Source organism: Dermacentor silvarum, chromosome 9, assembly GCF_013339745.2.
Source record: "Dermacentor silvarum isolate Dsil-2018 chromosome 9, BIME_Dsil_1.4, whole genome shotgun sequence".
NCBI classification, from domain to species: Eukaryota; Metazoa; Arthropoda; class Arachnida; order Ixodida; family Ixodidae; genus Dermacentor; species Dermacentor silvarum.
The window spans coordinates 162,361,490-162,505,668 of NC_051162.1; the positions used below are offsets into that span (position 1 = coordinate 162,361,490).

Below are 144,179 nucleotides of genomic sequence, written 5' to 3' on the forward strand. Positions count from 1 at the left end.
GACTCCTTGCCACCATCTAGCCTCTCTACCTGCGGTGAGACCACACGCCTCGTTCTGCCGAATGGTATCCGCACATCGGGAGGCTATACCATCTTGCTTCACGCCTGCCGCGAGACCTTCCACTCCTCCTTGGTGCCTCATTCAGCCAACGATCAACCTGACAGTACCTGGCGTCCGGAAAAAAGCAGATATGTCATCGCCGGCTCTTAAACAGCTTACCTTACTCCTATGATATCAAAAGTACCGGAATTACACCCACATATACACCGACGGTTCCGTATTGCAGAACAGCTCTACCGCCACTGTCGTTATTCCAGAAAAAGCCACCACTATCAAGATGAAACCATCTCACTTGACAACGTCGACGGCAGCAGAACTGGCAGCGCTTCGAGTCGCATTACATTTTATTAATGATGAACCAGCACACAAATGGTCCGTTTTCTGCGACTCGAAGACGGCACTGCAGAGTTTACTGTCAGCCTTACGGCGCGGTCCACAGGAACAACTGGTTTTCGAAATCACAGAGGCCATACACCACCTGACTGAGAAAGGACTTGAAATAATCTTTCAGTGGCTGCCAAGTCACTGTGGAATTATTGGCAATGAACGTGCCGATCAAGCTGCTCCTTCAGCTCATGAACAAGACAACCGCCGGTCGATCCCGCTGTCTAGGACAGATGCTGCAAGGATGCTCCACCTACTTGCACGCCAATGCACTTCATCAGACTGGAATAAACCACATTTTATGCACGCCCGATTATACACCTTGGATCCAACCTTAAGCCTTCGACTTCCAACAAGACTTCCCCGAAGAGATGCGACCCTTCTGTGTAGGCTATGGTTTGGCGTCATTTTCACGAATGCCTACGCGTTGCGCATAGGGATGACCGACAGTACAGCATGTGGCAATTGTGGGGACGCGGAAACGATTCGTCATGTTCTTTGTCAGTGCCCACAATACAGTGTGCAGAGACAATCGCTCTCCGTCGTGCTGAACCACTTGAATGACCAGCCGTTATCGGAAGAAAGAATTCTGCAACATCGACGCGACTCAACATCGCATCAGAAGGCCGTGCAAGCGCTCCTTCGGTTCCTGAAGTCCACTGGCCTGTGTGAACGTCTGTGATTGGAACGCCTCCTTTGTTACCTATGCCTGTGTTTTTTTTTCAGTTTTTTTTCGCGCGCTCTCTCTCTCTTTGCACTCTCTCCAACCCCTTTATCCCCCACCCCAGTGCAGGGTAGCAAACCGGAAACTGACTTCTGGTTAACCTCCCTGCCTTTCCTCTCTCGCTTGCTCTCTCTGAACAGAACAATTTGATCAGCGAACCACAGGTTGCAGAGATATTTGCTGTTGTTCGTCGCGCATAATTTTTTTTCCGATCAAAGCACGCTTTGAATAACGAATAGTCTGTGACAAATCGTGCACCTACGTGACAACCCTTTTTAGCCAGTTGTTTTCCAGCTTTCTTGTGATGAGTGACGGTTGATGTCGTGTTGTGGTAGATGAGAGATTTTACCGCAGTGTACAAATAAATAAGTAAAGAATGATTATTTATTTAAAAATCTAAACATAATGGCGGATAAACGGGATGTGAAAGAGCAAAGTGCAACCCAATGTGACTGACTGCTGGGCGGGCTTGCTGATTACCATCTGCCAGCTTTGGCATCCGACAATATGTGCAATCCACTGTCGTTACTATTTCAGCTACCGATACCAACGTGCCGACAAGGGGCGCACGGTGGAAGTTTTTCGAACGTACTTGATTTACTGGAAAAGTTTACAGTAGATCTTTTGAATGCAATTCTGGTGAAAAGTTGTTCAAAATAAAATCGGCCTTCAAAATAAAAAAATATTATTGTACGACGTAAACGTGCTGTCTAAACTTAGTAATTATTCAAAGTTGAATGGGGATTTAGTAATAGTTTTTTGAGCAGTTGTAATATGTTGTACTAGCTCTACGCGCCTATGTATTTAAGCCTACTGCGAATTCGGAGCCTCACTCTCCAGCACAGACGTTTAAAATATTTTTTATGAGTTTTTCACGAAACTTCATAACCGTTATTGTCGAAAAGCCTATTTCAAAGCTAGTCTGCTGTTAAGGTATTATAGTTTTTCGCGTTGAATTAATTAAAAATCTTTCTCATTGCACCCAGCTTCGGCGCATCATATGAGCTTGATCTGATTTACCAGGTTTTGAAAGGTTAAAACGAATCAAAACAAATTTTGGAAATAGGTGGTTTAGAACTTGTCAGCTTTTACATTCTCTCTCTCACTGCGTCAGGTTTCTGTGCATACCATAAATATTTTGTTTCTGTACTAAATTAAAAAGAAAACAATGAAACCCAGCGCCTCAGATGCTATTTTTGTTCGGCTCCTGTGTTTTTCAAAGTTATTTGAACGGTCTCAGTCCTCCAAAAAGCCGCAACAAGCCAAGGATTCCTTACTAGCGAAGGCTGCACACTTCACGTTGTTTGCAAAGCTGTAAAAGGCGAACGACCGCGGTAGCCGAGTTGACGTCTTGAAGAATTGTCACTTCCAAAGGTGGCTCATTACGATTTACATTCAGCTACGACGACGTGCTGTTCATTAAGCATAGCGACCTGATACCACGGAGCATTGTGCACTGAAATAGCCCGCACCCGAATAGCCGGCGCTACACGAGCCCCGAATTCACGGCTTCTTAATGAAGCCGTGGTTCTGACTCAGCTCTGCTTGGCGTGTTTACAGAAGTGCTTGTAGACTAGCATTGCGTGCCAGCAAACAAAAGGAGAAAAGCACACCTAGCCAAGAAGTGAGATGCCAGATGAAGCGACGACTTGGCCAGCTTACTGCGCATTTGAACAATGCCAGTATAGCTGAGCGCCAGTAAAGAACAGCAGCTTGCACTTCGCTTTCATGGTAAACTCTGCTTGTATTACGCAAGCCACCCGATTTGCTTTTCCCGCGTTAGAATTTATGAGACACTTACTTTGGCGTGGTGCACCAATGCGCCGTAGGCTTGGAAGATCGTTTACATTATCTCTCTAGCTGTAGAAACGTCGTTTATCGGATACTAGAGGTGTTAAGCGATTGATGGAGGAACACTGCGGCAACTTCCATGCTCTAGAAGTGGCTGCTTCTACTTTTGGTACTTCTCCAGGTCCACTACGAACATCTAGACAACAGTATAAGTGTCACCGCTAAAAGGCGTGAAGAGTAATTGATCAGGACGTTTGAAATATAAATCCACGTTACTCAGTTTAGAAGTGTCCGGAAAAAATATGAGCACGGTAAATTGCACTTTGAATTAGCTTTAGAACATGTACCACCGATATTTATAACATGCGCGCTATGACGGTCGTATGTGGACTTGACAGTTTATTGTACTGTTATTCGTTGTTGTTTGCAGCTCAGAAAGAACGAGTGGCCGATGGATTTTGCCTTACTTCTTCCACAGCAAATGAAAGAACTACAGAAGGCAGTTGTCAAAGAGGTCCATATAATTGAGGCTTTAGTAGGGAAGCATTTTAAAAAGACTTTTTAAAGTCATGTAAACTACATTGAACCTATGCACAAATGGTACGTTCGCGACGAGAACCAAACTAAACACGCTCATTCGCAAGAGTATAAAGCGGGTCCTTAGCCTCCCGATACTTACTAGCACCGAGAGCCTCGCGAGCCTAGGTATTCACAACACCCTAGAGGAAGTCATCGAAGCGCATCAGACGGCGCAGCTTGCTAGACTTTAGTCCGCCATCGCGGCGCGAAAAGTCCTTGAAGGCGTTAACATAAATCCGATTTTTGCGATGGAACGCAACACGCAGCTGCAAAATCACACGAGATCTAACATTATGGTTTCCCCAATGCCGAGGAACGTACACCCACAACACAATACAGGCAGAAGGTTGGCTAGGGCTTCTGCTCTCCTGACACACGCACACGCACACGCGTCGGACGCATGTTTTGTCGATGCCGCTCAATACGAGCGTTCCGCTAGCAACACCTCCCGCTTTGCGGTCGTCTCTGTTCACACCAAGGGCCGGGTACTTTAGGCAGCATCAATCATTACCTCGTCGCCGGCAAGGCAGAACCGCTAGCCATAGCATTAGCGCCTATTAGATCGAAGCAAAACGGAAGTCTACACAGACTCGAGATCGGCTGCCAGAGCATTCGCATCTGGGGCCGTCTGTAAGGAAGTCGCCAAGATACTCGAAGGAAAAGTACTTGCTCATCACACCATCACCTGGTTCCCGGCCCACGTAGCATTGAAAGTAGGGGAACTTGTCAACGCCAACGAATTGGCCTACGCTCGGGTGAGAGGTCTCTCTTGCCGCGCCGGGCTCTCCGGGGCCGGTGCCCCGGGCGGGGCCCGCGACGGGTCTGGTCCGATGGTGGCGGAGACGGACACCCCCCCCCCGGTTTAGGGACACACTCTCCACCTTTAACGAAGTCACAAAGCATTATCAACTTGCTCGCAGGGCATTTCCCTTGCCCCACCGAAACCTATCACGGCTTCAATCGGTTACGCTTAGGTTATTACAAACGCACTCGTGTCCCAGCCTCTCGATCTAGAGCCGTTTCGCGGAGGTCTACCCTTCGTGTCCCGACTGCGGCGGGTACAGCGATTCTAACCACATGCTCTGGGAGTCCCCCCCTTTACAGCACCACACAGATCAAGGGATCTCGCAAGACACGTTTTATTCACTGATCAAGAGTCAGCGACTGGTTCCATCAACTCAAGGCCGTCCAGAAGGCCCACGATGCGGCGGTGAGGCTTGGCCTTCCCGTCCCGACGTGGGAGCGGCCCGCGGTACTCCCTCCATAATAACGGGAGGGGGGGGGTGACTTCTTCAGGAACTCAATGAAGCTAACTACCTACCTACCTACAGAGACGAAAAATTCTCATCTACCCATATGCATCACATACCTACAACAGAAACCCACAGTGCTTACTCCGAAACATGTTATCATTGTCCGGGATCTAATCTGGCAACGCCGCTTTTCATGGGCAGCGCCTACATCAGTGAACTAACCAGGTTGGTTTGTAGATGGTACGGCGAGAGGTATATAATCCGCAACACACCGCAACACATATGCGGCCTACTTCCGATTGATTGACTATTTTCTATTTCATGAAGCACCTTGCGGAAAACTGAAAACTTGTTTGCTTCTTTTAAGTAGTCAGGCGTATTACCACTTTCGCTTTGCAGATGTCAATTTATTACGACCGTATGCCTCCACAGTTATTAAATTGCTGCCTTGGTCATGCGTTCCGATAACTGATGTGTGAACCTGCTGTGAAGCTTACAGCCGCCATGAGAATGTGTGCTTAGGCATAAAATGTGCTCGAACAAAGTCCGCTGCAAAGTCACGGATTGTCAAAGTTCAAGCCGTATCAGAAGATTATGCAGTTGCGTGCTGCAAGTCAATAAACAGGAGAAAGAGGTGTCAGTTATCCGGCCTTGTCCTATGTTCGCCATTCCGAGTGAAACGCCACACGGCGGCCAAAACGAGAACTCTGCGTTGCTGCGCGACTAACCACTTCGTTTTTTTTTTTTCTGTTGGCACTATTCGCCACTCATGCGTAACTCCACGCAGACTTTTACGCAACGGCTACAACGACTACAAAACTGCAGCCGCCAAGTGATCGCGGGTCCATTCTGGGCTTCTTTCAGGCCGCTTCGCCGTCGGCTAGGTATCGTGCTGTCAGCGGCAGGAGCACAAACAAAGGGAGGCTTGGGCCTGTGCCACTGGTTCTGTATCCAAGAATAAGACCGGGGAGGCTCAGCGCTGAGGCGCCCAGGCAGCGGCCTGCTTGCCGGCGAGCTAAATTGGCCGGCCGCTTCGTCACGACGACGCAGGGAGCCCCGTTGTCTCCGCGAGGGACGAGCGGAGTCTCGAGATGCCAGCCAGAATAGCAGTCATTGTTCGCCCGGGTGATTGCGCCTCTGGGGAATGCTTAGGACGCGTTAGTCGCGCGGCTTGTTTGAATTTTGCTTGCTTTTGATGCTGTGAGCAGGCGCGGTTTTTCCGCGGAGACGGCCGGTAGCGGTGTTTTGCTGTAACGCCAGCTTTTTCCGGGTAGAAGCGCTGTTTCGCGCAGTGGCCCAGTTTTGTTCCAGTTGTCCGAGTTTGCTTTGCACTTGGCACCCCGGCTTAAAGCGTGCCAGCGGGGTAGAAACAGTGACAAAAATACGACTTTTGTGAAGACTGTGATCCTCGGGGTTTGTGAATTTGTGAGAATGGGCGTTTAATTTAGCTGTCGCAAGATTTTCAGACCTGACCCATTCGTTTTTTTAGCTGCTTTTTTAAGGTAGCTTCTGAAGAACGATGTGCTTTTTCCTAACCCCAAGCTAGACACAAGATCACCTGACACACCTAGAGAGAGAGAAAAAAAAGGACAATTATGCGCTTGGTGTTGTAATGACATTCAGAGTGCTTCCTTACAACTTATGTTTGAGTAAAAAATTCGGCTCCACATACTCACAATCAGTCGCACTGACAATTGTATCTGGGACATTATATATCAATATTATAAAACATCTGAAATGCAATCATATGAAACGAATAACGAAGATGGAAGAACTGATTCTGTCAACATTTTTACTTGGAGTTTCAAACTATATAACAAAGCACATCTTTCGCGTCTCACCTAGAGTTTCAAACATCTAGTCTAGTATCTAACAGTGGCGTCAGAACAATACATATATTAAAACTGCAGGACAATGAAGAGAATTTTGCAAAATAGGATAACTTTTTAACATTCCACTGAGCTCATTTCTGCGGCGCTAAGGGTAGATATACAAAGAAAACTATTTTATTTTGCAATATGTATGTTACCTCAAACCTGAAACCAAGGAAATTTGGATTGATGTTCAGTCTACTATTGTCTGCAGCTGTCAACGAGATCGCATATCAGAGAATGTCGGTCCTCTGAAACAATCGTCCAACAGGATTGATATTCGGGCTATTTCATAGTCGTTCACCTTAAAAAAATGTCACAGTTTCGCCCTAAGGGCGAAGCAATGAATGCGATAGCAACACAGCAATGTCATACGAAGTAAGGTGAGCGGCTTTGGTAGCAATATGAATTGTAGTAAACATGAGCTGATTAAGTAAGCAGGTGTGCTGCGGCGTAAGTAGACCGACATGAAGAGAGACTCGATGACCACGAGAAGGCGCGTGTGAAACGGTGGTGTTGATGAGAAGCGCTTCCCGTGGGCAGCGCGTGCGAAGGGACACACCTGTAGTGCTGCACTGCCGATCCGGGCAGCACTGCATGTGTAGCGTGTGTTGGAAAATGTGGCCCGACTATTACTAACTGAATGAACAAGCGTGGTGTGAGCGCGCACAAACAAACATGAATAGATCACACTGAATGTCTGCAGACAACGACCGTCAAAACTCTGGCAGCAAGCGGATACGCCGCAGCGGCGAAGGTACGTGCGGTCTATCGCTTCAACGGAAACTGAGCGGCGAATGCACAGCGCATAAAGGTCAGAGCCGTGTGGAGATAAGAGACGGTGCGAGCGAGCGACGAGCGCGGTTGTTGGCAGAGTGGAAGTGCACCCCCCCTCCCCCCCCGCTCCCTCCGGCGCTGGCTTCCCGCTTCCTTGCTTGCGCGTGGGAGAGATAAGAGACGGCGCGGTCGAGCGACGAGCGCGTTTGTGGGCAGAGTAGAAATGTCCCCCCCCCCCTCCCCCCCGCTCTCTCCGGCGCTGGCTTCTCGCTTCGTTGCTTGCGCGAGGGAGATTGAGTGCGTTCGCTCTCCGTGATAGCGCGCGTCCCCGCACGCTTCCCGGAAGCTCGGGCATACGGCGCGCGGTGAAGATTTTATCTATACGGAACCTCACGGCGACGGCTACGGCGACGGCGACGCCGACGGCAGAAATCCAGTTGAAGTGTCCATATAATTGCTATCGCAATAAAATGTGGGGCCGATTCCGCACTAAGAAAGTATGACTTGAAAATGACCTATGTGAGGATCATTGAAGGTATTTGGGCTTGAACGGAATTAGTATTTCAGATTTTTGGTTTGCTCGGCTGTTTTCTGTTAGCTCATACCACTTGAGCTTTTTCCTTGCAATGGCAGATTTGTATGAATATAAAGGTTGCGAGTGGTGTTCGAGAACATATTGACGTCTTCAGGAATAGCAGCGATACTTAAGATAAGAATATATATATTCATTTCATATTTGCTAATTTGACTCCTTGACCACTGTTACGTCAAATTATTCAAGAAACCCATGTTCGTCCTCAATATTTGGGTGACCTTAGCATCGACAACGGAGGCACGCTCGCATCAGATGGCGCTTGGTGCTTCTACAATCGCAGCCTATGGTGATTTTTCCCACCTTGGGCTGTTATTTATCAGTCTCTATCTGCCTGAGTAATGTAACGCATACAGAACAGCGTAGCAGGAGTAAAAATTGACAGTTATAGCACCACATTGAAGGGGATGTAGCAATCGTTCGGAACCAGCATGTGTTTGGTTAGACAGGGACTTGCAGGAAGAAGCAAATCCATTACACAGAAGCGGCACCCAATGTTCTCGTCCACAGAAGGCTTGACTATTGACTTGAACCTCAAAGGTTTCTTGGAAATGGCCATAGATGGCTTTTCGGGGTTCTCAATCATGGTGACTTCAACCTTCTGCAAAAATTCAACCGCCTCAACGACGTCTAACGATTGGCGGCGGTTATTTCTTTTCGTAAGATATGAGAATTAGCCATGGGGTCACCTCTAACACTGAAAAAAAAAGGATTTTGTCACATTCAAAAGTTGAAAATGTCAATGTGCCTGGAGTACGTGTAAAGCGACTAGGACTGCATGAGGTTTCACAGTTTGTTGACAGACCGGAAGCTGTTTTCCTGGAATAAATAAGCCGTAAATGTAGCAGAATGGTTTGTTAAGCCGCAGTCCAGCGCCTAGACAGGTAGAATGAGAATGGTAACATCGAACGCGATCTAAAGCTATGCTGTGTTTTCTAATAGCTCGCACACACTTTACGTTTCACTGCGGTTGCGGAGGCTTTGCTACAGCGTGTGTTAGCTTTACAAATATACAGTGCTATACTTTTCTTTCAAAAGAAAAAAAAGAAAAAGCAATTGTGTGGCCACAGCCTGCTCTCCTGTGCTAGAGGGTGAAGTACAACCGGCGACGTAACTATAATTTGCTTTGGGGGAAGAATATCTGAAGACTTCAACAGCGATTGTTCACGGAGATAAAAAGAAAAAAAGACAACATGCTGAGATCAGCTTTAAATATAACATACCCTGTCTTACCACAACATTATTGCAGAGCATTATTACACTTCGAACTGGCTCACATTGGTTACATGACAGCACTAATTCCATTCCACAACAGGTCCTTCTTGGATTACGGGTTCGCTCGAGCAAGGCGCCGACTTGAAGCACTTCTGTAGAAGCACCGCGATGCTGTCGCATCCTCGAAGTCGGACCCTCTTCTTTACAAAAACATAGTAGTAGACGGCCCCCTGTTGCGAAAATGATCACCGCCAATGCGTACTGATACGCGTACCGCCGAGCTTGGACGAGAGTCACGGCGGCCAGAGCAAAAGACACGACTAGTCTCAACACAGCGATGGCAGTGGGCACTCGGTAAGGTCGCGGAGTGTCGGGCATCGAACGACGCAGCAGGAACAAGCTCACGACACTCGCCGCCTCTATGACGGTTCCCAGCAGGATGCTCACTTCTATCAGGAAGTGGACCGAGCCGACGAGGGTAAAGGTCACGGATAACAAGCAACGAACCACCATGGCTGCCAGCGGCACGGAACTGTCGACGTGGACGTAGGACATCACACGAGCTAGGTGACCCTGGCGACTCGCTGCGAAGAACACTCTCGAAGACGCGAGCACGCCGGCGCAGGTCGTCCCGAAAACGGTCAGCGCAATGATCAGGGGCATGACATTGGCCATGCCCTGGCCCCAGGTGGCGCGCACGAACGTGACGGCGACAGCGTCGGTGCTAGCGATGGTGTCAGCGTCGAGAACGACGAAGAAGGCAATGTTGGTGAGGAGATATATGATCATAGTGATGGCGACGCTGACTGCGATGGCGACGGGGATGTTTCGGCCAGGGTTCTTGATTTCTTCAGGCGATGCAGTTGATGGTGTACCTGCGCAAGCGAAGCAATAGCCTGTCGCACAGAAAGAACTGATCATCATTGTGCAGACCCACTGAGACTTGTGAATAGTCGTGAGCCTTTCTGATTAACTTTCAAACAACTCCATATAAGAGAGAACTTAAGCAAAAAAGTCTGGCATGAAAACATTTGATTATGCTTGGTTGTGTTACACGCGGGGTCGTGCACACACTTGCTTACTATCCGAGTTAAACCTATAGGTGGTTGAACTAATGTGTTGGTGTTGGCGTGTTCGTGTGCATTCATGTTGTGACTCTGTGCCTTGGAGGTTTCGACATCGCTCTCGTTTATTATCATGGGTTTGATGATGATGTGCTCGTGTAACCGTATCTCGGCGACCACGTCACCTACGCCGAATAGCGCTGCGACTGCTTACATAAACTGAATTTTTTTAGTGGCTATTTAAATATGTGCGATATATAATGGTAACTAGAGTTTGATTACGTGCAGAAAAGAATTACCGCTTTTTAAATTTCATGTCGCAAAATTATTTACAAGGCGGCCGCCATGTTTTCATGTTTTCACACCTTTTCTCAAATTTGTGAAATTCGCGCCTCAGTTTAGTGGCTGGAAATCGGAAACCTCATCTGGGGAAACCACATAGCAGCACAAAAAAGCGTCCCTAATAGTTTATGCTGGTTAACTGAGGCTACCCACAATGGCAAGAGAATTGTCCTTTCTTTTCAGGCTCGAGGGTGTTTTATTTGTCGTTTATGTGAATATTTGCGAGGGGGCAACTTTATTATCTTGATGATAATATCGAAACTGTGTTCGTATCCTTGAAATAATATTACTAAGAATTCTTCTTTGCTCTGAACGAGTAGAACCGGAAACGATATGGTCACAGTGACGAATATTGAAGAAGGCAATGTGAAACTGAAAAATTATTTCATCGATTGAAACCAAGCTGCTCATAGTCGCACCACCTTATTTGTAGCTCATTCTACGAGCGTGTATTATCTGATTTTCCACGCGTCACATATCTCCAAAGTGTCGAGAAAAGCACCTCACCATCCGCCATAGCAGTAGAGCGCAGAATACAGAGCCGACGTTAGATCTCCAGTCGAGGGGAGATTGTCTGATGGCTGTGAATCCCAGATATGATTACCTGATTGGGCAGAAAAACAAAGACAAGTAAACTTAACGCTTATATATAAATAATGGAATCTACACATTTTAAAGGATAACTTGCCATAAAATGAGTATATAGCACCAGTGACAATCACAGCGTGGAGGAACAAGCACTTGATTCCAGAGAAGACGTCTTGCACTTTTGTGGACATCTTAAGCGAGAAGCAGTTCACTGCTGTCGCAAAAGCTGAAAAATAAAAGCAGACCGACAATCCATGTAATATTTCATGTAGGAGGTTCCATTATAACTTCTAGTAACACTCTACTTTAGTCATTGTCGTTTTTCAAAAAATAAAAAATAAACAACAACAAAACACGATTTCTCTGGATACTTGCTGCAAAAGTGCTTCTCGCGCGTCTCTCTGTGCCATTTGCCTGCTCAAGTCCTGATCTTCATCGTGTCCCATGAAAGCATGGCATCATTTACAGCGACAATATGTTAGACACAAACGAAAAATGTCAAATTCAACTCCAGTTGACATCTACGTAAAGCGAAGCATTCTTGGTGTGATTGGCTCATGATCCACGTGCGTGGGCATATGAAGCGCGGCTTTTGAGTTATAATTATTACTATTAAAGATCGCCGTATTATACGAAGAAATGGTTTTATTTGCACAGAAATATAGACAGGCTGGACCTTACATACACATATTTACATGCAGTACATATTATATATTGAAACGTGCGAGCGGTGTTTGCATGAAGAGGAGAACGAAGCTGTGCTGGATCGCGTGTGGCGCCGTGAACTGTTTGAAAAGGATTGTGGTATCTGCATTGGAGCCCTAAGTGACTGCACTAAGTCTGACACTGCTGATGTCTCTGTTACAGAATCGCAGTACCTAAAAATGATTAGCAAGTCTCTTCCGTCGCGGAAGCGCAGAGCCTTAGTTACATTGTTAGCCAACACGCTAAAGTATTTATATTGCACAGAAGGCGCACGGAACTCAGGTACCGAGCTCACGCACTCGTCACAAGATTGACACCGGATCTGCGCATCCTCTCCGACAGAAGCCTTACGTACCGAGTTTCTGCGTCGGAGCGCAGTCATTTCAGAGCAAGTCAGCGAGATGCTAACCACCGGCGTGATTCACTAATCATCGAGTCCCTGGGTTGTGCCTGTTATCTTGGTTAGGAAAAGGGACGGGTCATGGAGGTTCTGTGTTGACTATCGACGTCTCAAATCTATAACCAAGAAGGACCCACTTCCTCGCATCGATTACGTTATCGATTGCCTACATTGGGTGTCTTATTTTTTCTCGGTAGACTTCCGATCCGGGTATTGGCATATTCCGATGGACCCGACTGACAAAAAAAGACAGTGTTTGTAACGCCGGACAATTTGTTTGAATTTGATGTTATGCCGTTCGGTTTGTGTAATGCCCCAGCAACGTTTGAAAGATATATGGACACAGTTTTGCGGGGCCTCAATGGGAAATCTGTTCGTTACCTGGACCATGTGGACGATCTTTGGCCGAACGTTTGAGGAACATAAGCATCGCACTGACCTTGTTCTAATCTGTCTGGAGAAAGGTGCCCTGACACTTAACTCCAAGAAATGTCGTTTTGGAGCACGCGAAACACTGGTTCTGGGACACCCTGCGGACAAAAATTGCGTTAGGCTGGATCTGCAGAATGTCGCCGCTGTCAGCAACTTCAAGAAGCCTCAATCTCCTCGGGACCTGCGAAGTTTTCTGAGCCTATGCTCATACTTCCAGCGCTTTATTCCGAATTTTGCTGATAGGTTGCAACAACAGACTGACTTGCTGCAAAAAAGATGTGCCTTTCCACTGGACACCGGATTGCGACTCTGAATTTACGCACCTAAAGTTCATGCTGACATCCGGGCCGGTGCTGCGCCACTCTACTTCTGCTCCAAGAGAAAATCGTACCGATGCCAGCGGAATCGGCCTCGGCGCAGTGCTCATCCAACACCATGACAAGGCTGAACGCGTGGTTGCGTATGCAAGCAACCATCGAGCAATGCAGAGCGCAACTACACAGTGACAGAACAGGACTGCCCGGCAGTCGTTTTCGCCGTTAACAAGTTTCGCCCATACGTCTACGGCCGTCGTTTCTTAGTCATCACCGACCATCATTCCCTATGTTGGTTGGTGGGCCTACGTGACCCCTCTGGCTGACTTCGCGATGGGCCATGCGCTTTGAGTAGTTTAACTTTGCAATACGCTACAAAAGCGGTAACCGCCACGCAGACGCTGACGGCCTATCGCGCCTACCTCTACCTACGACTGAGTGCGGCGTTGACAACTTCGATCAGCGTATCGACGCTATCGACGCGCCGTTCCCTGATCTCGCGACATTCTGGAAAGCACAACATGACGACTATGGCTTACATCCTCTGTTCGCCTCTGCGAATGAGCACGCCAACCCACGTTGTATTGTGGTCCACGACGACATCCTCTACAAGAAGAATTATTCAGGCCAAGAAGCCCACCTGCTTCTCGTCGTTCCGCGTACTCTACGTTGCCACGTTCTTCACTTCAGGCACGGCGACGCAACCTGCGGCTACGTGGGCACTGCCAGAACCTCTCACCGCATCCAGTAAATGTTATACTAGCCCAAGATATGACACAACACGGAAAAATACGTCGCGGGTTGTGAACAATGCCAACGTCACAAGCATCCAATGACTACGCCGCCCGGACTTCTTCATCCTGTACCGCCTCCTAACTCTCCCGTTCGAGACTGTTGGTGTCGACCATCCGACGCGCTACGCAGAAACTGTGGCAGTAGCCTACAGCAACGGCCTTCCAAGTGTCGCAGTTTATGCTTCGCTTTATAATTCCACGCCACGGTCCTCCACGATTCGATCATCATCAGTGACTGGGGGTGTCAGTTCGTTGCCGACGTCGTTGAGGAGATCCTGCGACTGTCTGCCTGCCAGTTCCGCCATGCCACTGCCTATCACGCGGAGACCAATAACCTCGTAGAGCGCACGAACAAGACTCTTGCGAACGTGCTATCCATTTATGTCGATTCCAAGCACAAAAACTGGGACAAAGTACTACCTTATATCACTTACGCTTACAACACCGCGAAGCATGAGACTACAGGTTACCCTCTATTTCATCTGCTCTACACACACTCTCCTCGCAGCTATCTCGACACTAGTTTCCACAGTGGACGTGGAAACTTCGGTTGTCGAGACGTTGTGCCGAGCAGAAGAAGCCCGTCGCATCGCACGCCTCCGAACTCTGACATCTAAACAGCGTTCAAAGATGCGTTACGACGCCCACCATCATTCCACGTCTTATACTAAAGGTGACCTTGTGTGGTTGTGGACACCGGTCCGCAAACGCGGTCTGTGTCAGAAGTTCTGGGCCCGCTCCTCCGGTCCATTCGTCATTGTCGACCGCCTCAGTTACGTTACGTATGTAATCTCCAGCGTCACAAGCAATGGTCGCCGCTCTAGAAGGACACAGCTGACGCATGTCGCGAACCTTAAGCCATTCTGCAGTCGACCTTCTGAATGACTCGTCCACCGGGCACCGTCTACGAATGGGGAAGTCAAGCGTGCGGGCGGAGCGGATGGATGAAGAGGAGAACGAAGCTGTGCTGGATCGCGTGTGGCTCCGTGAACTGTTTTCGCTGAGCGATACCTTTGCATTCTTCATCTTGTAAATAAACGCGATCCATCGTCGCAATGTTATTTGTTTAGATTTTCAGTGGTGATCCATTGTGTCGTGTTGCACCCGTGGTGTTTCTGATGCGTCAGTTTCGTCTGGTGCAGCTGGCGGATCGAAATGCGCCAATGGATGGCGCGAGAAAGGGTGTTCTAGGCTGAATGGCGATGCAAGCGCACGTGGTGTAATGCTTTCAACATCAGGTTTCTTGCTATAGGGTCTTCTGTTCGAATACTGCCGTCGAACGATTTTATTTTGTTTATTTAATTACTTTGTTGAAAATGATGAGCTTGCAAAGTCACAAAGCCAGTTTGAAACCAAAAGAACTAAGTTTAGGCAAATGCATGCAATAACCATTCCGTGCTGGTTGAATCTCCCTACTTCCAGCTCCCGTAGACACTGGCGCCATAGGTCCCTCGAGTAATTATTTTATGAAACTGTAATACTTGAAATGGTAAACTCGTAAACTACTTCGCTGCACCGTTCCTAGATGGCGCCACAATCACGTTAAACACCTTCGGCGTTAGAGGCCAGATACGCGCGGGAAAGTGCCTCGAACTCGGCAAAAAATATTCGCTTTAATATGGTGCGGAAATGAATTATGTGCAAATCAGGAAGGAAAACGTGTTATTCTAAATTTCAAAAGAACATAGGATTGTTTAAAAACTTCCACGATAGTTACGAGTCTGTAAATGGAATGCTTAGGCGTTAGCTGTGGTGCGGGCTAGGCGTTCTCGCTCTACATCTAGAGCTCGCCGAATCGCTCGGGGGTCTGAAGGTCTTGCCTTCTCCTGGACGTTTGAGTGTAAATGATATTTTATAGCGTTTTGTTTAAAGTACCATGCTCCTCTTCGATGCTTCGAATGCTCGCCGACTTTAAATGGACCCAAACTGGCGCAGCCGATCGCGTAACAGCACGCCGAGTGAGCCACCGGCGCCGGCGCTAGCGTAAACACAATCTGGTTCACGCGACGTGGCGGCAAATGACCGTGCTGCCATAGACTCCCTGCTCTGCGGACGGCTACGACGACGATGACGTGACACAGAGGAAACAAGAAAAGTTCAGAATTTAACATATATCTTACGGCGAATTGCTTTCACGAGATAAAAACGGAACTGTTCTTGCTCATTTGTGCGTTTATTCGTCATACTATAGATCAGGAACATCACGGCGCAACAAAATATCCGAGCAGTTGTACGTGGGATCAATTAACAATCTAGTGGTTGCAAGCCCAACATGCTAACCATTACAGTAACCCAACGCCAACCATACTATGAATCCGGTCCGATGAGAGGCCAGACTTGTTTCAAGCCCCGCGCGGCTGCAAAAACTACGTGAATGGTATCAGCTGCCGCTTGAACTGTTGGAGGTATTTTCTACAGAAAACAATTTAATTTCATGGATATATGGCTCCACGTTTATCTCGAGATTACTTTTGCCGTGAGCGAGTGATGATGTGTGCTGCCTTCTAAAATGCTACGAGCGGTCATATTACCTCTAGCGATCATTCAGTCAAACGTGCAGCCAATATTAGACCATGACACACCAATATGTCTAATGTTGAAAACAGCTCTCCGAACAATCTTTCAGTGTATGATGCTGCTTATTGCTGTGTTTTTTGTGACATTTTATGCAAAAAGCCCCTCTTTGCCAGTGATGCTTTCTTTTGTGGGAGTTCCTTATTTCGCGTTTATTTATTATGTTATTTATGGTATTTATTAGTTATGATTCAGTCAACGCAACTTTTTGAGTTTATACCTTGCGTGAATTTATGTCTTGCTTTTCGCTTCTTTTCCTCTTCTTGAGTTGAATACCTGTGCAATCACCTCGCGTGTCGTGTCTAGCTGTTTTCGTGCTAGGTCTTTAAGTACATGGTTCCCGTTATACCCTTTAGTGCTAAAGGTACGACTAGTAAACAATGAAATATATACTAGAAGAACACTTGAAAACGGTAACTACGCCGTAGACACTTTCAGTTATTAACTGCGCACTTACAGAGTAAGGCTAAGCACTCAAGCGTGGCAGGACAAGCCTTTTCAGGGAAGGCCTGAAGGTAGTAAAACCCAGATGAACTGAGGCCACCGCATTACAGAACGCTTACTGATGAAGAGGCAGGCGACCAAAACTTTCACTTCGTAAGGTGGCTCGCAGTTTGGGTACGGCAGACTGAGCAGGTAAGTCGAGAAGGTCAGCCCCTGTATAGTCATGCCGGCAGGATCCACGAAGAACAACACCCAGGCAAGCAGGAAAGCCGGCACGTCACCGTACTTTCCGTACGGCTTTCCGGCGGCAAGGAAGAAAGCGTAGTCGCCACCAGATGCCGGTAGTAGTGCACCCAATTCGGCCGCGCAAAGCCCCCCTGAGGAGAGTAAATGGAGTTGCTGATTTAATAAAAGGCTGATTCAGTGATTTTAGTTACCCATTGCTTGCGACACCAACTTCTGCTGAGTGTTTGTACAAGTTCGTAACGCCCTTTGTCTGAAGCTTCTACTCCGTCATATGAACCTCCGAGATGGTTATTCACGTAAAGTTGTGCCCCTCTCTCAGTGGTGCGGTGCTACGGCAAGGCTTCGCACAGGCCAGTGTTGCCTGCTTGCATACTATATAAAAACTGCCATGAGTACTTTTATGAGCATTCTGCTGCTCCCATGTCAGTGTTTTCCATGTGGCAACGAAAACACATAAATATAAGAAGAGCAGCAGTGAATATACAACACAAAGCACGCTTTGAGCTAACCGTCTCAGACCTACATCTACGACACATAGACAAATACCGGGAGAAGGCGGACGGCAGGATAGCCGCAGCTGTAACTCAACGATAGAGCAGTCAAGAAATAATGCGGAAGATAATGGTTGGGCTCCCGCTCGCGGCTAGTTGTCTGTGCGAAAATATTCATTTAACTTTTCCTTAAGGTTTCCACGTTTAAATAAAAAACAACAGTTCATTGACACTATGCGTCATTTATACTGGCGTTATTGCTTGTTTGCTTCGTGTATAGTTGTAACAAAACAATGAGCCCCTCAATGATCTTTATTTTTTTGCGCACTGTTCGAAAAGAACGTTGCCATAAATATCAGGTGCAGATGCCGCTTGTCGAAACGTTCAGCCCCCGTAACGGCCTATGACCTGACTTTACGTGCTCTTGAACCTATTTTTATCACTCGGTTTCCGGTGTCAGACATGCTTTTGAACATATTTTTACCAGTTGGTTTCCGGTGGCAGCTATGACAGGCGCGGTGGATCTGACATGCGGCATCCGCGGCGGATGGTAACCAAAGAGTTGTTTTCAACTAAAACGTCAAGGAATTTTATAGGGACCCCTCAGGGGATGAGAACTCTCACCGGAAGTCAGATATCAGACTGGGAGCACATCAGTTCCCATGATAAAAATAGGTCGAATGTTGCTGGGGAACCGACAGCTCTGGCGAATTGCGCAGCGGAAGAGACTAAGGTGAAAAAGCAATGTTGAGCACAACGACGTGCTCCAGTCACAGGGAGCCATGAAGATGAGGCAAACGTGCTAAGGAGATAGCAATTAAGAAGCTGTGACTAGTAAGAAGCACATCAAATCGCAGAAGCAACGCATACATGGGTTCCGCCGGAATTGGTCGGCTCAGTGATGTTTTCGGTGCCACGTCATCTGGTTAACTTTTCGCCTTATTAGTCGCGATTGTTCCCAGTTGCGGAAAATTTGTTTTTGTCGCGCTTCGCGATTACAATATAAAAGTTTTGATGTTGTGTAGTAGCTAGTAGAAAATACTTAATAGCGCTCGTCAGTAGCTGGTGTTGTGACTCATGACAATACGCTGAGCTGCTAAAATTTGTAAGAAACCAATGCAAACTACCTATTGGTTGGCATATCTCACTAATGAGTGCATTCATTAACACATTTCTAGCTCACGAGAAATCGAGTGGGTATGAGCGTGAGCCTCAGTGAGCCTGTGCCTGAGAATCGACGTCAGTGGATACCCGAAAAAAAAAAGACATTTACGAGTGAGACCAAGTACCCACCAAGTTTGCCGAACTGTGCGACCACCATATTTTTCTTGGAACATTGCCTTTCATAAAAACAATCGCAGACATCTGTCGCTACATGAAAACTGAGGCTTGAGGCGGTTCAATATTTTCTCATGGGTTTTGGCGCCAAGAACACGGAATAAATGACCTAACAGAACATATACACTACACTCCAGCAGAGTTAGAATACCGTCATTGGGCATGTTCGCAAGTGGTTAAACTTTTTTTACTCGCTTCTCAAGCGTCACTAAAATATCCACGGGAAAATATTCATTTTCTGGAAATGGCATTCATTTATTCATCACAGCACAGGATACATCAAAGTACATTATAACAGTTGACACTTGTGAGTGCTAAAGTCGTTAGTGCGGGTTTGTTGTCTGTAAGTGCAACAATGCATTCATATCCCTCCGCCGCGAAGGCCAATGAGTTCAGGCATTCTAAAATGAGTTGTTGGGTCAATAGTCTGTTGTCAGTACGGGCTAGTGTAGTCACATGCATGTGTTTCTGTACACTGTATTGAGGACAGTCACACAAAAAGTGCTCGAATGTCTCCCCGAGACTACAGTCATCACAATCACAGGCAGCGTTGTCTGCCGTTACACTACGGAAGGCCAGGGATCTTGTAAAGGCTACTGCTAGCGTATAGCCGACAAAGCAGGGCAGCATCGCCTCCGTGGATTCCTGGCGGATGCGAGGAAAGATCGAAGGGTCCAGACGGTGCAGTCGGTCGTTCTGCAAACTTCACGCGCGCCACACAGGGAGCATGGTGTATCGTGCGCGCTTAGCCCGAGCAGTGCTCTAACAGGGAGCATGGTGTATCGTGCGCGCACGCGCAGTATTCTAGCTGCACCCGAGTGCGACAAATGCAGCATAAAGTAAGAAACCTGAGCAGCGGTAACAGACACTTGGGTTGCCATCTCGCCATAGTGAATCAGGCAGTCAGCGCAGACGAATAAACAATGCGATAATCCTATGAAAAACGTGGAAACATCTGGTGAGGTCGATGCCGACTGTTGCGAAAAGGAAACTGGGAGTTTTTACTGGCATGTTCACTTAAAAACATGTTCACTAGTTGAAGTTTCGGCCGTGACACAGGTGATTCGTACGCAAGTAAATATGTATTTTATGTTTGTGCGCTCCTTCTTTCGAAGATATATATATATATATATATATATATATATATATATATATCATATATATGCGTGTGTAGATCATATGCTCGTGTGGATCATATATATGCGTGTGTGCTTCTGCTTCTACAGTGAGCCATACTTAGCACCCTTGCCATTGCCCACTTTCCTGAATAGGCCTACGGTCATCATTTAAATTATATTACACATAGCAAATCGGCCCACCCGAGCAAATCATTACACTGACTCCAAGGTCTACCCACCGGGAGTTGTGCATTATCCTCACGAACGAAGGCCGATATGACTGTGCGACAAGGCTAAACATTGAGATTTGTTGGGAAAGCCGAGAAGGGGTTCAGCCACTGGGTTACCAGTGGTAGCACTGATATCCTGCTTTTGTTATCCCATGTTATTTCTGTACCTACGGTTCTTGCAACAACACAGTTTAGAACATTCTAGCAGTACCGACACGTGGTTTTGCGAGATTGAGGAGAGCTCACGTGTCACTTTTTTTAGACAAGCGTAAAAGAGTGGTTAGTGATTTTTTCTTACCTATGAATGCGTTAAGTCCACCAAGAGTCCACATAACAAGATCGACACTTATAGATTTTGAGTTCCTTAGTACGTTTCCCGGAGTTATGAAGATTCCCGTGCCTGAAACAACGAGATTATCGAATGTTTGCGTACAAAATATTTGTTAAAATTGAGGTAGACTGATATTATAGTTAAATAGTATTACATCACACGAAGGAAATAATTACTCAGCAGTAGCGTATTTATAAATATATTAAATGGCCTAAATTAAGCACGGTAGTAATGAGCGGCAAGCTATGCTTTCACTTATGTCTTTATTGCAGGTTACGAGTTGTGGCTTTTATCAGCAAATTTGTGCTTGCAAAATGTTCTGAGGTGCTTGTAAAATGCTCCAGTCATCCTGTCGCTGTGTTATCGGTCGTTGGCAGTTGAGGTAGTTGAATATGCCAAACGTCAATTCGGCGCATATTTACGCAGCAACGAGTTTTTTGGCACTCCCAAATTACAACGTGCCTGCGTTCAATAGCACCATTCTACTTTTCTGCTCACTGTGCGCAAAAGAAGGTACTCACCATTTCACTTCGATCGCATTACTTAGCACACCTACTTTAAAAAAGCTGTACACAACAAGAATAATTCTTGCTTAGATAAGGAAAACACTTTCCCACGCAGTTAGTACAAACATAGGTCACCTAACCGGCCTTAAAAGGCGATCTTCACGGTATACTCTCAAGAAGTAAACAAAGCGCGCTCTGTTTCACACCACACACGCATACACACACACATAACACACACATACACGTATATATATATATATATATATATATATATATATATATATACCGGGGGTTTGAAATTGAGCTTTCCGGAAATGTTCAAAAGCGTCTGTGGCAGGTAGCATACTTCTTACTGTTGAGCTGGGTTATTCGAAGAGGCGGACATTATTAGCACCAGAAATCGAAACACATATTCAACTAGTTCACAAAAATTGACTAATGAACATCTTATTTAATTATTTTACGACAAATATTGTACTTTACGAATTGTAGCCGGTGAGTTCGCAAGACGCATCCACTTGAAATGAATTTCAAGGATGACACAAGTTTCGAGATAATATTTCCCAAAGACTGGGACGAAATACACGGGCGTTCCAGTTACTTCTGTGCTTCAATGTATAAAACAGCATTTTGGCAAAAAAGTAAGTGGAACGACCATGCATTTTTACGGTGAGTTTGATGGCGCACATCTCCAAACTGGTGTCATTCTGGAAATTCATTCCAAGTGGATACGCCTGACAAGCTTACTGGCTACAATTCGTAAATTGCAATGTGTCATAAAGTAAATAATAAAGAAGTTAATTAGTTATTTTTGTTAATTAGTTGAATTTATGTTTCGATTTCACGTGCTACTAATGTCCGCCTCATCGAATAACCCAGCTCAATGATAAGAATTATGCTACCTGCCACAGGCGATTTCTAATAATTCCGTAAAACTTAAAAATGAACAGCCTGTATATATACGTATACGAGGGGACGTCAAAAAGTCAAGGGACTTTTGAGAAAAGGTACAGTTATTCTAAGGATAGAAAACTGAAACCTACATGATTTTTCTACATAACCTGCCTGCAATTCAACGCACTTTGCCCAACGTTTCACAAGTTTTTTTTTGATTCCGTCGGAAAAGAAAAGTTTTTTTTTCGTTGCACCTTTAACCAATTTTGCACCCCATCAATGACTTCTGCATTGTTTGCAAATCCTCTTCCCCTAACCACTTCCTTCAATGGTTCAAACATAAGACAATCGCTTGGAGGCAGGTCTGGACTGTATGGCGGGTGTTCCAGCAATTCGAATCCCAACTCCTACATTGTTTCGGCCGTCGGTATGGCAGAATGTGTGCGAGTGTTATCTTGCTGCAGGATGACACTTTTTCGCAGTTTTCCACGACGTTTGGATCTGTTTGCACGTTTCAGTTTAGTTCGCAACACATCACAATAGTTCTCACTGTTCACAGTTTCGCCTCTTGGGGTGAAATGGGAAGTCAAAGTAAAGTCAAAAGTGAAATCTGCAATCACATCCGAACGTCGTGAAAAACTGCGAAAAGGTGTCATCCTGCAGCAAGATAACACTCGAACGCATTCTGCCAAACCGACGGCCAAAACAATAAAGGAGTTGGGTTTCGAATTGCTGGAACACCCGTGATAAAGTCCAGACCTGCCTCCAAGCGATTTTCATGTGTTTGGACCATTGAAGGAAGCGCTCAGGGAAGAAGATTTGCAACCGATGCAGAAGTCATTGGGGCGGTGAAAAACTGGTTACAGGTGCAACCCAAAAACTTTTTATCCGACGGAATCAAAAAACTTGCGAAACGTTGGGCAAATTGCGTTGAAGTGCAGGCAGGTTATGTAGAAAAATAATGTAAGTTTCAGTTTTCTATTATTAGAATAAATGTAGCTTTTCTCAAAAGTCCCTTTACGTTTTTACTTCCCTTCGTATATGCTACAAAAGAGACTACTATCGCGAGCCAATGGAGTGGACAGTATTGGAAAAACGGGGAAAGGATAGCGTGTAAGTAACATTGAGAGATAATTACATGAAGAGACAGCACATTTCTGTGCATTGTTCATCAGGAGAACACCATGACCACTGAGACACTGAAATTATAGCAATTACAGCTAGTCCTAGATATTGCATTTTTAATGAAAACATTGGTGTTACAGCTGTAGCGCCATACGTTGTATTTATTATACCCAAGAAGGTGGAAGCCATTATTAAACCAAGTGCAAGGTGCAACGAGTGTAGTGCAACAGGTGCAAGGTGCGACTAAGTGCTACAAGTGCAAGGTGCAACATTCTACACAGAGGTGACGGGGCCAAGAACACAGCAGCTTATGAATCATTGTTCGTTGATTTCTTGCGTACACAGAACAGAATAATTCAATATGTTGTTGCATAAAGCAGATATGCAATGCAGAAGATAGTTTTGTGAAAAATTTTGGCTATATCGGAGGTGTATTTTTTTGTTCGTTTCAATGCAAAAAACTCTAAAATTTGGCAAGTTTTGCGATTTTCGAAGTTCAACAACCAAAATGCAAAGTAAGTTGCAGAACAGAGATTAAATACAGTGTTTTTTTTTCTTACATGGAACACTTTCTCAAGAACGAGTCCACATGAGTTACTAAAATTGCGTCAGCTCAAATGATTTCTCTGCCCAGGTGGGCATCATTTCCAAGAAAAAAAAAAGACCCGAAGCAATCCATTTACTGAATAAACCAATTACAATGGTTACTTTTCTCTATTTAGCGGGTTTACGGCACGTGTTTGTAGTGGAAAGTTGAAGGAAATCTTCATAAAAGTCGCACTCTGTAGTTCTACATTTCAAAATGGCGATGTCGACCAAAATAAATGTTGTGGAGTATTTGGTTCACTTGACCAGATTACATACGCTGCCCCACCAAACGCGGCTCTCTGTCCAACCCCTATGTGACGTAAAAGCATGGCGTAAAATGAAGCGCCCGTTGCAATTTTTCTCTTCCCACAATCTGATTTTGATTGAGGCTGTATGCAACTCCCAGTAGGGTGCATAGCCACCTGAGCAGCATGGGCGAGGCTGATGAACTTTATCGCACCCTATATCTAAGCTTACCGTATATCCGGTCTACTACGTCATTCTGGTGTCTCACCACGAGCCATGTTTTTCAGTGGTGCGTGCGTGATCCGGTAGATCGATCGAATAATCGGACAGCAATTATTTCGATTTACATGGTCGTTTTAAAATGTAGAAACGCGTAACGAGATCTTTCTGACGATTCCCTTTAACTTTCGGAAAATAAAGACGTTCCGTAAAGTTTGTAAGAAGTTCATAACATTAAGTACTTTATTTGCTCAATGGAGTGTTTTTTTTTTCTTGCAAATGATTTCCTCCTGGGTAGAGCTTAAACTGTAGTGGTGTTAGTCTAGTATATATGGCGCGCTTTAAAAAAGTATTCGAAGCAAAAGAAAGCCCTCTATATTTTGCTGCACGTTCAGCGTGTAGCAACATACCCGCGAAAAAAAAAAAACAGAAAAAACAACAATACAGCGGGACTCGTTTTTACAGGGCAAAATAAAGAATGCTTGGAATATTGCGGGCTTGTGCAAAGATGTTAATTTACGTTATTTCCACTAACCAATGTGTTTACAGTAGGTATAACAAGCATGAAAGCAGATTTTTTTTTTACCCCAAGACAAATTTGGAACCTTGTGCAGTTGGAGGAGTTGCGTTTTCCGTCTTGTCCCAGTGAATAATTTTTTATGCCAGAAGGATATGAGGCGCTTTAAAAATGATCGGCTTCGCAATGTATTGAGATATTTTTTCTATATTTATAAAAAATTCTTAGGAACTAGAAACAGTCGGGACTGACTGTCCTCATCTAAACACACCCGGAAGAGAGATATAGGGAGAATACAGTTCACCTATCATTGAACCAAGCAGGAGGGTGATACTGCTGAACAAGCCCACATCTCTCTTGAGCGTTAGACCTCGCTGTCGGTCTGGAATGTCCCCAGGAAGCAGACTGCAGCTAGTATCCTCTGCTCTTGCTGTGACATCTTCGCGGCTGCTGAGCGCACGGTACTCAGTCCGCTTTGCGTTCCGTGGATCATCAGAAGAGGACGCTTTCTTTCTACATATGAGAGCTGCAAGACATATAAAAAACAATACAGTGAAATAAGCGCAAGAAAACGAGATAGAACTCGCGCTGCCTGAGCTTTCTTTTTCAGAGTCAGAGATTGGTTGACAGGAAAGAGCAAAGTGTGCTGACCACGCCGTGTCGGCCTACGGCGTGGCTGAGACCTTAACGCCTGTAAGAAATATGCGGTAGGCAAGAAAAGGGGCGGAGAGATGACACAGGCACGAATAAGAAGCAAACGACTGCATAGATCTGGCAACTCTACTCGGATAAGCTCATCTCCAAACGCTGAACGCGCTGAATCGGAACTCAACCAATCCGGCTGCGAGTGCATTGTCTGGCGCATCATGCTGCCAAGCTGCCTTGCGTTTACACTTGACATGACATATCAGTGAGAGAGAGAGAGAATAAACTTTTATATGGAAAAAAAGTAGGAAATTCTTCCTCAATAAGTGGGGGCTCTCAGGCCAGGGCTCCATTGCCATGCGCGACTACGCGAGCCCGCTGGATCAGCCGTTGCTGTTCCTGCCAGCTTGAGCTGAGCAGTGCAGACTCCCAAGAGGAAAGGGTAGGGTTGGGTATAGGAGGAACACCCGAAGGGTTACGGGAATTCCCATGTCCCGGCCACTGGCGGCCGCATTTCGATGGGGCGAAATGCGAAAACAACCGTGTACTTAGATTAGGTGCACGTTAAAGAACCCTAGGTGGTACAAATTTCCCGAGTCCCCCACTACGGCGTGCCTCATAATCAGATCGTGGTTTTGGCTACGTAAAACTCCATAATTTAGTGCATTCCCATGTAGAGTGGTACACCTGTGGGTTTGGCCCCACAGTAGGGACAGTAGGAAGGGTGTAGGGTGGGATGAAAGAGATGTTCCATGTGTAGACAAGGAAATTAATTCGTCTGCAGTTTCCGCCATGCATCGGCATCTGCCCTATTAAGCGAATGATGAGGAGAGGGATAGTTATGGCGGCACTGTCGGTAGTACTGCAGCGTCGCAGTACAGTGTAGGCGCTCTGCCGGTGCGTCGTCTGGGTTCGACAGCTCTTCCGATGGAGCCTAGAGTTACTGTATATGCTCCCTACGGGAGCAGAGTTGCGTATAACTTTTCCGGCGCCGATCGAACCGCTATTCTCCGAGCGCCATCACGTGGCCGAAAATGACGTCAATTGTTCAACTGCGCCGCTGCGAAGTTGAACAACTGCGGATCGTCGAGCGTGCGGCGTGCGTTTCATACGGTGGCTCTTGGTTGCAGTTACGTACGGTATTCGACAATATTAACTCAAGGACCTTGGTGAAGTGATACGAAACACATCATATTGACAATTGTATTCCAGTATGACGGGGTGCAGCGCACCCAACTGTGCACAAACAGCACGGAAGGCGGCAAAGCTTTTTACGCGGTGCCGTGCGGATGGACAGACGTGTGCCGGCGGCTCATATGGTTGCTACGTATGGGCCGAGACCGAACGGTTCCCAATAGGACCAGGATATGCAAGGTGAGTTCGCCTTGTTTACGCGTAAAGCAACATTTATCTCGAGGAACACCCCTGTTAATGCTGAGATGCGTGCGCCTGGCATGAGAGGTTGTTCACTTGTAAGATTTCTGGCGTATATGTGCTGCGCGATACAGGCGCGAGACAAAGCATGAACAACACATCGGAGTCGCGCTGCGCATATACGCCAAGAATGTTAACCATGTTAGCCTACCAACATGCCCAATTCGCTGTGTTGCTTGTATGATTGCTCTGACTATGTGGGTCTAAACAGTCTATTCTAAACATTAAAGACTAACAGTTGCAATTTGCCCACTGCAGCCTGGTTTCTCTCTCCTCTGTTTCTTTAATTTTTTTGTCGGCGTTCTAATTGTCCATGTAACGTTGGTTGATGTACGTGCTAATGTTCATTGTTTTGTAGTAAGCGAAAACCTCGCTCGCTCCCGCTTATGAGAGAACTGTGATAGCTTCAGCGTTTACCACCCGCAATATCTTGCTTGTTCGATCGGCCTTAGTTGAAATGAGGAATGTAAAATTCTGCCTGTATGTTTAATAAGCGCTATGTTATAGTAAAGTTACGTTAATGACCTGCATTCTCATGTTGGGATGGAGGGTCATGCACAGGCATACAGATGGTGGTCATCTGCACTCCTAGTTTGTTCTAGGTATATTTACAAGACTCGCGGGCTTCTGCTAGGTATCAGACAAAGCACGGCTGTTGAATATTGCACATTGACTTGATACAGTGTCTTGAACCACTTCTTCTTCTGATCTGAGTAGTATGAAGAGATCAAGAAAAATGTGTTGTTATATTGCAGTCTGCAATGTCTGAATAATTGCTTTGCAAGTTTGCCATCTTGTTGTGATTAGTGCAGTAAAAATAAGCTGTTGTTACTCTTAATAGCTTGTTGCCTTTCCAGTTGCTTTGAATTATCCCCCCCCCCCCCCCGCCCCCAAGGCTCCACGAACCCGCACTCTTGCCCTGCTGCCAGCAGCCATTGGTCATCCATTCCCTTGTACGAAATAAATTTGATCTAGAAGCTTCTGCATCTTGAATCTTTTTCTACTTGCAGATTTTCTACTTCGAAGCAGCTATTTAGTCTGCGGCAAGAATGAATCGTAAAAAATAAGCTTTGCATATAATGTGCGCATGTGAACATTTGAAATGTGTTTAAATCTACGTGTCTGCACCGCACATCTCGAAAACGTGCTGCTGCTGTGAACGACGGTTAGTAATAAATGACACTCTGTTAACGGCCACTGACATAACATAACGCATGATAATTGTCATGGGCGTAGATCATTAATCGGCTGGTTTCGGCAGCCAGTATGCCCTCACATAATTGGACACCTTACGTGTGTGAAGTTTTCTTGAAACACCCTTCAAAACATTTCTTGCCTTCCGGCCTCAGCGAGAAAACGTCATATGCATGCCTGAAAAACATTGCAGCGCGTTTTGTTGCAAGGTATTGCGCGTTTGCACTCGAACTTTTGAGCCGTACGTTCGTGCGTGGAGTTGTATATGTGCGTGTATACGTGTATGTACAGGGTGTTCAAGATTAACCTTTACGTAATTGTTAGAAATCGCCTGCGGCAGGTAGCATAATTGTTATCATTGAGATGGTTATTTGATGAGGCGCACATTCGTAGCACGAGAAATCCAAACACGTATTCAGCTAATCAGCAAAAATTCACTAATGAACTTATTTAATTACACTTTAGCCACGGACATTGCAATTTACGAATTGTAGCCGGTGAGTTACCAAGATGAAGGCATCCACTTGAAATGAATTTCCAGGATGACACCAGTTTCGAGATATTTCCCAGTATGGGACGAATTACAGTTACTTTTGTGCTTTAATGTATAAAACAGAATTTTGGTAAAAAGTAAGTGGAACAACAGTGCATTTTTCCGGCGAATTTTGATGGCGCATATCTCCAAACTAGTGTCATTCTGGAAATTCATTTCAAGTGGATATGTCTTGCTAACTCAATGGCTACAATTCGTAAATTGCAATAGGTTGTAAAGTAACTAAGACGTTAATTAGTGAATTTCTGTTAATTAGTTGAATATGTGTTTCGATTTCCGGTGCTACTAATGTCGCCTCATCGAATAATCCAGCTCAATGATAACAATTACGCTACCTGCCGCAGGCGATTTCTTAAAATTCCGTAAAGCTTAATTTTGAACACCCTGTATGTACATACAAATTAAGAGTTTCCGGCTACGCCAAAGGTTCGAGCATAGCTTGCATTGAAAAGTGTCATCTTGCTCAGCGCTTGCGAAGAATTTCCGCATGTAGCCCGCGACCAGCAGAGAAAAAATCACATTATTTTACCCTACGGGCAACCATGGCGGGATGTGATAGCATCGCGGGGGTGCGCATCGAGTTTGCCGTTTCGTTTCACTTGGCAACACAACCCAATGAAAGTTAGAGTGAGAGAATGTAATGAGAATGTATTGTATTGTTGCTGAACTGGCGTCGAAGCACGCGGACGGCCGCGTTACGATGACGTTCTTTCTGGACGCTCCCGACCTTGCTCAGGTTGTTGTCGAACCAAAGCCGGTCGCACACGTTGGAGCTGTGCCCGAAGCTCTGATCGAGGAAGTCGCGCTTGAACCGCGCGTCAGCACCGTGGAAGCCCGGGCGTTGTAATGGCCTCGAACGTGTTGCTGCTCTGGCCGCACACTTGCGTTGCCTCGTCGTTTCAGAATCGGGAGCTGCCGCTCGACGCTGCCGTTGCGCTTCGACTTTCCGACCCCGGAGTTCGGGGTCGGCTTGATATCGCTGACGTTCCACTTCGGCGTGCCGAGCCCGTGTTGCTTCCGTAGAAGTTTCCAGCCGACGTTGACGTTTACGTTCGGCTTCCCTGGCCCGAAGTTCGGGGTCCACTTGCCGACGCTGACGTTTACGTTCGGCTTCCCGAGCCTTCCTCTGCTCCGCGGCGGTGGCGCTGCCGCTGCAACTAGCGCCGAAGTTGGCGTTGGTCATGGCGTTTCGCACATCGTTGCACAGAGAGAAAATGACGGAAGCACAGCGAACGCGCGCTTTATACGGCGCCGCGACACTTGCGCCGCCTACCGGCGTACCCTTAGAGAGAGAGGGAGAGAGTGAGAGACAGAGTTATATGCAATGATTTGCTGCGCCACACCTGTAGTGGAGAGTGGGAGAGAGGAGGGGGAGAGCGCACACCTGCGTAGGAGAGGAGAACGAGGGAGAGTTGCGCATGCGCAGCATGGGTGCGGACGCCGCAGTACGGACATTGCTCCGAGCATAAGATGCTCTCCGCATCTAAAAAAGCAAATGAAACACCACGAGGCATTTGCCTCCTGCGCGCGCGAGGAGTGGCTTCACTGCATAGCTGGAACATAATGGCGGACCTATGCGCAACTCTACTCCCGTAGGGAGCATATACAGTGACTCTAATGGTGCCCGGCCAATGAGACCTCTGGCGACCGCAACACCGACAGCGTGTTCCAATGCCGACACCGCGTTCAGGCAGACCTGCTCCGTCAATGCCGTCGCCTAGCAATCACTTACCCAGCTTCGCCCAGCCATGTCATTGCTTCGCGCCGCAATTCGTGCTTTGCTTAGTCATGACATTACTTTGTAAAGCTTGGCAATGACGTCACACTGATTATAGCGATCATGACGCCGCGACGGCGGCACATACACCGCTCGTAGACTTTGCACTGAGTAAATGTAACATGGGATGCCAGAAGAAGTACAAGACTCCCAAAGAAGAAGCCCTTCAGCTGGAAGCTTGTCGTGTCGCCAGCCGAGAACAAATGCGGCGATTGCGTGCTCATCCGGAGTATCATCCGGAGCCTAGCAAAACTTTGCCGTACGTAGCAAAGCTTAGCCGAGCCTAGCGAAACTGGAAGAAGCTAGGTGTTGACCAGCTCCGCTGTTTCTCCAGCCTTGCACAACGTAGTGCAAGCTGCGCTAATTTTTTTTCTCTGGTAACTCGGAAGGCAAGTAAAACCCGGCGCAACATTACTGATTTGCGCTGAGTAGCAAAGCTAGATACAGCAGAGTGCAACACCTGTCCAAGGTCCATGCGGCTGCGGTAAGATCTCCGACGCAAGAAACGCCCAACCAGCGCACGGGGCCATTCATTCTGGTTTCGGTAACCGTGGCACCGCCAACATTTCAATAAGAAACACCTCAGCCTGCAGGCACGCAGTACCCACTCCCTTTTCGAGTACACACTGCCTCCACTGAAAAGAAACGGGGAAGGAAAAATCGCGTAGACAGGCGTGTACACCGTGACTAACGAAGACTAACAGGCATTTGTGAACCAAGCGGAGCCGCTGTTGTGACCTGTAAGCACTCGTGAACCCCCTGTAGTGACCATGGCCTCTACAGATTAACGCGTGTGTGGACTGCAGCATTTATCACCTATGGCGGCTCAGTATTACGCTTGCGCTGTTGAGAAACGAGTCTTACACAACCCCCAGCACCTGACCAGGTCTTGAATGTTTCCGTGTCATCCGAGAATCTGCATAAATCGTGATTCTTTCTTCAAGCTTTGCGACCAGTTTCTCTTCTCGAAGGAGCTGGCTCTTTCAGCCCTTTACTGCAACTTCTGCCTCCATCCGGAACTCCCTGACCCGAGACCATGCGAGCTCTGCCGTTCTGAATAACCACTGATCGCCACTAACGCCAGCGCCACTTGTGTAATGGTCAGAGAATGCCAGGCATCGTCTCAATAGGCCTAATGGAGAACCCACAACTAAGTGTGCCGACAATCTTTAAACGTCCACGCCTCAATTCGATGGGGCACAAAATGCTGAACGGCTTGTTAGAGTGTTCTAACAGCGGAGCTGTTAAAGCTTTTCGTTTCCGCTGTGTAGCGTTCGCAAAAACTCGCCTAGCGAAGACATCACTACGCGTTGCCTAGCAACCACCTGCCACAGCTGCGCCTTGCTTCTCCTAGCTCCGGAAATGCTCCTCCGCCGCCGTGCTAGCGATGACGTCACTGCGCGTTGCATAGCGCAGCTTTCAACGCCGACACCGCGTTGCAATGCCAACACCGCGTTCCAGCAGACCCGCTCCGTCACTTACCCAGTTTCGCCCAGCCATGTCATTGCTTCGCGCCGCAATTCTTGCTTTGTTTAGTCATGACAACACTTTGTGAAGCTTGGCCATTCCGTGACACTGATTATAAAGATCATGCCGCCGTGACGGCGACACACACAACTCTCGTAGACTTCGCACTGACTAAATGTAACATGGGAGGGCCAAATGAATACAAGACTCCCGCGCGAAGAAGAATCCGTTCAACTGGAAGCTCGTCGTGCCGTCAGCCGAGATCGAATGTGGGGATTGCGTGCTAATCTGGAGTATCGCACCGAAGCCGCTGCTGCTAAACAGCGACGAAGGGCCGAGGATCCTGAGTTCCGAGCACGGGAAAGCGAGCGTAGGCGACTGAATGACCAGCAACGTCGGGCAAGTGATCCAGGCTACCGATTCATGGAGAATTTCCAGCGTCGAGTCCGTCAGTCAACGAGTGGCGCCGATAGCCGATTCCAGCGGGAATTCCTCGGCGTCGAGTTTGGCCACAGCTGCCGCGTCTGTGACCGGACGTCATGTGTCCAGTAAAACTTGGCCAAGCCTAGCAAAACTTAGCTGAAGCTAGCAAAACTTAGCCGAGCCTAGTAAAACTTAGACGAGCCTAGCGAAACTTAGCCAAGCCTAGCGAAACTTAGCCAAGCCTAGCGAAACTTAGCCAAGCCTAGCGAAACTTAGTCGAGCCTAGCGAAACTGGAAGAAGCTAGGTGATCACCAGCTCTGCTGTTTCTGCAGCCTTGCACAACTTAGTGCAAGCTGCGCTATTTTTTTTTCTTGGCAGAAAAATAAAACAAGAGCACTTGGGACTACATAGAGCCATATTTTTTTTCGAAATGACCTAATCCCTAATTTGCGGCTTCGTATTAAGTCTGGTTTTTGATGACGTGACGGAACCCTTCAAGCCCGTCTATGGCTTTGAGTAACTTTTTGAATGCGCACTCCTTTGTCATTGAAATGGCCAACAGCCGACTTTGTGACTTTGCGGAAGCAAAAAAAAAAAAAAAAACGATCGCGCAGCTTTTTTTGCGAGTGCCCTTGATTGAACCAGCAAAGCGCAGTGCTCTCATCCACACTAGAGAAGTTGGATGAGCGGCCACTCAAAGAAAACGTAATTCTTGGACACTGATATATGCTTTCACATGGATATCAACGCGAACCACTGTAAAGGCGCCGTTGCGTTACCTATTAGGTAACGGTTTGTGCGACAGATTGTGATTGTGCACTGTGTGCGTTATCTTTCACTGAGACCTTGACATCGTATGGCTATGTGGCGCCTTGCCAAACTGTGCGAGGCATCCTCTGGGTAAGCTCACGTCTTTCCTTTGCTTTCATATGTCTCTCTCTCGTTATACTGCACCACTCTTACAAAAAGGCAATCTGGACGGCATATTCCGTATTTCGGTTGTTTGAGAATGTCAAACTTGCTAAATTTATAAGAGACACGTCAATCACAATTCGGTTAAAAAATCAAAGCTCCTTTTTTGGAAGAAAGCTAGGTGGTTGAACGCGAAGCTTTCTCCCATGCAAACTGAATCAAAATCAAAGTCCAAAGCCAACGACCACGCAACGAATCCAAGAAATGCTGAGCGATCTGACGCGGTGCGTATGTGATTTGATTGCTTATTTAGGATTGTATTTTTTGAAGGTTTTAGTTGAACGAAGACACATTTCGTTAAGCTGCATAGCCTTTATTTTAGATCATGTAGTCATTGATTACACGCACACACTCACACTTTCACGGACGACTCCACACTTGCGTCGAGCTTGGCCAAATTAGCCTAAATGGGCCTCTGCATTGTGCACCACCACAATGCTCCAGCCTACTCTGCATTAATAGTGTGCGATTTTTCGACCCGCATTTACATCGCAGTGTTCGAATGCCTTCCCTACTAGCCAGATTTAGGACGCTCAGACGTTCTTCTCGTTTTATTTTTCCTTTGGCTAGGTCCGTTGCGGAGGCGGTATTTTGGGATGTCACGATAATAAAAAGAAGTGGCATCACCCCTGTAATGCTTAAGCGAAGGCAATTTCCGAGGATGCTTCTGCAATGGAAGAGGTGGAACAACTGTATTCTTCAACCACTGTTTTGTAGGTGAGGACTTTGATGTAACCGAAGGTTTGACAAAGTGGGTTTCTTTAATGTATTACACAAACTGTTGGGACAAATGGTAAACGAGTGATAACAAGTGTAACGTCTACATGATCATCTTGGCTTTAATTATTCTTGGTATTGAAGTCATGACTACCACTAAGATTTGAAACTGATTGCGCCTGAAAGTACGCAGTCGCAAATATTTCTTAGAGCACCGAGCCTCATGCTCATGCTCATGCATGGATTTGTGCATAGTCTTGAATACACAAGCCGCCCTGCTCCTGTGTTTGTAACTGCTTCCGTTTGAAGTTTTTCAATCACCGGAGCATTGTCTTCTTCGTTCAGCATTGAGCAGTTTCGGTAGCACTTTGACCTGTTGTTGCTCTATTGTTGGATTATGACATAACATATGCGCACTTTTGTCAAAGAAATTTATCAACGTGTCGACATCTCGCGTTGTGAAATCGAAGCTTTACGCAAACACTAAAAGTACTTCTACGGTGCGATAGTTGGTATGACACATCTTAATTCCATAAGTCGTGCTATCTGATAGGTTGCAATAATTATACATGTGTTTAACGTTTGCTGCTAGAGTGCGCAGGATTGTAGTAGAACTTCATGCAAAAGCTTTATCACCTTATAAATTGGGTCAATCTAAGGTTGTGTAAAGAGGAATGTGGCTGATGGATAGGTCAGGTAATGGGAAATTCACGCAGGTGGAGTGCAACAGGCAGCGTAGTAATGAAGGTAAAGTAAATGATGCTGTGCCGCTGTTGCAGGACTTCAATTTTCTACATGTCAGAAGGAACTGTCGGCAATTTGTGCGAGACACAAAACAAGGACAGACAGTAACACGTGCAAAAATATGGGCGTTATTACTTATCTGCACGGCGTTATCACACAGGCGAAAACAAAAAATAGAAAACGAATCGCAGAAAGAAATACAGCTAGAGAAATTTTATCTCGCTGACGAAATTCAAACGTGCAGTTGGCGTTGACACGATGTGTACCACCAGCGTTCTTGTCAACCCCTTATTGTGGTTATGCGCCATAGTGTAAAAAATCATGATCATAATCAACACGCAAACACGCTTCTTGGCCGATCCCCCATTGGGGGTATGTGTCGTATTATGCAAATAGTGATCATCAACACGCGGCTACCCCCTAAAAGAGGTAGTTTGTGTCGGCACGAGAGATAGACACGTGCGATTGTGGTCTAATATACGTATTCCGATGAAGCGTACAAATGTCATTCGGAACGTTTTGCGGTCAAGTTGTACCGGCTCTAAAGAAACCAGACAAAAGCGATTGTGGCCTATTGGCTAGAGCATCGGGTTACTGCCCTATGGGCGCCCAAGGTTCGACTCCCCCTGCCAGACGTGCCTCGTTTTTTTTAAGAGTAAGGAGGAATCTAAGGAGGCGAGGCGAGAGCCCGACCAGTGACCGACCGAGTTAGGCGAAACCATTAAAAATCAAGCAGAATGCATCATTTGGTGATGATTATCTACGTTATTGTGATTAGCACTGAAGTGGCATTGCTTACGTGATTTGGTGATAAGAAATTGATTATTGGTAAATATTTTGCTAATTCGGTTTAGGTTTCTCAATTAAGGATCGTCTGTTCGGGCACATACCCATTGACCCAAGTTGTATACTAGATCAGAGAAGCAGCCAGCAACAAGTTGTCTGTCAAAGCTCAAATACCCTGTAGTTCATGTAGGCACGACAAGGCTGCAGCCAGCACACGCCTAATGGCCCAAGCTAGTAGGCAACTTGGGTCACTGGGAAGAACAGCATAAGGAGGATAGATAGATAGATAGATAGATAGATAGATAGATAGATAGATAGATAGATAGATACTCCTCTTCATTTTTTTGTAGCCCAGGCAGGGAAAATAGACGAAAATAAAAAAGTTAAAATTGCTTGGGGATCAGGACGCGGGGCAATAACTTCGTCAGGCTCCTTCAGGCGGAGGGCACGTAGGCTCGGCGGGTCTGTAAGCTCGTAAACCGGAAACCCGGAAACCTAGCTGTGCAGCAGATGGCTGCACCTGTGTTCACGTTTTCTTCGGACTTTCTGTGAACTGCACGCATACATCGCGAGCGTCATGTAAGTGAATAAGCAGCTGCTATTGCGCAAGGTTAGTGCACGTTTCCTGTTTGCGTGTCAGCGCTCAGGACTCTATTTGTCGTCCAAGCAGTGCGGCTTATACGCTCACGACAATGCACAAAGAGTTTCCCCAGAAACTAAACGCTCGAGGAACTCTTTGTGGCTGCATCCTTTGGGGTGCATAAAGGATATATGAACCTGCTCATTTGCCTGTTCACTTGCAGGTTTTCATAATTATGCAAGGCAGTTCGGTTTCAAAGAGTTAATGAAGGAAAAGAAAGGCGACAGCACAAATGAGTATTTACCCGCTGCGACAGCTTAGTATCTATGGCGCTATGCTCTATGCGAGACGTCGTGGGTTCAATCCCGGCTCCGGAGGCTGTATTTCGATGGGCGGCGGAATGCGAAAACGTTCGTATGCTGCGCATTAGGTGCACGTTAAAACAACCTCAGGAGGCCAAAATTAATCTGGAGCCCCCACTACGGTGTGCCTGATAAACATATTGTGACTTAGACGCATGAAACCCTAGAGTTTAGCATTTATTTTAGCTGCAAAGAAAACGCTTTTCTTTTGTGCAAGAAAATAGCAATTAAAAACAGTTACCTGACAGTGGCCAGCCCTTTCTGTGGCCTAAATTTCGATACTTAACGGTTGATAAAGAAGAAGATGAGGGAGACACACATGAAGGGTTCATATGCTAATTAGTAATCACGCAAACATAGCAGCAATGAAGCAGCCACATTTAAAGAGGAACAAGTAAGCTCACCCATTCTTGCTTGCATAAGCCGATCCTATACGGGCACAATATCACCAACACTGCCTGGGCCCCAATTCAAACCCACGCAGCTTTTTATCCCACATTCCTCGCTGCTCTCGGAAACGGCACTGTCACGACACCTAATTGCCCACCGACAAAAGCGCAAATGAAGCAAGCGGAGAAATTCTTCAACTGTTGACACAGTGCATGGAAGTACTACAAGCGGCCCCGGAGACGCCGTGTTTTTCGCGATCGCAGGTGGGTTGTGCGCGCGGTTGTCGTCGTGGCTGGACCGTCGGCGGCGAATGAACTTTACGTCCTTGCATGCAGCCGAGCGATCTGCGTCGCAGCTGCGCGCGACTGGGCGAGCGAGTCGCGCTGTGTGGTCGGGTTTACGCGTTTTCGCACGTCTCACACGTGCGCTTCCCGTCTGCGACCTGCCGCACCTGGGAATTATGCGCGACACTACAATATACACGCGGTACCGATGGCTCTGTTCTCTATACTGCACCGGCGTAGGCACCCGTACGGTGCGCCAGTGTAGCATAATCAGCACCACAAACGCAAGAACACGTGCCGCTTCGACTAGCCTCGCTGGTGGGTGTTCCCGCTTGTATCGTAGTATGTCGATCACGGCCGTATATCTGAATGCATCGCCGACGCTTTCCGCAATGGCGTGGCTTTGCAGAAATGTGCAGCTTTCCTCGTTTGTTCTTTCCATCGGGCTATTTCCCTGGGATTGTTTGCTGCGAGCAAGGACGCGAGCGCGAATGAACATGATTATGCACACGAAGAAATTAAGAAAGAAACTATGCAGATCGAACGAACATGTTGGAATCTATGTGAAGCGAAGCTTTAGTATAACGGTTGATGAAGTGCTTTAAAAAAAACCGCGATGCGTGCAAGTTTGATTCCTTTCATCCCATTCAACATGTAATCTCGTGGAAACTTTACCTACCGCAAAGGCCGCAACTTTACTGTCACGGTGCAGGTCGAGGCATCTCTCATTTATGCCTCTCTCACTTTCTGTCACGAGGCATCGTACAGGTCGAGGCATCTCTCCTTCATGCCTCTCTCACTTTCTGTCACGCAACTTTAGGGGCGAAGCTCCTTAGGGTGTGGGTCTGTCCCTCCTCTGTAGTATGTAGTAGTAGTAGTAGTCGTCGTCGTCGTAGTAGGTAGCCACGTCTACTTTTATGAAAAAAAAAGAAAAACACCGGATATTCACGGGGTGAATGATGATGAGTGGGCGAAGCTCCGGAGGGAATCATCGGTAAACCGTGAATCTTCCGTGTAATTCGCCCAGTCTCGCCGCACTAAATCGAACGATTGACTTCCACCAATGACACGCGCCATATGTGACGTCATTCCTATTTTATAACAGCGCCCTTCATTATAATTGCATCATCTCCCGCTTAAGGGGTTGCTAGCTCAGACGCGTTAGAAACGTGCAGTACTCTCTAGTAAGGGGGAGAGGCCACAGCGCCTTACGCAGCCGTTTACACATGCCGGAACGTGCACCGCGTTTGCCGACGCCATCACATGACTGCTGAGAGAGTATAACCCCCGTATTCATAAACGCTCCTCGACTTGAACTTGACTTGCCAACACCTTCAACGCGTTTTGAACGCGCTGTCCAAGGCGGTGGCAAGTCAAGTTCAAGTCGAGGAGCGTTTATGAATGCGGGGGTAAGGCGGAGAGGCCACAGCGTCTTACACGAGCTTCTTACACGGGCCGTAACGCGCTAGCACAAACGCGTTAGAAACGCGCAGTCTTTCGTTAATGTTGGGTATTTATTGTCATCGTGGTGCGTGTGTCCATGTGCGCTTCTTGGCGTAGTGGTTAGCGCCGCGCATTCGGAAGCGAGGGGTCCCTGGTTCGATTCCGCGCTACGGACACAACTTTCGGAATTTTTTTTTCATAAAAGTAGACGTGGCTACCTACTACGACTACATACTACAGAGGAGAGACAGACCCACATCCTAAGGAGCTTCGCCCCTAAAAAAAATTCCGAAAGTTGGGTCCCTAGCGCGGAATCGAACCAGGGACCCCTCGCTTCCGAACGCGCGGAGTTAACCACTACGCCACGAGGCGCACATGGACACACGCACCACGATGACAATAAATACCCAACATTAAGCGGGAGATGGTGCAATTATAATGAAGGGCGCTGTTATAAAATAGGAATGACGTCACATATGGCGCGTGTCATTAGTGGAAGTCAATCGTTCGATTTAGTGCGGCGAGACTGGGCGAATTACACGGAAGATTCACGGTTTACCGATGATTCCCTCCGGAGCTTCGCCCACTCATCATCATTCACCCCGTGGATATGCGGTGTTTTTTTATGCTTACGCACAGCATCGTTCACAAGCTCTTCCGAAATGCAAAACTCCAAATCAGGATGCGCAGTGTGAGACGTTTGCGCAGTGACGTCACAAGGGTGAAGGCGATGTACGGTGCGTGTTCAGAAATTAAGGGTGATGACAGGTGTGAGCGAAGAAAAGTACGACGCGTATAAAGCAACATTTAGGGATTCTGTACCATTGGTGTCACAATGAGACATCACAGGGTAACGGTACGTCACACGCTCGCCGGTGGACAAAACCATGCAAACTGCTGCATTGAACGGGGATCGGCGGAGAAGGCAACGTACGAGTCGTCAAGGTATTCCAGGAACCCGAAGGTCCTAAACCTGGTTGACTTTCTGGATCTACAACTCGCGATGATGCGGCAGACAAGATGGTGCAGCCTCCGAGTTGCCGAGAAAAAGAGAGAGAGAGAAAGGCAAAGGAAAGACGGGGAGGTTAACCAGAGATTATCCCCGGTTGGCTACCCTGTACTGGGAGAGGGGTGAAGAGATGCTATAGGTGAGAGGAGAGAAAAAAAGAATCAAAAAAAGTAAAAGAAAGTTGCCGAGGTCTTGCAGGAACACGAAGGTGCTAAACCATTCCCGGAGGCACACCTGGGGTGCTATGCAGGCTTTACCCCGAGTTTCTCGCTCTCCTGAGTTTGCTCGCCGGAAGTGGACTAAGATAGCACGGAAGGCGTGAAAGCAGCAGACAACCACGTGCGTCATCACGAGCTCATACAACCTGCGTGCTGCCACTTCATTTAAAACAGAAAAAGACTGGGCAGTCAGTACACGCGCAGGCGCCGCTTACCTTTATCAACTCAAAATCGCAATACCATGATTGTCCCGCTAATACACGCTTGGCGCAAACCGCTTGCCGCGACTTTCTGGGGCACGTCGTGAGTGTGTCTGCACTTTTGGAAGTTACCTGTCTATCCACCGTTCTCCCGCGGTACAACGGTAAGTGTAATGAATTGCAAATTTATTTAAACTAGCAAACGACGTACAACGCGAAAAGACAAGGACTGATAAAGACGACAAACACAGCGCAGTGTTTGTCGTCTCTATCAGTCCTTGTCCTTTCGCGTTGTAAGTCGTTTTTACCATGAATTGCCAACTAGCCCAAGCAACCACCCTCGTTCAATTATTTAAAGTACATTCAGTGGAGATCTTCCAAATTTTGAAATGCTTATAACATCCTGAAGTGCTTAATAACCACGAAAATTTTTTCTGTAGCTTACTTGCACAGGTAATCCACTGGGTAGAACAATAAACAAACGAAAGAAGGCACCGACTCTTTGATCACGTGCCTGGTTTTTTTGTCCGCCCATGAGGTAACGCCCAAGTGATGATAACCAAAGGCGATTTTAGATAAGCTAATCAAACTGGCGGTATGCCGAGGGTTCAAGTTTGTGTATTAATACCATTAGCTCATGCATTTAATGGTGTCGCAAGAGCTCGCGGATATCCCGAACTTTGCCAACCTCGGGCTTTCGTCCATTGCACCACTTGTGTGGTCCTTCTCCCCGATTTCGTTTTGACGATTGCACACATGTGCAGGGAGCCGAAAGGTGCAGCCGCCCGCTCACTGCCATGCCGCCGCACGGAGATCGGCGCCAGCCCCCTCGGGCGCGCAGGCAACGGGAGAAGAATATCTTTGCTCGAACGACGCCGCCGCCGCTGCCGTTGGCAACTTAGTTTTTTGAGCTCCCGAACGCAATCTGACCGGAACACCGGACACTGCCAACGCCTCCTAGACGGCAGGTCTGTGCATTCTGCTTTATGACGTCATGCTACTCGGACCCAAATTTCAATTTCCAAGGCCGGCGTGACGAAAGTGGTGACATCAAAATCGCCGCGGCATACTCGCGAGCACCCCATTAGATTATATGGCAGATAGCAAACGTAGTATGACGTCACGGATCGAAGTGCACTGGCCTTGTGCTACCTAGGAGGCGCTGGAACTGCTCACCAGGTGCTCCCAAGCTAACTGTGTGGAAGCCCGCACACAACATCGCCGACGGACTCAGCCGCTCCTGGAGGTGGTGTCGGCGCCATCGGGTTGAGGATGTTATTCGTGCCGGCAGTGACCTTCTCCGAATGGCGGCGCCAGGAGTCGCAGCAGCGCACAGGAGAGCACGCCCGCGTATCAGGTGCTGGGCCCAATGACGATGGAGGAGGAGCAGGCGGAAGAAGTGAGGTCCTCGTCAACAGGCAGAGCTGCAAGCCGCACAAAGGAAGACCGTCCGGCACTAGACCGGAGCAGACCGGAGCAGCAGTCGCTACTGGCCGTGGAACGGGTGCCGCCCGTGTTCCCCAATGGTCTGTCCCGGAACGCAGCCAGGATCCCGCGTCGCGGATTCCAATGTAGGAACGGCATGGTCCCGTAGTACACGCCAGCAGGCTCCATTCCTGACCAGCCACGCCCAAAAGCGTCGTCGTTGTTGTTTTGTAGCGTTAGCTACACTGGCCTAGCCAAGCCCGTTTCGCACGGCACATCAAGAGCCGTGCTGCGCATGCGCAAGGATCAGTGATGTCACACGGCTTGCGCACCGGAGCCACCGGAGCCGGCACCTCTCGCGCACTCCGCCGCCGCCGCGCGCGACTCACCGCCGCCGGTCTGCGCATTCCAGAGGAGTGACGTCGTAGCCGTGGTAGACGCACTGGCGCCGGCGCGCGCTCGCTGTGCAGTCGCCGTCTGACACTGCGCTGGAGCCGCTGCGCTTCTGACTGGCGTTTTCCAGTGTGGTATAGCCATGGAGAAGGAGAGCGCAAATGCTGCTCAACAGCGCAAAAGAACGGAGAAGCTTGACTCATCGGATCCCGAAGTAGTTGCCTGGCAATTAGCGGTTGAGCGTAGGAGACAACCAGGAAAGCTAAGAATAATCAGCTGAACCTTTGCTAACGCTACGTATATCCTGGCATAGCCGAGCTAAGCCACTGCAACTTTTTTCCTTATCAATCATGTGGCTCCTACCCACTATTAGCCAGGAAATGGATGGATTATGAGAATAGCTCCATAGCTGACTAAACCACTGAAATTGAAGTGATTGGTCGTGTGAATGTCGTATAAACTTGAATGAAGGGTGACCGCGATGAGCTTTCTACTCAGCGGTTTTCGAAAGGAGAAGGACCTCGCAATTTTTTCTCGTAGAAACGATAGACGCTTACTAGCTCAGGCTCATTCCCGTACAGAAGTTCGTTCCTGCGACAAAACTGAAGATTAATGAAACACGTCGTACGAAGGACAGAAAGGTTGATAAAGCGAAAAGCATTACTTGATGAGAACAATAAGCAGGTTTGTGTTGCCCAGATATTGCAACCGCCGTGCTCTAGCTGTTTGTTGGACTCCGTGGGAACAGCTATACAAAACCGACTTTATAATTATTCAGAGAGATGATGACTTCTGCAAGCTCATGCTATCCCTCATGATCGTTATTTATTCATTTATTATCTCTCTTGATACCCTGATATGCTACTTAAACGCTTGGGGGTGTGGCAGTTTTCGAGCTACCAAAAAACAAGACTTGAAAATTTTACGATAGGCGTCAGGATACAGCTACGTAGTTAGGAGCAGTATAGATGAAAAACGATAAAGATTGATTTCTGCATTCCTGGGCTTCAACGTCCCAATGCGACACTGAGGCTATACAAAAAGGACGCCGATTATGAAGGCTTACAGGTTTTCTTTTCTACATCTGGGGTTTCTGAGGGTGCACCTAAATCAAAGCAAAACAACAATTTAGCATTTCACCCTTCCTCTTGGCCAAGACCAGGATTCGAACCCACGACTTCGTACTCGGCGGCAGAACGCCAAAGTCACTGAGCCACAGCAGCACGAAAAAAAGTGACAAATGTTAAAAATAAACCTAACCACCCTACAAGACAGTATTAACAAAGAGTTCATACGGGAGAGCTCAATGCTGGGAGGAGTGAAACAGCTGTGTTCACGGAATTGGCGATGGTAAGCGCAGCTGGGCAAATGCGTTTGTGCTTCAAGGCTCTGCCCGCCGTTCGGTTCCTCGTGCTACAAAGGCGACAGTCGCGACGCGCGACTGAGCACAGACTGCCGTATTTTCCTTGTTAAGACAACCCGGGATGTCTTAGCCTCACCGCACTTGTAATATATATCAGGATAGAGCGCATGCTCGCTGCTGAGCGTAGGCAATATGCGGGACGTCTGATGCATGCACATGGCTCGAACGTTCTTCAAAGCAAGGCGAACTGTGAGCCGTAGGGGCGGGTCACTTTAAAAAGGAGGAGAAGGAAAAGAGTGAGAGAGAGAGAGAGCGAGTTTCTCCGATGTAAGAACGGCTGGCCCCCCTGTGCTGAGGTAAGGAGATACAAAATCTCGACACTATCGAAGGAGACCCGAAATCAAAGAGAGAGAGAGAGAGAGAGAAACAAAAACAGAAACAAAGTACGAATTTACCGTGATGGAACCCGGTAATACTCGGGAAATACAATGTAACACCGTTGTGGTTGAATACTCTTTCTCTTCCCGTCATTTTCACGCACACATAAAAGTTTGACCAAAGATGTTGTCATTCCGAAGGTGCGCTCTTTCCGCAATTACTTCATGGGCTGGCTCATTTTCGTGTTTCTTATGCCTCCATACGTAGCTTGTTTTCTCGCCTTTCTGGCCAATACTAACTAATATTTACCACGTGCCCTCTAGTACACTTAACACTCCCCCCCCCCCCCCCCACTTTTGCGTGCGTAATGCTTCGATTTCCCCGCAGGTATTTCCGAAATAAATGGCAATAAAATCACACTGTTATGTCGTGCGTATTGATGGGCAAACGTGTGACTCTCCCAGTTCACTTCTATTAGGGGCCAAGCTCCTTAGGGTGTGGGTCGTTCCCTCCTCTGTAGTAGTAGTAGTAGTAGTAGTAGTAGTAGTAGTAGTATGTAGCCCCCTGTAGTTTTATGAAGTGTTCACTAGATGGCGTTCCGGTTCCGCTTCCACTTCCGGTTCTACTTCCAGTTCTGGTTCCACTTTGCGCGCGTTCGGTGCGAACGCGGGCAAAACGCCGACGGCGTCGACAACAGTTATGCGCGTTGCTGGTGCTGCTGCATGTCCAAATTTATACAGCTGATAAAACTACCTTGAGTCTCTCGTTCCCGACGCGCGCTCTCTTTATCTCTCGTCCGTAGCTGTGGTTTACCCGAATGATCCCCCGGTGCTTCGCCCACTCATCATCATTCACTTCGTGGATATGCTGTGTTTTTTTTCTTAGGACTGCCCTGGGCCCATAATTTTCTAAGTTTAGTTATTTGATGTGTTAATTTAACTTCGATACTTGCCATACTTTTATGCCCGTGATCTCAGAATTCCCTTCTTTCTCGCTGAATGTCTCTTCTTTATGTTATAACTGGCTCCGTGCTACGACAAGATGTTTTAATAGCCACTCTTACATAAAGGCCGTTCTCTTAGTGATAAACAGCCTTTTTTCTATTTGGATTTGAAGTCGATTGGGCAAAACATATTCGGAGACTTGCCAGCACAAGCAGTTTCCACAGATAAAGGACTCCTGCTAGCTTGATGTAATAGTTAAGACAAAGCTATTATACGTGTTAGCTGGCAGCAATGAAGAACGCCACTAAAACTTTCCGAAGCTTACAATGACAACTCAAAGCGTTCGTTCTTAAGCTGGATCAAGTTAGAAACCGCTAGTTTTTTTTTCTACAACTTCTATTTCCACTATATCAGCTCCAGCAAATATTTTTTTTTGTGCAGACGTCGCCTACTGATCGGCAGATTGAAGCGGTAATTTTCCTTAGGACATAATAAGGGCATCAGATCAAGGTTGCCTCGTCTTTAGGCTTCACATAGGGCTGTTTTTGTAGTAACGTGAAGCAGTGTTTCATTTGCATGCTCTAGTTCAAAAATATTTTATACATTTATTTCTAATGCAGGGCGAGTGTGCTGAGTTAATTTGGCCCTTTCCTAACGACATCAAACGCTATTACCAGTGTAATAGAACTCCGTACGAGCATTTTGGTGATGCGCTGTTTCTTCTTTTTTTTTCGCTGCTGCTACCAGTATGGATACGAAGAACAAAATCAACTTTCACTTGTTATTTATTTGGGATCAGGGCTTTGAATCAAAAGATTTGAATTGTCCCATACCGTAGGCCTCATAAAACCTTCTCAAATTTGCGGTATCACCAGATTAAAAGTGAGAAATCGAATGTATGCGAAAGGAGTTGTATGTGCGCGCATATACTAAACGCGATGAGCATAAAACACACTGCGATGCCGACAAACTAAAGCAAAAGAGCATCTACATGAGTATTAGTCCATTTTCCTGTCAAAAATCATCACTCCAGAAGTCGAGGGAATGGGGTTTAAGTCCCAAAGGTTTTGCTTTTCATTCGTAACAGCTCCGTGCGATTTCTCGGTCGTCTTCACTGATAATAAATCCAGCATCACGATTGAGTCCATCTGTTTTTCACGAACACATCTGGCGTGAGTACGTTTTCTAATAGAGGCGAATTGACTAGAAAATGTAACAACTTTATTGTAATCCTATTTCTTCTCGCAATTTGTCGGTGTATAATAAAAAAAAAACATCACAGCCCCGATCTTGAAGCACAGCTATGGGCTGTCCATCGGGCCCGCGACGCAGCAGAGAGGCTCGGCCTTTCTGTATCGACGTGGGAGCGGCTAGCTACGTGCTGACGCGCGTTTCGAGGGGCCGTAATAAAGTTTTATCATACCATACCGCCCCTTACACTCCGTGAAGATGGTCGAATAGCGAAACTGTGTAAGTTACACCGAGTGACATTACACCATGCAAGTCAAACTTCGCAAGCCCGGGTTCTTCATTGCGACGCCGCCGATGTGTTTCCGCGTCTCGGGGGCGCAGCTCGGGGTCGGACTCCCAGCGCTGCCGTTTAAACTCGGCATCTCTGGCGCGCATCTAGGGGTCGGCCCTACAATGACGAGCCCGTTCACGAGCCAACTCTCGCTCACACTCGTGGTAGGCAGCTTCTTCCTCAGGAGTACACACTTCTCGTGGTCTTCCCATAGTTGTAGCTGGGATGTAATGTGCGGAACCGCTAATCCAAAGCTGCGTATGTACAACCAACGCTAACGGGAGCTCCTCTCACACCCCACTCTTCCGTTCACCTACTTTTTTCCTACACCGCCATTGGTTGGCGCGCCTCCCGCCCCCACCCTCCAACGCGAGTATTCGACAGCGCGACTTACGTCAACCTTTTCATCTGCACCCTCTCACAGCATTCTCACAGGGTGAAAGGGGCCACTCCAACCCCTTTCCCCCTGTTGAGCTCTTCTTTTCCTCTCCTCTCCCACTAGAGGGCGTGGCCCCTTTTTAGCGAAGTCCGCCAACGACGGCACAGGGTCCGCATAAACGCATAAGCAGCTTCGCTGTACAAGCGGCGGATAACGAGCGGTGATAAGAGAGGACTAGAATGAAGCAAAATGAATATTTACATCAGGCCAGCCCATGTTTCCTTGTCGACAACGTCTAGCGAAACTAAAACACTGTGTGATCTACATGCTGTTACGTGAGCTAGCGATCGCTAGCATAACTTCGCAGCTTTGAGCTCTGAGCCCTCTCATAATCTTGGAAGACGCTGAGGCACGTATACCCCTCCGGTCGCGAATAATACAAGCTATACAATACAATACCAGCTATACAGTACAATACAATACAATACAAGCTATACAAGTTATAGAAGCACTGGTCACGACCAATGCGTACGGAAAACATCTGGAACATCTTGAGAGCGTTGTAGTAGTAGTGGATGAATTTATTTACATAAAGGCAGAGAAGTCGCACTGAACATGAGCAATACCTATAATTAACAAAGCTCATATGACACATATGCCACATATACAATAATCTCGTATGGTTGTACGAGAACACAAAAGTTTCATATGTGTTAGGGCTAGCTCTAACATGCTCCTCTGCACTAAGAAAGGGAAACGGGGAACGATAGAGGGATGGACAAGGAACCCTGAAGGAGGTTATATTAGAAGACTAGAGACTGGTTATCACGGTTCATCTACCTTTCCATTATATAAAAATGCACTAGCTTTTTGCCTTTTGCTCTCAATGGAAAAGCTGCTTCCGAGGCCCTTATTCGATATGACGACCTCGTGCTCAATAGAAAAATGCCAACCAAATTGCACAGCGGCATTACTTTTGAACACCTCTCACTTCTCTCGAGTTCTCGGAGGTAGGTAAAGGGTAACGCAGAACAATGGTTGCCAATATATTCCGTAGTGTTTTCTAAAAACATGCGCCTCTCACAAAGCAAGCAACGCATTCTGAACGCCATTAGTTCTGCGTTTGTTATGTGCATCCTGACGGCGACATGCTTCAGACATCGATGCATTCTATCGGTGGCTAAGGTGCGAAGCGGAATTGGTAGTTGTCAGGCCTTGATCATGTAAGCGGACAGCTGCTTACCATCGTTAACAGGATTTCTTCTGACACGTGGCCGTAGACATATCCGGTATTACCCACGCAGAGTAACGCTTTCTGCTAACCACAGCAACGCTCACGTTTCTCACAGCTTCTCTTTCAACATGATCTCCAGGTCATTCGTGCAAGGAACCGAAAGCAGTAACTTCTGAATGAACCGTGTGATGGGTTTAGTTCCTGGAACACTGCACGAAAACACTACGAACACAGCATAGTACGCACCACCGGCGACCAACACGGCCAGAATGACCACGTACTGCACGTAGTTGACGGGACGCAGCAGTGGTATCACGACCAGCGCGACAGACACCAAGAACTTGATGACGGCCAAAGGAAGCGGAACGGCGTAAGGTCTGTGGGCGTCCTTCATTGTGTACCGGAGGACGAAGAGGCACAGCAGCACCACAATCTCCCAGACATTTTCCAGAAACACTGCTCCCTCGATCAAGTATGAAATGGAACCGATGAATGTAAAGGCCAGGGCCAGAGTGCCACGAAGCATAATCGCAGCCACGGGTGTCGATGACTGGATGGTGATGCAGGAGAAGACAGGTGCAAGGTGTCCCTGTCTGGACGCGGCTAGGATGACGCGTGCAGAGCTGAAGAAACCAGCACAAAGCGTGCCGAACGTGCTTATGGAAACGGCGACTGGTATGACGACGGTGGCCTTGGCACCCCACGTGGCGGCGGTGAAGGACACGGCGATGGCTTCGGAGGTGGCGAAGGTGTTGGGGTCCAGAACGACGAAGTAGGCGACGTTCGTCAGCACGTAGATGGCAGTCACCGATAGGATACCAATCAAGGCGGCTCTCAGAATGTTCTTGTTTGGCTCGGCAACCTCTTCAGCGATTAGACATATTTGTTTCCTGGAAGGTGAAGAAAAACATAGGCTTTGTTTGCAATTCATGGGCAACAGAGTGGCACTGAGTGGCAATCGATCGAGGCTTTAAAGGCTGCACATATACACCTTGCACGGGAATAAATATAAAGTGCGTTGACATTAAGCACGTAACGAAGAAAGTCTAGTAGCCTGGTACATGATACATTCGAGAAAAGACTTAACAATTGCGGAAATGGTCATCATCGCTGGTGGAGTGACAAATACATTGTAACGTTCGTCTAAAACAATGTAGAGAACACGCGCTGTGTATAAAATCCGGCATCTTGTCGTTGGGAACATGACTTGCAAATTTTCAAGTTAGTGGAGACCAGCACTTGATGACCCAAGCAGACATTCGGTCGACTCTTGCTACGAAATGAAACTCGAGCTCATTGAGTATGTTTTCATTATTTTAAACGCGATGAATGCAGCAGTAAACTTTTCATGATGTCGAATAGATCATCATACATGTGGAATATTTGCAAGTCAATAGAGGTGTATTTGCGATGGGAGACTTCTCGTAGACGCGACAATAATGCCTATCACTTCATTTGCGACAACGAGCTAAAGTTTGCGAGGCAGCCTGCAACCGCCTATCAGCCACCATGTTCGCTCGAGATAGGGACGTATGTGGAGGTGGGAATGTGAGCCGGACCTGGATATAAAAGTCGAGTCTCTCCATGTGGGAGCGCTTTTCACTTCTCATCGGCAGCACTTCGAGCGCCAAGCAAAAGTTTTGTTACCCTAGAGTTTAAAGCGTGTTCACTAGCAGACAAGCATGCATATTGCTCGCCATATTTTCAGTCCAGGAACACAACATTGACTCTCAGCTCTGCCAAGGTTACTGAATGCTCCAAGTGTGGGAGTTAATCCGAATAATAAATGAACCGAATGATTGCCCAGAATACTGCTTAGTATACAGGCTACTTCGAGCTTATACATCCAGACAAGCATTTGAACATAATGAAAGATGTTTGTATTAATTAAAATGTGTCTGGGATTGCCCTCCCTTTGCCACGTTACTGTATTCAAGGTCAGAGTGCCAACTAGAGTGGCCGATTCTGGAGAACGTGGAATAGTAAACTGCAGTTTGCTCGGCGAAAGATCGACCAATCAGGAGCGCCTAACCCCAAACCTTAAGAAAGCAGGCATCGAAAGGCTTGCTTTATTAAAAAAATTCGGCTCTTCGTGACGTATATTTGTTGCAATGAGGATATTGAGGTATGATTTGTTTTATCACTCCATAATTTGATAGAAAAAAAGGCCATCCGCCAAGGCTTCTGTTAAGATAGTAAAAATGGTTGTGCTGTCGTGCGTGATGAGAAATTTTCCGCAAGAGAGCAGCACCCAGCAGCCACTGCCAGAAAAGTCCGGGAGGGGTCGCAAAGCACGCGTCGCTATAAAAATGTGCCCAGCGGATGCACTCACCATCCTCCGTACGAGTAGAGTGCACCGTAAAACGCGAGGACGAGTCGGCTCGCAGACTCTGGCTTGCTGAATAATGGTTCTTCTTGGAAATGGTTGTCTGAAATAAGCACCATTCGGTATACGTTCTGCTTCCAACAGTAATTTCTACGCACTGCTGGACGTCATTGCAAAAAAAAAAACAAAAAAAAAAACAACTTCACAAATCTGCACAAGGGCAACTTGTGCAGATTTGTGAAGTTTTTTTTTTTTTTTGGCCATCTATACCATCTATACAGCGCAGTTTGCGCTGTATAGATGGTCGACGCAAGCAGTGTTCCAAACGATGTTTGAATGGCAAATTACAATTAGTTTATATTCGATGGACTAATTTTCTTGTGCAAATATTGTTTCATGGGAGCTGGCTTCAACAAATATTATATAGTCCATGGGAGACACAAAACGGCACGTGAAACGCGAATCGCAAAGTACGTAGAACTTGGATGGCGATTGTCTCAAGTCTTTAGTGGTGATGGCTAGTACGTGACGGACGTTTCGCAAAATATCATTTTTAATGAGGATCCTGAGAGGTGTTTCGTGTTCAGGAACAATCCTCGTGACTGATTTCATAATTGCATTGGGCGATCCTTGTACGCATTTTCTTTCTTAGATACTCAAATCTAAAAAAAAATTATGGGGTTTTACGTGCGAAAACCACAATCTGATTATGAGGCACGCCGTAGTGGGCGACTCCGGAAATTTGGACCACCTGGCGTTCTTTAACGTGCATCTAAATCTAAGTACACGGGTGTTTTCGCATTTCTCCCCCATCGAAATGCGAGATACTCAAATCTGTTCAATTCAATACCCTAAAATACTGTAGCTGTAAGCCGCGAGCTATCAAAACAAAACTCATTGATGCAAAATGTACCAACCAAACTTCTTTTTATTCCTTTTAACCACGGCGTTCCAATACGGAGACGCAACTTACTTTTTAATGTTCTGGGTACCAGCGTCAATAAGAAATATTTTAAGCATGCCGTTGATGTTTACGTAACCCTCTGCTAAACGAAAACAAAAACCAGAGCACAAGTTCCTTTAGTTAAAAGAGTCTGCGTGCCTTATATAGAACTCTGCTGCGCAATAATGAGATAACCCTATTGCGAAATGCAAGGAATGCTTTTTTTATGAGGTGCACCACCAAGCTTCACTTGAAGCCTGGTGGTGCTTCATGGCTGTGTTTCAAAGTGAAGGCTGGTTGTGGCTTCACCTTGGATCACTGCTCCTAATTATTACCCTTTCTGGCACAAGAATAACTAATAACCCTCGCATCTGCTTGTAGCAATTATTTCAGTTTTTTTCCTGATACAACATACCATTTTTATAATTGTAGAAATCAATATTCGTACTGAAATAATATTTGTAATTACGAAAACTGAGTGGATGTGACTGAAACATTCATGAAACATTCAGGCTACTGCTCCAAATTTCTTTTGCGTGTGGAAGGTGTGTGCCTTGTTCCCCCCCAAAAAAATTAAGTTTACGCCCTCAACAACACTCAGTTGCTGGATCGACAGGTGTACACAAACCTAAAATGTGAGGAATTGGCTAAGGGCTTCCAGAATCAGTTATAAGAAAAAAGATAAAAGAAGATGAGAGGGTTACCACATGGTTAATTTCACAGATTTCTTCTCTGCATTTTATACATCTCCGTCACAAAGGCGAATCGCCTCTTTGCAAAAGCATCATGAAAGTATGGGACAAACGTTGGCAAAAATGTGAAGAAAGGGTTTAAAAACTAAACGCAATAACACGCCGCTGCAACACACACAAGGCAAGCCTGTTTCGGCCAAGGCCCATTCACGTACAGGGAGAACGCCATAAATCACCCTCCAAAGCACCTTTTGTTGCCTCGGCTCTTTTCTGTCGTCGAGGAACGGCGAAATGGTTTGATGTAGAAAGCGTGTCATCACCGACGGATACCTTTATTCGTGATGTTTCTCAAGCAGCACCTCTTTATTGGCATTTGACCATATGGTCGCTTAGCGCAAATAACGAAGGAGGGACGGGCTCTTTCGTCTTCCTCTCTCTCTCTCTGTCTTTGCCCTCTCTCGTGACTTCGTACGCGCTCGAATACGAGACAACAAGCTCCACAGAGAGCGTGCCATCTGCATTCTGGCCAAAAAAAAAATAGGCAACTCCCGTTTGCCATAATCGTGCACTGCGGCGGATGCTACGGGCCGCGTTGACTTTACACATACCTGCCAAGTTTTGTGATTTGGTCGTAAGATGACCGATTTTCAGAGCTTGTTTAGTATTGTCGCATTGGTACCAATTAATTTGCCAGTTTTCAGTTTTGAGTAGATTAAAGATAAGCTAGAGAGAGAAAAAAAATAGTTCGAGATGTTTTATTAAATTACGCTTATATAATACGAAAAATGTCACTTGTCACGCGCGAGGACTCATAATAAGCCAGAAAGAACGCAGGAACGAAAAACCGGCAGCGACGCCGCCAGGAGGTTTCCGCACCAGCTCTTTTTGACGTCATGAATTTTGACCGCATCTGCTAGGGGCCTAGCTCATTTTTTACCGGCAAATATGGACTACACTGTACTCTTAAAGATATAAAGAGCACATTTATCAGGTTTCAGGAACATTCACAGAGGCACTATGGCCCAAAAACGAAAAGATACTTTGACAGCCGTAACGTCACGATGACGTGGCTGCACTGCGGTTTCGGTGGGAAATTCGAAAAAAAGATGAGACGGAATCTTCCCGTCTAACAATTAACCTCTCACCGACCAATATAACAAAGATGGAGGTTTGAAAGCAATGGAGAAATAATTATTTCTCCACTGCTGAACAATAATCCTGTAGTTTGTGAAACCGGCCGGATTGAGGGATAACGGACGAATTAGCACTGGGCAAGCCCTCCACACTTCTGTACATGTCGTTGTACTGCCAAGTATACGGACTAGGGCTTCACAAAAATGAATTACACCGAGCGCTTGACGTTCAGCTGAAGACTTAGTGTAGCCAAGTGGCAAATACCTACAAAGCAGAACGCGCTAGAACGAAAACGGAAAGGAAACAATTGAACTTTTACAAAAGTGCATTATGCACAATGGTGGTGGCGTCTATAATGAGCAGAGGTGGTGGCGTGGAGCAGAGGTAGAACACCCGGCTTCTAATCTGAAGGTCGTAAGTTCGAATCCTCCTCCAGTCCACTACATTTTCAGGCATGGAGTGGCGCCTGACATCGGCAAAATATATCGCCGAGAGCTAGTGGGGCTATAATAGTCCAGGTGTAACCAAATTAGGAAGGCCCACTGAGCTACAACAAAGTAACTCCCTCCCCAGAACAGGAATTGGCCTCCCTTGTGCAGTATTCGGCCACTACATCCCTCATGGCTCCCTACAATTAACCCGTGGCCCTGAGTCCCCAGCCGCTGCGGAGCACCTGACCAAGACGGCGGTCAGACCTGCGACGCGGCAGAGGGTGCTAAGAATCTGTGAGTCTGGACATGCCGCGACTCGAAACTGAACCTGGCAACGTTCAACACGCGCACCCTATCGAGTGAGGCCAGCTTAGCAGGGCTATGCGAAGAATGATCAGGTATTGCCTGGGATATTCTTGGCCTTAGTGAGGTTAGAAGAACTGGTGAGGCTTATACAGTGCTGACTAAAAACCACGTCCTCTGCTACAGAGGTCTTCCAAATAAGAGAAAATTCGGAGTAGGATTTCTAGCCCGTAAGGACATAGCGGTCAACATTTAAGAATTCTACAGCATTAATGAGTGGATAGCAGTTGTAATAAAGCTCAATAGGAGGTATAAATGAAGGTGGTACGAGCCTACGCCCCAACCTGCAGTCACGATGATGAAGAAATAGAACAATTTTATGAAGATGTTGAATTAGCAATGAGAAAGGTGCAAACTCAGTACACTAGCTGTAGTCATGGGCGACTTCAATGCAAAACTGGAGAAAAGGCAGGCTGGTGAGCAAGCAATTGACAACTACAGCATCGATTCTAGGAACACTAGAGAAGAGATGGTAGAATTTACTGAAAAATAAAATTGGGTTCGAGTGCATTCGGCAGGCATTGCCAAATTCTGACTGGGAGCTTACTTACCATTGTCGTTAAAAAGAAAAGTGTACAATCATTGCATTCTACCGGTGCTAACAATGTGGGGTCGAAACTTGGAGGTTAAGAAGGAAGCTCGAGGAAAAGCTAAGGGCTGCACAAAATACGATGGAACGAAAAATGTTAGGCCTTACGTTAAGAGACAGGAAGAGAGTGGGATGGATCAGAGAGCAAACGGGGATAACCGATATTCTAGTTGACATTAAGAGGAAGAAATGGTGCTGGGCAGGCCATGGAATGCGTAGGATGGATAACCAGTGAACCATTATAGTTACAGAATGGATACCAAGAGAAGGGAAGCGCATTCGAGGACAGCAAAAAAGTAGGTTGGGTGATTAGGTTACAAAACTTGCAGGCGCAAGTTGGAATCAGCTAGCGGAAGACAGGGTTAATTGGAGATCACAGGGAGAGGCCTTCGTCCTTCAGTGTACACATATAGACTGCTGATGATGGTGAATTGCAGAACTACATACATTCGTCGCGCTGAGTTGTTCCAATGTCAAACAGCTTACTAGGCTGGTCTCTGCACTCTACTTTTCTACTTGCATGCGCACGTCATTGCAGCGAATCTGCGCAACCGTTATTTAAAAACAAAGATAAATCTGTGAAATGGCAACTCCTCTTAGAAGTACGTTCACGTGCCTTATGGAGACCTTGCTACGAGGGCCAATAAATGAAAAAAAAAAGGAGAACGACGGCTGGCGATGCTGCTGTATGTTACAAATAGAAGGAATGACCCTTAAGAACTGCTACACCAAGTTTATTTCAACATGATGTTGATTTAGTTTAGTCCGAATAACGAACCCATAGCCAGAAACCGGCTCAAAATACAGTAATAGGAAACGTAGACAACAGCGGAATGTCTTAGTACACTTTTTTCAGTATTATATGCTTGGGGACACTGTTGGCCTGGGAAGATTTTCTTTTGCGTTCGTAGACCGAAAATGTAGCATTTAAGAGCAGGAGGAAATAGAACTGGCAGCGATACACCAGACATATCAATACATTTAAAATGTCCCCATTCTGTAGCTTGATTCGACATTTTGCCTTATGTAATTATACATGGCACACAAGGTATACATGCTCACTTCAATCACCACTGACAATACTATGTAAATACGAAGAAAAACTTACGAGTACTAGTGAAAGCGAATAATGATCCAGTAATAATTACTGATATCAAACTGAGGCACTTGATGCTGGAGAAGATGTCTTGAACTCTCGCAGAAATCTTCACGGAGAAGCAGTTTACAGCAGTTGCCAGAGCTGTGGATATAAAGGTAAGCGCAGTTTAGTTAAAATATTTGAAAGCTTGCCTCCCAATAGAGAGTTGCAAGTAATGTATTGTTTCAATTAAGCTGTTGCTCACAATCTCTAAGGGAAGCTGCTTTAGAATAATATAACTCGGTTATTTGAATCCTATATTAAACAACATGAAACTTTCGCTCAATATCTTGCACTCTGAAGACATTTTTTTTTGTTAATGCTTACGGTACGGGTTCATACTACTCCCTGTTATTTTGTTACGAAAATATTGTGTAATTGAGTGGCATGGTGTTGTCTTGCTATATGTTGAGTGATTTAGGACTGCTTGCACATGAGTATTGCTCGAAGTCGGCGTCAAAGATTTTCTTCGAACCCAGTCCTGAATTTAGTTATCCATGTCCGCGGGAAAGAGGGTCGTTGAAGGGCGGCACATACATAGCCATTGCCACATAGTGACAAAAGTTGTTCTGATGGTAGGTTTCAAACCCTGCTTCCTCAGCGCAGGAGCCCGATCCGCTATCCATTCGACCACGAACTACCGAGCGACCCGGGTGGGCGGGAAAATGGCTATATACAAACATGCCTAGATGGAAACGTACGTAGAGGAAACATACTTGGCCTCCGGAAAGCCCATGAACTATACCATAAAAATGCCAACTCATTAATAATATTTTGATCGTTACAATGATCGCAATGACTATAGTAATGATTTTGATGGACGTCAAGGAGTAAAAAAAAAACGCTTAACTTTGCAATCGGCCGCGCAATGCTTGAAACAGCAAAGCTGGGCGATCGTAGCCCAGCATTTTCCGGAAGTGCGCGCGAACGTTTCATCTTATTACTCATGATGACGCTAATTTCTGTTCACGCGTATCACACTTACGGCCGTCACTGCGCGTTGCATAGCCCAGCTTGCAACACCGACGACGCGTTGGAATGCCGACACCGCGTTCCACCGCGTTGCAATGCCGACAACGCGTTCCAGCAGACCCGCTCCGTGAATGCGTCTCTCTCTCTCTCTCATTTTCTTTATCTCTCTGCCGCGCATAGCGCCCAAAACCTCCTTTTCACCTCGGAGAACACGAGCGTAAGAAAGCGCCAGCTGTGGACGAAGACGACGACGCTCGAACGCAATCATACGGTTCGCATAAATGCATGTTCTGCAAGCGTGGCTGTAAAGCCTAGTGGTTACGACGCTCGCCTTGGGACTGTGGGTACGTGAGCTTGAATCCCGCCTCGGCAAGAAAGTTTATATTCTGGAGCTGGCTTTTAACAGCTTCGCTGTTAAAAGCCAGCTCCATAGAAGGCGGCTCGCATACATACGAAATTCCTTACAGTACAAGACCGCATGTCACACCAGGCCAACTCACTGGTGAAGCTCAGCGCGACGAGCACGGTCAACTCGTAGGCTGTTTGGCAGGTTGGATAAACGACGCTCAGCGCGTAGCTAGAGAAGGTCAGTCCCTGCAGGGCGGCGCTCATTGGATCCAAAACCAGAGAGTAGCACCACATCTGGAGGAAGGGCAGCACGTCACCGAAGCGACCCAGAACTTTGCTGGCAGCCGTCAGGTAGGCGTAGTCTCCGCCAGACGTCGGCAGCAGCGTCGCCAGCTCAGCGTAGCACAGACCGCCTGTATAGTAAGTGCAGACACTATGTCACGTGACCCGTATTTAGTCTGTAAAATGTCAAGTTCAGGATTTGTCTGTGGAGCGTACCGTTTAAGGAGGACGAGTTCTTGTCGCCGAAAGACGTCGTAAACCGTTTGAATCTGCCTGATGACGCTAAGTAACAAGGTTTTGTTAAAAAATAAGAATATAGTAGTCCAACCATTGAGCCATTATTTCGGGGTTAGTTCGACTACAAAATCAGAGAGAAATATTTGAGCTGGTTGCCCAAGAAATCAAAAAGGAATACATGTAGGCTTTAAAAGCAATGTTTACCTGGGGGCTCATTCCAAATACATCTTCAAATATGTGTGAAACGTAATAATTCTCTTATTAGGTAACAGTTGAAACGATGGAAATAATTTTTTATTTAGGATAGAAGACTGATTTCCGTGAACCTTTGCAACCGGAATCCTTGTACAGAGAGTCTACTGTTGTATACAAATTGCTAAAAAATCAGCAAGTAAGAATAAACTGCAGCACAAGTTTGCAACGCCATAAAACAGCCCCGAAAGTAGATACGATGTTGTAAACTGAATCTGTTACATTACTTAAATGGGGTAAATATGATATATAATGTAGAGAATGCGTGAAGTTGTGACGTTATGGCATGGATTTTCAAAGAGACTCTTCTAAATTTATTAGCTCTCTATTTAGAGCTATGTTTTGCAACAATTTAGACCACCTTAGACAACCTAGTGGATGTAGTTTAGAAAATTCTGATATTCACTTTTCTTTCTGATTACTTATTCCAGAGTTATTGCTTTAGTTTCTGAAATGTGATTATTTTTAAAAATAAACATTAATCTCCTGCACAAATCTCCCAAGGAATCGGCCCTGTTCTTGGTGATTTTATTTGCAACAAACTAAAAAATTGCTACTGAGGATGCCAAAGCAAGCAATTTAATATTTCTTCATATGCAGATGGGAACATTTTAAGTGAAGCTTGTAAGTAACGCAAAATGTTTGAAAACCCCGCCACCATTACAGTATGCACCAGAAAACGTAAATCTTGCCTGATTCATTGGTAAATTCAAGTCAGGGTTATTTAAACTGTCTACACAAAATTTCTTTCACGTTACGCATTGAACAACATAAAAACGCTGTGAAGTCTACGATTTTCAACTTTTTCAGATATATGTGTTCAAAGTTGAAGTCTTCTGAAAGGAAATTCGTTTTTACCGATGAACAAACTCACCTATGATGCTCAAGATTCCACAAACAAGCCATACTAGCAGGTCTACTCCAATGGAGCCAGAATTTCTGAATACGGAGCTAGGTGTAACGAAAATTCCCGAACCTGCAAAAAAGAAAGTGCGAATAAAAAGAAGGCAATAATGCCTGTTGCATAACGCAATAAATTGAACACTCAATAAGAATACAACAACTGACACTCATAACAGTTTTTCTTGATCAAGTTTGATTTCTTTCAAGTGAATGTGCCATGTGTTACGTAAAATTGAGGAATCCACATTCATGGTAAAAATTTCCGGCTTCGCGCAAGTGTCCAGGGAACTCCAGGATGATTGCTATGATAGCCGATTGCAAACTCTTAGGTCAAAACGCCATCTACCGACCCCAAAGTCATCAGAAAACTCAATATTGTTGCTTTATCCTTTGTCGTGACATTTATGATCTCAAGGCTCTTTCGTGGCGTACTTATAGGTGCTCAATCTCTTCCTGGACAATCAATACCTGTTTGCGTCGTATACTGGCAAGTTTCTTTTTTGCGTAGTGAAAGTTGTGTATGTGTTAGAGGTCGCGCAAAGTTCATTTTTCTTAAAGCAAGGAAGACATTTGTGCGTAGTGGCAAGCATTGCTCCATGCTACCAATCGGGGAAAAAAAAATCGCGTAATAATGCGAGCGTGGCCTACATAAAAGAAAATCGAGGATATGAATAAACGTCGAATAAACCAATTCAATTTTTAAGTATTGAATTGTTTAATTCAATACTTAAAAAATTTCAAAGCTCGGCTTGGCGGTCCCTACTTGGGACTAGCCGGGTGACACGGGGTCTCCCTTTCGTCTTCTCTGGACCTAAATAAAGTTATTTCACGTACCCAATAACGTGATATGTGGCATGGCCCTAGTGCCATGTTTTCTTTACAAGCGACAAGTAGACGTTTGCTACGCGTGTGGCCACGTGGGCCATCGAGCCGATGTCTGCACCAGCAGCGTAGAAGAAAGAAGCAAATGTCGCGGTTGCGGAAGGACTAAATCCGAAAACGAAGAAGAGGAACACCAATGCACCCCGAAGTGCGAGGCGTGCGGAGGACCCCACGTCACAGGGGATCGAACGTGCAAGAACCGCTACCAGATCCCGTACATCGTACGACGTCGACGCCGAAGGCGCCGAAGGCGCCGGAAAGCACAGGTGGACGTCACCGATGTCACCGACACCAGCGACAGCTCGGCGGCAGCTACACGAAGCGGATCCATTCTCAGAACCCGCTCTGAATCCAGAGGGCGTTCTCGTTCGAGAAGAAGATCCAAGTCAAGAAAAGGCGAGAGCGCCGACGCCTCCAGATCGAGATCCCGGTCCCGCTCCCAGTCCGCCAAGCATACCATGTGGGCCGACAAGGTCAAGGGCGTGACGCAGCCGTCTCAGAAAGGAAAGAAGAACACATCAAACAAAGGAACAAAAGGTGAGGCACAGCCAGAACATAGGGTCGATCCCCGTATACAATCGCTCGAGGCAGAAAACAGGCAGCTTAGACGCAAGCTCGCAGAACTTGAAGAAGCTTTAAATAGCATTAGAGGACAAGTCACAAACCGCGAAGAGGCTAGCACCAACAACCCTGGGCCGTTAGCCGGGCAGCCGAAACGTAAGGCACCAAACCCAGATCCGTTAAGTGATACAGAGGAGGAGGAGGAGATGACGGAGGATTGTGAGACCCCATCCACCACCTTGGCTCCCCCCGCCCAAAATGAGGGTAAATGGGAGAAGACCCTGAGTAGGATGATGGAAATGCTTTCCGCCATAGAGTCGAGGGTAACGTTACTAGAAAGACCTAGGGCTCAGCCTAAAAGTAGACAAGTAGTGCAAACAGAAGCGTCCTTAGCTACTCCAAACCCCGACGGAGGCGCTAAAGGATTCTAAAAAATCTACAGTAAGCAAGATGGCGAATATAATTAGCAACAAGGTCAAAATTTGGCAGTGGAACTGCGCCAGTTTCCAGAGGCGCAAGGCTCCATTAGGTCAACTCGTCAGATCGGTGGCAGATAAGCCACAAGCTATTTTATTACAAGAAACACTCGGAGAAAAGGATATCTCTATGTCGGGATACCGCACTATCGCCTACAGAGGCGAAAAGGGAAGAGGCATAGCCATGCTAGTTAAGAAGAACGTCTCCTTCGTGGAGCACGACGTCCCGAAATATAAGGTCGGACTCGAAGCCCAGCTGGTCGAGATCGTGCCCAGTAAAACAAGCAACGCAAATGCCTTCATTCTTAACGTCTACAGTTCTCCTGCGGACAGGAAAAGAGATTTTAACACCTTATTCAGCACCGCAATCAGGATAGCCAGAAACGCGCCCCTTCTGATTGCGGGTGACTTCAACGCCCCAAACACAGAATGGGGATACGGCTTTAGCAGTAAGAAAGGCACAAACTTAGCCGGTTGTGCAGCCGATTCCAGCCTCACACTCATCACGGATCCTAGGTTTCCCACAAGAAGGGGTAACTCGGTCAGTCGCGACACCACACCCGACCTCGCGTTCCTCCGTGGTATCGAGGGTACGTGGGATAATCTCCAGGAGGACTTGGGTAGCGACCACTACATTCTCGAAATCACGGTGCAGGTCAAACCAAAACCACCAGTTAGATACGATTACGTTGACTGGGATCTTTTCAGAAAAATTCGAGGCGAAATGGCCCCTTCAAGTGAATCTTTCACAGAACTAATCGCAAACCTTAAACAGGCTGTCAAGAGCGCAACCAAGGAAATCACAACACAGCTCGAAGTTCCCAAAATGGACTCGCGGTTAGCGCACCTCCTGGAGGCTAAACACGCCCTCGCGGAGAGGTGGAAAACGCAGAAGCTAAATCGCCGACTTCGAGTTAAGCTGACGTCAGTCAACAAGGAAATAGAGTCGTACTCCAGGCAGCTGGCCCTACAGCAGTGGGACGAGACGTGTAACGAAATGGACGGTCGCATGAGAAGAGGCAGTAAATGGAACTTGCTCAAAAGCCTTCTCAACGACAAACAGTCCAAGAGCACTCTCAATCTTGCCGTGGATAGACTCATTCATAAGCAGATCGCCACGGGCCTCACGGAAGCAGAAACTATCAACATCCTGGCTCGCACCTATCTCCTCATTAAGGAAGGAGATTCGCAAGGCGGAACGGTGAGAGCAGGATACACGGGGCTAGACAGGCCAGAGCTAGACGAACCGTTCACTGTATCAGAAATTAGACACGTTCTCTTCAACCTAAACGGAAGGTCCGCCCCTGGACCAGACGGAGTTACCAACAAACTCCTCCGAAACCTGGACGACAAGGCCATAGAAATCATAACGGCAGAGATAAACGAAGTATGGAGTTCGGGGCAGGTCCCGCTGGAATGGCGCACAGCCAAGGTGGTGCTTATCCCCAAACCGGGGAAACCCCCGCATATGGATAACCTGCGTCCCATCTCTCTAACATCTTGTATTTGCAAAGTGGCCGAACATGCTATACATAACAGAATCACAGATCACATAGAGAACAACGAACTCTTTAGACACAATTTAATCGGATTTAGAAGAGGACTTTCAACACAAGACACAATGCTCCTTCTAAAAAGATCCATATTCGACAACGCGTCACGTGACGTTAAAGGCATACTTGCACTCGACCTCGCCAAAGCTTTCGACAAGGTGGCGCATGAGCACATCCTGAAAGAGATTTCCTCCCTTAATCTAGGGCGGAGATTCTTTAACTTCACTTTTTCTTTCCTGTCGAAAAGAAAGGCGCTCCTTCGACTGGGTACGATCTCGGGCGGTCCTTACAAACTGGGCAACTGCGGAACACCTCAGGGCTCGGTCCTATCCCCGTTACTCTTTAACATCGCCATGCATAAACTTTCTAACAGGCTAGCCGAACTCCCAAAAGTGGGCCACGCAATTTATGCCGACGACATTACAATCTGGTCTCCGGGGGATCTCTGGCCGAACTAGAGCAATCCTTACAGGGGGCCATAGAGGTGACGGAGGAGTTCCTCACAGACACAGGACTAAAGCTCTCGCCCAGAAAATCCGAACTATTACTCTACAGGCAGGCTAGGCAAGGCGTTAGGAACCTTGAGCCTCTGGAAACACTGCCAGTCAAAATTACGACTAGAGAAGGACACCCCATTTCGAGGGTGAACTCCATCAAAATTTTAGGACTTTTAATAAACGCCAAAGGATGTAATGCAGACGCTCTAAAGAAGCTCGGCGCACAGGCGCACAATATACTCAGGCTACTTGCCAGAGTTACAAGTAGAAAGGGGGGACTCAAGGAGGACAGCCTACTCAGAGTCTTTCAGGCCTTCTTTATCAGTCACGTTAACTACACGGCGCCTTTCCTCAATTGGAGTAAAGCCGAAAAGAGGAAGCTCGACACGCTCATTAGGTCTGGTATCAAAAGACTACTCGGCATCCCACAATGTGCTAGCACGGAGAAACTATTGGAGCTTGGTGTTCACAATACTATCGACGAATTAATCGAGGCACATCGAACTGCACAGATCACCAGGCTTTCGTTAACTAAGCCGGGTAACAAAATCCTAAACGAAGCAGGCATATCATCCATACAACCGCCGCTCGACAGATACCCCCTGTCCAAAGAAGCCAAGGAAGCTATAACGGTCGATCCCGTACCGAGAAACATTCATCCGATATATAACGAGGGCCGAAGAATCGCACGGGCTAAAGCCATCCTTCAAAGAGTTAATCCGTACGGGGCAGATGCACTCTTCGTTGACGCGGCCAAATACGGCAGCGAAAATAAGTTTGCAATCTCGGTCGTAGACGCGCGCGGAACGCTGATTAGCGCTGCATCCGTTTGCACTAAGCACGCAAACGAGGCGGAGGAAACCGCGATAGCCTTGGCGCTTAACGCTGCCAAAGGCCCAACGACTGTTTTCTCCGACTCACGCACTGCCGTCAGGGCCTTCTCGTCAGCCCTAGTGTCTAAGCACACGGCTAGCCTAGTCAACAAATCTCTTGAAAACACTGCGGATAACGAGACAGGAGGTCACCACATCGTCTGGTTCCCGGCCCACGTTAAAGGCGTAGTTAATCAAGCGGGATGCAACCCCAACGAGCAGGCCCACTGCCTAGCGCGTGAATTCACGAACCGCGCCCGGGCTAGCGGTCCAGCTCTCTCACAGGATTGCTCCCCTAAAGACCCTCTTATCACCTTTAACGAGATCACATCCCACTACAGACTGAGCAGAAGGAAATTCCCTCCCCCTCACCCAAAATTAAACAGGGCTCAGTGTGTCACGTTCAGGCTCTTACAGACGAGATCGTACCTCACCCCCAGAGCGCTCAATCGGATAGATTCTAACTTCCCGCAATCGTGCTCCAAATGTGGGCACGACTTCTGCTCTTTCGATCATATGCTCTGGCTGTGCCCGTCCAACGCGGGCTCTGATCTTCACGACAAGTCCAAGTGGGACGCCCTACTGCAAAGCGCGGACTTTACGCATCAACGACAGGCCGTCCAGAGGGCCCGCGACGTCGCCGAGAGTCACCAGCTCCCGGTTCCGTCATGGGCGGAGCCACCAACTTGATTGGGGTGCCTTCGGCTCCCCCAATCTTTTTCCTCAGGACCTTTTAATAAAGTTCTTGTCAACTGTCAACTGTCAACTTACTCCCTCACTCACTTGCTTGAAAGACTGGTATATATCTAATAATAATACGCAATACGGCGACACAATAATAATTTTCATTGCCCTGCTCTCTTGAACAAAGTTCACGTGCCGTTTAATGGAGATCGTAGGTCTTCAAGCAATTGTCCTTTCTTCAATGGCGACGTTCATGATAGAGACAGCTACATGGGATGCTTCTAGCGTCAACGTGAAGGTAACTCACCAATGATACTTCCAATAATAAGGGCGATGGCGCTTCCCAGTCCAACTTGTCGCTTGAGGGCCGCCTTCTCGGCGGGCTCTGCCGATGGCGTTCCTCGGGGGGCGGCAGAGGTTTGGTTTTTGACATTATCTTCGGTCGGCGAGGCACAGGGTGGCTTCGGCGCCTTGTCTTGTTCGACACTGCTCACTGTAGACCCTGCGCTCGCGCGGGACCCGCCAGTGTGTGCGAACATTACTCACATGTTGTGCAGCGAAAGTGCGTGGCGGAGTGGGTTTGGGGAAGACAACACACGGAACCCTGGCGTATTTCGATGAGATTCTCTGGATGGTTATTCGGAAGGCGATGCTACTCACGGGATTTCTTGTACTCGTAAATGCATGTAGGTCGGAAAGGGAGGTACAGACGCATCAGACTCTCCAGAGTTTATAAATCAGTCTGGCCTAATATAGTTTGACTGATGCTCGAGTTCGAATTCCTACCGCTTCGCAGCAACTGTACGAGGATAACTTAGGTAGCTTAATCTACATCGGTCAGTGTGTGCAGGAAAGTGGGTAGTTGGGCTTTGCTCAACGCTTTTACCGAGACCCAAAGTACCACTCAGGGACGCCAAAAGGAGCTGGCTCGCAAGTAGCTAATATGCATTTTGAACTGCGACTATTGACCATTTTAGTGGCGATCCCGTGGGCGCTGCCATGTTTGATCTCGTGGTGACGCGTCCATTGCTTGCCTAAACCGCCTCCGCTGCCTCCGTGTTTACAATGGATGTGTACGACGCTGGTGCGGCTTAGAAAACCTCTGTTTCGGGAGATATCGTAGAGGGTGGACGACACTAAGCTTTGGCCGCAGTTTCTGAGAAAATGCAAAAGCGCTTTCGGAGCTGATTAAGCTATGTTCAAACGGCGCGAGCAATGTATATGGTGCTTGCTCTAAAAGCAGGGCTAAACATGTATTAAAAGCTATCCAAACTTTCCGATCATGAATTGAGTCAGGATTATGGTGTTTTGGTAATGGTGGATTATGGTGTTTGGTATTGATAAGGATTATGGTGTTTTGGGCAAATATTTTGAAGCAGCGCCTTGTCACGTTTATGACTCAGCAACGTTCCTCGAAGCGGTCACTATATGATTATTTTCTGCCTAATCGCTCGCGGTTGTGCTCATTTCTGTTAGATTTGTTCTTGCTGCGCGCAAGGCTTGAAAACGTAGCTGTTCTGTACATTGTATTACATTGTAGCAAAGACGTATCATCGCTAGTAACTCACTTACTCTTGTGGACCATCACGAAACATTAAGCTTCGACCATTCGTGCACTATCGGTGTAGTACCGTCATTTATTGTATGTATATAGCGCGCATATATTCAAGTGCGCGCCCATTCACTTTTTCTTGGCACGTTGCCGAAAGAGCGGGCGTAAGTTTCCGTGCCAGTTGGGGTAGATGCGTGTCAATAATGTGCGCGAAACTTAGTATGACAGGAAGCGGCGCTACTCCCTTTGTGATTGTTTAATGATCGGTACTCACTCTTGCTGACGTACCAAGACTGAAGCCCTATCTTTGAAGTTTAGTGATACAACGCTCGTGGATAAACAAATTTATCTACCCTCGAGGAAAGCCGCACACCTCCAAGTACCGGAAACACGTACGTTTGACAATTGCTGCAGTGGGCCGCGAACTTGGCAACACATATTCATAACACTCCTTAATATGCTAGTCACTATTTTTGCAACCAACTACGGCACACGTCTTCAGTCAAAATGATTCAATCCAGCATGTTTGGAGCCCAGTGCGTTAGCGAAAACTCAGTTGCATATCCGTCAACTTATCGCTTAGAGGCAGGGTAGAAGCGGTAATGGTTTCGTATTCGTGCGCGGCCACTGAGGCGACGTATGGCGCGCCGCCGAAAGCGCCATCTCGTTTCTCTAGAAAAAACTGCTCCGCGAAAAGGGTCAATATAAACACAGGAAATGAAGCATACTGCAGTGAGCTGGAAGCAAACAAAGTAAATCACACAACAAGCGTACGTGTTCTTTTTGGCTGCCAACGTTATGTATCTCTGTGACACAGGAATATCGGCGATTTGCTATGGTACGTGTCGTCATTTTTATTTTGGTATGCCTCTGTCAAAAGGTAGTGCATTTTGCCTTTTTAAAGGTATACAATAATTTTGTTTTAACAAGTGCGTGATACAGTTGCCTTTTTTACAATGGAAGAAAAAAAAACAAATGATTAGGCGGGTTTCCAGCCAGTCACGTTGTGGTGACATTTAGTCTGCAAACAACGGGACCACTTCGTTTGGCGAGTGTATTGTTTTCCGCATGGGCATGGAAGCTGATATACTTTCATAGCCTCTTGTGTATCGCGCTGCAGGTCTTTCTCAAATTTTTTTTACAGATGGCCAATTCAGAGATTTGGAGGTAAATATATATCATGCAAGTATTGAGGGCAGCAATTATTCGTATAGTGATGTGGTTTTCGTATCACGTGTCCTGTTGGTGGTATGCCTGAGATAACAGCTGGCAAAATGAAGGTAACATCTCATTCTGGTTAAAGGCTGGTAATTAACGGAAGGCGATTTGGCACTGAAGCTGATTAGTCAGTCGCGCATACGAACAGCTTGTGCTTCAGAAATGCGCACAATATCCATGCAATGCCAATTGTGACCCAAACCACTGAGGTCTACATTCGGGGCACCTCAGCGGTTAGCGAGTCTTAGATTCGTTTAGTCCAGGTTCTGTAGCAGTTTTGTCAAAGAGCACTTCTGCGTGACCCTCGTGTTCACGTGCAGTTCTGTACACAGTCAGAATAACGCCATCTGACGATTGTTTCCATAGATGGCTGATCTCATGAAATCAACGTCACAGCAGATTTCACTGTACACGTCTTTCAGTGTTCATGACATTGGTGCGGTTCACTCTCAGACTGACAAATCTAGGGCCAGAACTTGTGGGCCAGCCAGTTATGCATTGATAGGTCAAACATGTTTTGCAAGTGCTTAGATTTAATGGGAACACATAGACCACTACTAGAATTTCGTGAAAAAATTGGTCACTATATATATATATATATATATATATATATATATATATATATATATTTATGTGTGTGTGTGTGTGTGTGTGTGTGTGTGTGTGTGTGTGTGTGTGTGTGTGTGAATGAGGCGCACCAACCGTTATTTGCCTTGGAGCGCATGATCGATTTCATGAAGAAAGTGCAGTATGTGCCCTATTTTATTCCTCGCCTGAGCATGGAAACTACGCATTATTATCTAAGGTCCGACAGTACTTCAAATTTCGTTCATAGTCAGTACAGTTCTTCATTAGTGAAGTTTCCGCTCACTTGTCTCTATCGACCGTTTAAGGATTGTTTGAAAGGGCACCCTGTACTTTGTCTGTGTGGCAAAAAAAAAAAACTGAAGAAAATCGCACAAAGCGCCGGTAGCTTGAATCAAATGGTAGGACTCTAGGCCGGAAACGAACTCGCTTCGAGTTTATTCACTCAAATTGAGATTTACCCGTGAGTAGAATGTTGGTCAGTTTGTGTCCGAGCGAGCCCGGCTGAGTAATATTTTAAATGCATGCACGCGCATTCGAGCAAACACGCGTGCGCACACACATGCAGAAACATGCACTTAGGAATTTCTATATTATTTAAATATTCATTCAGTATATTTTGTCCTCAAGCAAAATATTCCATAACTGTCAAGGTCATGCCTCATACTTAATCGTTCGCCACAACACATTGTCAAGAACAGGAAGTAAGGAATTTTCTAGTATGCGTAAGACTCTTGCCCGTACTTTTTCTTACACATTTAGCGCTTGTAATCCCTCTACATGTGCTATATATTAGTCTCGTTTGAAGGGCCTTTAGTATTTGATGTGTTCTATTACCGAGAAAGCCTGAGCGAGAGCCTGTGGAACAAGTGGACGTGCCTTAGTCTGATCCCAATGAGTGAGTCCGAATGAGCACGAATGGGCAGAATTTCGCTGAGTTCGAGTGAGGCCAGGCTGAGTGGAACTATGTTCAGTCTGAGTGCGAGTGAATTTGGCTGAGTCGAATTCTTGTGTGTCTGAGTTCGAGCAAGCCCGGCTGAGTAGAATTCGGGTTCCTCGACAACATCGAGGAATCAAAGAAACCTCGGGTGAGGTAAAGCTTTTTGATTTATACATTCTATTATAGCAAAGCGCAAGTTGATCTCTCGAGGCAACTCATATATATGCAGGACGTGGAACTACTTAGCTGCAAGAAGAACGATGGCCAGTAGGCATCGCGATGCCCTCTGGTCGCGTGGACGCACGTTTGCTGCGAGATATGATTTCCTCTCCTCGCTAAGCAATGTAATCTGCCGCTGCTGTCTTTAGGGAAACCTTGAGCAAGGTTGGTTATAGCCCCACCTACCTATTGGGGAGCTGATTTTCGGAAGTACATTCGTAACATTTTGGACGTATTTTCGACATCGTATCAGCAGGTGTCGGCGTGTATATTTCGAGCTTTAATTTGCTCATTTGTTATTTGATGTGTTTAATTCGCGAGAAAGCATGAACGTGTGAGAGCCGGGTCAAATGACCTGCCTCAGTCGGATTCTGATGGACGAATTCGAGTAAACCCTGTTGAGTAGAATTTTGGTGAGTGCTAGTCTGCGCGAGGCCCTAAGCAAAAAAAAAAACATAATTTGTGAGTGAGCATAAATGAGTTCCGTTTATATTGCTGATCTATGGCACTGGGGTAACTGTCTGAAAAAAATTAGCGTAGCTTGCACTGGAGGCGTAATGCCAAAGAGACAGCGCCGCTGATGGGCACCTAACTAATCCTGGGTTTTGGGCTAAGCTAAGCACTACCAAGTCATCCCCAGCATTTGCCAGAATTTATTGATTATTGATCGATTGTCAATTATCTATTGATTAGCTATCGATGACTGACTAAGCTCAAGTAGTCCCAACCATGCTTAGTTAGACTTGGCCAGGCTCAGCTTCGCTAGTTCTCAGGTGTATGTGTCATTGCGCTTGTACCCTTTCTGCACTACCGCCAGATCGGCCCACATTTTTTGTGGAAGACTCACGGACTAACGGCCGGCTTAAACAGCTACGCTGTTAAAAATGTTTCCTTTCAAAAAGCTGTGTGTTTTCCCGTTTCATTAACGTTTCAGTGCTTCATGGAGTTTATATTAACTGGTAAGCTGATCTTCCCTCGTGAAGATGTCGAGGACGGTCGAGAGCCATATCACACTTGTTTCCGTTGCCAAGTCCCACGTGTGCAGAGAAAGTCGCAGTATGGGGCTATTCCTTTCTCTTGCAGACTATGTCAAGGGATGCGGTATTTAAGATTCCGGTCACTGAAAGCTTGCCGAAGCATCTTAGGCGGCCGCTAGGATGATGTTTATCTTTGCCGTTGGTTGTGAACAAGGCGTAAATCGTAAACAGCGTATCAGCAAGAAACTTGGCATTCGACTGCGAGAAGTGATGCTGCAGGTTTTAGTTTCCGTCAGCTGGCCTGATATTGCGCTTGAAAGAGACAAGATCCCTTTGGGATTCTTCAACAATGCGCGAATAAGGGAAGCCTTAGCCCGGAGATAGTGTCGGTTATGGGACTTGTCGCTTTGTCAATCCAGGCAAGAGACAATGAAGAAAAAATGTGTTATTCGTTCTCCGTTTCCTTTCAGGGGCTGCTGTTTGCTTTGTTCTGAATGTAAGGGGTCATTAAATATAGGTTCTAAGAGACCAAATACTCTCTCGATTTGTAAGGATAGTACATGCATTTACTGACATTTACCATAGTATTGCGATTTTGAGTTGTTTGTGTTATCTCTTTTTCAGGTTTAGTAGTTTAGTGGCTATGTTGTTTTCATGTGAAGAACCGGCTTAGCTTGCCCTGGTGATTATTTTGATTACTTGTGCTGAACGTGCTGACATTATTGTGTATATTTCAAGCATTTGTTTTCCTTGAACCTATGTTGTTTTGTAATTACCATTGTTCTACTGCTGGTGGTTTTTCACGGGAAGAACCGGCTTGGTGAGTATTTTGATTACTTGTGCTGAATGCGCTGGCGTTATTGTGTATATTTTATACACTTGTTTTCACTGAACTTGGGTTGTTTTGTAATTAACACTGTTCTACTACTGGTAGTATTATGACTTGTGCACAATTGCAGAACACGCAGAACGTGCCGCTTGGCCCTCCATACGCCCATTTGTAAGCTCTACTTCAATGCCCAAATGATCTGATATCACGTTCTGCTCTCATCTTTCCACGATTTAACAACTTATCGTTTGTTCAGAATTCGCTGACCATATTGTTGCCGGCGTTTCCAATCTCTCTCCATAAGTGAATGTTTCCTGCTAGCCACTCTCCCAGCTCCACTACACTTCACAGGGACTAAGCAATGCGGAAAAATGGACCGTTCGCAGAAATCTTACACAAAGCTTTCGCAACCCTGGCGGCTACCAGGGAGGGCACAACTCTTACAAGGTCATTGCTGCAAGATTACACATCGAAGGCAATTACCAGGAAAACGCGTTTCTGTTGATCCTTGTGTGTGAGTTCTCTGCTACTTTCAGCGCTCTAGCAGGTGAGAGGCTGTTTATCAATTCAACTGGTCGCCCTCTTTTTTTTGCAACCTGTCTTTAATATTTGACGCAGGAATAATATCACTCATTTTGTATAGACTCGTTTGAGGCAGTCTCTGTTCACTTGTGTGGGTTATAAATGCATTCAGCATATATCCGCGAAGGCTAACAGCTGCTGTGTTTTTCAAAAGTTAATGTCAGCAATTTTGGTAATAACCATTTCTGAAATGTGAAAATCGTGCATAAGCTATATGCCTGCTTTTAGTAGTTTACATATGATGTATGTTGTATTTCACTGTTTACGAACATTTGATCAAGTCATTATCAAAAAAAAAAAAATTCTGGTCATCCACTTGAAATTTCTGTTTACGACGACGTGACCATAGTCAAAATATTTTATTCACGCATAAAAGACAAGCGCAACCAACCGTAAAAATAAGGTAGGCAACGTGACACTACAGCTCTACCCTGATAATAATGGCATTTTTGCACTTAGCGATTAGAATGCAGCAATACTGCAGCAAACAACAAAATGACAACTCTTCCTATATGACGGAGAAATGCCACTAAGTGTACAGAGTGCACGCATAAATCAACCGCGACCGTAATACTTTTTTTCGGCAGAGCGTAGTAATAGTGATGTCCGACATGGAAATACTGATAAGTTTCGAAGGAGAATAACTAATAAATATATTTAATGTTATCTCATTTCTATTGCAATACCAATAGTATACAAACGTACATTTCCTAACCGATGACTCTAATGGGCTTTCCTGTTAAAGTGAACAGAAAATACACAGGCCCAATGGCCAAAAAGGAAACTTTACTTTGAATACTGAAAGTGTTACCTGATGCAAAAACAAAAACAGATTACAACTGGAATGATAATAAATTACATTAAACTACTGACACACAATTGCACTTTTATGCTGTAAATTGCAAGAAAAATAGAGATAGAGAAAGGAAGGCACGTAGAAAGCATAAAGTGACAATGTTTTGCCAAATTCTTTACGATGTCTGTCTTGATTCACACTCAGGACAAATAAGCGCAATATATACTTGAGTATAACAATTTACGCTGCGAAGCTTACTTATTAAGAATATCATCGTGTAAAAATGCGCTTGATAAATAACAAAGCTGTCTTTCTACGTTTCTTGAGAAGCTGAAATTAACAATTTTCCGTGACTGCGTTAATATACTCAGATGAAGTGTTGACAAAGACCTACATTGCCGAGCGTTGCCCATAAATTGAAGCGGGAAGCAATGCCGTCACTGTCATTTCTTCATTGCAACACGGTGAATATGAAGCACTACCACATATACAGCCCCGAACAAGATTGATAAGCGCTCGATAATTTACTACCACACAGGCATAAAGCGTGCAGTTAGAATTCACTCACCCATCTTGGCACTCCACAAGCACTAAGTGAGTACCACGGCACGTGAGTTCATGCTTAGCAGCACGCTTTCTTGGCTTGCTCCAGCTAAGGCTGCAAAGATAGCGTAATCCAATCGCTTGCCCTGGAGTCGTCCCGCCAAGCAATCTGGAACAACAGAAATAAAGCCGAGAACGTAGGAATGTAGTTACAGACTGGAAGATAGCGTCTAATCCAGAAGCTTGAATCTTACCAGCGTCGACTCACCCTTCCGTTGAAGTCTTCATGTCGACGTGAATGTTTCCTATATATATATATATATATATATATATATATATATATATATATATATATATATATTTGCTAAATGCAGTGTCATTAGCGCTCTTACTTTAGGATACGATGCGCATTGCTTCGCGTTTAGATGGGCTATGGCTTACTTGTGAACTGAGTCACTGTCTGCGGCTCTGCATGAGTTCTGGCATGGTTTAGGATACCGAATACGCCGTTTGAATTAAGGCGGCCTGAGTGGATGAGTGTGGTGCGCGGCGCCTCGGAGATTGTATAAACGGAAACAGAAGCAATTGCCGATCGCTAAAAAGTAATAATGCTTCTTTTTTCAATGCAAACTACGCAGGCGGCGTGATTTACTGGAGGCTGTCATCGTCGTTTAGGCTTATGCAACCTTTTCCCAATTGAGCCTTAACTTTAATGACACAAACGCACCAAAACGTTCGTTTCCTCTCACCTGCTAGAGCGGGAAACCAAGGACACTGACAAATATAGGCACACAAACACGCACACCAAATGATTCTACAAACTTTCACTGGTTTGTCTGCGCACCAAGAACAGAAGTTACGGCTTCACGATTATCGAAATGTCCAAATCACAATGAAATGGCTAATGACTTCGAACACGGCAGACGCTACTAAGGAAACAGTTTTTTTTATCGCAATGTGACGGCACAGCCGCACGTGCAGCTGAGGAAAGTCGTAGCTTGTTTTGTTTATGTTTCAGCGGAGCTTCAGAAATGAAAAGAGACTACGCGTCCGGCCTCGCCCTCTTAAAACAGCTGGAACTAGTGTCCTGTTCAAGCAGCGTAATGGCCGTGTGCAGCAGCGGGAAAGCCTGATGAATACAACTAAACGGAGAACAATTGGGTTGCTACTCTTCACGGATGAATGGGACGCAGGGCTGTGGATAGATGGCAATCATTGAGATAAGGATCCGGGAGCCAGTTGGAGCTAAAGTCGTCAGTGCTACTAGTTAAAAAAATGTTTTTGGACGCATGACACTTGTTCACAATTTTATTTCAATAAGCATATCATCACACGAAGTATGTAACGCCCTTTAAAACGTCGAGTTAATGTTGCTTTTCTTGTGCGGAGGAGGGGAGGGGAAGGAAATGGATGGGGTACTTTGCGATGTGAATAGTGAAGCCTCACTGTTACATGCTGCAGACAAATGCAACTGATTTCTGTGGTGCGTCGATGCCTGATAAGAATTGCATCTGTGAATTAGAAGGCCTGGTGGTATTCGGCGAAACGGCGGAAAATTGCTATAAATGATACACCTAATAATGCTACATTTGCCAGGACCTGCCTTCCTGAACTCCTTGCTCGAACTGCGTTGGAGTTTGGTGTCTGTGCGTCGAAACTAATTAGATTCAATCATAAGAAGACTGGGCTTTCTTTTCGGATACTTATGAACAAATGGAGTTTAAGGTGTCCAGTGATTGCAGTAGCTGTGGATGGGCGACTCCAACTGCAGTGCAAGTGAATTCGCAGAACTCAGATGAATCCTATCAGCATTATATATCAACGAAACGTTTTATTTTCTATTATTGTCTCACGAAGGCTTTCGGTGTCATACCTATGTTGAAATAGAATCTCAGTTCCTATATTCCAGCCTAAATTTGTACCCGATAAATGGCCACGCGGTCTCCGTTGATCTCTCGGAAATTACTTCAAAATGCATTCAGAACGAACACACGTAACGGTGTCATTGCAAACAGCAAGATATCAAGTGATCGAATTAACCAAGCAAGGGAAATTGGCCTAACTGTAAGCAATAACCCGTTACTGTGACGTCGGTACTGAAAGCATGTATTGTCAAGTAGATTGCAAGTATGAGATGTGCGTACTAAATTCAATAAAATTCCAAAGGCAAGAGGAATGGTGATATCCCTCCTGTATTTGAGGATTTGACATGATATTCACAATTTTTCTGATCTTCTTTGAGGCTAAATCTGAGCGCAAGAACTATGAACACAAATACCTGCCTAAAGAAATACAGGTTGATGTGGAGCCAAGCGCCACTATAGTTGTGGGCCACTAGAATACTTCTTGCTTCCGCTTATATTCTTCGTTTATGCACGATTATAGATCGAAGGTTTCCGTCGCTCATTTGTGCTTTTCCATTCATTCTCGTATTTCGCAATCTAATAGTGACTCCATAAAGAGAACTTTCGTGAATCGATACAGCGGTCTGAAGGGACCCGTCTACGCCGTTGTTTACCTTCATCTGTAAAATATTTCCATTGTGTCTAACGACTTCACCATTGTGTCTGTCCGCAATGAGGCCGATTCGCTATCGAACCATTATCGAAATGGTTTGATTCAAAACAAAGAAGCTTCCGCAACGCTTCCCGAAGGTGGAGCCGTGAATGTCACGACGAAGACAACGGCATGCTTTTTGCTGTAGCCAAATAGCGATGCAAGTTTCGCGAATCGCAACTGCCCGCGCGCCAGTAAGTTGGTTTCGGCTGTACCACTTTTTTACAAGCTAGGCCTCACTTACACTACGCTGGCGCTCCGCTCTGCTTCGCTGACTATTCTGATTCTACGCAGTACGCTATTGAGAAGATACAGAGAAGTGTCGCTTAAGAAAACAGTAGTTAATGTTTCTTTCGACTGCGCTTATTTCCGGTAAAAAAAAAAAAAAATAGATGTCCCCAGGGGCCCGTGGAACTTACCATCGTTGAAGGCGATGCCCGGATTGACAAGCCAGCTGGCCGAAGAATGTCGGTCAGTTCCGATCGTCTAGCTGTGCATTTCACGGCGGCATATACTCGTATTGCTAGAGGCATAAAACATGCTTGAGGGCTCGGAAAGGGGACGACGAGGGGGGGGGGGGGGGCGGAGGCGTACAAAGCGACACTTGCGCAAACAGGTTTGGAGAAAGCGAATACTCCGAACTGACTGCCGAGGGAAAAGTCCTCGCGCGGCGGTCATTTGCTGCTTGTTCATTTCCTCTTTTTTATTATTACTCCGTCGTACCAACCTGCGCTTCTGTCGACCTCGGCGCACGCTTCGCGCGAGCGCGCATTCCAAATGACTTGTTGCTGCCGGCACGTAGTGCAAGCGTACAGGTCTTTTCATCCCGTCGCTTTGCACAGTACTTAACTGTTTTTCGTTTATGCACTGACCTTCGCTCTCGATTTTGCGGGACGACAACCACGCTCTTAGCATACACACAGAGAATCGCCATCTGAAAAGCCGTGACCGTCATGTCACCTGCCTAATTCACGAAGATGTTCCTTCGAAACTGTCGCCTTCCTTTAACGAAACGATGAGCTTGTTAGAACTAATGATTCCATGCTTTGCTTCGTCAGCATCACTTCAGGGCTGCTGCCATAGTCTCACTTTTCAAGAGACGGTAATTAAGGTACGTTGATAGGAGAACAGGCGTACTCAATCCATTTGGATAGCTCGAATTACGTAAGTGAATGTCTGGGAGGAAAAAAATAATGAGCATGATGTTCGTTCAGTGCTTTTCAGGTGTTCCCAATTTTTTAAGGATCATTTTTCTGCGATTTCGTCCATCAGATACCATTTCTAGCACCGAGTGGAGAATCCCATCGATACTGAGGAGGCGGCTGAGTGTTATCTAATGAGAAACTGCAAAATTACTGAAAAACAACTGTCAACCCTTCCACTGGGGTGAAGATGGAAGACCAGCGAGACTGTACTATGGTGGGAATTATCTATTTCCAATAATGACTATTAACCCTTTCAGCCCTGAATTTTTTTTAACGTTCAGAATTTTTTTCATCGTTTTGTATTAACTTACTACTGCCTAAGAAACCCAAAAATATTTATTATATTCGGAGGACCACATCAGTATGAGATATGGCGTCATGTCCTATATATAGGACACCAGGGCTTAGTGGTTGTAAAAAGCAATTCGAAGTTTTTCGAAGTTGCACATTCCGAGCTGCATCACAGATTTAAATGTAGAAAAACTTGCATGATGGCAATTTTACAGTGGTTCATGTGCATAAAAGGCCTGAAAAATATTTTTCATGCTCGTTATACAAGGCTCATTATTACAATTGAATGGCCTCTATCTACTTGATAGCCGCTTTGTCGGATGCATTTTCATCACAGATGGCCAATTCTTCTACTATACCGAAATACTGCTCCCCAAGCGTGCAAAAGCAAACTATATCCCGCTTTTCATCGACGTCTTCTACCTCCAACATGCAGACGTCCTTCATCATTGCACTTGAATGGCCTCCATCTACTTGATAGCCGCTTTATCGGATGTATTTTCATCATAGTTGGCCAAGTCTTAGTCTATTGTGCAGCAATTACTGCTCCCCAAGCCTGCAAAAGCAAACTGTGTGTAGCGCCCACCGACGCCGCAACGCGGTGACGCTAAGGTGGGGGCTCTCGGCCGGCACCGTGTGGCCGGCTGCGAAAGACGACGAAAATAAAGTTGGGCGCGCTTGCTTGCTCGATGCGTGAGCATGGCACGCGCTAGTTCGTTCTAAAAGCCAGCTTCGATGGTCCTCTTGCTCTCGCGCTCCGCTGCGACCGCTCAGTTGTTGTTGCCTCGGTTCCGAACATGTGTATCCTGGTTTTCATCGTCATCGTCTTTTACCTCCAACAAGGACACTTCCTTCATCATTGCACTTGAATGGCCTCTATCTACTTGATAGTCGCTTTGTAGGATGTATTTTCGTCAAAGACGGCGAATTCTTCGTCTGCCGTTCAGCAATTACCGCTCCCTTAGCCTGCAAAATCAAACTGTATGTCCTTCTTTTCATCGTCATCGTCTTCTACCTCAAACACGCACACTTCCTATAATGCAGCAAACTTATTTGTGTCCTTGATATACCGACATTTCGCTATAGAAGTCCCCTTGCCCCTGAATACAGCAGTTCAGGCTGACCTATAGCGCCTCTGGAATAAGAACACAAGAAGTCGGAAGCTGTTACAAGCAATATCGTCTTCATTGCATATTCAACTCATGTAGTGCCTTTGACAACCTCAGTGAGCCCTGGTGTCCTATATTTAGGACACGCAGATCATGGCGTGCTGTGGGCTATGCATAAATAACAGGCAGAACTTCCTGACATTAATACACCCGTAAGTATATCAGAAACAACACACAATATTATGATCGCTACGGAGACAATAGGTATTGACTAAAATATTATCAAAAGACTTGGATGCTGCTGCAGTCGTGTTTTTTACCTTGCGCCATTTTAATTTCAGCTCTAGGGCTTTCGGAGGAAGAGAACGATAAAAAAAACTGTTGCGTATGCTGGCGGATGTGCATGGAGAATACCTTAAATTCTTTTTTCAGTATGGTAACCGTTTGAGTCCCGATTTAGGACAATTTTTCTTGGTGTCCTTTTTATAGGACACCAGGGCCGAAAGGGTTAAGATGTGATAGTGTAATTGGTTATTTGAACTATTAAAGAATGAGGAATATATATTATCTGGTGGTTTTCATTTATTTAGTGACCACAGGGACCATGGCCTTATGGTCGCTACGGTACACCACCATAGGGTGTACGGCAAAGGTTGGTACGTTCTTCATAAACACATGACCAATGCCGCGCGCGTTCGGCGCGAACGTGGGCAAAACGCCGCTGCCGTCGACAGAAGTTCTGCAACGCGTTGCTGGTGCTGCTCCCCTCCCTCCCTCCCGTCGCCCGCGGCCTTTCGCGCGACGGAAGAAGTCGCGTTTACTCTCCGCCGTGCGTTCGCTCCCTGTGAAAGCGCACGTCCCTCGCGCGCACATACAGCATACAGCCAATGACAGTTCTTTTTCTACACGCGGACACGACCATCGGAGACTGAGCCCTTAACAGCTTCGCTGTTAGAGCAACAATGTAGAATCTCCCTAATGAGACTTGTCAAATAATGCGTAAGCATTCTTTTCAGTTGCTGTATATATATATATATATATATATATATATATAAAGCTGTCCATAAAGTTCAGTCTATGTTGTGGCTGACCCCTGGCTTGTCACAGATGACGAAAACCGATCATGAAGGTCATGAAAAACGTTTCGACTAACACAAAATTCAGGTAAGTTTTTATTTTACAACATATATACCGATGCCGGTGGCCTCCTCGGCAAGAAAGCTGCATCAAACACACAATGAAATCCAAACTTCGGCGTCGATTTGGCAACCAATCAAACGATGTTGTGTCTTGATCTCGGTGTTTATGCAAAAATAGCAGCTTTTAGCACACGGAACAGAGGAGATGGTAACTTTGTCTCTGTACATAAGGGAGCTGCTTATTACATATAAATTGTCTCATTTAAACCAGAAATGGGTTTTTCACTTTCGTAATAAACAAGGAGAAAAAAAAATGAGACGATTGCTTTCAGCGTAGCATCCTTTCTTCGTGAGCTCAATATGAGAGAACACACAACGTCATAATCACAGAAATTTTCACATAAACGAGAAGATAATTGTTGATTTTGCGGAAAAGCTTAGGCATGCATTATATTAATCCCGCACTGACAATTCCTATCTCGAGCATGTGCCAAATGAGATTGATCTTAGGCTCAGCGCTCATGTTCGTATCATGAGGATTACTAAGATGAGCGGCGGCTCATGATTGTAATCATCAGAGGCCAGTAAGGAAACGTTTGCATTTTAATAGAACTGTTGCGGATTCGGGCCCTCATGTCGCAGAGATCAGTACTTAAACTAAACGCTGAAGGTTATGCAGAATAGTAAGGAAGCAGTGTTGATTGAGTGTTGATTGAGTTATTAACATTGTGGGGAATTTTCGTCCACGACTTCATCAACAAAGTTTGATTGTAATCTGAACACACAAATATTACATGATGAAATAATGACCCATGCATATCGGATGATGAAGCTGAGATAGATGCAAACGAGTTGACCCGAGTTCACGGACCTACTATTCACTGTTATTTTCATGCAGACGCCCACATTCTATGGACAGTGGAAGCGCGACTTGATGACACTCGATGGACAGTCGTACTCTGTACTGTATGAATTATCGGCTGTGATGTAACATTTAGTATACACAGCTAAAATCTTGTGGCCGCTGACTCAATGGTCGAGTAAGTTTTGTTTGCCCCTGATGCATTCAAGGGACGCCGTATGGTCGTATCTTTTTGTCGAGACCGTTCTGCCACAGCTTGCGAAGAATCACCCTTTACTTCTTTGACTGCTTCCACGAAGTACAATGACTGCTCAGTGCTTTGAACTTGCTGTGACTGACGCACAGAAGCGGGCAATTCTTTAGAAATATTTTGATCATTGCTCTTGCGTTCAAGTATAAACGTGAGCTCGTCGAAACAAGGCACCAAAAGCATCAACTTCTGAAGTACCTCCGCTAGCACTCTTGCTGCCCGACAGTCCCAAAGCATGCCGACGAAGAAGAGGTAGTACAAGAGGCCCACGACGTAAATGCCCGCGATCACTAGATACTTGTAGCTGTCGGTAGGTTGAATCAGCGGAACGATAACCAAAGTGACGGATGACACCAGCTTCAAAAGGACTACAACGAGGGGTGCCTTGTACGATCGCCCCCTGTCCTTCATCGTGAAGCGCAGTACGATCAGGGAGAGCACCACAAAAATGTCCCACAGGGTCTCGACGAACACGGCAGCCTGGATCAGGGATTGCACCGAACCGAAGAAGACGAAGATGACGGAAAGGGCGCCCTTCAAGATCACGCATGTAAGTGGTACGCGTGAGTCGACGGTGACGAGGGACAGGACTCGAGGCAAGTGTCCTGTCCTGGCTGCTGCCAGGACAAAGCGGGACGCGCTGAAGAAGGACGCGCAAAGCATACCAAAGACGCTTACGGAAACCGCTACGGGTATGGCCGCGTAGCCCACGGCGCCCCAAGTCCTGAGCGCGAAAGCCGACGCAATGGCATCGGTGCTCGTCAAAGTCGGAAAGTCCAGGACCACGGCGTAGGAGAGGTTGGTGAGACGTAGATGACGGTTACGATGAGGAGACCTGCCATGAGAGACCGCTGCAGGTTGCGGACAGGGTCCGTCATTTCTTCGGCAATGAAGCTTACGTACTTCCTGGAAAGAAATGATAAAAATAAATATTGTGGATGTTCTACCCACTGGAATGGAATGACGTGATTCAAATAAAGAAAGACTTCTGAAGACGACGTCATAATGATTAGCTCTGCCTCAATTTTTATGTATATAGTGCTTGGCAGGGAGAAAGCTTAACACTTCCCAATAATTATTTACTTATTATTTATTTATTTACCTTACCCTCAGGGCCCAGAAGGGCATTACAGAGGGGTGGGTACAATAAACAATAAAAAACAACACGTTCAAACAATTAGTAGTATGTAGAGTGATAAACTCAAAATATAATCAAATATAATCAGGTATGGCAATCTTGAAAGATGATGCCTCCTCGATGCAGGCGATGGAGGGGGGAAGGCGGTTCCACTGGGAACTGGTTTTTGGCATAAATGAATCTTAGAAAACATTTGTGCGACAGAAAGGCAGTGAACACTTTAAACCGATGATGAAGACGCGACGACATGTACGAAGTTTCTGAAATGAATTTTCCCTCAAAAATGTTGAAACGATCATGGAGCACAGCAATGCGACTTTTATTTTTTTGTCATGGAGCTCGTTCATCGTGTATAGTGTTACGTTGTTCAGTGCAAGTGAAATAAGTAAAGCCGAGCACAAGAGACAAAGTGCAGAAAGGGCCATACAGGAGCGTACAAAGATCGCGCGTTTCATTTCGAACCTCGGCAGCCGAGCTTGAATAGCGTCCAGATGAAAAGTGTCTTTGTGATCGGTATTCGTCGCGCGTTCAATGTCACCGACGCGGTTGCCACAGTCAACCGAAGAAACACGATGCTTCTGCATTCCGGTTTGCTCACCTTGATTCCGTGTCCTCCCTTTCACTGATATTATTGTTCCTCTGCACCTAAGTCTCTAGATCATTTGAATGCACTAACAAAGGTAAAAATCAGAAGTCTAGTTTGATTTCTGCTTTTTTTGTATTTTCAGGCAATCCCTTATCTTCCATCTATGAACCTAACCTTCGCGCGCAGAGCATTATATGCGAACGTGCGACAGCTAGTCTTTTAGCATTCCGATAACGACCTCGTTTTGTAAATTATTGTAGCACTCTCTTACAGGGCGACACTCGAAGCTAAATTTTAGATATGGATGGACTTGTTAATCTACGTTGCCCTGCCCCCCCCCCCCCCCCTTAAAAAAAGCGCAATATGTTCCAGTGCCATAACATTGTTTTATCACGAGTAAATGACCTAAAAAAGAGAAAAACATTGCTTTAAATTGTTCTTTGTGAGCTTGTTTCCGTTGCTGCTTTTGTAAGCAGGGGGTTGCGGGGCTAGTCAAGCTGCTACGACGCAGCTTTTTTCCCGCTATCCTCACCACCTATGTACATTTTTGTTCTCTACTGATGTGCAATAATGGTGACATAAAGAAAATATCAAAGATCAAAAGTAGAATTCGCATTTATGGTTAGTTCGTTGGATAGGCGTCGCGTCGGTTATCCAACAGCTGCTAGTAAAAACGCGCAATGCTGCGCAGGAAAGCGAATCTTAACTATAACCCCAGAATTAGCCATCACAGAAACGCCCCTGCAAACTCCCAATGTCCCAGATAGGAATCTATCATTCCCGCCACTCCTTCTTAAATTTCTTTTTCATAAAACTCATCTAGTTTCGTTTAACTAAACGCAGTGACATTACCTGCCGCAATAATGTTTTGCAGCCCACATATATGCAAAGAAATTATTGTGGCGTTTATGTGAACACTATATGCAGCTAGCCAATATCTCACAAGTGGGGCGTGTACGCGTCAATTTCAACATACTGCTTCGCTTCCGGCTTCTCCAGACCTGTGGCACGGTCGCGGCTTCTGTCCACAGTTGGCATTGATGTCAGAAAACAATGATAACACACTAGCCGAGCTGCTGCCAACTCTACGCTGTCGGCAAGCCTTACTTAAGATGACAACTGTCCTGCATGGACACTCTGGTCTTTTTTTTTTTAAGCGGAGCTCTTCTTGCCCGACGCCCCGAGGTTTGGTGTGCTTAAGTAAGGTTTCTAGCCGAATAGACAACCTATAGCCATGGATGTTAAGTGGCAAAGTAGTGTCAGGGAGAGTACCCGTGTTCTGCGTAATCAAAGAATAGATCACCGTATCGCCTGCTAGGAATCTCTAAAGCACGCAGGCGTATTAATGATTTCTCATATTATGGATACCAGTTTTCTGGTCAACTGCGTACGTGCCCAGCGGATGCTACGGCGTTTTTTGTTATTATTAAATGTGTGTGTAGGAGAGGGTGACACTATGGGTGATGCCCGCTACCCCTTTTCTTAGTAGCACAAAACTGCCGGACAGAGCTGTGAAAGTAAGCGCGCCTCCTTTCTGTGTAATGTGAGAAAACATCACGACATAGAACTTACACCTATTGTCGGCTAAAATGGACGTTTAAAGCCCAGAAACCCCTTACCAGATAAAACAAGGTATACTGTGGCCTCTGGGCACGCGCCGCTAGGCCACAAGTGGTGTACAAGCCTTAAATATATCTGAACATGTGTGCCGTACAGCTTTAATCAATGTTCTTCTCTCAACAGGCATCACTGTCGTCCTCACTCTCCTAACGCCGAGAGCCCCAGCCAAACGCGTGCCATCTGTTGCTGCTGCTACCTCGTTAACTCGAACAAGCTTTGCGTCGTTTAGAGTACAACATTGCATCGGATCTGCGCGGTGTTATCGCTTTCATATGCGTTGTAAAGACGGAAATGAGTGGTACGAGTTAAGTTCGCTGACATATTCAGCCTTGCATGCACTTAACGCAACTGCGCTAGAACCCAGGGGCTGAATGCATGAAACTCGTGCCGGTTGATTCTTTCGCAGTCGATGGCGGGTCATTAGTGCAGTTAGAACTGTGACTGCTCTTCAACGCAGGGACCGCTGTGGATGCCGCCCTTCCGTTGTGGTGCCCAAGATATATGGTCACTATGGATAAGCGTATGTAACGGAAGGCCAAGCAGCCACCTCACTGCATGCATGTCGCCCAGCGGCACATATATGTCCCTTTCTTGTGGGTTAACAAAAACACAGGCACTGCCGAGGGTGAGGGCATTCCCGTTGCCGTGTGGGAGATACACAGTTTACGCCGTCGGGAAAGCATACGTATGTAAAGGGAGACCTGGCCGCAACGTGACGCACCAGTAAGATTCTTCTAAATGTCCCGGGTTAGTGGATCGCGGGGCGATTTATGTGTTAGCAAAGAAGGGCATTGCGCCGGACCAGCTGCAGCGATTTGTACGAACTTAAAGCATAAGACGTATGTGGCGTTACTTTAGGTCACAGTGTAGATTATTCTTGCTCCCGCCTACTTAGATGAGACGTGTTTGTGTAAGAACTTATTGGTAGAACTTGAGCAAGGAGAGTTAAAATAGAGATACCACCCAAATTCGCGAGGTTACTAAAATAAATGTGTAGAGATGAGAGGGAAAGCGAGCGAGCCGATAATCAGAAACCGCTATAGACACTGCATCCTATCTTTTTTTTTTTTCAAGTAAAGCTATGTATTTTTAGGTTGGCCTCCCTGAATGCAAAATGTCGACCAACGGTGGCGAGGAATCGTCCGTGTGGAAGTCCCGGGAGAAGAAACTTCACTTTACGCTTCTGTTTTTGCTTACCATCCTGAGAAAGACAGCAGGGCCCCGTAGAAGGCGTCCACGATTCCCGATGTTCTAACGCTAGTGGAGAATAGGGGCGCCTCGAGCTCACTTTTACCTGAAAAATCAGAGCCGATGATTACAGAACCATTGATTCACCTAGCAGCTATTAGGAAAACACGATCAATGTACATAACTTTACAAAAGCTGCGTACTGTTCACAAGCTCACATTTACTCTTTTACTAAAAAACGTTGAAAGACCATTCAACCTCTAGGTAATGCTTCCTTTAGGACAATGCCTTCCTGGCCGTTGGTCATCAGCTATCATCATAATCGTCATCATGATCATTGCCGTTATCACCATTGCAGTCGTCATCATCATCGTCGCAGTCATCATCGTTGCTGCGCATAAGTTATGATTCATTATCAACAGTTTCATATTACCATATATATATGAACATCATCAGTTTTGTCACAGTTTTCGGGTAAATGATCTTAGCGGTACTACGGCTTTGGCGCCAGCGGCTAGTTGGTAAATTTCGAAGTTATAGCAGCCCGAAGGACGAGATGAATAGGTACGAAACACGACAGCAGTAGGTTCCAGATGGGTCCGCTCTGCGCATGCTCTGCTCAGCTAGGTGTCACCTAGCAACGAAGACACGCGGGTGCTCTAAACGTATAACACAATTTTCCCCCATTTGACTTCTCCCATATGCATGTTCTTTTTTAGTATGCTTCACCACCAGACCTGACATGACAGGTTCCTGCCAAGAGGAGCGGAGTGGCCGCAGAGCAATGAATAATGACATGTTGTTCCTGCGAATTTGTTTTATTGTAAAATATCCATTTGGAGGTTATACAGAAGTGCATGTTTGTGGCTGCGCAAATCATAGCGTGAGTGGGCCCATGTGTCACGAACTGAGAAAATCGTGTCCCGATTTTGAGCTTGTGCCACGTTCAGGGTCAGTCCACGAAACAGGCTAGAGGCTAGTAGTAGACATAGCCGATACGGAAACGTGGAGGTAACTCACAAAAAAAAGCATTCTTTTACAGCGAAGCTGTTAAGGCTAGGCTCCACGAGGTCGCGTCCATGTACACCGGAAGTGGGAAACAATTTTGCGGCGTCTCGTTCACTTGGTATATACCAAAATTGGCACGGAAGGCTACGAATATATGACTAACATGACTGACAGGTCATGACGTCAATAACATCCCTTGTTCGTCAGTTACGTCACGATAATAAAATCACGTGTGGCGCAAACCCTCATTGGATACGCGGGTATGAGCCAAGAAGAGGAAAGAAAGAAAGAAGAAAAGAAATAAGGAATGAGAGAAAGAACGAAAGAAGGAAGGTAAGAAAGAAATCACGTGTGGTTCATACCCGCGTTGGATATGTGGGCACGAGCCGCCGAGAGCAGGAGCGGGATATATCTCATCGAAGTCGCCCCAACGCCTCGGCCGAAGATCGGGCCCGCGATGGTGGCGCAGCAAGCGCACTACTTGGCCATCACGTCGGGCGAAAACAAGACGCCGGTGTCCTTGCTCTTTGACGAACACGCCGAAGATGCTCAATATAATCAATAATGATAATATATAAATTTACTCTATCAATATTCACTACAGCAGACCCAGCATAGTCACAGCATCGCTGGCTTCCGTCTTCACAGTAGTGGAAGGGGTCCGAATTTTTTAAAAATAATAAGCTGGCCATAAACCCTATCACTTACTTGAAACTGTTGAGAGCGTGGATAACGGGGCATCATCGTACCCACTCTCTTACCTCCTATGACGCAAAATTATTTTAAAAGATACTTTCTTCCATTGTCAATAAAAAATGACACCAACATTCCGCTAGGTTCTTAACTCGCACCGGGTTCATAATACTCACCCATTCCTAGTGGGTATAATAAAGAACCCCAGCTGGTCAAAGTTAATCCGGACCCCTCCCCTACGGCGTGCCTCATAATCAGAACTGGTTTTGGCACGTAAAACCCCAGAAAGAAGAAGGGTATATTGCATTATAGCAATAGTAGAAAAAAAGTGGACACTTGCGAATTTGGTTTCGTACTGATGTTTATTATTTTTTCCATCAGACATGTCTGATCTTCGTTCTGATGTGCCCATTTTTCATGGGCCTAAATTGTTCTTTATTGGGCTTATTTCTTTCTCTCTTTCCTGGTGCAATTTCAACTCTAATATTGTAAAATAAACAAAACAAATAAATAAATACATAAGTAAATATACAGCCTTTGACTGAACAATTGGTTGATCCGAGGCAAATGCGCTGCCATTAACCTATCGCAAGCAATAAGTGACCAAACGCCTGAAGAACGCTACAAGTCTCCTTTACGATGTCTAACGTATGTACCTCCACACGGCATTCCAAGGCACGCGCCTCCACAAGACCTATCTCAAGCTGCGAAACACCACAGATTATCTGCCAAGTGAACAACAGCGGTCCACAGTGAGGTTCCCTCCTCTCCCCTGGCGGTCTGCCAGCGGTGAGCCCCTTAGCGCGATGTCACGCTCCACCTGCATTCCTATCGACTCCTAAGATGTGACGTCACATCACGCTCTCCCTTCGTCACATATCCTATCTCACCTCGACTCCCTCCTTCGTTCCTCCTCTGCACCTGAGACGCTATGCATTTACTCCTCCTCTCCTACGGGACGAGGTAACCGATGGACGCCGCCCAGTATTTGTGCCCATAAGCGCCCAATGCTGACGCATTAAAAAAAATAGTGGCACATAAAAATTTACTGCTGGGAACCTCTTCCTTCGTGCGTCCCGAGAAGGCTTCTTTAAATCAAGCACAGCCGTGCGACATATTATGCAAGTATCGAATAACGGGTGAGTTGTGGTGTGCCTCTGTCTTTATGAATATCGCAAAAGAAAAATGCACTGACAAGCAAGGTGACCGGATAGTGATGACTTTCAAAATCAAAATTAATAGCTGTCCATCTTTCACTGGCATTCTTGCCGTTCGGTGCGATTCTAAAGAAAGCGATTCTAAGGCGCTTTAAGCAGCTCTCTGTGAAATGTGTACCACTCATCGCATCACCTAGGTATTTAGAGTAATAAAATCTTCATGTAGGCTCATTGGCCATATTATTCATATGAAGTGCTCTTCGCTCAAAAAGACGGTACAAGAACAAGAACTTCCAATGAAACAAAACGCGCGTTGACTTCCAGCAGTTTGTATACCTATTATCGATTATATATGCTATTATTATTTAAATCAGCTACACGAAAGCCACTTCGTTACTTTCATGTATGTACAACTAAATACACACCGCGTTAAAGAGGCTTAAAAAGTTCAATGTGTAGCAATTAGCCAAATATAAGCCCACAAATTCATTGATCCATGAAGCAATGACAAAACTAACCTCTGGCAAAATATGCTGCTCCTGTGATCACAATGGACAGCAGGATCAGACATTTCACTGTTGACAGTGCCTCCTGCAGCCACGACGAGGTTTTGGTGGCGACGCAGTTAAGTGCGGTAGCCAGGCCTGCACCAGGAAGGAATTTGTCAGTCAAGCTGGAAGAGGTGAATGGACATCTAAGATATTTACCTGCCAGTGCAACGAAAACATCGTGAGCATCAAGAAATGGGATGGTTTCTATATTAAGTGATACAGATTGCTCTGTGTGCGACTTTGAGTTTTTTCGGCCGTCTAAAGCCTGCCGAAAAAACTCAAAGTCGCACACAGAGCAATCTGTATCACTTAATATAGAAACCATCCCATTTCTTGATGCTCACGATGTTTTCGTTGCACTGGCAGCGTTAGCCTGCCGAAAAAACTTTAAATACCAGCCTTATTTTGCCCTTCGACCATCTCCAAGTGTAGGGTAGCAAACCGATTGTTTGTGTTTCGATTAATCTCCCAGTTTATTTTCCCTCTTTTCAGAAAGCTCTGCCACTACTTCGTGCTCATTAAGTTTGGTGCGAACTATTTAGATCCACCTTATCTTGATGTACGGCTTTCCAAATGGGGCGTTCATTTCTTTGAGTAACCCTGTTAAATAATTTCATCTATTCGCAATGTGTTTCGTTAAATGTATGTCAGACTTAATTGTCTCTCCGAAAGACTCACATTTAGCAATTCAGGCGCTGCGAAAGTAGGCATAATGGCACACTAAAAGTAGAAGGAATAGTTGGCGCGCTTAGTTTGCGTGCGCCAATTTTGAAGGAGCAATGTAATCGTTCGGATTAGTGGTAGAGATTGCAAAATCTTACGAGCATGAAAAAGAGTCTAAATTCTCATTTCTACTCCGTTTCGGGCTGCCACACGGAACGAGAAGGCGAAATGTAATCTGGTAATAAATTTATACCGTGATTATGAAACGAAACAGAAGTACTTTGTTGACGAAAACAGACACAAAAAGAAAACGAAAGACTGGGAGGTTTACGAGGTTGCACCTGGTTTGCTACTCTACAATGCGGGAGGAGGAACCATGCAGAAAGGAAAGGAAGACGGAAAGGTAAAGTGATGCACGCGGGCACACAAAAACGCGTTCACCAGGCCTTCAGAGGTCGTCGCAGAGTTCAGTTGTCTTCAGAAGGTGCAGCAGCACCCTTGAGTCTAATAGCGCGAATGGACGGTCGAGGCCATGGTCCCAGTATTTTTTCTTATGCGCCACTAACCACTATACGTCATCATCAGCATTTTTTCTTGTGTACGTTCTTTACTCCAGTGGGCTTGAAGCAACACCCGCGAAGACCACGGGCACCCGCTGGCAAAACGCTTGTGGGAGGAAGAACGGCAGCGGCAGCGAGCGTATTGCCCTTCGTGCTACCTCTCGGCCTCAGACTAAACGGCGATAGCGCAGTGAACACGAAACCACCAGCGCTCGGCACGCCTAGACTATGACTTTCAAGACACAGCCTGCGTGGCCGCGCACCGCCGTCCCACACACAGTCAGCGCCGGAGTGACAACACGCATTTATTAATTGAATATTTTATTTATTTACTAAAAGCGAAATCAACCTTTGGTACCTGGCATTAGGTTATGATAAAGTTAATATAATGGGCCTGTGTACAGAGCACTGTACCTCATGCTGAGCTAAAATTAGAGCAGACTTATTAACAGCGGAGCTGCTTAGGGCCGAGGTTGAACCGTGCCGTGGCGTTGATCAGTTTTGCGGAGCGAGGCTAGTGAAGGAGTGGAGAGAGAGAGAAGAACGAAGGCGCAGTTGCGGGGGGCGGAGCCAATGAGAAGGAGAGCCAATGAGCAGCGCGCGCCAGCCACAGGTGGTCGGGGAGTCAATAAAAAAACACCGCATATCCACGGGGTGAATGATGATGAGTGGGCGAAGCTCCGGAGGGAATCATCGGTAAACCGTGAATCTTCCGTGTAATTCGCCCAGTCTCGCCGCAATAAATCGAACGATTGACTTCCACCAATGACACGCGCCATATGTGACGTCATTCCTATTTTATAACAGCGCCCTTCATTATAATTGCACCATCTCCCGCTTAAGGGGACGCTAGCACAAACGCGTTAGAAACGTGCAGTACTCTAAGGGGAAGAGGCCACAGCGTCTTACGCAGCCGTTTACACATGCCGGAACGTGCACCGCGTTTGCCGACGCCATCAGCGTTTATGAATACGGGGGTAAGGCGGAGAGGCCACAGCGTCTTACACCAGCTTCTTGCACGGGCCGTAACGCGCTAGCACAAACGCGTTAGAAACGCGCAGTCTTTCGTTAATGTTGGGTATTTATTGCCATCGTGGTGCGTCTGTCCATGTGCGCTTCGTGGCGTAGTGGTTAGCGCCACGCGCTCAGAAGCGAGGGGTCCCTGGTTCGATTCCGCTGCGGCCACAACTCTCGGAATTTTTTTTTCTCATAAAAGTAGACGTGGCTACCTACTACGACTACTACTACTACTACTACAGAGGAGGGACAGACCCACACCCTAAGGAGCTTCGCCCCTAAAGGTACCCCAGCAATGCTGGTACCCTGTTTTGAGGCCCACAACAGAACCACTGGGCGCCTTGTTCAAAGCGGAACAATGTGGCACTCACACGTGAAAGTCACGGCGACGAGAACGCTGGCCGCGTACGGAGGTGCGCAGTCAGGGTAGGCCAGGCTCAGAGCGTACGTCGAGAATGTGAGTCCCTGCGTGGCTCCCCCTAACGGGTCCGACAGCGTAGTGAAGCTCCAGGCGCACATGAAGGCTGCCACATCGCCGGCCCTGCCCAGAGACCTGCCCGCAGCGACGACGTAGGCGTAGTCGCCGCCGCAGGCTGGCAGCACGGCTGCTAGTTCCGCGTAGCACAGGCCGCCTGAAGACCGTGGCAGTGGTAAATGCTCTGTAACAACACTGAATAACGGTGGTCGGACAAGCAATGCACAGGAGGCACTGGTTCGGGTTATTTCGTATCTTTAATCCATGGGGCGCAGGTTATGCGCACAAACAAGGGAACAGAAGCACGTCAAAAGATAGACGCAAACGCGAATTTGCGACCAAACCTTATTCGCCTGGACGTTTACGGATTTACGGCACGCATATAAACTTCACCACCCTGCCCATAAGAAAATTCGAGGTAGAAGTTTATGCTTGTGTATCATCCATCCTTTCACGCGTTTTTGCTTCATAGTTTGTGCCTAAACCTTGCCGCCAAGGAATGTCACTGGAACCAAAGTTTCAATAAAGGGAACCTTACTTTGACGCAGATAAGTCCCTTTCTCGAATGATGGCTCAATCGACATCTTCAAGCTTTCATCTTCCAGGTGAAATTCTGTATTGCTTGGATTGCAACTAGCCTAGTATGACAAATAATTCACGTTCACAAAAAAAAGGAAGGATACGCGACAGATCTAAAAAAACAAAGAGAAGGGGAAGTTTATATTTCGTCAAGACGGGTTCTACTCGCGAGATATTGCAAATGAAGCGTAATGCTAAATTGTCCACAAAGTTGAAACGCCAACAAGAAAAGAACAATAAATAAATCACTGTGAACAACAATCGAGGGGTCATTTGAGAATGTTCACGTTGTCGAATAAAGTCTGAATATTGCTCGCTGCCCTGCAATTTTAGATCATTGGCGCAGAGCTTCACAACAACAATGCCCGAATGCATACATGACATGTGAATGCGTGTTTGAGTCTGAGTGTGTGCCGTTTTAACGCGATAGCGTTTAGGACCCCGTGTTGCAGAAAATCCGGCGTTGGCATTAGCGGCGGCGGCCGAGAAATTCATTCCCTACCACGCAGGCCCTCCAAATATATTTTACCACTAAGGTTGCTCACACTTTGTCTTGCCTTCTTTACAAAGTTATTCCTCGGAATTTTGAGAGTGACAGCCCACAAACAATTGTCATGAAAGAAAACACCGACAGCGCATGGCTTTTATGCAAAATCTTCTCAGGCTGAAATATTAAAGGTGTTAATAATATATTAAAATATTAATAAAAGAAGGCAGGCCCACGAAAGAGGCCGCGTTTCTACCAGAAAGCGCGCCTTCGTGCATAGCGTTCACCGCCAGCGTTTCCCGGTAAAAATTACGCCTACATAAGCTGCAGTTGCCGGGAAGTGTGAGAAACAGTCAAGTATCTTTGAATGCTACGCGTTCCACTCTTGAAGGCGAAGCTTAAGCGTCCTCCAATTTTTTTCTCTATGAGGCTGTGGCTGTTGTGTGGCTGTAAGTGCACCTAGCCCCACCACTGTACCCTGCGTGCAACGTAGGGTAAGACGTAGCTCAAATAATCTACACTCTATCCGCCTATTCACATTACAAAAAACAGCACTAATGTCAACACTGAACATACATCGGAGACTCATGTTAGATCAACGGCGAATAGTTGGCTCATGGGGTAGCGCTGGCTATGTGCCCCGCTCAACGAAGACACTTTTAACCTTTGCGATTCACTAGTCAAAATGTAGTAGTTAAATTAGTTTTTCATGTTACGTGTTGTGGAGGGGAGGTGGATGGATGGATGTAAAACTGTACATCCATCCATCCATTTATTTCAATACCCTAAATGCCCAGAGGGCATTACAACGGGGGATAACAACTCTTTTACTTATCTGCTTTGATTTGTAAACGCTGCATTTCTATAGTTTTTATGGTATTTTGCTATTTTCGTTTGCACTTGCAACTTTGTTGTACATTATGATTGTATAAAAATCCCCCCGTTGTAATGCCCTCTGGGCTTCTAGGGTATTGAAATAAATAAATAAATAAATAAATAAATAAATAAATAAATAAATAAATAAATAAATAAATAAATAAATAAATAAATAAAGCTCAAGGAACGTGTAATTACTCCTTTATCTGTGGCTACTAAAGCGGCATCTATGCAACCTTCCCCTGGCTCCGCGCTCCGGTTTGCTTCACTCCCTTTGACAGTAAACATCCCCATGAGGCCTTGTGGTAAAGCATACGAAAAAAAAGAACATGTACTTCATGCGTGAAAGCGGAAAATGATATACTGGTTTACAGCAGTGCTGCTTCCGTTGTTGGCGTGGATTCGGCACCGATAGGGTAGCGGCGGCAGAGCGGGCTCAGGGGGACCGTACTGTAAAGATCGCTTTCCGTTCTGGAGTGTTCTGTATATTGTGTGTGCGTGACGTGCCCGATGCGTATCATATCGTTTCTCTTTATTCCCATCTGAAGTGGCACGGCGCAGCGCAAACCTCTGCGGCATTTAATAAAGATCTGTCTCTTCTAGCACAACAAAGTACTAGTGTTTGCCTCCAGAACATCTCCACTCGCTTCTACTCCTGTCCAGTGCGACATCCTCGACGTCTACGTTTGTATCAGCAGGAACCATACCTCTATGTAGTCCATCACTGAAAGAAAGCTCATAAACTGGCAAAGCGGTCTCTCTTGCCCGCCTCGTATCTCGCAAAATCTAAGGCTGCTTGGCAACTGATCCCAGAAGAGGGAGCTCATTTACTTGTCACTAATATTGAACATCAACTCGCCTTCTGTCTCGGTGTCAAACAGGCCTCTACTGGCGCCAAAACGCCGCATGTGCCCCGCCGACGCCAGTGGACGTGTTAAGTCGGGGCAAAGAGTATTCCGGAAGACTATCATTGACATATCACTTCTATAGAGCTATCCGCTGTTAACAAAATCGATAAAGGTAACCCCACAATGCCTACACAGGACGGAGAATGTCATTTGCAAGTGTTGTTTTACTCAAATGTTCAACATTGACGAAGGCAATAGTGATATCAAATCGCGCTGTTTTAAAGGTTTATTATATCTTCGGTTGTTTTGTTGTTCATTTTCATCGACCATCTTTCTTGTAGGGACACGTAAACGAATGCTTTTACGCCGACTAACCTCCTTGCGTTCAAATAGCGACATCTCTCTCTCTCTCTCACAAACATACAATAGCCCACAATTTGTAATGCATGAGGAAGGGGTCCTAAATAAGGGAACAAGTTGTACGATGACATCTTAGTTTAGTTAGTGCGCTAATCATTATATTGAAGTGAATTAGGTGTCGCAGCAATTTCACGGAGCTTGTATCAACCTTATGATTGGTAAAGAACTTACCCATCAGCGAAAGCATCCCGCTCAGACACCATATCAGAAGGGCTACACCAACTGATCCCGAATTTAGAAATATCAAACTTGGTGTAATGAATATCCCAGACCCTGCGAAAACACACACGCAAGAACAATCGAATTTTGTTTTATAGCTGTTGTACAGCAAACTATACATTCACAGAAAAATAAATCGCGCTTGTAGGAGGTTTTGGTGGTGGCAACGTTGCTAGAGGGCTTTTTTTTTTGCCTGGCTTATTTGGAAGTCAACTTCTCCGCCTGATTGTATCTTTCCACTTCAAGTATGCATCAATGAGTCAATCAATCCTGTCTTTTAAATACGATTAGCGACGTATAGAGTATAGAAGTGATCTTGTCCGCTAAACACAATGACCACGGAAGCGTGTACAACACAGTAATTATCAGGGTGTACTTGGATTATGAGTAAGTAGCAATTAGGTGAACTCGTTTCGGTGTTTGTACGCAAAACCTCGCAGATCACGTGGAAACTTTGCAGAAAGTAATTGCCGATGTATTTCATTTTTACGTTTCTCGAAAATCTGTGAATTCCCGTCTTCCCTATGTTTCGCATCTAGTGGTGCATAGAGAAATATTCGTGAAGTACGTGTGAAGCCAAGGGCCATATAACGTAACAAAACTATTCCAATCGGAATGATCTGAAGTGAAGGCGCGAAAACACGACGGACGAAGAGAGAGCACACACACACAGGGCGCCAACACGCCTCACTATCCACCCTCGCTATCCACGCCTCGCTATCCACCAACACGCCCAACTATCCATCCTAACGTCGTATATTTCTTGTACATCGGGCTCTTCACTATGTGTCTCTTCGGAAGGCGCCCTGTGTGTGTGTGCTCTCTCTTCGTCCGTCGTCGTTTTCGCGCCTTCACTTCAGATCATGCTTAACCAAGACGCCCAACAATCCATCCATATTCCCCCCCCCCCCCCCCCCCATCGGTTTTTATTCCAATCTGCAAGCTTCAAACTATTTACGTAACCACCGAGGCAAGCATCGGGGAGTGACCAGCAGCGTTGTTTGAACCTTCCAATCAAAAACTCTACTCGATTAGAGGAGGCCGCTTTTGCTTGCTCTCAAAGCAAACAGCATTGCCTACCCTGACAGGTTTTCCTTATCTAATTGACTGACAAGAGGCCAGGAGCACGCAGAAGTGGAGAGGATTTTGCTGAAACCACGCTAGCGCAGCGAAAGCACATAAATAGATAACATAACAGTTGAGAGGGTTTTGGTTTCGGAGATAGTGCCCACGTTGGCGACCGACCCGCTTCCCCTTGCTTAGTGGGCTGGTCGGAAATCGCGCTGCTGTGCAACGGAAGGTTAAAAATTCCGCTTAAACGGGCGCTCATGAAAGAAGAGTTCGCCGGGCGATGTCGTATGCGTGCCGAAAGGACCCGGCCACGTTATACTCCCACGCACAAATTGCTATATTAGGCAAATAAATCCATTCTTTCTGGTAGCGCCGAGTATCCAGTGCTACAGCAATCGATGGGCTGACATCTTCTACTCTTTTCGGGACGGGGTAGATTCGGCTATTCCGAAAAAAAAAACTGTTTTGTTCGGCATATTTGTGCATTTTTAATGCGACCACGTCACGTCGGGCCCTATAACCATAAAACTATTACCGATCTGTTTTTATTCCAATTTTCTGACGTAAGATTTAAGAACCACCGGCGCAAGCATCGGGCGGTGGCCCGCAGCATTGCTTCGGCTGACCAATCAGCCGCTCTCCTTGTTTATAGGAGGTCATTTTGTTTTCATTCAAACTGCATAGCATTGCCTATCTTGACAGGTTTTTTTTTTCAAATATAAATGATTGAGAAGTGGCGACGAGCACGCAGTGGTGCAGAGGTTTTCGGTGGGGCCGAGATGACTAAGTGAAATAACTTCATTAGGAGGGTGGTGCCGGCGTCTGCGACTGGTCCGCTTCCCCTTGCAATTAGCTTGCGGTGGCTCGTCAAAACAGAAAGTCAAAAAGATTCACTGACGATTATGATACTGCCTAATACGAAATTTTAACACAGCTCTATACGCATTTTCATTTCACGATATATTGGCTAGCGTGGACAATCTGTCTCGTGCGGCACACTGCAAACGGAGCGAAGTGTGGCGCGACGGCCTCGCTAATCGGAAGATCGCGAAACGTAGCACATGGGTGATGCGTGGGTGGGATTCACAGCAGCCTCCGAAGACGGACCTCCGTTCACGCAGCGCTTTGTCTCCACATATGGTATCGTTGGACGCGCTCGCCGCATGCCATAGGTGAACAGTCGACGGAGCGCTACTTTGACGCCATCTCGTAGCGGTCGACGCCGCAGAGCCCGTCTTGCGTGGCACTACGCCTTCATTCTCACGCTTTCGCCAAGCTCTCCTCATCCGCTTTCCGCCTCATGGTGCCGTTGCACCCTCCTTCTCCGTTTTCCTGATCGCGCTTGCTTCGCTTCGCCGTCTTTCATCCCTGCTCCGCTCCGCTCCGCGTTCGCTCTTGCGTCATTCGCTGAGCTCCTTCGGTTGGTTACGCCGAGGGACGACGTTGAGGTGCGCAGAGGGACGCCGACGTGAAACGCGGGCACGGGCGACTACGAGCTGCGCTCTAGAATGCCGCCTAAACGGATCCTCAGGGAAGAAGTGTTGGCCGAGCGATGTCGTAAGCGTTCAGAAAGGGCCATATAACGTTATACTGCCGGACAAAAATGTTTATTATATGCAAATAGATTCATGCTCCCCTGCAGCTCCGAGTATCAAGTGTCTAAGTGCTCGTTACGCAGATATCTACTATTCATTACGGAACGGGGCTGCCTCTGGGTATTCCGAAAAAAAATCAGGGCCCGTATTTACAAGAACGCTCTTACGCTCGAATCGTTCGTAAGGGCGAATGCTAACCAATCCAGATGCTGGACATTTTCTTAGCAAAGGCGGCCATCCAATGACAAAGAAGATTACTTACAAACGAAAAGCTTCGCGAATTCGGTCCCAGTTTGGTTCGGCATGTTTAGACGTCTTTAAATCGTACGCGTCACTTTGACGTAGTTAGTTTTCACAGGTCTGTGACGTTGCTCGACAGACAAGCGAAGTGTGTGCAGCCCGAAAGTTTGGTCAAAAGCGGAGGGCTCACGAAAAAAAAAACGGTATAGAACGAGAAATAAATATTTTATTTTGCTTGGTCTAATCATGTATAATCAGTGTGTACACGTCATATCGGAGGGGTAGTTTTCGTGGTTTTCCTGACGTCACGTGACAGACACGCGAAGTGGGGGTGACCCAAAAATGTTTGACCAATTGTGGAGGGCTGATCGCAAAAATGGAATAGCTTTGCGTTATAGCGCCCTAAATTATGCGTCGTGTCCACTATGAATGGAATCCACTGCTTCTAGGGTTCTCCCAAACATACACAAAGGAAGAACATGCCAAAATCAGTGGAATGCATATTGATGGCCGCAAAGCTTGTCGAGAAAATAACTGTCTTAGATGAGATGCGCGTAGCATTTAGTTCATGCTTCAGTGCTAAGCTTAACTTAACTTTTGTTAGATATTTTGACTTTGTTTTTTCTTGGCCTTTCCAGTGTATACGTGCGTATTGGCTGTGTCGTTTTTCTTTGCGTAAATGTGTGTGTGTGTTCGGTATAATAATATATTAACGTGCAGATAAACGCGCAACACTTCGTGTGTCCAGAATAATTGTTCGCATCCAGTTGTCTACAGCACTCTATCGCTAAAGCCAACTGAATATGTTTTGGAATGCTTTTCACTGACGGCAAAGAAAACCTATTCCTGTTCAGGACACGCTCTGAATGATACACATTTCTGCACGTTGACAAATATAGCCACATCAGCATTGAAAAATGTTCTGACACTCAATGTGGAATCCGGCACATGCTAACTGTGTTATGCATGTAAACAAAACGTTTGTTATTATGTAGCAATGTATAATGTTCCCACTCCTGCTATAGACCTACATAGGGCTGCAGTATATGTAAATAAATAAAATAAATAAAAAATAAAAAAAGAAATAAGCACCCCGGGGAATAGTGCATTTCGTATTATCGTGAGATTCTTGGTCATTCGTAATTACTCCATACAAATGCATAGAGTGCAGAAGCATTAATTTGCGATGAAACGATACAACAATGTCTGGACAGACTAACTAGGGTTGCTACAATGGTTACTTGTTTGCAGGGCTTATATAACGCTAACTAGCATACAGCTTTTCAAATTAAAAGAAAAATAAATTTTCTTTATTTTGAATTTTTGTAGTTTCTTTTGCTTTTTTTAAACACACCTGCCAGAAAACGTGTAACGGAAATGGATGGTATAGAAAAGAAAATGACCCTCCTTTATAGAGTTAACGGAGCAAAAAATAAAAAATGGTGAAAGCCACACATTTTCTGGTGCTTCAGTCTAAAAAAAATGTTAGTTTTGTGCACGGACCTATCACGTTTCCAACCAGGACAGCAGTGCCACCAACCCAGCCGAGTTGCCTCTTCAAACGAATCTCGGCATCATCAGCGGTTTTCTTCGCATCCATTGAACCTTGCTCCATCACTGCACCAACGTGAACGCTGAGTGTCTTATCTCGGATCTCTCCTCAGGCACACTAGACTGCGCACATAAAAAAGAATAAAAGAATAGCAATAGTTATAATGACTGCTGTCGATTTTTACGTCGTTATTCTCTGTGTAGAGTAAATATGCCTGATCACATTTGATTATTTTGCTCATGTATCGGCTCCGGTGAAGTTTCTTGCACTTTCTACAATTCACTGTAAGCCAATTTACACATCTAACGGTGCGACTTGGTCCATGTCTAACACCCTTACATCCTTAGCGTGTAGGAGTGTAGGTCTGCAGTATTGGATTGATAGTGCGGATCACTGTAAATTATACGTGTCACAAATCCAGCGGGATAAATTGTAATAAAACTACTTTTTTGAGAATGGCTTGTTACACGTAAGTCACTGAAAACAGTAATAGAATTGACCACGTTGCTTAGTTCACCATAACTAAACGTTAGCTTTTGATTGGTTACCACTGAAGGTAATTGTACGTTTTACAGCTCTGCCAAACAACAAAATCTACATGACAGTTTTGGGTTGTTCCGTTGAAGACGGGAAAATTCAAAGGGAACACCTCGACATATTGTGCAGAAAGGGAAAAGCCAATCGACGTCATATTTGAGCAAAACACAAAACCTACACGCTATATCGGGGCTGCGTTCTAATTTATTTAAATCTAGATTACGAAATTCAGAATAATTTTTTAGAACAGGAAGGCCTTCCCCTAATGAATGCCGTATTTGGAACTTGAGTAAAGGAAAAGTGTGCCCATAAAAATACACTGTAAGTTCGCGTTCTCTCTGTGCTTTACTGTGACCACTATTTCAGCTTAAAAACCTTTCTACCCACTTGCATAAAAAAAACACGCCTTTAGAATTCCCGAAGCTCTTGCAGCCTTGTACACGGGATGAATTCACAGTAAGCTTTCCTAGTCACATGGGTCAATAAAAAATACTGCTAATATATTCTAATTGCCGCATGTTCCCACTATGCCTACAGAAATGTTGATAATGTCTTTTGTAGATGAAAACGCAAAACATGTGTTTTAACACAAACATTTTAAGAAATGAAGAAAGCGCTACTCAAGTCACGCGAGTGGATTGTTGGAAAAATTGCTGCCGACGTATTGGCATAAGGCGCATGAGGAAAAAAAAATTATTCGAGTCGAGACAACTGGAACGCAAGCATTCAATAGTGACTTCTGAACTATGCGAAAGTCATACAGTGTGGACCTAATTTCTTGATATGCTAGTTAGTTGACAATCTGTCGGAACATGTTCGTCCCACAACGCCAAAAGAACAAAAAAGACAAAAAATAATTAACCATTCCACGATACAACCCAACTCGGCATTTTCACTACATCTTTTCTCCCCACACTGTGAAGTGTTGGCCCGACCTCAAATAAAAGTTAGCAAGCGACCTGTTGCACTCTAAACGTCTTTTCTGTACACTTCGCGCAAAGCACCTGCAAAGCAGTCTCTTTCTCCTAAATTTGGATGGCATGATTTTGTTGAAGTAACATGACAGTAAAATTTAAAGGGAGCACACATCACCAGACATTGTCGACAGATTACGTTTCTGCAGAGCACAATGGATGGCAAGGCAACGTTCAGCCATCGAGGGGACGCTGACGCTCCTATATATACGGACCTAGAGAATGGCAAATGCGAAAGAACTCGCGGTCTTTCCGTTTTACAGATAGCAAACGCTTTCTAGATATATTTTTTATTCTTCTGTTTTCTGCATGCTCGAACCCCTCTCACATGTTATTTTCGTTTGAGTAATTTTATTTTCGTTGTTTCGCTTTTACTTTCTGCAACAACACAGCTACATCCGCTGTGCCAGCAGGTGAGGAGAATTTGGATGCAGGGATTCAGCAAAGCAATTTTTTTTCTCTTCATACTATGTTTTAAGCTTTATTGCTGAATATTCGTAACTCGGCACACAAGCTCGAAACACGTCGCTGTTTCACTGGCAGTAGTGGCCATTGTGCGTTATTACGGTTACCAATGGGGAAAGGTCGATGCTGTCACCGATGTTTTCTAAACGTTGCGTGCGAAGTCATGGAGGTTTGCAATGAAGGACCAAAAGGCACCATCATCATCATCACCTTCTTCAGCCTATATTTTTGTGCACTGCAGGACGAAGGCCTCTCCTTGCAATCCCCAATTACCCATGTATTGCGACAGATGATTCCAACTTGCCCCTGTAAATTTCTTAACTTCATCACTTCACCTAGTTATCTGCCGTCCTCGACTAGGCTTTCCTTCTCTTGGTAACCATTCTGTAACTCTAATTGTCCACCGGTTATCCATCCTACGCATTACATGGTCTGCCCAGCTCCATTTTTTCCTCTTAATGTCAACTAGAATATCGGCTAACCCCGTTTGCTCTCTGATACACACCGCTCTTTTCCTGTCTCTTAGCGCTAGGCCTAACCTTTTTCGCTCCATCGCTCTTTGTGCGGTCCTTACCTTGTTCTCGAGATTCCTTGTTAACCTCCAAGTTTCTGCTTGGAGTTTCTGCTTAGCACCGGTAGAATGCAATGATTGTACACTTTTCTTGTACACTTTGTACCGTAGCCATGGCGTATTGGTAGAGCGCCCGCTTCGGCTGCAGGAGGTTGTGGGCTCGATTCCCACCACCGCCGGGCACCAACTGGTTCAAATGGGCCCACGCGTACCCCGGCCTGGCGTTCGGCTTCCTTCAGAGGTGATACGCTTGGGAAAGGAGCCTGAGCCCGGAATTCCCGTCAAACCCCTCGTGAGCACAAAACAGTGATGTTTGGGCCGCTCCCATGGAGGCCATTTGCCATGTGGCGCCCCAAGCACCTATTGAGGTGGGGACGCCTTCGCGTTGAAAAAAGCACCTCTTCCCAAGTGTTGAGGTCCCATAATGGCCAAGCAGCAGGCCGGGAGTGCGCCTCTACCTATTTACCGGTAGGTATACCCGGCAGCAGCACTAGCCTCCCACAGCCGCGGCGGATGCTCTTCAACGAGGGCGGGTGTGGTTGGACAAGAGGCGCCCACTGAGACAAATGTACAGCATTGCACAGCATATGCTGGAACAAAAAAAGGTTTAAAATATGCTGTGTGACTTTGTTACGGTGTAGATATTTTCAGCGTAGTAGCTTCTCAAACGTGGGCAATACAGACCGATTTATACTCTTTGTCCCACGCACACAACTATTCCATATAACACTTCAACGACATATAACTTGTAAGAAGCGTGAATAAGCACAACCTCGAAGTATGGAATCAATACCCAGTCTGTAAACTACATAAGTCGAAGTTCACACATCAACATATAATTCTGTGTGGACTATTGGAGGAGGTCACGGCCAGAATGGTGCAGGCCCGGACAGGGCTGCTGCTGAGCTACCCAGCTGGAGCCAGGAGACACGACGACGGGTCACGACGGGGCAGGAAAGTAAGCCAGGAGAGAAGTCCAGGGTCATAGAGGCTGTGGTCTGTGCTCCGCTCGACGCCCCGAAGACGTACACCAGCTCCAATTGTTGAGCCGCAGGCTCAGGAGCACCAGGCATAGGCAGGAGTTCGGACCCATCGTCCCACAGACTGCTGCTTCCGCCGCTGCTTCCTTCTTCTCTTGGCTTCCTGCCTCACAATGGCGCCGCTCTCTCGTTTCACGCTCGCGCTGTGAGGCTGTTCGGAAATCCGTATTGTTCTATTTTTGACTTTCTTGGGTGCCATTACGCTATCATACTCGCGCCTTCATTGTCATCGTCATCGTCGTCTTCGCCTTTCTTTTGTAACACAGCACGTGCACCTCACGACAGGCATCTTATGACAAAAAAAAAATTGATGCAACGCAGTGCTACGTTGAATGGACACTACGCAGTTTATTTGAGTGTTTCGAGCAATTGTTGCATGCGTATTACAATTTATGATAGATCAAACAACCCTTAAGCAACGTAGTGCGGGGATACGAAAGAAGAATGGGAACCGAGGGGCTCGATTTTATTAGTCATAACCACATAAAGCCAACAGACAACGAAGCCAAGGAAAGCATCGGGGAAATTAAGTGTAGTTGAAATTGCAATGTAGAAAATAATGAAGAAAAGGGAAATGAAAGTGCACGAAAAGATAACTTGTCGCCGGCGGGAGCCGAACCCGCAACCTCGCAAACGGAGGTCATGTGACGCGTCTTCGAGAAGTAGCACACTGTGCGTTTCCCGCTTCCTTGCAAGGTCTCCAGGATTGGCCCACATTTTTGTCTGAGCACGCAGCCACGAAAAATCCCGACCAACTACAGTCTAACAGCGTTGCTTTAAAAAGCTTTTCCCACCACTATCGCTAAATACTGAACTCATAACCCTGATGCTATTTACAGTTGGGAGCCGGAAAGGTTAGCGACAGGTGTAGGCAGAAATTTACTGCGACAACAATAAATAGATCATACAGGATGCTCGCCGTTGCGGGTAATTCTCGAAAACAGCTGTCACGGTTATGGAGGCACGCGTGGGCATAAACGAAGAAAATATGGCAAATATATCATGAGAGGTAGAAGTAGAAGAAGAAAGAAATCTTTATTCAAGCATAATATAGTACGAAATGATTGATAGTATCATTTGGATCCTTAGCCTACGTGGCTAGTTTTGGATCCATACCATAAACGTCAGTATAAATTGCAATCCAAAGCAAAAAGCAAAAGTAGGTAATCCGATATACAGGCTTTAATGTGATGTTTCAATGATGGAATATCATTTGGAAGTTTTCTTATTAAGCTGGGTATTTCATTCCAGATTTTTGCACCGACAAATGACAGGGAACGTTGACCGTATACAGTATGAGCTTTCGGCAAGTTGAATTTATTATGCTCAGCTTGTCTAGTGTCCCTTGTAGGCGTGATAAATATTGATGAGAGATCTGGCTTGTTCGTGGTTAGTATTCTGTTTATTAGTACAGCTGTGTTATAGTCCCGAGCTGTGGCATTATATTTAACTGTGCAAAAAGCTGTGCAGAGGGCGCGTCCTTAGTGGCCGATGCAATTATTCTCACCGCATGTTTCTGAATTTTGATTAAAGGACCAATGTACAAGGCGTAGGTGAAACCCCAAGATTCCATGAAATATGTCAAATGGCAGTGAAAAATGCTGAAATAAATGAGCCGTAGTGTTTTAGGATGGAAATGTTTCCGCGCCTTTAAAATAGGATAACAACCAGAAACATTTTTTTAGCTACTTGTTCAATATGTGGAGCCCAGTGTAGCGATGAGTCGAGAATTATTCCTAGATATTTGTGACTACTAATTTGTTGAATTTGTGTGTTTCCGAGGTACAAGTTGCACTTAGTAGGAGTAGTTTTTCGGCTAGAAGCAAATACTACATACTTTGTCTTTTTGGAGTTTAAAATAAGTTTGTTAGTTTCAAACCATGCTAAAGTATTCTGCTGCTCACTTTGAGCTATTTCTTCTGCTTCCTGTAGTGACTGTCGTGGAATTATTAAAGCTGTATCATCCGCGTATAAGATAGAATGGGAAAATCTGAGTGATCTAGGATAATCGTTAATGAAGAGAGAAAAGAGTATTGGACCCAGTATCCACTCTTAGAGTCGCAAGGGTGCTGGCGACTACGTCAGCGTCACGTGACACGGTTAACACTGTGGAAAAAAAAAGAGAGGGGGAGGAGGCGCTCCAAGGCTGATGAGCCATCGTGATTCCGCGGGGAAGTGGCTCTACGGAAACCGGCGACGCGTCCCTATTCTTTCTATCCTATTGAGCGTCGTATAGGGTGTGAGGGTCACGATGCTCTCCGGCTAGGGCAGAGTGGTGCCTCAAGCTTGCTAGCAGGCGCTGAAATATGCAATGGCGAAGCACTTGGAGGGTGACCATTAAGAAGAAAACTGACGTGGCAAGGAACGATAATACGGACGCAACGCTGAGTACAAAACGTCACGTGTATGACGTAATTCATACAAGGGCAGAAAGACCAAAACAGCAAAACGCACAGGTTCAAAGCGCAAAACAGCAAGAATAGGTAGCAAACACACTCATGCACCAAATTACCTATGCCCAAAGTACGTTTTCTTTTTTGTGTCACGCTGCAAGTGTAGGCGAACACGCGCACAAAATACCTTTTGTGCGAACGGTGAAAACAAGAGAATTCTCCCGAACTTGCTCATCATGATGTCTTCTGACAGAGTGCGTTTCTTCCTAAACGGGTAACCAACCATAATAGGATCAATGCGCGGCCAAATTTCTGCCCGTTCTTACTAAAATTAAGCTTGGGTGCTCTCGTACACGTTCTTTATAGTTATTGCTTAGAGAGCGGAGCAAACGTCCAGGACGTGTAGTCAATGTGTGTATGCAACGCAAGGTCGATCAACTATATTTTGGTCTTCAAGCGGAAGTTCCTTTGTTTGTGATGCAACTATGTCGTTCCGTCTTATGGTGTTTGCGCAACTTTGCTAACAATAATGACAGACGCTCGCGCGAGCCGGGTTATGTCCTTCAACATTTCTGTGGACATAATTCCGTTGGACCTTACTCTGGCTATCTACCGCTGTGAATATACAGGGTGTTCCAACTATCATGCACCAGTATTTAAAAACATGCAAATTCCACGTAGCTGGACAGAAGCAAGGTAACACAGTTTGCCGTCACATTGGAGATACATTATTTTTGCATTCCTTTTAATTATACAAATCATCATATAATTATTGATATTCTCAAATATTATAGTTAGATGAAAAGTGTCAATGAGAAAATTGTAGAGCAACATGAAAAACCCCTGATACAGCTTTCTTTTGCACAATGCGTGCTACATAAAAGTGTTTTTCCGCGCGTGAAAGAAGACCGCGAATACATGCTAAATTGCCACGCGACTGGCCGCTGGAGGCACTTTGCGCGTATTCGCGGGTTTCTTTCACTTGGATCGACCGCGTTGTACGCTATCAAACAATGCATGCTGTTAACGGGACCCTCAAACGACCTAGAGGACACTTCAATAAATGTGCAAGTTGACCCTTCTCGAAACTGAGTGCACCAATGAAAGGTTGCGTTGATGAACATAGCGTATTATAAAATATAAGGGCATTTAAAGAGCAACAATCCTACCTGCGAACTTTGCCACCTTTGCGTAGAGAAAAAACTGAATCCTCCACTCGAGAATGAAGTAGGTGTCACCAGATTATTTCGTGACCGCCGCCACGGCTTTTAAATTCGAACCTTCGGTTACAGCAAGCGCACTTAATGCGGACTCACTCTCGTCACCATCTGCCGGCACAGCTCGCGCCGGGGCAGCAGCTCTGTGACGGGGCAGCTGACGGCAAAGCCATGGCGAATGAAGACAGGTGGCAAGCATGCGGTGAGAACAGTCTGAGCGTTTTCACGGCCGTTCGTTCCGTGAGTTCGCACAGCCCCTGCAAAAAATGGCTGCCATCAACAAACGATACATATTCGGGTCTACATGTGAACTGGAAGCCGCGCCTTCAAGATAAATTTTCTTACTGGATTAACAATTTTTTAACCATTTTAAAATGTAGCGCACAAGAAAATGGAGCATAGTAGAGCGCAAATGACGTTGTCTGCACTTCTGAAGGCATTCTGTTTTTTGTTAAGATGGCGGTTTTTATTATTTTAACAGCGGAGTTGTTTAAGCGGAACGTTAGTCCATAACATGCGAACAGAAAATGTGGGCCGATCCTGTTTGTAGTGCAGAAAGGGTCCAAGTGCAGCGGCACACAACCCCTGTGAACTAGCGAAGCTCGAGCCTGGCTAAGTCAAGCAAAGCATGATTGACACTACTTAAGCTTAGTCAGTCATTGATAGCCAATCGATAGCCAATCAATAGCTAATTGATAATCAATCAATTTTCAATAAATATCGGAAAATGCTGGGGATGACTTGCTAGTGCTTAGCCAAGCCCAAATACGCGGCCAATACCTTGCGACAGCCAATCGATAGCCAATTGTCATGAGGTGCACGTGCTGCGTTGCAACGGAAAGCGAAGACGACAACGACGACAACGAAGGCACGAGCATGGTCGCGCAATGGCACCCGAAAAAGGCGAGAAAAAAAAGAGGAATTTCCGGAGAGCCTCGTGGTACAGTGTACTACAATTTTCTAGTACGCTGTACTCGTGGCGCGAACGTGGAACGCCGGAGGGGCGCCATTGTGATAGAGGAAGCCGAGTGAAGAAGGAAGCAGCGGCGGACGAAGCAGCCTGTCGGACGATGTGTCCGGGCTCCTGCCTATGCCTGGTGCTCCTAAGCCTACGGCTCAACCCCATGCGTCTGGTGTACTTCTACGAGGCGTCCAGTCGAGCGCACCACAGCCTCGATGATCCTCGACTTCCCTCTTGGCCCACGTTCCTGCTCCGCCGTGACCTCGGTTTAAGAATAAGCGAGAGAGGTGCTGACACTCTCCCCACAACGCGCGCGAAAGCGCCGCCCGCTCGCTTCCAGATTATGTTCGGCTCGGCTTCAGCTCGGTCGGCGCCGTCGTAGAGGGCGCTGCGGAATGCGGTCCTAGTACCGCGGCGAGGCGCGTGCTGCCGCTGCCGCGTCTTCCTACTTGCATGTGCGGCCGCGCTGTTTTGAAGGCACGCTTTTCGTTCGCGTGCGTTTCATGAGCCTGCGCTTGGGTATTGTCGCCACGGGCCCTCATCAAAGGTGGTAGCGGCTTTCTGAGGGGCGTTTGATAGTGGGTAGAAAGTGCTTCGTTCCGAACGGCAATTCTCCATACCGGACTTGTGCGGAGCGTGTGCCTTTATTAAAAGCGCCGTCTGCCAGCGGTCGTCTAGAGCGGGAGGGGGGGGGGGGGGGGGGGGGGGCAGCCGAACTCTAATGCCTACCGACCATGTCTGCGCCAACCATTTTTCAGAGGGTACGATATCGATGGCCTATTACGCGGAGCTCGATAAAATGGTTCCCGCCTTATTTTCGAACCGTCCAAAGAACCTTACACGGTTAAATAAACCTCAAAAGCCGCTGCAGAAGAGAGAACCTTCTGTGTGCCACTGCAGTTTGTGGAAATTTTGCTGCATGTACTAGATATATACTGGGTGGCTTAACTATCATGCACCAAGATTTAAAAATAAGCAAATGTCACGTAGCTGGACAGAACTAAGGTAATGTTGTCTGCCGTCGCTTGGAGATACCCAGATTATTTCTTTTGCATCCCGCCTAATTACATAATTATTTTCATAATTGATTAACCAACTTTTCTAATGCTATAATTGGATAAATAGCGTGAACGAGAGAATTGCACAGCAACATGAAAAACTCCCGATCCAGCTTTCTGTTGCTCAATACATGATACATAAAAGTGTTTTCCGAGCGTGAAAGAAACCTGCGAATACACGCAAAATTGCCGCGCGACTGGCCGCTCGAGGCACTTTGCGTGTATTCGTTAGCTTCTTTCACACTCGGAAAAACACTTCTACGTAGCGCGTATTGAGCAATAGAGAGCTGTATCGGGAGTCTTTCGTGTTGCACTACAATTTTCTCATTTACACTTTTAACCTTATTAAAATATTTGAGATGTTGCATAAATAATTAAGACTCATTATGTAATTAGGTGGAACGTAAAAATAATCTGAGTATCTCCAAGGGTCGGCAAACAACATTGCTATGTGACATTTGCCAGCACTAGACATTTGCATATATTTTAATATTTGAGCACCCCGTATAATACTGCAGTTTTCTGTGCAGATGTGTGCCTGATTTTCAGATTTGTTCGACCCTATAGCTGCTGATTTATTTTTTACAACGCGCTTGTGGTGTATATTGCACATTTTTGCATTGTGGGAGTGTATGAGAGCGTAAGCTTCTGGAATGGTTATCTCCTACTAAAATTACCGAGCTGCGTCATGCAGATTTTTTTTGGTATTGTGTCTTTGCAAAATAACAAATAAAAAGTCTATGAGAGTATTGTGTGGTGGGCGTAAGTGTATTTGTGGACAAGCTGTAGCATGCATTGCCAAACACGCTTACATTGGCACATTCTCGTATGCAATTAAAATAACCTTGCACTCGGCCGCGCAACGCTTGAAACAGCGAAGCTGGGCGATCGTAGAGCAGCATTTTGCGGAAGTGTGCGTGAGCTTTTCATCTTATTATCATGATGATAATAATTTCTTTTCGCACGTCTCGGACTTACGGCCGTCACTGCGCATTGCATAGCGCAGCTTGCAACACGACACCACGTTCCAATGCCGACACCGCGTTCCAGGAGAACCGCTCCGTGAATGTGTCTCTCTGTCGCTCTCATAGCGCGCAAGACCTCTTCACCTCGCAGAGCACGAGCGTATACGAACGCGCCAGCTGTGCTCGAAGACGACGACGCTCGAACGCAATCATATGGTTCGCCTAAATGCATGCTCTGAAGGCGTGGCTGTATAGCCTAGTGGTTACGACGCGCCCTTTGGGACCGGAGATAAGCGGGTTCAAACCCCACCTCGGCAAGAAAGTTTATATTCTTTCTTGGTAGTTTTTTGCTACGCACCACAAATTACGGCTGGCTTAGACAGCTTTTTTGTAAAAAAAAGAAAGTTACCTCTTCGTTTAGATCCAGCAAGAGTCACTCAATCCTCAATGAACGAAAGCCAAATGAATAATATACATGATCTATGTTAAGTGGAATTGGAATAAAACAGGCATTTGCTCAAGTTTTCATCGGTAAACTGTATTAGTCATTCTGTAATCCATGATAAGACGCCTGATTTCGTCTCAGCCTAATAAATTCCCATTTGAAAGAATTTTTACATAGCTGCAACTGCAGAGAATGCACATCATGATGTGCATTCTCATAATAAGTTCTAGCGATGAACAGCCTACTTTGCTCTAGTGCAGTTGCATATCGCAAGCTTCCATCGTTTCATTTCTTAATTATATCGCGGCCACACTGAATTCGTGCAATGACGCTTCAACGGATTTCTGAATGTGAATGGAAGCAGCGATAAGCATGAAATACAACATGTTCTGGTGCAGTCACTATTTTCTTCTGATCGAGAGCGTAGCACGTGCGCTAAAGCATTTAATATACTTGGAAGAACGGCTAGACCGGACGAAACAGATTGTGCTAGCGTGGGACTTGAGTGCTGCCCGATCGATCCGTGTTAACGTCATTCACGCCCTGCACAAGGAACCTTCATGTAAGCGAAGCATTAAGCGTGGTACAATTATCACTTTAATCTGAACTAACGAATTTCCTTCGCACTTTGAGTTTTACTCCCTCCAATATGAACGAAAACTTTAGGGGAGGCAGAGCAATGTCAAGCAGCCAGCGTGGTTAAGCAGGGACCGCTGACCGCGGCGCCATCTATCGGCTTGCAGCAGAGTTACTCGGTGCGCCCGCGCACTGCCAAACATATTCTGGACACGCGCGCGCGCTTGCGCGCGCAGTGTGAACACCTAAATGTTCTTACACCATGGTCGTGACACGTCGTCTCGTAGCCCGGGTCCAGCTTGGTACCTATAGGTAGTAGCCCTCCTGACGCCTGCACCATTCCGGCCGTGACATCTTCCAACGCCCCACACCGAATCGTATGGTGATGTGTGAACCTTAATGACTTAATTCTGTAGTTTGTAGACTGTTGAGAGACTCCATACTTAGAAGTGATCCACATTAATGTTTGTTAGCAGTTATATGTCGTCGAATTCATATAAAGCATTGTTTGTGTGTGTGCGACAGAGAGCTTGCGCTGCGTATTTGATTTCCTCAATCCGTCTGTATCGACCACGTTAAAGAACCTGGTATGGTGGAAAGATCTACACCATGACACCAATCAATAGCTAATCGATAATTGATCAATAACCAATAAATTACGAAAAACGCTGGGGATGACATGGTAGTGCTTAGCCTAGCCCAAATACGTGGCCAATACCTAGCGACAACCAATCGATAGTCAATCAATAGCTAATCAATAATTGATCAATAATCTCGGAAAATGCTCTGAATGACTTGGTAGGGCTTAGGCTAGCCCAAACGCCAGGACTAGAAAAGTGCCCATTAGCTCCGCTGTCTCTTTAGCATTGCACCTCCAGTGCAAACTACGCAAATTTTTACAGCGTAAGCTGTTATGTGCTCATTAATAACCATTTCGGTTCGCGACGCTGGTGTCCACCGCCACCGCCGCGTAACCGCCATCGCTGGAAATGCGAAAAAAGTACCTGCTGGGATCGAGCCCAGGCCCGCTGCGTGGGAGTTACAGATACTTTACCACTAAGCCACGCAAGCGCTTGCTATCAGGCAACAGAAAATTTGCCTTTAAACGCGCCTCACAGGCAGGCGCGCAGGCGCAGACGACCCAAGCCTCCGCCAGTATGGTGACGCCATTTAGTTAAGGTGCCTGCAAACGCTGCGAGTGCAGGCGCAGACGATGAGAAGCGATTCAGACGAGGCACGCAATCAACGCTATCCCGATGTTATATGTGCGCAACGTATTCTGGGTACCTCTTCGGTACACGTTATGGCGTCTCCTCGCAAGGTACGAACCGCTGCTAAAGAAGCGAATCGTAGAGCTACGTGCGCGGCTACAACCAGGCATCATCGGGCTCAGCAGACTTCTGTGCAGAGAGCATTACAAGCCGCAGCTCGCCGTCGACGCTGGGTGGACAGTTCAGATCGTTCTGGTCAAAATCGAGGCGAAGACACTTTGCCGCGAAGACCCTGTTGTGCGTGGTGCCGAAATTGGAGCTACTCTTGCGCCGCTCAACCAGCTCAACCGCTGTGACTGTGCTGCATGTGCCACGCAGGCCTATGGCTTTTTTGGGGGAGAGGGGGACATTTCTTTGGTTTTTAACGAGAGAAATGACTTGCGCACGCGTGCACTTCTGGTATTTATTGAGGCTTCCGATTTCCAAACAAAAATTATTATCGTAGCTTGCTCTGGAGGCGCAATGCAAGGGACAGGGGAGCTGATGGCCACCCAGATAGTCCTGGCTTTTGGGCTAGGCTAAGCACTACCAAGTCATCCCCAGCATTTCCCGAAATTTATTGATAATTTATTGATTATCGATTAGCTATTGATTGGCTATCGATTGTCTATCGCAATGTATTGGCCACGTATTTGGGCTAGGCTAAGCTCCACAAATTATCTCCAGCATTTCCCGGAACCTATTGATTATTGATCGATTATTGATTAGGTATTGATTGGCTATCAATTGCCCATCGATGACTGACTAAACTTAAGTAGTCTCAACCATGATTACCTAGACTTAGCCAGGCTCAGCTTTGCTGCCGTGGCACTTGGACCCGTTCTGCACTGCTGCCAGGATCGGCCCACATTTTTGGATTCAGCAGACACATAACGCCCAGCTTAAACAGCTCCTCTGTTAAAATTTAGTTGTGAGGGGAGCGATCGTACGTTTGCCTCCTCTTCTCTTATGCTGTGTATATTTTCTTTTTGTACTAGAGTTCGAAATAGCCTACCGATACAAGCTCAGCCTAATTTTCTATTACTTGCAATTAGATATATTTCGGCACTTCCCGCACATTCCGGGGGCTCTCGGTCTGCCGATGACTATGCCCATTTTCCCGTGAACTTGCGTCGCTGGGTAGTCCACGGTGGTTAAAGCATCGCGCTGCTGTAATCAGAGGAATCGGGTTACAAAAGAATCGTTGGGCCAACCTAGGTGACGGGTATCTGACATGGCATATGTTTCGCTCTCATCAGTTAGTCCTGTTTCACGCCAACCTGTGTTACTCGGAATGGGTACTCCATGGTCTAATGGCTAGCGCATCGAGCTGCTGTTGGAACCCTGATCGAAGAGGGCTTGAAACCAACCGTCGGAACGACTTGGTTCACTAGGTATGTGACACTGCTTATGTGCCGCTGTTCAGTGATCCTCTTTGATGTCATACGAGAAACCGACTACCAACGCCAAACCCCGCGAAGACGGACATACGGTGATGCCAAGCTCGTTGATGTAAACATACCGAACGCTACTTACGCAGTGGAACTGTATAGGTGCCACTTGATCTGTGCCACTCTTGGATGAACCTGACACCAAATTAGGCCACTAGTATGCGGTACTAGGTATCTGCCACTCTCGATCGCTACTCTCTTTGATGCCAAGCTATGTCAGTAGGCATACGCCATTGGGTACATGCCTTCAGTGTACCTCCTTGACACCATGTCGGGTCACTGGCTACGCGCCGATGTGTATCTGCGGCTCTTCCATGCACCTCTTTGACACCAATTTGTGTAACTGTGCCACTTAGTGTGCCACTTAGTGTGTAATAGTTTAATAAAACTATTAAAAGTTATTCGGTGCTCAGCGGTATTCAAACTGCGTCAGATACAATCGAGAGAAATCGTCCGAATGTGAAATTAACATTAGCGCCAAGCGCGGACTTAACTGGCGGCGCCGCTGAATGACGCTGCGGGTCCGCAGGCAAGCGTCAAAGAGGAATTTAGCTGCATGCATGCCCCTTATATGACGCGTCTCTGCGGTGACCGTACGTTTAGTCGCTACACAGTTTCACTGATAATAGCATTAATGTTGACATTCATCGTAAGGTGGGTCTGCAGCAATTTTTCTTGCTTAAGATTCTTAAAGCGAAGATTTTGTCCACCTTCGTGTTGTTTGGCGTTGGCAGTCGATTTCTCGTTATTCACCTGGTCGGCACGTGAGCTGCGCTCCATTACCTACAATGTCGTTCGAATCGCACCTCAGTTGTGCGTAACCCAATAATGAATCGTCTCAAACAATTTGCACGTACATGTACTTAATACGTAGTGACACAAAAAGTGTGAAACTACATTGTGATTGTCTAGCCTTATTTTGTTTGTTCATTCCGATCCCACTTTAAAATTACGTATAAGTATGAAGAAACCTGGAAAAATAAAGTGAGGTATCCTCTCTTTATTGTGAATCCTAAATGCAAGTGCCCGTGCAAACTGAATTGGAAACATACTGTGTTCCTAGTGATTCCGCTATCCTCCCGTGGTCCTGATTCAAACACAACAGTAGTCACCCAGCAGCAGCGATAACTATTCTGCGTTTAAAAAAATAAACTATAGGGTTTTATGTGCCAAAACAACGATCTGATTATGAGGCACGCAGTAGTGAGAGACTCCTGAATAATTTGGACCACCTGGGTTTCCTTAAGATGAGCCTAAATCTAAGTACACGGGTGCTTTCGAATTTCGCCTCCATCAAAATGCGGCCGCCGTGGCCACAGTTTGATACCGCTACCTCGTGCTTAGCAGCCCAACACCATTGCCTCTAAGCAACCACCGGCAGGATGTTCTCTCTTTTTCTACGCAGCGCATTGCGCCCTTGAACATTCATGCAGACGGGGAAACAGATTCGCTGTTTCTATCCCTTTCACAGCCTTCAATATATATCACACTTCTATTCGGTGTAACACATGTGTACTTTCGCTTGTTTCAGTCCCCGCTGCAATGACTGTATGCCTGTGGGCGCCGCAGGTTTGCAGTGTCCCAGTGTTTTGCTTTCCCGCCATAGTAAGTAGTAACTCACTCACTTTGTTTCCCACTTGGCTTGATTAGACAGCTGAATCGGAGACACATACTTTATAGTATACACCTGACCAAGGCATCTGTTTTGTTCATATTTATGTGCAGTTCATAAATTAACATGTCTATCTCTCTCTGTGCAGTGCCGTTCCATGGAGCTCTGAATGGCGTTCTCCAGATAGAACTATGGCGCTCTTTTGAACATGATCTCTGCGATGATGAAACCTGAAAATAGTGTAATTATGAAAGAACCTTTTTTCGCTTCGTATGGTGGCATGACACCTTGAACACGCCGAAGTGCAGACCTACTCGAAACCCCAGTTTTGTCGATTTCAATTAAAGTCGTATTACTTGGCACAGAGGCTAACGAACCAACTTTGGTTTGATTATAATTTAATATGTAGCGCCATAACACTCACGTCCAATACACGTATGGAGTGCTCGTTGTTTGCAGCTCTTCTAAAAGGCCCTGAACTGTTATTAAAATGATGGCGCGGCACCCATTTTGCATTCACAATGCTCTGTTTAACTCTGCAAAGCCCAACCACCAACCCACGTTAAGGAAACACCTTTTCACCTTTGTTATTGGCCATTGAGCGCACGTGTGTAACAAGTAAGAAATAACATTTTACCTGCCTAAATATGATTCGTCATAGTAGGTAAATACGATTCATTTGTTCGCTGAACTATGTGCAACAAACAACTTGCTCCACCTTATCACAAACGCTTTAGGGGCTTTGCATGAATTTTCTTGCGCTTGATTAGGAATGTTGAGGTATCAAACTCGGCTAGAAAAACAGATGTGTTGGGCTTTGTGGCGATAGGGACTTTGGAATACGTACAGGAAATACGGGATTGTCTACGACGGAAGCCATGTGAAAATTTACAAATTTATAGTTTCCTTATGATAGAGCCTTCTACAAGCGTTTCAACTTGGTCGGCTGTACTCAAATTTGGAACGGCCTCTTTTATTTTAAGCAGACTTGTACGTAACCAATTTAGGACTCACTTAGGCGTCGGCTTCGAACAGCAACTTTATGAGCTTCATGCGATACCTAAAACAGATCCACTTACTGAGAATGAGCAGTGCATGACAGCCACCTCTGGGGCAATGTTGACGGAACCTCAGGCTTGTTCTATTCTTCCCTGCTGTGATGGAAACGCACACTCTCTCCGCGGTATACCTTTGCCTAGAGAGTACGTGCAAGTCAACAGGAATGACGTATTATCTCCCATGACGGGTAAACTAAATATGCTGGTCAACCAAGAATTGACAGTTATTTCAGATCCTCTTGATATCGATGTGGAGAATAGGCCAGTGTATGTTGACTGCCAGAACACCAATAAGGCTCTGTCTATTAATATGACCGAAGAGTCATCCGTACTTGGCGACAAAATACTCTGTTTCCAATTGAAGAACACTGTGGTACCTTACAAACTTACTGTCTTTTTCGATGAATCTGGTAGCATAACTTGTGACGTGGTTACAAACACGTCTTCGGTTCTCGGAGTAACTAAGTGGGAGCCACATGCCGCAAGCTTACGTAAAGGCAGAGTCAAATGTGCTAAGATGTAAGTCCAGTCTGACATATGTCAAAAGTGCCGAGGAAACTAGTCACTTTCAGATTTTACGTGTGCTACAAGACAAGGCCACTGACCACGCAAACAGGGTTTCAAATGCCAAGAGTTTTTCCGGTATATCTGTATACTGCCAGGAACCTATGCCCTGAATTTTTTTTCAGTTTGCTGTACATCTAGCCATTGAAATGTTCTTTGGCTAGCAACGTTGTTCATCCATTAGGATGACTTTGGATGCAATAACGGGATATGTGTCTCAATTGACCCTTAGCTTAACTCGATGACTTAGACCAATGAAGGGTTTTGTTGTGTTCTTCTTGTGTATGTTTATTTTTCTGCAACTTTGACTGCCGCGCCCATTTGTACAGTTTTTTTTCTTCTAAGAAAAACTTCTTATTAGGGGACATATGTCATGATGTGCGCGAGTACAGTGCTTGGTGACTAGACGAAGAAGATGGCGATGACATTGAACGGTTCCACCACGAGCACTCCCAACAAGATCCGTTGAAGGCAAAGAAGATGCGCAGCTCCGGCACGAGGTTATGAGCCAATGAGCAGGCACGAGCCAATGAGCAGCTTCCAAGAGGAATGATAGAAAAAGACGTGAAGAACGTTCGGAGAGAAGCTGGCAATTCGTGGAAGGACGCTGCGGGAGATGGAAGATGGCGTCCGGGGAGCAGGGGTAGCGGCCACTCCAGCTTCAGCTCACAACAGGCTCCTACCTGGACGCAGGGGCCTCATCTAGTCCCCCGCGAAGCCTGCGGCTGGCTAACGCCGTCAGGGCGTCCAGATCGGGCCTGTCCGCCGTCTCCAATACCTCGGCCAATCTCCGGCCTCTGATCTTCGACAGGGCGTCCGGCCGCTTCCGAAGTATTTAAGGATTGACGGTGTGCGGAGCTCCACCCTCAAGTTGTGCTCCAATCTGCCCTTCGCGCGCTCCTCGCCCTGACTGTGCATCGTGCTCACTTCACTGGGGAACGCTCCTGATGTAGTACCTTGAACTTCAGCTCTCTTCCTTGTGTGTGTTTTCCGTTTGCCTGCCCTGTGTGCTTTAAATAGATTTTGTTTGTTGTGCACCTTTACAAGCAGCTTCGTCATTTCCGATGACTTCTATCATAGTGCTTGTATGTATTGAAATAACCTGTACATAAAGCCAGGCTGCTTCGTGTTTCATGGCAGATACACACACACACACGCTCAAACAAGAGTGCAGGACGACAAAACGACCAGGACAATTGCTTTCACGTCCTCCCGTCTTGCTTAGCACTGCACTATTTTTCAGTATGTTGAACCAACTCGTCCAATCCGCCACCCTTCTAACACCTAAGTTCACGCATTAGGCAAACCTGTTGGTCCACCTACTGAAGCTTTGCTGAATTCGAAACTTTGACGGATAGCCAATAGCCGGCCAAATGGTACGCATGACAATGATTCGCAGAGTGCTGGGGATCTGAATGTTTTTTTTCTTACTTGGAAATAAGTGTGTGACACTTTCTTTTTGTTCCCAAGTAAGCGGTCCGTTTCATGCAATGCACCCATCTGCTCCCCTAACATTGGGCTCTTCCATGGGAAATAAAATTACATATACGAATTTTCACTTAGCGTGCTTGAGTGTATATGTTTGGCGTTGTTACTAGGCATCGAAAGGCTTTATTAATTTGATGGCTCTGCGCTGACAATGTTGTGATGTTACGAACTGGCTTCACTATTGCTTGACGATGCTTTTGGTCACTTGTGCTGAATATGCACGTCTGTGTGTAGTGTGTCTTCTATACTGATAATTTTCTTTGACTTTTCAGTGATGTTCTCCACCTGAGCCAATCTCATATTTCACTTCCTTGTTACTAACTCCACCCATGGGTTGCTGACTGCAAGTACCCCACTTAAGAAAATATAGGAAATTTCGTATGCGGCAATGGTTAGGCTACAGGTCTTCCGTACTAGAACGATTGCCCCAATGACGCCACGTGGTAATGAGAACGTAGAGGTTAAACACATGAAGTGTAGACGCAGCGTTCACTCTAAAATCCCCTTCACCCTGGAACCGCTATCCCGGCCGCCACTTTACGGCCCGAAAATACCGTACAAATGGCTTAAGACGTGAAGCAGGCATCATATTTAACCTCGGCGACGATGGTCAGCAGGAAGTTCATCGAGAGTGACGCGGTAGTTCACGGGGCAAGTTTGTTCTGTAACGACGTAGGAGCCATTAAAACTGGGACAGGAACTTTTCTCATAAGCAGGAAGTACGAACGGTCATCCAGGTCACCACCTCATCTCCGGAACAAAACGAAACGTTGTTGTGAGTGTTGTCGTAATGCTGCTTACCGTCTTGTTACTCTTTCCTTTGTTAAGACGAGCACGTTGTTTGCGTTCATCAAGTCTAGAGAAGAACTGTTCGCATACAGGCGCCAAACAGTTATCTCTGAAGTAAGAAGCGTCGAGGCCAAATATCAGCGACCGGCCATAATTGGTGCAGAGTGGTAAGTAACCAGTAGTCCTGTTGGACAGCTGTGTTAGAGAAAGGCGTCAGAAATGGCAGAGTTTTGTCCCAGTTGTGGCCTGGTCGAGTAGGCATAGATTTAAAGTCGGTTATTGTGCGATGAAGTTGCGTTGTCATGCCATGTGCTTATCGTTGGTTCGCTGGTGTAGTTCGCTGGTGATGTTCGCTGTGCGACAAGTTCTAAATAATTCGAGAACGTTCAACAGAAATATCTTGTCCCGGTCACTCAACAGGAAACAATGCTCAACATGATTTAACTCTCTAGTTTTCCGCAAGAAGGTAGCAATGTATGGCCAGAGCCAGAACGTAGAGGAGTGGTCTCTGTGTATCGAATGAGATGGTCGGCACTAGTCGCGATATACTTCTGACTTGCATGCGCGATGGGAAAAAACTAAAACAAGTCTATTCCAATCACAGCTAAAGACGTCTCTACACATCGAATTGGTTGTAACAGGCCAGAACAAGGACAAGTTGGTCTCTTCCGCCGTTGACATAAGCGTGGTAGAAGCGATATATGAATGTAGCTACAACGGTACAAAGGCCAGGCCAGGAGAAACGGCTCTTAATGCGATTGTAGGTTTTCTGGACACCTAAATTGCCTGCAGGTGGATCGTCGTGGAATGCATAAGACGGAAAATGAAATCGCTACACGCTACGCAGAATATGGATAAGCGTAAGATGGAAACGTTACACCGAGTGTAGCGATTGCAAGCCAGCCTGCTGATATGAACGAGTGGTAGCAACGTCATTGAAGACGTGGCCTCATGGTCACGCGAAGCGCAATGCAGGGATGTGCTCGTAGAAGATAATGACACGCGACGGTCAGAGAGAACGTCGACTTCTTGATATTTGCTGCCAGACTTGCAGATCACGTCATAGTCCCACTCCTTCAACCGAATCCCCCAGAGCCCGAGGCGCCCAGAAAACTTTTCAGCCATGGCAACCAGCATAAGACGGGGTGGCCAACAACTGCTGTAAAGTGGCGTAAGAACACAGCGGGCATGCCGGGAGAATACGGCCTCAATTACTGCATGACTCACAGACAGCTAGACATTCCAGCTCTGTTATCGAGTAAGTCGGCTCCCCAGCCTTTGGTGCACAATTGGCATACGCAACAACCCTCTCTTGTAAAGTATTACCGTACAGGAGAACGAAACCACCCATTACTAAACTCCTAGCGTCGGTGCGAAAACGAGGGGATATGTTCACATCGGTGTTATGGAGGCCGTGCTCTGATGTTAGGGGAGGCTTGAGGGCTTGGAAAGCAGCCATTTGGTTCATTTTGCATTTTCTTATTGACTGTTTCGGTTCTGTGGCTGCTCCATTATTGAGACGTTCACCATCCCAGAAGGTATGGGACGTGCGGTTTTACAGCAAAGCTGTACACGGCTGAGTTCCGGGTTCATGGCGTCTGTGTGCAGAAACTATCAACATCAGCAATGGCTCGAGCTTCAACATCTTTTTCAACAGGTGGCTCACTGGCGGTTCTCGGCGCATCCGTGCGAACGCGCTCATGTTATACTGCTCACGCGTTCGTCATAGTCTTCTTCCACAGGTGGCTCCGTTGCCGCTCATCACTCCAGCGTAAAATTTCACTTCTATTCTGTCGTCATAAGGGCGAGGCCGCGTTTACGGAGGTATGAGGCATTGCTTAGAGGGGTATAAGCCATTCATTGTCCTACGTGAAGGACGCATTAATTAACAGAGGTGATTCGCGAATATGTGTGCGTACCTATCGTCACGATGACCACCGACCAGGACCATAAATATGTTCGTACCATTGTTCAAAATTATGTGTCACCTCTGTGTCGTGTGCTAAACAGCTTCACTGGTCATCCACCTTCACGGAGTGGAAGGGCTCATGATTTTTTTCCCTGTTCCTTTATAATCCGTGACTCGTCCGCAGACAGGCAGTAAAACTGCTTTAATTAAGCAATTCTTCCATGTAAATTCATGTTATGATCATTTACTGAAATAACGTTTTATTTTTGTTTTTGCAGATAAACTGAAGATAAAATAGCTGCCCGTATTTTTATTTTCAACCATAGGAATAAAAGGAAACGAATGAAATGAAATTTCTTTGGTATTTCACGGGTCACTTAGTTATTATTGCAAGGTTGGTAACACCAATGATATTTTTATTGTCTTGCACAAAATTACATGCGTAAATTGGCTTCTGACGGGTTTCATCGCAAGGCTCTCTCCAGCACATAGTGTAGAAGGTAGTCTGGCATGTTAACGCGCTATGGCAATTGGAATCAAATTTGCCTTCTCTGTCAAAGCTCCCGAGGAATATTCTGATTTTGCTGGAGAGCCTCGGCGCATGGTACACAGAGAATTAATTTTTGCAGAAATTTATAACAAGCCGCTGCGATGGAGGACTTGTATGAAAGTTTTACAAGTGCGTAGGCGGGAAAACCAAGCAAAATGCCCCCAACCGTCGGTAGGATCAGGTGGGCTCCAGCACCTCCAATAAACGGAGTCAGGGCGATGGAGAAGAGCATCACTATGTCTAACAGCACTAAAAGGGTGGGTACCTTTACGGGCCTCACACGTTCCTTCATCGTCACTCGTAGTCTGAGCAGCGCGAACATTACGAGTATGTTCATGACAGACATTATTACCATAGCGCACTTGGCTAACAAACCGACGGATCCAATGACAGTGAACACAACAGCTACGCACGTTTTAAACGCTATGGCTATCACTGGGAGGGACGAGCTGGTAGTAATAAGGGAGAACAGCGCGGGTAAATGTCCCTTGCGCGCCGCGGCCATGATAAGCCGGCTGGTGCTGAAGGAAGAGGCGCTCATTGTTCCAAAGGTACAGACGCAGACAGCAATTGGCACCAGCCATTCGCCCGCTTGGCCCCAGGTTACGCTGCCGAAGGTCACGGCAGTCGCCTTCGAAGCGGTGAATGACTTGTGGTCCAGGACGACGAAGTAAGCTCCATTCGTAAGTATATGCAGAGCGGTGACCAAGAAAACACCGCCCAGGAGAGATCTCGGTATTATCCGGGAAGGCTCGGACATCTCTTCCGCCATGCAGCTGATCATGGTACTGTCACATGCAGAAAGGGAAGTTGGCTTGAATACTTGGTAGGTAATGCGTTACGGTTGCACATGATACGTTAGTCCTAATACGCATGCGTGGCTTATACTACCGCGGCAGAGTTTCGATCTTATAACGTTTCGGAAATAGAACTGTTCGTTTCAAATCGCACCCTAAGTTACCGTGGTTCCCTGCAACATCGCCATGTTCCCAGTAGAGCACTGCACGGGCTCGGGCTTACCCGAAAGCCCGGGCCCGGTCCAGCGCGTGGGCCGGGCCGGGCCGGGTAGAACAGTTTTTTCACGGGCTCGGGCCGGGCTCGGGCACGGCGTGTGCTTTTTGACCTGGGCCCGGGCCGGGCTCGGGTTTTTTGACGCGGGCCCGGGCCGCGCTCGGGCTTTGTGGTGGTGTGCAGGTAACGTGCAGCGAGTTATTCTCGGGCATCTCAACTCTGAAAAACATTATTTTTCGGTCTCGGGCCGGGTTCGGGCCGGTTTCGAGTCGGGCTCGGGCCGGGCTCGGGCCTAAGGTAAAGGGGTGGCGGGCCGGGCCGGGCGGGTAACGTAGATTATTTCCGGGCCCGGGCCGGGCCCGGGTCTCGCCATAAAAGTTTTGATCGGGCTCGGGCGGGCAGCCCAACGTAAAAACGGGCCCGGGCCGGGCCCGGGCTGAAAAAATCGGCCCGTGCAGTGCTCTAGTTCCCAGTAGCCCAGACAATCCACTTCATCCCGAATTCGTCCTTGCTCCTTGCCTCTTCCGTGATAGCAAAAATAAATTTAAAAATTCATACAGGAGAAAATGGTACAGGCAGTCATCGCTTAGTACCACTTCAAGCTGAGGAGAAAGTGTCAGTTACGTTTTGTCATTATTATTAGGGTGAGCTGTTTGTTTCGGGTCTTGTAGGCCTATACTGACGTCCCCAAGAGGCGAAAGTGTTTTCATTTCGATCTAGCAGATGGCGCCAATGCATCAACTCTCAGAGCCCAATTCTTACTGCATCTGTGATGGCACGCGACTACGGTATGTAAAACGCTGACTTTTTTTTTTACTGTCTACCATAGCGTTTACTGTGCTGTACCGCAGTGCCTAGCGCAGAGGCGGTGCATGCGCAAGCGGCCACACGTGTCCCATATCATGCAAATCTACAACTCTCTATCATAGCAACGTATTCCCGCTAAATTCATTTCGCAAATATCAGGAACTAGGAAAGACATGCGAACGATTCTTTACCTTCCGGAACCCGTGTACATGGCGACCGTAAAGGCTTGTAGAATATTCCCGGGTGAGGCGTTGGTTCCGAAAGTGAACTTTCGAAGAAGGTACGGAGCTAATGCGGGAAGATCGAAAGAAATTATTGCGTCATGCCAAATACCATAGGTCAGGGCACTCATGAGTGCACTCACTCACACCCACTCGCACTCATTTCAAAGGCGTGAGTGCGAGGGCGAGTGAGTGCCAGTGAGTGTGAGTGGAGGTGAGTGTGAGTGAGTGCCAGTGAGTGTGAGTGCAGGTACGTACCAGTGAGTGCGAGTGAGTGTGAGCGGAGGTGAGCAAATAACGTTCTGTAGTTAAACCCACCAAGTCATAATTGATGGCATAGTACTGAAAACGGGTAGCTTCGAACCATGTGCTCATTGCGTGAAATGATGAAATCGCGTCAGTTCCCGGATGAAACGCACCAAAAGAAACTTTTGCACCTTTGTGGCTTAATTGCGCTATGTATGCTTGTCCCCAACAATATTCGTCGTCTATGCTTTGTGTGTCTTTCCGTTCTTTAACGCTGCGCGCCTAGTAAATTAAGGTAATAAATGGCATGCCGTATGAGCGCGACATAGAGTTCTTGACAAGAAATTAGCGCGCGGAGAGCTTGTTAAATAAAAGAAGCGCCCGCAAGAGATGTGATAATTCTTGTTCGGGGACAAGATAAGAGCGGAGGGATCTCAATTTCTTCATGGATGTAGTCATTATTTATATTATTTTTGTTTTGCACTAGATGCTGTATCTAGCATATCTGCATAATAATTGCATACACATTTCGCGGACCACTCAATAGACATGGGTATTATATGCGCGGTTACTTCGGCTTACAGAATGACCTGAGGCATGTCGCCTCCAAACGGTGCAGTTGGACCTATCTGTAATTTACTAATATTTACTAATCATTTATAGCCGCCAACATTGCTGAACTCCGCAATTTATACTTAGGCTGCTGCATATTGTAACTTCAGCCGCCATGGAGCGATTGGCACGACGGCCATTTGTGAAAACTGCTTCCAAAAATTGTCCAACCTACTTTCACAATACCAAGTGACGAACATCTTTGCATACATTTTAGCCGATGCTACTTTGTCGAATATTTACTCGGCCACAATGCAGGCATTTCTCTATACGTATTCGACTTTTTTTTGTTCCCATCCAAACATTGCTACGCAAAAGGACCACAGATAAAAAAACTGACCTTTAATGCACCATACCATACCAGTAGCGATGATAGCCAAGAGGACTCCAAGTTTCACCATAAATAGGACGTTCTGAATTTTCATGGACATTTTCAAGTGAAAATGTATTAACCACAGCTGCAAGCTCTGAAACCGGGCATATCCAACATATGTCATTTAGGCAAATAACTGGCAATCGAACCTCAAATATATATGACCGTATGCATGTAGAATGTGTGTCCTTGTTTAAGATAGGCTCAGTTATGGCGCTTGCAATGACGGGTGCACGGTATGGCGTGATGCGGTGTGCCATGCACTACACCCATTATAAGATTGTGGCTAGTATCCACTTCAACTAATCTGCTTTGACGGTAGCCATTTCATGCTTACATTTACTCTCTATTAAGGGAGAGCCGACAATTCTTTCCTTTTCGATATTGCTCCATAGCTGGCTTCCTCTTCGTTGCTTCTAACCTGCACAAGCCTTCTGTAGCCCTGAAGTCAACCCGCTTGCACCGCCTCCCTCCGTTACTGCAGCTAGGTGTCACTGTTGGTTAGCGCTGTCAGATAGGTGCACTACAGGACCTTCGAAATACCTAGTGGAAACTGTCGCGGCTGGTTCCCGTGCGGAGCTCGCAGATTGCTTTCCAGTGAGTTCTGCGGTCGCGCACTTTGACATGTACACAGGAGACGCACTTTCAACTGATTGATCGTTATGAAGGCGAAAGCCTTATATGTCTCATTAGTCAGTTCACCTTGAGCGAAAACGCGTCGGCGACACGAAAGGTACAATAAAAGGATGCGAACCCACGACCTTTGGTAGGGGTAGAAATCACGATTTTGGTGTTAAGAGTACGAACCCTCGACCTTTGGTGAGAGTCGAACCCCGACCATTTGTGGAGTGGAACCAATGACCTTTGGTGTTAATGAAGGCGAAGTTAATTCAGGCACAGATAATTAAGGTAGAATTAAGGCACTCGAACCGACGACCTTTGTTGGGGTCGACCCTTCGACCTTGGGAATTAAGAGGGACGACTAAGCGAAGTGCACTGAATGAATTAAGGGGGATGACTAAGCGAATTAACAGTAGGAGTAAGCGAATAAGGAGAATGAGTAAGCGAATTAAGAGGGCTGGCAAAGCGACGTAGACTAAGCGAATTAAGGGGGATGTGTACGCCATGTGTCTGTCTTTAATCCTTCAGCACTAGGGCTTTTGCCTTCAAGTCGCCTTAAGGATAACACAACAGACCCTGTGAAATTTTCATCGTGTGTCCTCTGAAACGCACAGTGCAATTATGGTCCTCTCAGGACAAGACTCATCAGGTACATCCCCATATGTTCCTGCCCTTTGGTGCGCTTTTGCGGAGTGAAATGTGTACACGATGGTGACAGCATTCTTCACACTTCAGCATCATTTTTCTTTAGCGTAACCAATCGAGGGGTATTCTGGCTGACCCAGATGTAAGGATGCTCGTGGCACCCAGCTGGCCAAGTGCAGGTGTTACTTGCTTATTAAGGCGAAAGCCTTATATGTCTCATCGTTCAGTCGACCTTCAACGTCCTTGAGCGAAAACCGTGTCGCCGAAGCGAAATCGTACACGATGACGACTCGATGTAGTACTTTACTACACCGACCCGGCATCTTGTCTTACCTATATGCAAATGCTCACGAAACAATTGTGATGGTTTACGGGTCACCGTCATCATCGTCTTCTATGAGTAAGCAAGCAACGCTCTCGCAGCAATTCAGATGGTGCGCGGATCAAGCAAAAAAAATTTAAATTGTGTGGTTTTACGTGCCAAAACCACGACCTGATTGAGGCATGCCGTAGTGGGGAACTCCGGAAATTTGGACCGCCTGGGGTTCTATAACGTGCACCTAAATCTAAGTACACGGGTGTTTTTGCATTTCGCCCCCATCGAAATGCGGCCGCCATGGCCGGGATTCGATCCCGCGACCTCGTGCTCAGCAGCCCAACACCATAGCCACTGAGCAACCACGGCGGGTGCGCGGATCAAGCAAGCAAGCAATGCTCACGCAAACGTTTTCATAGTGAGCCGGTCACCGTCGTCACCCCATGTTAAGATAAAGTTAATAAAACCACTCGAACCCACGACCTTCAGTGGAAGTCAAACCCTCGAGGCTATGTGGGAGGCGAACCCACCACCATTGGCATTAGGCGAAGTTAATTTAGGCACAGTTAACTAATGTAGAGTTAATTAGGGTACTCGAACCCAGGACCTTTGGTGGGAGTCAAACCCACGACGTTTGGTGTTCATTAAGGCAAGGTTAATTAAGGCACAGTTAATTAAGGTAGCGTCAATTCAGGCACTCGAACTCGTGACCTTTGGTCGGAAAAAACAATCAGAAGTAAAAATACATTCTAACGAGAATGTCGAGTAATTTAACGAATGTCTCTTGAGCGCGCAGGCTTGCGCCTTCAGCCTCTTTGGCGTATGCTAAAGTGGCTGTCAATTTTTATGCCTTGCTTGTGTATGTCGGTGTATATATTGAAAGTATATTGATACCAAAAGCACACATGCATGTATGAATGGAACCCTTGTTCTCCTGCTGCAGTGACATCATGGAGGCCACTAAAGGGTCCCTGATCTGTTATCAGAAACATCCGAAACACATTTGTAGTTCAAAGTCCTAAGCCTTTTTTTTGCATTTCACTACATCGTAACATGTTGTTTCATTAATTTATGCGAGTTGTAACAATTTTAATTTTGTTTTCGCAGTGTTTTAGCTAATAAATGCAGAAATCTTCAAACCACAAAGTCAAATTTTCCGAGTTAAGCACACGAGTTCATTGCCGTGCCCAGGGAGTTGGCGTCACCGCAGAAGTAACGGCAATTATCTCATTGTTCTGCGGCGAGGACAACACATTGCCCCATTGCAGTACACTTTAACAAATGTGTGCACAGTGGTTCAAGGTGCTGCAGAGTGATTCAGGGGACAAGAAGGCCCTCTGATCGCGGAACTCAGACGGGCGAGGATTACTTTCCCTCTACGGCAACTCACCAACAACAATCACCGTTACCAGAATGGTCACAGCGTGAGGAGGCGAGCAGGTGCCATAAGGCAAACTGAGGGCGTACGCTGTGAACGTTAGTCCCTGTATAGTAACTGCAATTGGGTCCACCACAAGAAAGCTCCAGGCGCAGAGGAAGGAGAGGAAGTCCCCCGTTCGTCCCAGCGACTCCATGCCCACTCTGAGATATTCATGCGGCCCTCCAGCGGATGGTAGCATCGTACCCAGTTCGGCGTAGCAGAGGCCATCTGTCGAATAAAAGGCGTATGCTATATGACAACACTCATAAGAGCCCATTACCTTTGAGGTATTTAATGCTGGCTGTTAATTGTAGCTGTCGAATGGGAAATAGAAAAACAATTCAAGGGAGTTAAACAACAGCTTACACGCACGTTTCTGGTGGGAAAACTGCAGCTAGTAAGACCCCCTGTGAAGCAATGTTTTGAATGTGAACAATGAAGACGGAAATTCGTAGCTCTCGTTAAAACGAAAGACCTAGAGAATGCGTATATGCCTGAAACATTGCCTTTCTTGAATGCTGTAGGAATTAGGGCTACACTTCAAATGATACTTTGGACTAAAAACCTTTTAAAAATAGTGGACTTCAGCAATTCTTTCGCCTCTGAACTCACTTACTGCGACAGCAGCACTGTGTTACTGCAAAGGCTGCCATCTTGTTTGCTTGCTTACTTCCTTGTACCGCTACTAATTGCACTTAACTGCTACACTTGAGCTCTCCCGCTAGAGTCACCTGCACAAGAATGAGAGGAACTAAAACGTATTGATTGTCTGATAATAAATTAAGAAATTCACCTACTATTACGGTACTCCGTAATGTGAAATTTGAGCACAGCTCAATACAAGTTTTTATTTCGCGATATATTAGCTGGAGCTGACAATCTGTCTCGTGTGGCACGTTGCGAACAGAGCGAAGTGAAGCGCGACTGCCTCGCTGATCACGATACCGCGAGAGGCAGCGCGGTGGTGGGCACGAATCTGAGCCGCCGCCACAGACAGACGTTCGCTCATGCAGCGCTTTTCTTTCCATGCAAAGGACGCGTGCTACTCTGACGCCTTCTCGTAGACATCGGCGCCTCATAGTCCGTCTTGCGCGGTACTACGGTTTTCTTCTCATGCTTTCGCCATAACCTCCTACTCAGCTGTCCTCATCGCGCTCTATTCGCTATCGTCGGCTTTCATCTCCCCCTGCGCTCCGCGTTCGCTTTCATGCTTCGCTGTGCTCGTTCGCTCCGTTACGAGTGGCAACGCCGACGCTCGCCACCGGAACGGACTCCTAAGTGCTGCGCTGTAAAACGTTTGAATAGATGTATCAGTCTGTGAAACCTTTGTGGTTTATACAACTTAGTTTTGTATAATATAGTGTTCAGCATTGATATGTCATAGGGATATATATATATATCATACAACAGATCCTGAAGCGTCCAACCACCACAAGTAAAACGATGAGGCGCCTCGGGGAACTTCTTTTCTGGTACCATCCAAATCTTGGCCAACGCTCAGGAGTGGCTGTGCGCCTAACTGAAGGAACACCAAATCAAACGCATGGCGCGTTGTATTTTATTGCGATCGCATTTATAGGGACACTACAAGTGCATTTCTGCCGTCATCGTCGCCATCGTTGTGACGTTCCGTATGAAGTCCAGCGGCGATAAAATCGTCGCCACGCGCCTTACATTGTGTTTGCGAGTGAAAGCATACTAGGGTGATTTGGCAATGTAGCGCATGCGCGGGAGGAAGGCAGGCCGGAAGCGCGCGGTCTTCTTTCAAGCGCGAGGCACGGGGGCGAGGCGACGGAGAGGGAGGGGGGGGGGGAGTGCTTTCTGCTCCCAGCGCGGCCGCGCGGGCGCCGTATTTTGAAAGCGATCTGCGATGTGGGTGATGTGCGCGCCACGCGGGCCTCATCTTCAAACCGATCTGCGATGGGGACAAAGTGCATGCGCCGAGCGCCGGTAGCCTCGTAGGCGCTGTGCTTTCGACGTTTAGTCTCGTAGTGTGGTTTGCATTTTCACAGCGAGTTTCCGGGTCATCGAGAAAGGTGTGTTTATGTTTACCTGTGCGCGCGCGACACCCTGCTTTTCTAGTTAGTTAGTAAGCGAATGTGTACAACTTTATATGGCCCATTAAACTACTATCTTTGCTTCGTATATCTCTCTACTAGTTATCTATCGCTATCGGTGCGTCGCCTTTCGGGCGAAACTTCGGCTTCTTCACATTTTCTCTGGCAAGCCTGTTGCTGTAAATGCACTGTAAATAGTGTCTTTCTCAACACGTGCACTGTAAATAGTTTCTTTCTCAACACGTAACACATTTGGGGAGGTGCGCGATCCTGGCCCTCACCACAGTGCTCTGCAGTGGTAGCTCCAGCGAGCTTGCCGCCCGTTCAGCCGTTGAAGGGTGCCCATAAAGAACCGCTACGACTAGTGGGACTGTTATAATCGCCAAGCATGCCCACTCTCATTAACCTGGTGTGTTCTCCGGCCTGGACGGCGCTGACGTCGACGAACGAATGAACCCATTTCAACGCATCAGCACTAGTAACAGGTTGCACCTACCAATTACGCTCGCCAATGTCATCTTCCAACTGAATGGCAACGCACGCGTGTGTTTCCGAAAACATAAATACGAGTTATCAAGCTGGGTCATTTTAAACGGAAAGCTTTGGAACGTATTCAGTGATTCCTTTAGGCATAAAAATTGGAAGACGCTTAGGCTTCGATTTTAAGAGTGGAACGCGATAGCATTCGAAGATCGCTGACTACTTCTCACGGTTCCCGACGACTGCAGCTTATGAAACCGTAGTGGTTACTGGCAAACACTGGCGGCGAACGCCATGCACGTAGGCGGCCTCTTGCGTGGGCCGATCCCGGAGATAGTGCACAACCGCGCCAAAGAAATTGCATCGTTTTCAAGTTTGCGTGTTTGTTTCGCACTTTTAATATTTCAGTCTGAGAAGATTTAACATAAAAGGCATGCGCTGTGGGTGTTTTGCTTCATGACATTTGTTTCTGAATTGTCATTCTCAAAATTCCAAGGAATAGCTTTGTCAAGAATGTGAGACAAGGTGTGAGCAACATTAGTATTGGAATGGTGTGGCAATATAACCCGCATACATCGCACTTCATACAAGAAGGCGTGCGCTATAGAAATACCTAAATATAATCGGAGGCCTTGCGTGGCCGGGGATGATTTTTTTCGGCCGCGGACGCCGGCGCTAACGCCGACACCGGCACCGACGCCAGATTTTCTGCGACACAGAGCCCTTAACGCTGTCGCGTTAAAACGCTCTTGCGACCCGTATTTTGACATAGACATAGCATATCTCGTCCCTCCGACAGCATCGGTCCTATGCAATGGCCAAGCGTGATCTTTCTGTCGCGCGGAGCTGTCAAGCTATATAGAAGCAACCGCGCGAACATGGCTCCGCAGGCCGTTTCCAGTACTTACGAATGAGAGATGCCAGTCCAGCTGTGACCCACACCAAAAGGTCGACGCCCACCGATCCAGAGTCCTCGTAAACAATACCAGGCGTTATGAAAATTCCAGCACCTGCAATGCTCGTATTTAAAATTATCAAAAATAGCTTTTCTCACTGGTAAGAACCACTTACTGACCTTATCCTAGGGGCACCTCGCTCGCGGGAGCGTGATATGCTAAAATATTTTTTGCTTTATTTCGGGATGTTTATATAAAGCACTTATTAGCGAACTTTAAATTGAAAAGCGTCCTATTCCGAACACAATGTGCAGCGTCTTAACTTTAGAGGATGCTAAATTTTCATTTGCATATAGACCCGTGAAATGCAGAAATGCCCTCGCTGTGCGTATACTAAATCAATTGCATGAACGTCAAAATATAGCGTGGGATGCGTCAGGAGGCAGCACGTTCTCTGTGCACACGACAACAAAACACTGGGGAAAGCTCATCGCCGCATAAATTTTGGGTTGAAAATAAGGTATCTACAACTATTTCATTACAATTCACTATTTGACACTTGTCTGAAGTTTTGCTAACTAGCGAATACAAATCAGTTAAGACGCTGCCCGATCACTAGTGAAACGACACAAACGCATGCATTGAGCCTGTGCTGGCATGCCTTTGACATGCTTTATGTGTAGTTTGTATGCGAGCGTCTGAAACCCTCAGGAGCATGTACCAAACCGTTCTCCACTCATATTTTACGAAGATTGTGTGTTTGACGCGAAATTGGAACTTTCATGTCTCGAAAACACGTATGAGTCGGGATGCAGCACGCTCTCTTCCTACCCGACAGCAAAATACTAGTGAAATGGCGAAATGTGCTACATACTCGTACATATGAATCAGGCACCAAGCAGCACCTTGAATTTATAAATAGCCGATATCCCTAATAAAGAACGCCTGATATTATGTTGCGCTGCGTCCCGTATGCGTCGCACTAAGGCGCGCTGGTCCTGTTTGTATGACTCTTCCCCAAACCTCCCGTAACAAAGGTAACAAATGATGTATGTTATAATGCACGGTATTCAGTTCATGTCTACTTCATGAATTATATTTAGGTCTTAGTTGAAGTCCTAATATAAAGCTCATTGTGTATGTCATTAGATCAGAAATCTACGAATGACAGATTTAGAAGGCCCTATGTGCTGTGGCTGGCAATGACGCACGGTACTTTATCTTTCACAGAGCAGATGTATAAAGATTCGTCCAGCGCAATGCCCGATTGTTCTATAGCGAATGTATCATTGTATAGCATAAGCTTGGCCTCGTTTGCCACCAGAGCACAAAAATATGGAAAAAAATACGAAAGTAAAGAGGACTGTAACCACACGCTACATAATTCCTTGGAAGAATATTATGTGTGCTCGTTCTGACGGTGCAAACATGAGTTGGAGTTTGCCGTACATGTTTCCGTAACACATTGGGGTACACAAGCCTGTGGCTCGGCGTGGCATTCACGAACGCCTATTCCTTCCGCATTGGAATGGCTGACAGCCCTGCTTGCGACAACTGTGGCCGCGAGGAGACAAACAAGCACCTACTCTGTGACTGTCCCCGCTACAATGTGGCAAGAAAAGTGCTCGCGACTGCGCTTGAAAAACTGGACAATCGCCCCCTCACAGAAGAAAAAGTTTTAGGACACTGGTGCAGACGGACTTCGGCACTGAAGGCCTTAAGGGCTCTGCTGAAGTCTTTAAGGGCTTGTGAATTGTGCGACCGGCTTTGAACGGTGTAGCGCGTAGGGTCGCGTTATTGCGCAAATTTTTCTTACTTCAATGTTGTTTTTTTTCTTCTATCATCTTTTATTCCCTTTGCCCCTTTCCCCAGTACAGGGTAGCAAGCCGGTATTCACACTGGCTAACCTCCTTGTCTTTCTTTCTTGCTCTCTCTCTCTGTCTCTCTTGGGCTACACATGATTATAATCTTACGTATACCAATCAAACGTGGTCGTACAGTGAATGTACTGGAATATTGTTTCGCGGTATTCTTACCTATGCAGCTGCCAACAACGACCGCAACTGCACTGAAGAGGCCCATGTCCCTTCTCAAGCGCTCGTGCGTAGATTCTGCAATTAACACACACAGCAAAGAGCTAGAGGAATCTGGCTAAGAAATAAGGAAGTCACTTTCCCGCCTGCGAATAAGAGTCTCTTTCGCAACCGCTTACCCACTCCTAATTGGAATGACTGAAAGTGTGAATCGCAACAGATGTGGCGTAGAAGAGATAAAAAAGCTCGCCGTGCGGCCAAGCCGTCACTAGTATTATTTTAGAAAATGCTTGAGGATGTCTTTAACCATGAAGTTTTGGCGAAGCCATCATTTTTTTTAACACGAAAGTGTTTTATGCCGGGGTCCACCAAGACTTCACTGACGTATTTCCGTCACGGAAATACGTCATAGAACATAATACAAAGAAAGAAACCAGAAGAAAAAGTTCAACAAACATGCAAAATTTGGAAATCGAACCCAAGACCTCTCGGTCCGCGACGATAGATCGCCGAGCGTTTAACCCATTGCGCCACAAACGCATTTGCAGAGAGCTACACAGACGCGCCTTATATATCTAACACTCCGTGTACCCGCGCTCTTGCTCGGGGCGGTGCCGCCACCTACGAGCAGAAAAGAGAAGTACTGCATTATGACACTAACGCGCACCGACAGTGAACGCTTCGGTGGTCTCAGCACTACGACGCCTCGATGCCAGCATTCGAAGGGACGCTGGCATCAAGAAGCACTACCAACGCCACCTAGGTGGCGTTCACCGTACTCAGCACAGCGGAGCGTGGCCTCCGCAATTAGCTCTGAAAATGTTTCTGAAGTTGATCGCGGAGGCTGCAATTACGACGCGCTGTACGCGCTGATTTGACTCGGTGACGATTCAGTTACGTGCTTTGTCTTGCGCGTTGTATTAGTGTGTCAGTTACGTGCTTCGTCTTTCGCGTTGTGCTAGCGTGTGCAGCGTAGTGCAGCTTCCATATGCACGACGGTTGCTCATGGTCATCGACGTTGGTAGTCGTGATGGAGGAGACGTGCCACCAGGCGTCAGCGTGGGTGCATCAACGCCTAAGGGCGCTTTAGCCACAAAACACCAATAGACATTATATATCAATGTGCAATAAACATTACACTACTTCTGTGAAGACACGTTTCACTTTCGTGTTCTATACCGATTCCTATATAAGAGGGATCAACCACATTTTTTTTCTTTAACTCCCTGAGCAATTTGGCCATTATGGACGCCTTCCTTACTGTTTTAGTTTTGATTAGTTATTACGGTTAGCACGAGTTAAGTCGTAGGCTCGGTTTCAGCGGTGAATTAAATTTTATGCGTAAGTGTCAAATGACCCATTGAGCGAAATGCAGCTCCACTAACATGAAACCTGGGGTCGTGCGAAGCATGCGGTGATGCACCGCCAATGGGCTCATACTGCATTAAGCAATGGCTCATAACCCCGTAAACGCAGCCTCCCCATGACGACGACAGAAGAGAAGTGAAATTCTACCCCAGGCCTCGGTGCTGAGAATGCTGCAGACCGGCTCATTTCCGCCTCGATCCAGGCTGAGCCACTACGCTCCGATTGTGGATCCCCGCTGCCCCGACTGCGGCGACGAACGGTCCACCTTGAACCACATGCTGTAGCAATGTTATGCATTGCGCCACTCGCATTTTAACAAGCAAGAAGACTGTCAAAAAGCCGTCAAGAGCAACTGTCCGTCCGTCCGTCCGTCCGTCCGTCCGAGGCCACAGCGTCTTACACCAGCTTCTTACACGGACCGTAACGCGCTAGCACAAACGCGTTAGAAACGCGCAGTCTTTAGTTAATGTTGGGTATTTATTGTCATCGTGGTGCGGGTGTCCATGTGCGCTTCGTTGCGTAGTGGTTAGCGCCACGCGTTCGGAAGCGAGGGGTCCCTGGTTCGATTCCGCGCTACGGTCACAACTTTCGAAATTTTTTTTTCATAAAAGTATACGTGGCTACCTACTACGACGACGACTACTACTACTACTACATACTACAGAGGAGGAGTCTGTCTGTCTGTCTGTCTCATAATGGTGCTCATCATAATGGTGATGCAATGGCGATTACATGACGGCAATGGATTGATAGCGGCAGAAAAAAATTGGAGGACGCTTAAGCTTCGCCTTTAAGAGTACAGCGCGACAGCGTTATCGGGACCCGTTCACATCGCAACGAGTGGCTGTAGGTCTGGTAGAAATGCCGGAAAGGGGTTTCTGTTTGAGTTTCGTCGTAGGAGAATTAAGTTTTCCCGCACACTAAAATTACAATCCGACGCCGAATGGTAAAGTCGTACATTACCATTTAATCGTACTTTACCATTTTCCTGATGGATTTCACTGTGGGAAATTCAATTTTTTTCACCAAAACCTTGCACCACGTGGAGGGCCTGCGAGGTCGGGGTGATCGGGGATGATTTTCTCCGCCACCCGCATCGCACGCCGACGCCGGTTGCCGACGCCGGATTTTCTACGACACGGGGCCCTTAACGCTGTCGCGTTAACATACTGACTGATTGACGACGGCGACGTGAAGACGACGATATGACAAAGCAGTGACGACTAAATGAAGATGGCGGAAGGATGAAGACGATATAACAGCAAATGAATGATCGCAGTGGCATAAAGGCGATGAAATGATGGCAAAGAAATTCCGACTATGGCGAGTTTGTGTGGCAGCTCACGTATTAGCTTACGCAGATCCCCTGGCACTTGGGGTCGACTCGGTTTGCACTAGATCCGGTGATTGCTAGCACTACGCCCGGTGCGGGCCAATAATGCAAAAGCGTAACCCGTAGTAGCCACACGGCAGCAGCAGCAAGCGGCTAGCACTCAAAAAGTTGTCTAAGAAGCAAAAGTATATTTGCATGAAAAAACACTAACCATTTCGCTCCGCCATCCTTAGTGATGGTGCTCTTTTGTTAATCACACGTCATTGGCAAGTGTCCACGTAATCCATCGCAATTAATCCTTACAGCTCAACTTGGAGGCACCCGATTCCCACTCAAATATATTCAGTGACATATCCGCAGTCGAGCTCTTCAACGTCTGCGAAAAATGGGAGCAACCAGCGAAATAACTTTCCACGACACGTTTGTGTTTCCAACTGCAAAAAGAGACATTGCTCTTCCGCAGACGGTTCGTGATACCGCGTGCCTGCTACGTCCAACGTCAGCCCTCAAAATGCTAAACAAGCAGTAACACAGATGGTCTTTCATCTATCGCTGGTTTTTCAGCTGCGCGTTGCACTCACTCTACGCTAGTTGAATACATCAAATGCCTATGCGACAGACACACATTTGCTGTTTGGGTTATTTATGTGTGCGTGCGTGCATGTGTGTGCGTGCGTGCGTGCGTGTGTGTGCGCGTGCGTGCGTGTGTGTGCGCGTGCGTGCGTGCGTGTGCGTGCGTGCGTGTGTGTGTGTGCGTGTGCGTGTGCGTGGCGTGTGCGCGCGCGCGCGTGCGTGTGTGTGTGTGTGTGTGCGTGTGTGTGTGTGTGTGTGTGTGTGTGTGTGTGTGTGTGTGTGCGCGCGCGCGCTTCAGCCTTAGCTTTCACAGGCATACAGCTGGCTAACCTGCACAAACTCCCTCCCCAAACCACGCGATGTCGAATGCTTCTAAACTGAAGCGTATAAAATGATTTGAACTTAAGAAGCAAACGTTTTAGATCGGACTACCCCAACGAAAAGCAAATACCCCTGTTTAAATGCCCACATAATTACATGATCTGGTTCTCAGTTTTCTTGTGCGGTTCGTCGAAGTCGAACGCACTTGGATACGAGTTACAGCAAAAGCTGAAAGACAAGTATTTAGCTCAGTGCACAACGCTTGCGTGTTTCTACCGAAAAATGTGCACCGTAGCTCTTAACTGAAAATTCTTGAGGCTGTAAACTATATCTAATAAGAACCATGACATCACCTATAGAACCAGACATCGCATCCTGCTCGAGATCTTCTATCGTGTTCTCTCCTGGCGTTCACAATGCGCATGGTTGAAGAGGATGCTGCCATCTATGGTCCTCCTCATAAAGTGTTTGTGCTTCTAGGTAAGAGGCACATCAGTTATCGCTATGTTAGAACTAAACAGAAAGTTCTTTCTGGTATTTTATGGTGCAGTGTGGAAGTGCTATCAAACGCGTGCAAAACAAATATCGGTGATCATGAGAGTATGCAGGTCCGAGCCCCACGAATGTTGTTAGGTGTTCCTTGGTACGCATCAACGACGGCGATGCTTGCCAATTGCCAGGCAGCACCAAATGATGTATATCACCACTGACTCTGAGAAAACACATTTGCCACCGAACACAGTGTATGAAACCACCAATTCGCTTCCCTGCCAGTGCAAAGACGAAGTGCAACGGTAACTCATTGCTTTCAAGGAGGTTCGACAACCGCCACCTTAAACATTTTATTTCATTTCATTTATTTCTGAAAGTGCCCAAGAACAGCTCAAGGCCTTAGTATTGGGGCACTTGTGGTACACAAGGAACAGAAAATAAAATCAACAAACAAAACAGAAAACCTGAACGTACAGTGGCAAAATGCAACAAAAAATCGAATTACATTAATGGCAGAAATCAGATAGTGAGCAACTGCAAGAGCTGAAAATATCGACATCGTAACGCAAGGTATTTTGTTGTGTCACAGGACGAGTTATAGCGCTAGAGGTGCAAGAGGAGTTAATGTTGAAATTGCTGGGATTACGCAAGTTTGGGCGAGGCACGCAGAACGTTTCAGCCGACAGTAACAGCGGATAAGAAAAGTGGTTATGAATAAGTTTATACAAGAATAAGTAATCGCGATATTTTTGCCCTAATTCTAGGGGTGTAATATTAAACATGCGCAGTACACACTCACAGGCATAAACTACACGGCGTCCCAGAAATCAATCGTACAGGATACGAATGAAACGTCGCTAAACACAGTCATATTTAGCAACATTGGTCAAACTAATACAGTTCCATACAAAGGAACTAAACTTTAACTTGGTGCGGAATAAAGAAGAATACCAGAGAACAACGCAGTTGACATTCGTAAACTTTTTTTGTCATTCTTGATATGAGACCTAACTTTTCGTTGGATGCATTACCAAGGCTTGAAACATGTTGTTCAAAAGCTAGTCGGGAGTCAATCAATATTCCTAAGTCGCGCGTGCAACTCGCTCATTTGAAAGGAATGTTATCAAGTGAGTATCTGTATGATAAAGTGGTCAATTTAAGACTATAGGAAACAACAAGTGTCTTAGTTGGGTTAATACGCAAAAAGTTAGAAGCACACCACTCCGCGACAGAATTCACACCTTCCTGTAATAATTCACAATCCTGCGCTGTTTTTATTTCACGGTAAAGCTTAATATCATCAGCGCACAAAAGGAGACGCGAATGACGCAAACATTCTTCAAGATTATTAACAACGATGTTGAAAAATACCGGACCTAAGATAGACCCCTGCGGAACACCGGAAATTGATTCATAAGGCAAAGAGTATTTAGCACCAACACGAACAATATTTAACCGAGTGGACAGGCAGTCTTTAATCAGTGTACACAGGCTAGTACTAACGCCGTAACTCAGGAGTTTATGGATAAGAAGGCCATGAGCAACAACATCAAATGCTTTTGACAGGTCGAAGTATACTGTGTCTAACTGCCTCCGATTAGCAACAGCCGGTCCCGCAGCATCAAGAAAAAAAAAAACAAGGCTTGTTTCTACAGACCTGCCTTGAACAAGGTCATATTGGCATACACTAATCCTATGCTTAAAGAAAAAGGTCAGATGTGTAAACATCACTATTTGAAGCACTTTTGCAAACGGAGACAAGAGGGACACGGGGCGATAATTTTTGATATCGCTCACGCGGCCACTTTTATGAATTGGCACAACTATTGCATTCTTCCAACAAGAAGGAAAGTCAGTCGTACGCAAAGCAAGATTAACGATGTGCGTAAGGAGAGGAACAAGAATAAAGGACAACCTTTCATAACAAAACTAGGTATTCGGTCGTAAGCAAGAGAATGCTTTGGTTTCAACTTACTTACGGCCGCCACGATATCGTGTCTGAAAAACATGATATGAAAAACATGAGCGGCAGTGGCTAAACTTCTAGGGTGAAACTTGTACACGCACGCAAATACCCGAAACATTGGACGGGTGCATTGCCATCGCGGTAGCCTAGTTATTTGGTAAAGCGCCACACCTGTAATGCCGGATGTCTGGATTGGGCTCCCGCCTGTGACAACATATGTTTACGTCACTTTCAGTTCATCATCATCATCAACATCATCATCAGCCTATATTTAATGTCCACTGCAGGACGAAGGCCTCTCCCTGCGATCTCCAATTAGCCCTGTCTTGCGCTAGCCTATTGCAACTTGCGCCTGCAAATTTCCTAACTTCATCGCCCCATCTGGTTTTCTGCTGACCTCGACTGCGCTTCCCTTCTCTTGGTATCCATTCTGTAACCCTAATGGTCCACCGGTTTCAGTTACCTATACTTTAATCTAGCTACACTTATTATATATATATATATATATATATATATATATATATATATATATACAATATTCGATATGTATACTAATTCCAGTGTTGTTTGCACAGCGAGGCTGTTTAAGCCAGCCATAATTTGTGCGTGTCCCACAAAATTATCATCATCAGCATTGGCTCGAGTGTCGTCGTCGTCGTCTTCCGCAGTTTAAGCCAGCCGCAGTTTGTGCGTGTGGCACGAAACTGCCACGCCGTAGCCATGGCAACCAGGTGACGCCACACAGACACGGCTCCGCCGAGCTCCCGCCAGCTCCACGCTGTTGCGCATGCACCGTGACGTCTACCTGGCGCGTCTGCACCCCCCTAGTGGAGATCAGTGGTCTGCGCTCGCCGCCAGAGAGAAATGCATAAATAAATAAAAATGAACGTTCTTGGCAAGGCAGGATTTAAAACCGGGTAACCACGGTCCGAAGGCGAGCGTCATAACCACCGCGCTATGCACCCACGCTTGCAGAACGTGCATTTATGGGAACCATATAGTTGCATTGTACTGACGATTGCAACACAACTTTCTTTGGGAGAGGGAAAGAGAAAATGAGAGCGAGAGAGAGAGAAAGAGAGAGAGAAAAAGAAAGCGAGAAAGTCTTCGTTCAGAGCTCAAAATGTTCCATGCAAAAGATTTCTACTGTGTGTGTCATTCAAGTAAGTAACAAATAGTATATATATATATATATATATATATATATATATATGGTCCACCGACCGAAACTGTTGGGTCAATAATAAACCGAAGATAACTGCGAAGGTGTGCTTCTGATTTTCCTAAATACGCTTGGCCCATTGAAATATCCAGTTACTACTATATATATATATATATATATATATATATATATATACAATTTATATATACATATATATCATAAGAAGCTAACAACCGCAAACACCACGGACAACATATAGGGGAAATTACTTCTACTTAATCCTTGAATTAAACAAATGATAAATAAATGGGAAAAAATGAGCATGAAAAACCAACTTCCTGCAGGTGAGGAACGACCCCACGTCTTCGCATTACGCGTGCGATGCTCTTACCAATTGAGCTACCGCGGCGCCGTTTTGCCATCCGCTTTCTGGGCTATTTATGTTTTTTTACTGCTATAACTAACCCTCGGAGTATCAGCCAGCGCCACTACTCACAAATCTTGGCGGCGTATGTGAAACTTCCTTTCTTGCGTAGGCGTCACGAGTACGTCATCCTTTTGGGTGAAGGTAACTGGTTAATAAACCCACATATGCAAGCTGAAGGCATCAATGTTACCGGATTCGAGACCCTCGTTATGTAATGAACATATATATGTACGTTATTTATTCTCTCTTCTCTCTTTATATATATATATATATATATATATATATATATATATATATATATATATATACATTTGACCTGCAGAAGGGAGTGCTGAAGCGACAGATAATGTGTACACACGAGTGTATGTTGATTTTCTTGGTATTATATATGTATTAGACTGAGGAGATCTTCAAGCTGCGGCTTTTTCTCCTATAGCCTTTTGCTCATTGTGGGGGAAAGTAAAAATTGATTGATATTAGTTTATTCCAAATAGTTCGGACTTTGCAAATATTTGTGTTGTGTTTTTACTGCTCATCTTTGGGGTTTCCCACTTTAAGCGCAAATTTTATGTGCTACAAAAATAAAATGTTTATTTCCTGGCATACAAATACTCTCCTCTTGAAAACATCTGATTAGCATCCTGCATACGGTGACCATTACACGTACATATTGATTTGATGCCGTTATGATGATTTCTTTGCTCACCCTGCTTAACCTTCATTTCTTTGTTGCATCAAACTAACTGCTTATGCAGTATTTTTACAAACGGTAAGAACTTCAGCTGGAATCAAGATCTTCTATTGTTTGGAAAATTTACAAGGAGCACATGATAAATTCTAAATTAATGAAATTAAATATTGGGGTTTTACGTGCCAAAACCAGTTCCGTCAGGCGTATCCACTTGGAATGAATATCCAGAATGACAGCAGTTTGGAGATATGCACCATCAGACTCGCCATAAAAATGCACTGTTGTTCCACTGACTTTTCTACCAAAATTATGTTTTATACATTGAAGCACACAAGTAACTGGAACGCCCATGTATTTCGTCCCACACCTTGGGACATTCGAAACTGGTGTCATCCTGGAAATTCATTTCAAGTGGATGCGTCTTGCAAACTCAGCGGCTACAAATGGTAAATTACAATATGTGTCGTAAAGTAATTAACGAAGAAGCTATTAGTGAATTCTTGTGATTTAGTTGAATATGTGTTTCGATTTCTCGTGCTACTAATGTCCGCCTCTTCGAATAACCCAGCTCAGTGATAAGAATTATGCTACCTGCCACAAGCAATTTTAAAATTCCGTAAACCTTAAAACTGAACACCCTTTATATCAGGAAAAGGCATGCCTTGCGTCAAATTATTTTAAGCATATTTCTAAAATTGGCAGAGTAAAAAAATTCAGAGCCCTTCCACATGCAGACCCACCTTAGTCCCAGCTTCGCTGGGACTAAGGTGGGTCTGCTGTAGTGAGTAATGCTATAGTGAATTTATATCCTATCATTATTGACTATATTGAGCTTCTTCGGCTCGTTCGTCAAAGAACAAGGACACCGGCGTCTTGTTTTTGACAGGAGAGATGGCTAAATAGTGCGTTTGCTACGCCAAGTCCGCCCCTTCGTCATAGACTAGCGTGTGAGCCACAGCGTTCATAGCCACGGCACACAGCACGGCATCGTCAGGATCCTGTGAGATCTCTCCCGCTCCTGTTCTCGGCGGCTCATACCCACATATCCAACGTGGGTATGAGCCACACGTGATTTCTTTCTTACCTTCCTTCTTTCTTTCTTTCTCTCTTTCTTTATTTCCTTCCTTCCTTCTTTCTTTCTCTCTTTCTTTTTTGTCCCTGGCTCATACGCGCATATACAATGCGGGTATGCGCCATACGTGATTTTATTATTGTTAATCGTGAGGTAACTGACGAGCATGTGATGTTATTGATTTCATGAGCAATCAGTCAGGTTACTCATACATTCGTACCCTTCCGTGCCAGTTTTGGTATGTACTTAGTGAACGAGACGCCACAAAACGAAACACCACAAAATTGCTGCCTACTTCCGGTGTACACGGACGCGATCTCCTAGAACCTAAGCCTATAACAGCTTCACTGTAAAAAAAACTTGGACAACTAAATGCAAGCAAATGAGAAAGCTGTACTTGAAGCTTCACACGCATGATCAGTGGTAAAGCAGAATACGCAGCGGTATCCGAGGCAGTTGTGCTTGCGTGCACGTGTTCTTGCAAGCTGTCATAGCAAAACTACAGAAAGTGCACCATGCGTTGAACACAAGTAAGTATTGATCGCGATATATATAGGGGTGGCATTCTCGAACGAATCACTTTTGGCGATAATATCGCTTTCGCGTGACGTTGTACGCGGCCAATGGAATATTTGAGCGGTTTTGCTCAACCAGTTAATTTAGCGCACACTGAAAGTGATCGTCCGAGAATACGTCCCCATGTCGTTGCTACATGATGCGATTGCAATACTTTTTGTTACAAGTTGGCGCAAGTAAGACGACTGTGCTGTGTTTCTAACGGAGATGCACGACCTCGTAAATGAAACACACGTGTCCGCAGAACAGCTTGTGACAGCGTAATACCTGCGTTTGCGCAGTGACGTAAAACCTTGAACTCCCATCGATAAAAAATATGTCAGTGTCGTCTGCTGTTGCCGATAGTTGCCAACCCCGAATACCTTCTTCTTCTTTCTGGGGTTTTACGTGCCGAAACCAGTTCTGATTATGAGGCACGCCGTAGTGGAGGGCTCCGGATTAATTTTGACCACCTGGGGTTCTTTAACGTGCACTACAACGCAAGCACACGGGCGTTTTTGCATTTCGCCTCCATCGAAATGCGGCCGCCGCGGCCGGATACACCGTCATTTTGCGATAGGTAGTGTCTTGCGTATCTCCACGCCATCCGCATTCAGGCGAACGGCGGGCAGAACGACGTGCGGATCGAACAAGTACAGGCCATTAGAATGCAGTAATGTGCTTTACAGGTAGATGCCATAGGACGAGACAATTTCAAATTCCGTCAAGTGACGGTGATATTATGCGGGAATTCGTGGGGGCTTCCCCTCCCGTCTTTCATTTTCGTTAAGTCTTCTGCCCTATACTAAGCCTACAGTACTTAAGCAGTGGCCATTTCTCTATTGCAGAAACGTATTTACCACTACACGATATCCTAATTCATATTTCATTTCCCTCTCTCACATATATGCAGTGTTTCACTGTACGTATAGTGAAAGGAAATGCTGCACAGAATCGATGTCTCCACAGTGTAGTGTACACTTATGCTAAGAAATCGGCTGAAAATGACCTCTGTTTCGTGGCTTAGATGCGTGGCTTAGGATGCGAGCGCACATTTCCTTCACGGTCTACTTGCCACGAAGTAAAGAACTTCGATGCCACTCGCAGATATGCTTCCGGGGAATTACACGTATATTTGCCCTCTAAACGATGAAGTTTTCCGTGCAATTTGTTACGGATTGGCAAACTTACTCAGCCGTTACGCTAATCCGCTCATCGGAAAACTTTATTTTCTATACCTTTTTGAAAATGCAAACTGGCACCAATATATGCACTTCGTGGAACACTCAGATGAATCCAAAGCTAGCTTGATTCATTTATTGTCTGATTGACTTCTCTATGCACCTCTTAGTCTGGAAGCAACACAGGAACTTGTGAGAGCTTTAAAATTCGTCACCTGTACTGTCTGAACGGGCGCCTAAAGTAAATGCTGGAGTCTTTGGGATCCCACAACAATGAACATGCGGTGACTCTGGAAATGAAACTGAACTCGAAATTTCGATCTCAGCTGTATACCGCCATAACCACGAAGCCACCGCGTACAAGGATTGCAAATTTTCTCTCGCCTGTATTCGCACCGAAGTACTTCATTACTTGCACCACGGCCACGTAAGGCCGTAAACCAGATAAGTATAGTGAGGCGACACCATGCATCAGTGGGTGGGGCCAACAGGAAATTCTCTCTTCCAACTACCAGTGAAACCAAAACATGAAAATAATATACACTAAAGGGACGGGCTCATATCAATGACACACATCAGCCTTTCATAGATAGAAGTCGTGTCCCGACGCATCGTTTCAGACGTAACAACCTTATGCATATTTCATTAGCCCGCTGATCATTCGGCCTTGTTAGTGAAGTAATGGTTATCAATTTGTCTGCTGCCTCGTGGCAAAACTCATTAAGCGGTGCGGGAGCCCGTCAGAATAGATTAATCGTTTCGGACACCCATAGCTGATTGAGTAGGGTGTTTATTGGCTATTTATTTGCTGCTTTTGTAGTGGCCAGTCTTTCGAGGTTTCAATACGGATACTTCGCTTTGAGTGGCTTTAGTATCCTAACGTTTCAGGCGTTGTCTAAGAGACGCACGAATTAGTTACACGTTATTGAAAAAAATACGCATATGACACGTAAGATTAGATCCGTGGCCTGATTTATTTTGAAAGAGAGCCTTCGATGATGCCGACTGCGTTGAATACCACAGATTGCCTTTAAAGTAACAAACAACCCATTAGCTCATATTTACAACAACTGCACTTCAGGTATGGGTGTAAGAGTTCCCCCAGCTTTACAGAAATATTTCTCAGGAAGCTCATAATTGAAATTTATTCATATAAATTGTGGCATGATCAAAAGAAAGTAATTGCAGATGACGGCCTATGCATGAATACATTTCCACGGTTTACGAGAAGGTGATGGCATTTCAAGGAAATGCTTTTTAGGAACCCTTTCAGTGCTTAAGATATTAGGAGCGGTTTGTGTACACGTTCACCGTGGTTAGACCGACCTGGTATATATCAGCGAAGTCAAACATATAGAATGGCGGCCAAGGGCCAGCCATACATAGCTTTCGCTCGACTAGCCAGTTTCGGCTGCATATTCAAACATGCCAAATTCGTGCACCTGACATCAAGTCCAGTGAATCAAAGGAATTATGTAAGACGTTATGTGTAAAATCTAGCTCTAGG

At 46.2% G+C, this 144,179-nt stretch overlaps 5 protein-coding genes and 1 pseudogene across 6 annotated transcripts; all 6 read right to left on the minus strand.

Annotated features, from left to right (window-relative positions):
• Positions 1-9,223: 9,223 nt before the first annotated feature.
• LOC119464611 (large neutral amino acids transporter small subunit 1-like) lies at positions 9,224-37,330 on the minus strand (annotated as a pseudogene).
• Positions 37,331-46,846: 9,516 nt separating this feature from the next.
• LOC119464612 (b(0,+)-type amino acid transporter 1-like) lies at positions 46,847-75,052 on the minus strand. Of its 2 annotated transcripts, XM_037725639.2 has the most exons (8): positions 74,941-75,052; positions 71,991-72,134; positions 64,032-64,226; positions 58,171-58,272; positions 56,678-56,938; positions 55,176-55,307; positions 49,922-50,018; positions 46,848-48,479 (listed from the first exon to the last, which is right to left on the minus strand). In XM_037725639.2, the coding sequence occupies exons 2-8, from the start codon at positions 71,992-71,994 to the stop codon at positions 47,699-47,701; spliced, it is 1,572 nt and encodes a 523-aa protein (XP_037581567.1). In that variant the 5' UTR covers positions 71,995-72,134; positions 74,941-75,052; the 3' UTR covers positions 46,848-47,698. The 2 variants fall into 2 exon arrangements, with proteins under 2 accessions (XP_037581566.1, XP_037581567.1); XM_037725638.2 differs by lacking the exons at positions 71,991-72,134; positions 74,941-75,052 and having other exon boundaries at positions 46,847-48,479; positions 64,032-64,777.
• A 3,536-nt stretch (positions 75,053-78,588) lies between these two features.
• Positions 78,589-105,207, minus strand: LOC119464046 (Y+L amino acid transporter 2-like). Its single transcript, XM_049655473.1, has 8 exons — positions 105,070-105,207; positions 99,550-99,646; positions 97,872-98,042; positions 93,415-93,516; positions 89,930-90,190; positions 87,286-87,411; positions 83,919-84,015; positions 78,589-80,283 (listed from the first exon to the last, which is right to left on the minus strand). The coding sequence occupies exons 3-8, from the start codon at positions 97,981-97,983 to the stop codon at positions 80,139-80,141; spliced, it is 843 nt and encodes a 280-aa protein (XP_049511430.1). The 5' UTR covers positions 97,984-98,042; positions 99,550-99,646; positions 105,070-105,207; the 3' UTR covers positions 78,589-80,138.
• LOC119464045 (cystine/glutamate transporter-like) lies at positions 79,273-80,040 on the minus strand. Its single transcript, XM_037724866.1, has one exon. It carries the CDS (start codon positions 80,038-80,040, stop codon positions 79,273-79,275), a length of 768 nt encoding a protein of 255 aa, XP_037580794.1.
• A 14,413-nt stretch (positions 105,208-119,620) lies between the features above and the next one.
• Positions 119,621-123,134, minus strand: LOC119464613 (b(0,+)-type amino acid transporter 1-like). Its single transcript, XM_049656266.1, has 3 exons — positions 123,031-123,134; positions 121,803-121,899; positions 119,621-120,581 (listed from the first exon to the last, which is right to left on the minus strand). Exons 1-3 carry the CDS (start codon positions 123,119-123,121, stop codon positions 119,798-119,800), a joined length of 972 nt encoding a protein of 323 aa, XP_049512223.1. The 5' UTR covers positions 123,122-123,134; the 3' UTR covers positions 119,621-119,797.
• Positions 123,135-125,904: 2,770 nt separating this feature from the next.
• Positions 125,905-131,619, minus strand: LOC125939696 (large neutral amino acids transporter small subunit 2-like). The gene is made up of 3 exons (XM_037725641.2): positions 131,535-131,619; positions 129,511-129,612; positions 125,905-126,293 (listed from the first exon to the last, which is right to left on the minus strand). Exons 1-3 carry the CDS (start codon positions 131,578-131,580, stop codon positions 126,022-126,024), a joined length of 420 nt encoding a protein of 139 aa, XP_037581569.2. The 5' UTR covers positions 131,581-131,619; the 3' UTR covers positions 125,905-126,021.
• Positions 131,620-144,179: the final 12,560 nt, after the last annotated feature.

Coding starts and splice junctions, on each gene's coding strand:
- LOC119464612 (XM_037725638.2), bottom strand. CDS start 64,263: ATGTTCGCACACACTGGCGGGTCCCGCGCGAGCGCAGGGTCTACAGTG. Junction 58,273..64,031: donor TATTATTGGAAGTATCATTG/GTGAGTTACCTT, acceptor TCTTTTTTGCAG/GTTCGGGAATTTTCGTTACA. Junction 48,480..49,921: donor CTCTACTCGTACGGAGGATG/GTGAGTGCATCC, acceptor TTCACCTTCCAG/GAAACAAATATGTCTAATCG.
- LOC119464045 (XM_037724866.1), bottom strand. CDS start 80,040: ATGCTTTGCGCGTCCTTCTTCAGCGCGTCCCGCTTTGTCCTGGCAGCA.
- LOC119464046 (XM_049655473.1), bottom strand. CDS start 97,983: ATGGAGCAAGGTTCAATGGATGCGAAGAAAACCGCTGATGATGCCGAG. Junction 93,517..97,871: donor CCTGGTTGGAAACGTGATAG/GTCCGTGCACAA, acceptor GTGTTTTCGCAG/GGTCTGGGATATTCATTACA. Junction 87,412..89,929: donor CGTCGCCGTGACTTTCACGT/GTGAGTGCCACA, acceptor TTCCTGGTGCAG/GCCTGGCTACCGCACTTAAC.
- LOC119464613 (XM_049656266.1), bottom strand. CDS start 123,121: ATGTCCATGAAAATTCAGAACGTCCTATTTATGGTGAAACTTGGAGTC. Junction 121,900..123,030: donor TATGGTATGGTGCATTAAAG/GTCAGTTTTTTT, acceptor TTCCCGCATTAG/CTCCGTACCTTCTTCGAAAG. Junction 120,582..121,802: donor ATGTACACGGGTTCCGGAAG/GTAAAGAATCGT, acceptor TGCATGTGACAG/TACCATGATCAGCTGCATGG.
- LOC125939696 (XM_037725641.2), bottom strand. CDS start 131,580: ATGGGCCTCTTCAGTGCAGTTGCGGTCGTTGTTGGCAGCTGCATAG. Junction 129,613..131,534: donor CGTTGTTGGCAGCTGCATAG/GTAAGAATACCG, acceptor CGAGCATTGCAG/GTGCTGGAATTTTCATAACG. Junction 126,294..129,510: donor TGGACTGGCATCTCTCATTC/GTAAGTACTGGA, acceptor TTTATTCGACAG/ATGGCCTCTGCTACGCCGAA.